This window comes from Cyanistes caeruleus, chromosome Z (genome assembly GCF_971803275.1).
Source record: "Cyanistes caeruleus chromosome Z, bCyaCae1.hap1.1, whole genome shotgun sequence".
Taxonomy (NCBI): Eukaryota; Metazoa; Chordata; class Aves; order Passeriformes; family Paridae; genus Cyanistes; species Cyanistes caeruleus.
Genome location: NC_141732.1, coordinates 35,823,536 through 35,937,063, shown reverse-complemented (window position 1 = coordinate 35,937,063; position 113,528 = coordinate 35,823,536). Strand labels below are relative to the sequence as shown.

The 113,528-nt window shown below is 41.4% G+C and overlaps 3 long non-coding RNA genes across 3 annotated transcripts; 1 reads left to right on the top strand and 2 right to left on the bottom strand.

Annotated features, from left to right (window-relative positions):
- Window positions 1-49,151: 49,151 nt before the first annotated feature.
- Window positions 49,152-110,746, top strand: LOC147648352 (uncharacterized). Its single transcript, XR_015280200.1, has 2 exons — window positions 49,152-55,254; window positions 110,347-110,746. It is a non-coding gene; the product is annotated as an uncharacterized LOC147648352 (long non-coding RNA).
- Window positions 69,700-100,205, bottom strand: LOC147648353 (uncharacterized). Its single transcript, XR_015280201.1, has 2 exons — window positions 100,113-100,205; window positions 69,700-69,922 (listed from the first exon to the last, which is right to left on the bottom strand). It is a non-coding gene; the product is annotated as an uncharacterized LOC147648353 (long non-coding RNA).
- LOC147648354 (uncharacterized) lies at window positions 70,092-83,266 on the bottom strand. Its single transcript, XR_015280202.1, has 3 exons — window positions 83,141-83,266; window positions 82,699-82,800; window positions 70,092-76,276 (listed from the first exon to the last, which is right to left on the bottom strand). It is a non-coding gene; the product is annotated as an uncharacterized LOC147648354 (long non-coding RNA).
- Window positions 110,747-113,528: the final 2,782 nt, after the last annotated feature.

Here is a 113,528-nt window from a genome sequence, read left to right as displayed (position 1 = left end):
GACCTCCAGCTATCCTGGTGAGTGCTTATGCAGAGCTGCCAAAGCTGATGTGACTTCCACCAGCATCTGTTATGGAAATGAGGAGGAAAAGCTATTGCTTTGAGGGCATCTGTGTCCTTGCAGGGTCTTGAGGGTGATCTGCGCTGGGTGAAGCAGGAGGTCATGATAGAAGGACGGCCACAGAAGTGAGCTTTGGGCTTTAGACAGAAAGCAAACCTGCTGCTTTGCCAGTTGGCAGCCCTGTTGCTGGAGCTGAGTGATGGACTTGTAGAATAACCGTGCTGCTCCTGAGTTCTGATCACTCATAGCCCACTGGGCTGATCACACACAGCTCACAGGGAGTATGCTCTGTATCACTCTCCCCAGCTGCCAGTAACAACTGCCTGTAATTTGACTTGATAAAAACAGTAGATATGAGCATTTAATTCAAAATGACAATTCAGGGTTTCAAAGCAGTTCACCTGCTCTGCAATGCTTTAAAGATCTCCCAAAAGCAATCTTTTGTATGTGCTTGAAATCTGCCTCTGCCACTACTCAGATATATTTATAGACTACTGGTGGGCTGCCTATGAAAATTCTCATCCCACAGTTTTTCCTTAAGGTTGGTGAAAGCTTCTATGTTTCACGAAGGTGAAGCTACAAAGAGAGAGGATAGGATTGTAAATGCCTGCTAAGCCCCTGAATCTGTGATCTCAGTAATGTGTTCACTGTGCACTGTAGAAGCACAGTTCTGTATAGGTCACGTAGAATCAAAGGGTTGCTTCACTTTCCTTGATCCTTGCAGAATATCCACTATGTCTCTTAAATCACTCCTGCAGATCATCTTCAGTGGATTTCCACTGCTGTCCAAAAAAAAGTAAAATAAAGAAAAGGCTTGGTTCCCCCTGTTTTCCGGCCCCCCTCTTCCCAGTGTGCAAGCATGCCCAAGATGAATCACTGCATAATTATATTCCTATTGCTTGTATCCTTCCGTTGGCTCTCCCTTTCCGCTCGTTTCATGCTTACTTGCCAATCAAGCCTATCATTTGGGGTCTGATTATTTGCTGGGGTTCATTAACCAAAGAAAGATCTTTAGCAGGAGTCTAAGGGACATCTGAGAACCTCCAGCCCATATCACAATCTCAGAGGGTAGGCTTAACGTGGTCTTGCAGGTACAACATCCCTTAATTTGCCTTGAAATATTGAGCCCTACTTTAGGCTTGCAAATGTTGTGCTTTGAAATGGTGTCTGGGGTGAGGGAGGAGTTCCCCTGACTTTCCAGCCGTGTACATGGGGGCATGAGCTATGGGGATGCTGACTTTCAAGGGCAATAATGGGTGCCAGGGATATGCTTATACTGTGATAAGGACAGGGAGGGAGCTCAGGTAAGTCAGCATCTGGTAAAAGAGGCAAGGGATTCACAGAGGGATTTGGGGCTTCACATTGATGCTGCATTTTCTGTAGACATGCTGCTGTCTCGAGTTTCCTCGAGTGGGAGCTCCCCTGGAAATACAGCCATGTGTACACATGGGAATCAGGGAAGATCTGCAGTTTTTGAAGGCTTGATAAAATCATACTGTAAAATATGCTGATCAAGAATAAATATCAAGTTAAGAAACCAGGACTGGACGCTCATGCAGTTAGAGGCCTGACCAGGTAGACTTGATTCTTGTCTTCTCTTGTCAATCTCTTGATTTTTGTCTTCTCTTTCAAGGAGTTACTTGGATTGCAGCTTTCAGAGGGCCTGCAAGTGTGTCAGGAACTTGAAGTGACTGGGCACTGTTTTGGTGTCTTCCTTCAAACCTCACAGCCTGTAATGGTAATAAGGGCATTCTTGTAGCATTGACAGACATCCTGTAGCACAGGCAGGTGCTGCAGGAGTGCAGGAGTACTTACTCCCTCTGGTTTTCAAGGTTATTTAGTACCCCTGAGTCTCCATCCCTGTAGAGCTGTGTAGAGCCACCAGCCTAATCCAGCATCCCTGCTTTCAAGAGGGGCCAGGTTTCCAGATGGGAGCTGGGACCTTTTTCTGTCCTTGCTCTAGCTGTTTATCTCCTTCTGGGTGTCACTGCTTTGCTTTGTGCTGCTGGTTTCAGTCATCACTGCTGCACTGCTCTGTTTCGTTCTGTCTCTGGGCTTTGTGGCTGCAAAGCACTGGACTTCTCAGGCTGCAGTTAGAGCTGCTGCTTTTTCCTGTCCAGCGCCTCCCAGTTTCTGCTCTGTGTCTCTCCTAGTGCTTTGAGAGACATTTTTTCGGGTTTCTTAGTGCTTTAACTTTTTGTAGCTGTCAGGTCCTTCTTTCATCCCCAAGTCACCATGCAACACCTGTGCCACAGCCAACACCGCATCCAGCCTTTACATGGAGCAGGGCTCTTCTCTGTTGCCTGGAGAGAAGGGATGCTGCTTAGCCCTTGGTCCAGGGCCGTTTCCAGTAAAAAAGGTCTTCTCTCCTGAAGGGAAAGGCAGGGCAGAGGAAGAAAGCAATTCTCAGCTCATCCTGCGCTGCTGTGTCTGCTGCAGCACTCGGCAGAGCTGGCTGACTGAGAGGAGAGTGTCCCATCCCCTGCAGCACATGCTCTCTCTAGGATGTGCTGGGCACAGTCCTCCCCCAGCTCCACCCTGGCCAGCACACGATTTTCCCAAAAATATACAATACAGTTCTTAATGTCTAATCTTATTCTGAGAACACTTCCCAGCTTTTCAGTGGAAAGATGATTAATACTGCGTTGCCCAGCCAGTCACACTATCCACAGCAGAGCTATAAATAAATACCACCCAGCAGTTACATACAGCAAGGCCTATTTTATTATTTTCCATTCATAGTAAAAAACATGACAAGGAACTGCTGGTTAGAGAAGAGACTGAGTAACAGCTGTAGTTAAGTAGACACCTTAGTCTTTCATCCTCCAGTGTCCAGAGGGCAAAGAAATCCCACACTTATTTTTGTGTAAGTTTTGCTGTTCTCTGCTTACAAAGGTTATTTGTCCATTTAGTTGGCTGACCCGTACATGATTAAGTGTGCAATGTGCTTCTCAATGTGCTACTTAGGAAGAAAGGCTTTTTCTTTTCAAAGTTAGGTGGAAGCCCTCTACCAGGATTGCTTTGTTCAATGGAAAATTGGTTTCTTAGCCAAATGCAAACAACTGCTATGGTTGCCATGGTTTCCTTATTTCTTATAAAGCAGAAGTCCCTTCCAATGTTGGGCAAGCAGTTTTGGTATTTAAAAAAAAAAAAAAAAAAAAAAAAAAATAAAGCCAAGTATTTGAGATTAAAAATATCAAGTAAAAAAATGAAGCCCTTTGTAAGAATGGTTTCCACTGACTTTTTATTGTTTTTTTTGGATTTGGAATTTTTACTTTATTTTTTTTAAAAAAGCACATCATGAAAATTGTTAAACTGCAAACTCTACAGATTCCCACCCAAAACTATTTTTCAGCTAGCTTTATTAATGACCCCACCTGAGCTACTCATCTGTGAGTCATTCCAGAGGGTGGGTGGATGGGGAGAGGGATGCGGGAGGGGCAAGGGGCTGGCGTCTCTCCCGTGTGGGATGGAGCCCGCAGGGGAGGCGGTGCGGCTGCCTCCCTGCAGACGGAGGGCGAGCCAGGCTCGGGCTGCGCTCCAGGTCCTTGTGGCACTGGGGACACAAGCTCCTGCTGCCAGCCACAGAGCTGCCTTCTGGAGCATGGGCCCCTCGGGTATCAGCCCCTCGGCGCGGCTGTAAAGCCTTTCAGGGGAAATGCAGTCTCTCTTCTAGTGTCAGTGTGTGGCTCAGGAACACGGGAAAGGAACTGCTGTTATATGAACACTTCTAATTATATGGGCTTTGTTTTCACACAGCTGCTAGCTTTCTGAAACATATTAGGAAAAAAAAAATATCTGCCATGACTGTATTACTCACCACAGCCTAGATTTTATCAAACACTGTGCACAATAAACTTGCAGAAGCTACATAATTTGTTGAAAAAAAGTTCAATGCACTAATAAGATGTTTCATAGGATTAATTTCTTTGTTTGTTCTACAAAAACCTAGACACAGTTTAAAATGAAATCCCTCCACTCTCTTGCACAGAAATTGTTTTATAACCTTTTGTGGGGATACTTTCTCAAGCTCACTAAGGCACTTGCATAATGATTAATAGAAAGGACTTAATTGGCCTCAATAAAGACATACTTTCTTAAAATCAGCCTATGGTAATTCCTCTTCAGATTGAGGTCTTCATGGTTTTGCCATAGGAAGTCAAACACAGAGCTAATTATAACACTTCTGAGGGAAAAAAAATATTAGAATCAAGGAAAGGATTTACAAAAAGAAAATAAAATACAGTATTGTCTTGGTCTTGTTAAAACCTTTGAATGATGGCTGCATAATTAATTGCTGAATTCTCTTTGCTAAAAGCTGCTTCTTGCTTGCTTTTGGTGAAAGAGGATCATTATTTTAGACTATGCCAAATAAAAAGTACAGCAGCCATGAGCAAAATATTGAAGCTTCAGGAAAACATGAGAAAGCAGGCTTACAGAGAAATATCCTAATGACCCAATAATCACTTATCCAGGTGTTTGGTCCCCCATTTTGATACTGGGAGTGATGAAGGTTAATAGTAACATATTCTTATTGTTGAAAAAGTCCTGGCTATGTTTCTCACAATTTCTAAGGCTTTGTTAAAAGTCTTGGGCTTGGAGCTGGAGGGGAAGAGGATTTCTCTCCTAGGCACTCATACTTCTCTGGTTCCTCCCCTTTGCTTTAATATAAAGCCCTGGAAGTGTGCTCTTGCCTGCCCTGGTACAGCTGAGGGCACTGCAAAGCCCTCAGGAAGGACAGTGGTTTTACAGGGATAAGTGTCTGGACTGCAGTGTTCTGGTGTCATGCACAGCAGGCAACATCCTCACCTTACTGCACTTGGTTAGGGTTTATGTGATTCTGTTACAAGGACTGACAATGCTTTGGGCTGCAGGTCCACTCATCAAGGAGCAAGCTCATTTTCAGGTCATCCATCCAAAGAATCTGATGAAGCAAACCTTACCACTTCCAAAACTTTATCTTCCTCTTAGGCTCAACCTGCTGGCCGCTTTTGTGAGATTTCTGATGCTTGCTGTTCAGTAAATGGCATCTACCAGAAGAGGAGGCATGATCCTGAACAGTGATTTTCTCCCTTATCAGCAGGGACAGAAGAGATCTTGCCTAGCTGGACCCCAGAGTGCACCCAGTGACCCACAGTGAAAAAAAAATATGATGTGGGAAAAAAATAATAAACCAAGCACTTAACTCATTTGTCTGAAGCATTTTGCTAGTCAAACAAGCAAAATATTCTGAAAATATTCCAAATTGCAGGCCCATAAATATTTTTGCTAGGCCACCTTTAAATTCAAAAACAGTAAGTCCAGCAAAAGTAAAATACTGAGTGGTTCTGCTCTGTTTTTTCAGAGGCAGACAGTCTCTGCAATATGAAGCCTCAGCTCAGTTCAAAAGTTGTCCAGATACTTTTCTGAGCTACTTGTATATGCCTGAGGGTCTGAGGCTAAATTATCACCCAAGGCAAAATGCTGGTATTACTTGTAGAAAAATGCATCAGTCGTGTGTTTCCTACACTTGTGACTGGAGGTTGCATGTCCTTCCTTTGAAGGTGAGAACAAGGATGAATATCTTGTTCTTTTCTAGAATGTTGATTTAATTCAAATTGGAGAAGGACCAGGAGAAGGGCTGGACTGAGCACTTATGCTAAGAGTGACTGTGCATACCAAATCCATGAGTGACAGGTTGACAGATATGATGAACAATACTGAAAAATAAATTTCCTGACTATTTTCCTCTGTCCCCCAGCCGGGTTCCATACAAGGACACACATATTTTACTGCTAAAATAGTACATTTAGTAGGCTATATACAGGTCAGGGTCTTCAGAAATCTAAACATTTTACTTGGCTTTACTGTTAGTCAGTCCATGTTCTTAAATACTTTGTGTGTTTTTCATCTCACCTTCTGTCTGGTCCATATATTTGTTGCAGAACCATGTGAGTGCACATTTCATCCATCATGGCAGATAATTTCATACTGTTATATGCTGTTAGAATTTCAGTGTTAGCATTTCAGCTACAGAGTACAGCAGCATTTATCCTCAGCTGTAGTAAGCAAAGCACTTCAATTCTTTTTATCCCCTATAAATCTGCATATTGCAGGTGCAGTATGTATTCTTCAACATTAGAAATCACTGGATGTTTGGCTGATTCATACTTGAGAACATATAATGCACCTGGCCAATTTATTTTTAAATGAAAATTTGGATCAAATACTACATTAGAAACAAAAGCCTCTCTGTGTATATATATATATATATATATATATATATATATATATATATATATTTAAATATTATCTCCCTTGATAATGTATTTTAAGAATTTAAACGCAAAACTGCTCAGTCTGGAAGATCATAGCTTTGTATTTGATCTCACACCATGCATTATGGATTTCCAGTATGTGAAAAGTATTTAAAATGTCTGAAATAAAAATATTTCACTGCTTTTGAAATTAAAATCAATTTTATATGCATTATGTTGCAGGGAGTTGAAATTTCTTAAGTAGGTTAAGTAGTGGGAGGAATATTATAGAAAATTATTGCATTCCATTGTAAGATAAATTAAAAAATAGTATAATTAGTAGAGAAATAAAATAAGTTCTGCAATTGAATACAAAAATACACTAATGCAAAGTGCTGAGAAACAGATAATGCAGTGCTGTAATCTGATCTGTAATGACCATCTCCCTGACAGTAACTCTTCCTTTAGTTAATGAATCATAGGTTGCATCCTAGGTAATAGCGATAACAAGCTCACCTTTTAATTCCCAATCCAAGTGTCTTTTTGCAGACTTAATCCCAGACTGAGTGGAGCAGGCTAGGCTGCCGTTCTGGGGGCAGGAGGAAGCCAGTCACTCCATTCGTCCCTGCTACCCTTTACTCAGGAGAGGAAGAGGTCTAGGGGTGGAGCAGCGAGATTTCAGGTGTAGGGTTTGTTTCACCTGTGCTTGACTACAGCACCATGCAGGGTCTGAGCTACCTGTTTAGGCTGTCTTTGTAGCTGGGAGGTAGCAGCAGGTGCTGGGGACAGCCACCACTCCCTTGTGAGCTGTTGTGGAAGGCCAGGCAACACGTCTGCCCACACAGACAGTATCTCACACCAGTGTCTCTCTCACACCAGCAGCCTTGCTCTGGGTTGCTGCCCCCAAAGCCTGGCTGTTCTGCACCCTGTTGTGGACTCACTTCCTGGGCATCTGCATACAGATTTCCCAGAGATATGTGTTGTCCTTTACAGTCTGGAAATGTTTGCAGCTCTGGAAGAATCTGCAATTTTGTGTGCTTATTTGCTTTCTTGAGAGCAATCCTGGCTTTGTTCTTTCTCTCCTGAGAGCAGTTCTAGTTGATGTTGCTATTGCATGGTGTAGAATATTGCCCCTCCATGCTGGCCCCCTCTGAATGGAGTTCCCAGGGGAGCTAATCTCCTCAATGTTCAAGCGATGCTACAGGCAGCTTTCTGTTACAAATCAGTCCCTATTTCTCTCCTCCTCCTCCTCGCACCCCCTCAAAGTGCTGTCTCATGCATGTTCACATTCTAGGCTCTTCTTATTTTTGTAATGTATTGGATACAAAACCAGTCTTACCCTCCTTGGCTTGCAAGTCTGTATACCAAAGGGAGCAATGATGACTGGACAGCTTTGATGCACTCTCAGTTATATGCTGATTCCTTTCACAGACCCAAAAAAGCACACACCAGCCTCAGCTTCTCCTATTTGCTGACTTATTCCTGAGTTCTGCTGCCAGCTCTGCCTGGTAAAAGAGAAATTTTCTTCTCTGAATTTTCTGCCTTCACATTATTCATTGGCAGTCTCTCTCTTGTGAGTATAGATAGTAGCCTGTCTAAGGGACATCTGAGCTTCCTCTGGGCGCTAAGAAAAACCCATGGCACTAAGAAAGCCATCATTATCATTGTGCTGTTTTATAGGGCATTCTAATATATATTCTATATATTCTACTGGAAAATACCTAAGAAATAGAAAAGATTGAATTAACAGAGGGTAGACATTTGCTCCCTTCACTTTGTAGTGGACGTATCGTCTCTCCATTTGATACGGAACCTAATCTGATCCAATTTTTCTTTAATTGCTCTCTTTGATATTCTCTATAAAGAAAGGATAGTAGAAGTATACACACTTCCCATCTTGTTCACTTGTTTTTAAAAAGCCTTATGATATTCAGGGACATCCAAGGATGGCTTAGTTTCCTCAGAGTTGTCAAAGAGTTTTGCACTAAGTTTCAAAAATGCCAGATTTGTCCCTCCCCTTTTGCATTTTTTTTCTTTAAACTTTTTTTGGTTTATTTTCTCTTTCCAGAATAAACTCTACTTTTCCCTCTCTTGCCTCTTTACACCAATTTTTCTTAGCTGCTGCTGAGTACTGCTACTAGTAGTAGTAGTAGATTTATTACTTTACTTGCCAAGGATCAAGGTGGCAGATTTTCATGGTGCTCTCTTTGAGAGGAAAGTGAGATATGCAGCATTGTGTAATTGATTATGTTACATCTAACTTTCTTGTTTTCCAGACAATTAAGAGAAAGAAGCCGTTGGCTTGCAAAGTTAAGATAAAGAAATTAAAACTTTCTATACAAACAGGTAACTAATTTCCCATGAAAATCTATTTTCCTGGTCTTAATGCTGCTACCTTTCTTTAGCTTTGGGAGTTTGTTAATATGTAGAATAACAAGATCATACATAGATTAGCATAATAGCAGTTGCAACAATAGTATTTTTTTAATAGATCATTTAGTAGTGCTTTGATGTTTCTAACAATCCCTAATGGCTCAGCATTAGAAATGACTCTCTAAGTGCTCAGAAATTAGGCCTTAAAAAGCAAAAAAAAAAAAAAAAAAAATTTGTTCTCATTATAAAAAAGGCACTTATTGATCCCTGCTACAGAGCTTGGATGCTATCTTACCCTCTAGTTCTTCTGAATAAATAATGACCTTTGACATAATGGACAGGTTAGAAATAGCAGCTAGCCTGTGATAGAGGCTGAGATATAACAGCTTCTCAGCTAAAATGAAGATGAGATCTGCTAGGGATGGGGTCACCTTTTCACTCAGTTCTGCCACAAGATATAACTAGAATTAAACATATTTGACAAATGTCCTGAGAGATTCTTGCTGAAGATGTTCTTCTAATCAGAGACAAAGAGGTCTGTGGACTTCTGCTTCTGTAGAAGTCCCCAAACAGGCTGAACTCCGCAGATGTGCCTGAGGTGCTGGGTGTGGTTTCATCGTAACATTACTCCTGTGGCAGAAGTGGATTCCATTGCTTGTTCTGCAGCAGACCCGGAGCCTTTTGGTACTGATATTTGCTATTGCAAACACTTAACCAGGGTCTTTGGAATTTCTTCCATATATTCCAGATGAGGATGTGCCTCCCTGAGCTGCTGGAAGGCAGTCCAAAGTACAATCTGCCAGGGGTCTTTGCTGAACAGCACCTGCTATTCTGGCCCTTCACATTCCTTGGTCTCTTCTGAAACCCTCCAGGTGAAGCACAGTCTATGCAGTACTAAAAGCACAGCGATCTTCCAAGTCATCTGCAGGCAACATGCTCCTTGTCCCTGTGTGTGGCAGGAGATCCCTTGGCCTCTGGAAGAAAAGTGCTCACATTGGCACAACAGACACACAGGATAACCAGGGTTTGCTGAGGTCTCCTTAGGGCAAGGGGGTCAACTGGCACAGCCACATCTGTGCCTCTTTCTGCAGCTAGCTCAGCCCAAACAGGTCAATTGTTGCTGTGTGGTGCTCCATCTCAAGGCCTCACCATCACGTGAGTGGGGAGCCCTGTGAGTTCCCTGTGATCTCTGGGAAGGTGGTTTGTACAGAGATGAATGTCACCTTTTAGGACAAGCTCCACCTATAACACCAGAGGATTAAATACATTGTGCATTTTCAAGTCTCTGACAGGGTTACCATTTTACTCTTATCCATGTTGCAGCTCTACATGCTGAAATATACAATATGAAATGCTACATACTGAAAGCTTTTGGGCTCTTGCTACAAGCTATAGTCCCTGCTGTTTTCTGATACCTGTAAGAGAGATGTGGTACTGATCTCTAGTGACTACCCTACCCTGCATGTCTCTGGTGTATATGTTTTCCATCGGGGGGTAGAAGCACTGCTTTTTCTTACCAGGAAGATCCCTTTACCATTTAGAGTCAGTAAGAGCTGCACTGAGATTAATCACAGTTGGCTATTACCAGAACTAGGCAGGCTTGTGTAGAGATGACAAGGTCTAGGAATAAGAAATTAGTATAAATCACTCGCTAGAAACAGGATCTTGGAAGTGTGAATTTTAGAGGTGAATAAAGGCTTTTATTCAAAGTGTGTAGTTTGTGATAAAATAATAAATAAATAGGTTTTATTTTTAATTCTTTTCATGATCTCTCAAATAACCTGATGTGACAGTGTCCTGACCCTTCACTATGTAGCTGGGCATGAACTTTCAGGAATGGTGTCCATATACCTTACAAAATTGAGAGCCAGACTCAAAGCCATCCAAGAGCTCAGAGGAGTCATAGGGCTCAATGCAGAATCCTCCGAGAACATGGGTTTTCTATCCTAGGGAGTTTAAAATCTAGATCTCAAGATTATGCATACATATTTTATATTGGTTTCATCACCAAAATGTGTCTCCACAGCAGCAATCAGAGCCTTGGGAGATATGTCTGTAAGTCAGCGTTGGGAATCTTTTAAAGAGAAAACCTCCAAATGGGATATTTATATCTTCACAGGCTATCTTTAGGTGCCATTTGTCAAGTTCTTGCACAGTGTCTCCCAAACCTCCTCTTTCTGAAACAGCAATATTCCACACCTCATTTTTAAACTTTGGGAAAACATGGAAAGCTCCTAAAATAATTTTCATTCATTTCATAGAGCAATGGCATCAATGCAAGTAAAATTAAATTGGGCTGTCTTGAAATCGAGCTTCCTCAAAGGCAATTTTGGAATAGCTTTTTCACATCAGCTGTGGAGCACTTGCAAGGACAGTAGGTTCCCAGCCTTATTGTTTTCTGTGAGAAGAGCAGAGCAGCACACCACGCTTGAGATCTGCTGCATGCAGGAATAATGTCTCCTCCCTGCATCACAGCATCTCCGTGGGGTGGCAGAGAGTGTGAATGAAACAACAGACAGCGTGAGCAAAAGACTGGAATCATGTAGGGCTGACACTGAATCTGGGAATGGAAAGAGCGACACAGCAAGGCACTGTCAAAACAGATGTAAAGTAGATTCAGCTATGCATGTGTCAGGGGATAGTGCAGATCTTTGTGCAGTGAGGGGAGAAAAACAGAAAAGCACATGCAATCATTTTGCATAGAAGGTATAATCCTGCTAATGAATGAGACAAGAAAGAGCAAAGCAAACTTAGGAAACATTGAGGAGTTCAATGCAAGACTGGGGACAAGGCTCTTCATCAGTGTGTTGTGATCTCAGAAAAAGGCATTTGCTGGGCCTCAAAGCTGTGAATCCACAATGCGTCTTTCCTAATGGCAGTGAGTGGGGGCTGCAGACAAAGAGAGAATAGAAAATCCAAAATGGATGGGAGAGGGAGGAAGATATGCAAAACTGTGTTATGGGTTGTTGTAAGTGACGAAAGAGTTTTTAAAGGGGGCCAGGGTTATCAGAAGAAATCTCGTGCTTAGGTGGACCAAGATAGTTTGGGGCATATAAAGCCAACAAGATCTGACATACATAACAGTGGTGAAGGTGTTGATGAGCAGGAGTGATAAAAGTATTCCAGTTCTTCCTGTCTCCTGCACTTGGAAGAAGAAGCATGGAATGCTGCCTAACCGATGAAAACTGAAGGTAAATCAGCTGTGACTTTCAATCAGTTGTCTAAGTGATTTGCTTTCATGATCTCAAAAGAGAGAAAGAAAGATGAAACTTCCCCTCTGTCATTGAAAAAGCAAATATTTTATTGATAATCATAAACATATATTAAAATACTTGGAAAACTGATTAAATATCTGAAGACTAGAAGCTGAGTATTAGCAGGTGAACAAGATGACACAGAAAGGTGTAGACCAGTTGAACTAACATCACTCCTGAGGAAAATAATGGAAAAATTGATACAGGGTTCAATCAGTAGAGAAATAAAGCGTAGGAATATAATTAATGTCAGTCAACATAGCTTTATTCCAAATACACCTTGTCAAATGAAATTTACTTTGTTCCTTCAGATAATAAGTCTCATTGATGAAGGCAGCTGTGAAGGTATATGATTCTCTGTTATGATATTGATCTTATACCATTGCCTTTTTGGTACAGAAACACATGCTATTTGACACTGAAATGTGCAGGCACTAAGAACTGGCTAGCTGACATAAGTAGTTTTTAAGGGAAGTTATGATAAATATGGGTTCTTACAGCATGTTCTAAAAAATGTTCTATTGAGCCTATTCAGAACCTTTCCTAATACCTGGAGGAGAATACAAACTCCCTGAAAAGTACAGCTGACACTATGTCAGCCAAAATGTCTGCAAAGCCATGTGCAAAAAACTGCTGTACAAAAGGAGCAATCAGGATTATTCAGCAGGACATTTGAAGAAAAATGGTACTGTTCAGGGTAAGGCTGTGAAAGTGTGGATAGGCAATGGTGGCCTTACCTGCTGGGTGTGGGATGACAGCCTGGAAAATAGTTGGGGATCAAAATGGATAAAAACTACTGAAGCATTAAAACACAGCTTCTGCCACAGCAGGTGGATGTAATGTTGCCTTTGGAGATATATGCAATTGAGAAATGAAGGCTAGAATTTCCATGTTGAAAATTCAATATAGGAATACAGCATTTGTCCATGATCACAGGAAATATTTCAGAAAACAGAAAATGGTGTGGGAATTGGGGGCTGAGGAAAGAGATGCAAAAATTGTCTTGAAATGTGGATATTGGACCTTTACTTTGTGGTAGTATTAGAAAATGTTGTTTGGATTATCTGCAAATACGAATTTTTGAAAGACTAACCTCAGGTGGCTTGTTTTTTACCTGTCCTCATTCACAAAATATGACTGTACTTCATTATACACTAGTTCATTCCTCTAGAAAAGAAAGCAAAACTTAACTGAAGTGTCTTTCTCTCTGACTGCTTCTCTCTCTCTGTTTCCAAAAGGAACACGAATTTAAGAATTAATTCAGATAATCTTGTCCAATAGCCCCTGTAGAGATAAACTTCAATTCAAGAGATTTAATTTGTTCCCCCTCTCCATGTCATCCCTCCCTCTAATGTCTAGAGTGCCATTAGAGGACAACTACAAGAGGGGAGCTTTGGGTGTAGAAAAGAGAGGTAGGAGGGAGCAAATAGTTAAACATCAGATCAGAATTTCAGGCTAAAGGAGAGGATTATGTGGTTTTAACCATCTTAGAACAAAACCATATAAGAATTGGTGTCTTTTTTGAGGTGTCCCTGAGCAAAGGTTTCTGAAAACATTTCTGGAAAGATGTTAAAAGTCAAAAGAGTTTGGGGGCTCAGTAGGAGGTTAACATGAAATACTAAGCAACTTGGGTTCCACAGGAGATCTTGATACAACATCTGAAGACTTTGAATCCTAAGTGTGGTAACTAAAGAGAAGCTCATTGTCCAGTGAAGCATGTAAGAAACAGTACCATTGAGAAGTCCCAGTCAGAAGTAGTTCTGAAAGAGATGCCGTATCAGGCAAAACCACTGTTTGCATACATCAGGGAGAATGCAGTTGAGCAGAGATATTTGGCTGTGCCACTTCTACTCAGTCACAGGTTTGGCATGTGGCATTCACCAAGGTGAGTGTCAGAGATACACCTTAAGTTTTGGGTGTATCAGCTTCCTGGGAGGGCTTCAGTCCCATCTGGTGTGCAAAGAAAGATTTTTTACCTACTTGCCCATGCCTGAACGTTATGAAAAGCAGGACTGTGGGAAGCCTTATCTGAAATACCACAGAAGCTGTTCAGTCCTTGTCCTCACATTACACCTGTCACGCTGCAGTAGTTTTATAGCTAATCGTTTATGGTCTAGTATAGTTAAGCGTGTATAAATATTTTCAAGACTTTACAATGCTTCTCCATCACCTGCTCTGTTGTTTCTATTTGGCATTGAACTACACTCTGTTACAGAAGAGAATTTAGTTATACATTTGAAAATCTTCTTTTCTATTTTTCTCAACAGCCCTGAAGAAAAACTTTTACTGGGTTCACAAAATAAAGAACGTAGATTTAAATTTCCAAGAATAATTCCTTCTGCTAAGTAAATGTAATGCCAAGCAACTGTCTTTATTTTTCCCTATGTTATTCCTTTTGCCTTTGTCCCTTAGGTACTAGTGACTCAGAGTGGCTTATAAAATATGAAGAACAACATTCAAAGACTCTCAGAGAATAAACAGTATTATTTCCTGACAAAACTGCACACTGACAATTATTGAGCAACAGCATGACATGCACAAGATATAGAAACCCTAAAAATGGAGCTGACGTGATTGTGAGACTCCCACACAAACCAAGAGTATAAGAGATTCACAGGTAGGACTCAGTTAAACACTCCTCAACCTTGCTACTCACAGATTACATCCCCAAGGAAAGGAAATGTTTTGGGTTTTTTTTTTACATCGGCTAATGACATGAACAACAGCTTCTCAATCATAGTAGTCCTTTGCTTTTGGAAGTGAGGAATTTATAGTTTAACATTTAAATGCCCAGAGAATCAAATAAGTTAATCTTCCAAGTAGATATACAGCATAATTACCCAAGTACCCAAATGCACTCAGTGCCTGGCATTTGCCATCTAAGATTTCTATTGCCTGGTAGTGATTGGGATTCTTTTCCCTCATGAATACCTATGTCTCAAGCAGATTCTTTCTTTGACTTTCTTTCTTTCTTTGTCTTCTTGTACTCCTCCTTCCTTTCTCTTCCTTTCTCTGAATGTTCATGGGACTTTCACCCCTCTCTCCATCCTCTTTTGGCACAGATTAAACTTTAAACAAGATGTGGGTTGTTATTTTGCTGATAACTCTCTCTCCTGCCCATCTAATTTTAATCAGCTGCTTTGTATTTTGTTTCTCTGCAAGTATCAATTCATGCAGGAAGGCGTTTTGTTTTTTCTTTCTGATATGTTCTTGTATTGTCAAATGCAACATGAACAAAATGGAATTCCAGAGATCTCCTACTGGAATTCTTCCTATGCTATATGGATATTGTGGTAGCAGCAGTATGATGTCCAAATAAGTGGCTTCAGAGAAGAACATTAAGCAAAAGCTCCCAAACTTCCAGCCACAAAGACTTAAGTAGGCAGGTGTGACATCCTGATGTCATTGAATTGAATGAAAACATGAATTGATACTTAAAGCAGGGGAGTGTGGATTTATCTGCCTTTTCCTTTCTGCCTCTCTGGTACACTAAGCAGGACAGCTTCTCACTGCCCTTTATTCTGGCAGGAACACCTTTTAGGAGCTGGACTTGTCTGCCTCCCATTTTTATAAAGTCAGTCCCTTTTAATCACCTCCCAGAGCTCTTCATCCATTCTCTGTAGCTACCCTTTTTACTGTCTGTCATGTTTCTCCTCTGACTCCATCTCTGTGGGCTCGCAATTGATGAGAATGAAGCTAGTGGTGAAGCACAGCATTCCTCCTCCTAGTATGCCAGCAGTACTTAACTTAGAGCAGTTAAAAGCAGATCAGTTCTCTGCAGCAGAGAAGGCAATTATTGTCCTGTACTCAGCACTGATGAGGTCTTATTGAGGAAATTAGAAACAAAATGGAGATTCCACAGGAGGAAGAAAGAGCAATTAAAGGTGAGAAAGTCTGTAATCAGAAAATCTTGAAAGAACACACTTTTCTGAGAGAGAGAAAGGAAATAAGAGAGATATCCTTCCACTGCACATTTCTTAAAACGTCAGTGAGTAATTGCTAGCAGGCCCTGGGAGGGTGAGGCAGGTAACCTGCAGTGAAGGAGAGCTTCTCTCACTTTCCTTTAACCGATGTGTAGATGTGCAGAGGTGCAGAAAAGGTCAGATTTTTGTCCTACCAAAAATAGGTAGCCACCAAAATTAGGGGTGCAGCCCAGAAATGTCTGTCCTTGGCAAGCTGTAACTAAGCCTTGACAGAGAAGCAGCACTTTTTTGTCATGGTGTGAGAGCTCACCACCATGACAGTACGACAGAGTCTGCTTGTGGGCTTGAGTATCCAAGAAGGTAGGGACAAGGTAGGGTAGTTTTCTGACCCTCTCTGGGTTGTGTGGGCTGGATCACATCATACAAAGTGTCAGAACAGTTAATTTTCACCTGCATGCAAATTCAGTGTGTTAACTTTACTCTTCAGTTTAACTGGGGAAAAAATCCAGTTTGAAACAGTGCCCATATTGCAATTAAGGCATAGCTCCGGTGTTTCATATCATAAAAGCTTAAGCAGTATTTTGACAGGGTTGACAGCGATCTGGTCTAAAAAAGCTGCCCTGACCCCACAGTTGCTTTCTGCTGCTAGCCTGCTCCTCCACCACCTCTGTGGTGATTTGTCTGTGTGACTCCTTTTGAAGACTCAGCACAGATTGCCCTTCTCCGACTCCAGTGAGAATGACAAAATCTGCTTTCCGGAACCGCAGAAATAATCCTCCTATGCTTGTTAGAAGGTCCCTGAAATAAACAGCCAGGGTAGGAGGCTGGAAATCAGCTTCACTGAGGAGGCCTGACTTTGGAAACTTTCTGCAGAAGTGCTGTTTTTAATTGGATGGGGTTATGAACTTGCAGACATCACATGCTGCCCACAGCCGGTTAATCTGCCGTACTTTTTCTGGTGAGATTGTTAAGAGTCATTTGAGCAGGAGTATGCACAGCTCTTGACAATGCTCTGTGTATGTAATTTGCTTCATCATCAATTCCTCCACAGCTGTAGAGAATGCCGGGACTGCTTCCAGCCTCCTGTAACGTCAGCAAGAAAGGATCCTGCTCAGCTCCATTGCCTATTTCTGCAACTCCAGAGCCTTGAGCACTTTCTGCCCCTTGCAGACCAAATTTTGCTGTCACATGTGTCATGTTATGCTATATACTGATCCAAAGCCCTGGTAATTAGCTCCTTGCTAAGGAGTTTAATGCTAAGGAGCATTAAAACCTGACACAGAAAGAGAGGGAGAGAGCACACTGACCTTCTGCCATGTTCATTACCAGCAAGGTTGAAAGAGGTGTTGATGATCATTGTGTGGCTGCTGAACAGCCTCATTCTAGCCATACAGGATTGTTTAATTGCACCCTGCCAAATTCGGATCACTCAGTCAATTAAAAGTAACTGAGAAAGCACAATGACCTTTCTGGGCCAGTAGCATTTCTGGCAAAATGAATCCCATTATTAGGGTTCAGCTGGAGGGGTGCTGAAGCATAAAATGAGGATTTGCTGCACCCAGGGTCAAATTGTCTAGTTTTTCTTGACCAAAAGATCTAGCGTTTTATGTTCTGCCTTCTCCCAAATAGTATGGACACACAAGAGAGGGAGTCATGAACTCTTTTTTTTTTTTGTTTCCTTATTTATCCACATGTATCTTGTGTGGCCAGTGGGTTTGGCAGGGGGAGGATGCAGGGGTTGTTTGGTAAAATCCTCGTTTGTTGATGGCAAACAGAGTGTTACTATTAGAATCCAGGCGTCTTCTGTGGGTACAGGCTGGTAAATGTTACCATGTGATTTCGTATGTTCTCTTCATGCATAATTAAAGGCAAGTACAAGGAAACAACAGGCCCTTGCCTTTGCTCTTAAGAGATATAGGTTAAAGGACTTGCTTTCAAAACTCTCTCTGAGAAGTAATGACTGTATGGATGTGGTAAACTGTGACTAAAGTATTTGAGGATTTGAAATAGATTTTGAGAACAATGGCTTTTACATTAAGTATAGTACACTAAGAATATAGCTTCTGTATAAATTAAGGTAATGGCTCAACCACTGTTATTCTCTTCCTGTCTAAAAAAGCTATTGTTTATTTAGAACTGAAGAAAATAAGGAGTGGCTGGTGATGTGTGCAATATTGCAAAACAAAAAGACAGTTGGAGAGAATATGTTTGCTAATGAGTAAGATGTTGAGTGATTCACAACAATAAACAGTCTCAGCTCTCCTTTCATGTGAAAAAAGCAGTGGCAACATGATGTCTTTGTGCATGTGTTGCGAGAGAGGGGGAAGGGACCACATGTCTTTGCCCAAAGAAGAAATTTTTGAGTTCTCAGCTGCAATCTGAATTTCTCACAGGAACTCCTGGCAAAAATTATTCAGAAACCACCATGTTTGCATGGTGGTTTGCATGGTTTGCGTGGTTCTGCAGTTCAGAAGATATTTCTCACCATCAGTAACCATCTTACGTATGTTTCAGCTATGTAAAGCAAAATTTGGTCAGAGTGTTGAATGGGTCAACCACAGTCAGTAGCAGAGCTTTCTGACAAGGAGAATTACTGCATTTAGAGACATAAAAGTGATACTCCAGGTAATTTCCAGACTGTGCTGCAGGGTAACTCCCAAACTGGTGTTATTCTGCTGAAAGGTGTCCTTACTGTCTTCCAGGTGCTGGGAGCAACAGGTACCTTGGGAGAATTTTCTTATGTTTTCTCCTCCTGTCTGTTTTTGTCTGCTAAGGAGAAAACATAGGAAAGAAATACCATCAACTACATGTCTGGGACATATAGACTCACCATCTTTTATGTAAAATTAGTGTTTGAGGGGCAAAAGCAGATTTTGGGAGCAAAGGTTTTAAGGGGGCTAGCATCATTCAGACTGAATAGCTACAGTCTCTCCTCCTGCTTAACAACTTCATAACAGCACTTAGCAAGGCCTAAAAGCATGAAAAGCAGCTGTCCCTTTCTGGAATACTTTTCTCAATGAGATGTCTGCCAGTCACTCTGAAGAGCCCAGGATGGGGCAACTGACATGCCTTACACTGCTCATCCCAATACTGAGTGTTACACAGGACATGAACAATGAATAAGAAGTTCAGTGAGCCCTGGAGACTGCAGGCAGGTCTGGCAGAATGCCAGGAGAATGTGTGCCATTGGCTCCTGGAAGGATCTGGCATGGTTATGCAGACCTCTGAAGGACAAAGCCAAGTCTGCTGACCTAGCAATAAGATCTTACATTGATGTGCCTATGCATGTTTCTGAAGTGTCAGAAATTCCCTCTCCTCTGGGTCTTACATCTGGCAATTAATTTTCAGGAGACAGAGCATTGTGTATTCACCAATGACAAGCTGCTCATGAGTGAAATAAGAGTGCTTCATGTGCTTAGAACTTTACCCATCCTTCACCAAATTGCAGGTTCAGCTGTGCTAAATATTAAAGGCCATGACATTTGTGGAAACTTTTGCTTCCTCTTAAACGATCCTGTATTAGAACTTGAAGCTGTTCTCATGCTCCCGCTTTCCCCGGTAGTGTGAAAGGATCCCAAGAATGGTCATTGAGGCAGTGGTTTCACTTTGGATCTTCCAGCCTGATTGGAGCTCTTTTCCACAGGCAGGAAGGCTCTCCTGGGAACACAAGGGATGCCACAAGTGTGAAAAAGAGAAGGCAAGTGCCCATTCTCTTTGCCGGAGAGCTGGTGGCTAATGGCTGTTGCTTTCTCTTGCTTGGCTGGCTGCCTGCTTTTCTATTGCCAGTCTGTGCCTGCTGCTAGCGCACAGCTTACACCTCTAAGTACAAAGCTGTAGTAGCTGAGCAGATTTAGAAGACAGGATGGGATCCAACACAACTGACCTTTTTTCAGTGTAGAATTTCAGCAGTGGGATTTGGATTGTACACTGTTGGTACTAATTTAAGTTCAGAAATATTTTTCCTTTTTCTAAGTGCTGTTAGTGAATTGTTGCACCAGAGGGACAAATCATGTAGTAAGTGCTCAGATAGGATGTTTTCTAATGAATGATACTTTAAATCATGCTTCTGAAGGACTCCACCTAGCTTTTAAGTGCCGAATAAACTCCCCACTAGAATCCTTTCCTCCTCTTCTTTTCCTGGTCCCAGCCCCATCTTCCTCACCAGTACCCTTTCTCTCTTCACCTTCCCTCTGCTTTGGTGAAAAGAAGCATAACTCTCACAAACTTAGGTAGTAAAAGCAGATGAAGACTTTGCACCGCCATTGTGTTCACCACCTACCTTTCACAGGTCAAGGACAGTTATGTGAAGTTAAATTAAGAAAATGTGGGAAGAAGTGGCTCTAACAAGCAACCCTGAATTTGTGTGCCTTGTACTGTTGAAGAATCCATGTGGGAGTTCCTGGTTGAACTGGCTAGTTTGTCTGTATTTGGTGTTTGTCTTTTCTGTCCAGGCTGGATGCTCTGCTGGAAGCTTGGCTTGTCACGTTGCAGTAAGAGCAGTAACTCTGCCTGGCTATGGCAGTAGGGTGACCATGGCACAGGGTGCCAATCTCAGCAGATGATTGAAAGGTGAGACAAGCTCTTTGTCACACACTACTGCAGACATACAACTGTCTGCACTACCCAAATGCTATGAGGCACAAACATTTTGTCTGTTTCTATGTGTCAGGGTAAAATTTAAGTTTCCTACTGTGGCTCTGTGCTGATCTCTTAGGCTGCATACAAAGGTATGTAAGACAGTGCAGTGAGACAGACAGAGAGAAGGGATGATGTCCACCTGAGCAAAGAGTGTGCTTTCTAGGCAGCAGTAACCTTCGGAAATTGGTTCCATGGGTGGAGATTAAGGATGAAAATTTCATCCATTTGGCAGATTATAGCACAGCTGTACGATCTGGAGAGCATCAAGAATTGTTGTGAAAGATAAAAAGGAAAGTTTCTTCCCATCTTATCTGTTCTTATCCTATTGCCAGGTATTCTGGCAGACTGACAGGGAAACAATAGTCATAGGAGCATCAGTGATGCAGCAACAGATGTAAAAGCTCAGGACAGTGCCAGAAGAATCTGACACATGTTTTCCTGGACGCTGATCATGGTGTTTGGTATAGCCAATGTATTGTGTTACAAAACCCTTTAGTTTCCAAAGAGGTTGGAATATTAATGCCAGCTCCCCATGTACCTGCCTTCTGCCAGCCTTGCTGTCTTAGCTGTTTTACCAGTGCTTGGTCTACAATTCTTTGGCATAATATGGAGTACTGTTTTCTGAAAAAAACTAACTGTGGTCAAGTTAGGACCAGCTTTTTGACCAAATACCCCTGCCATAGCCTGTTTGTCCCATAGTTGTGTCATCTGGCTTTAAAGCTGGTTCACATTTTAGGCTGGTGATTTCCTCTAGGGCTCTGAGAAAATGCACTAGATGCCTCTCCTACCCTACCAAATAATGACCTCTCCATGCCTTGATGACTATGCTTTCCACAGTGGAATGAGTATTCCTCTTCCCTGCTGAAACAAATGTTTGTACAATCCCTAAATATATGTATATGGCCAGAGGTGCTCAGACAGCAGACTCTTTAGCCTCTCGAAGGCTCTATCACTCGTTTTCTGCTCCCTTCTTTTTCCTTTCTCCTGAGCTATTCTAAAAGTCTTTGGTTTAGCACAGAATTAGTTTAAAGAGAAAAATAGCCACTGAATGCTTCTCACCTTCATCCTAAGTGGGAAATCTGAGGTGTTTCAGTGCTGTAGATAATTTCTCTGTGGATTCTGTTGCCTGAAACTGCTCATGGGTAAAAAAACAGCATTCCTTTTAAACCATTTTCACATCACAGTCATCACACCTCTCCAAAGCACTGCAAAACTTCACAGAGTTCCATGTTTAGCAATAGACAGTACAAGCCTGTTGATGTTAGCTGCCACTGTGCAGAGATAACTTGAGAAAAACATCATCATTCTTTCTCTGTGAGGTCTTAAGTCAACAAAAAATTCATACTTTGTTTCCTCTTCCATGAACAGCACAAATGCGGATGTGCAATGCAGGAGGAATCCATGAAGGTTAAGTGGTTTCTGTCTGCCTCATGTTTCATAAGACTCAGTAGCATTCCAGCTTATTCTGACAAGATAAATATAGACTTGCATTTGTGATGGGAGTTTAAATCTCTGCAGTGTGATTTTCAAGGAGATTTGTCTTTAGATGGTCTTACAGATGTTTTGTGCTTCCAGCTTTATTGTGAAGTGTCTGCACTTTAAAAGCCATGTCATAACTAACCAGGAAAACAGCTTCAATGCCTCCTTTTAGAAGTTTGTGCTTGCTTTGGAACAATTCTGTCTTGTCCTGAATGATGTGACAATGTATTATTATAATACTTTTTTCAGAATGGCTAAAATGCAGTTAGAGGGGAAAGAAATGTCTGTCCTTTTAATTCTTTTTGTGAGAAAGGCATGGATACCTTTCCTCTATCTTAAGGCAGATGTAATCAATAGTACCAAAAAGGACCAAAGAAATAATGCAGACATGAATTAAATTCAGTGTTTGAACTGTGTTTCTTTTGGAAGTCTGTTTGTCAGTGGACTGTCTCTGAATAACTGCTGCCAGGAAGAATATTTAATGATGCTTCCATGAAAGTTATACTTTGAAACAAATGGCTATAGTGTAAGAAGAATCTATTCTTCTCAAGTTCTCTCATGTTTCTTTACTCTTTTTTTCCAACTTGGTCTTCATTAAATTGGTGTCAACAACTTTTCACTGCATCACAATCTTCATTCTGATAAATAGGGCACTTTGGGTAAAATATTGTTAAAAAAATTGGTTCCATGAAGCAGCAAGACCTCTTTCTATGTCTCCATTTTCTTTTCATGCACCGAGAAGTTTCTCACTTTCCCTTTAACAAGTCAGTCTCCTTTTGCAAGGGCACATGTCAGTATCTCTTCAAAGCAGTGGGACTCCTGGTCAACATGTGCCTCAAATGTACTTTTTCTCAAATGTTTTCGGGCTACTTGGGTCCCTGCTCTTCCCTGTCTCCAGCTGCAGATTATGCTGTGTGCAGGGACATCAGAGCATGAACACCAAGTACTTGCTCCATCACAACATCTATCACAACAGCATGAAGATCATGTAAGGGCTGAGAAGACTATCTGCTTTTGGACATGCTTGCTGCGACAGGGACATGCTGTTCCTGCATCCAGACATGTCCCCATCCCTCTTCTTGGATGATCTGGAACCTCACTGAACACTGAATCTTCCTTCTGTGGCCATCCAACCTTGAGATTTAACAAAAAAAGGTGACTCAGTAGGATGCCTGCTCTGAGACTGTTGAGGGTTACAGCCCTGTGATGTCTTGGGTTAGAGAAAGAGTGTGTAAGAATGAGATAAACGCTGGTAAGACCCTATTGTCAATGCTTGAAAACATTTTCTGTATCCCTTTCCTTAAATGTTGCCTGCATGCTCCAAAGAAATATTGCAACCCTGGAAAGAAGTGTACAGATGTGCAAGTGATTGTACATTGCTCTATGTAGACATCTGATATCTGGGAACTGTTTCCTCCCTGTTTCTTTCCTTTTCCTCTTCCCTTATGTAACCTGACATAATGTAGTGTCATTTGAAAAATGCCCGTGGAAGGATATGTGGAAGGCTATACATGCATATCCTGTTAGTTGGTATTCAGCATAAAATCAAAAGCAAGTGATGGGAAAACTGATCACCCACACTTAGGTAAACAAACCCTAGCAAGCAGGAGGTTACAGGCAGTACTGAAGTTCAGATATCAGCTCACTAGCTGGTGCACAGGAAGCACTCCTTGGAGAGAGTTAGACAGGAGAAATAGGAAGGGAAAAAATGAGGTTACCACGTGTCTCAAGGGAAACGGAGAACTTTGTGCAGGATATTTTTGAGTGTTGTAGGATTGCGTAAGAGATTTTTTCAAGATGACAGTGGGAATGTGTGTTACTTATGATGTTCAAGTGAAGGGCCAAAGAAGGAAGTGTGGATCCATTATGGTGCATCCTAGAGGAAGAGGTGTGGAAAGAGTAATACAGAGTGTAAAAACCAGGTTGTTGGCCGCAGATGTTGTGTGGCTGAATCCTGCACCTGGTCACTGCAGCCTGTCCTGCCTTGGTACGTTACAGCCCCTTCCTATTTGTTTTCACCATCTCACTCTCTTCAGTGTGCATTTGTATGGCTCTAAGCACCAGAACACAGACTGTAGGTCTGTCCTGGGTTACAATGTGGGGTGTAACCAAACTATGCATTCTTCTCCCACTTACATTACTTGTGAACTGCAGATGGTAGCTGTGCCTTGCAACAGCGCACTGAACCTTCCTGCCTGAATCTGACCACACACAGTCTGGGCTGTCTGGGGACTTGGGACACCACCACCACTGGACAGATCCAGAGGAGGACCCAAACTCCCACAGGAGAACCGGACTTTCCACTGGACCACCATGTTTGATAAGACTGCAACCGTCACTTCAACAGGACTGCAACCATCACTTAACTGGGCTGCAACCACCACCCTGACCAACAGGGTGCCAGGTTTTACTTTGACTTTGTGTGTCTAAGCTAGTTCACCTGTATCATTGCATTTATTTTAATCTTTCTATTAAATTGTAACTCCAACCTGAAATCTCTCTCAAGGTGTTTGTACCATTTCTCCCACTGTTTTACTTTCAAACCAGCAAAAGGTCATGGGGCCCCATGTTCGATGTGTTGTTAGCTGGGAAAGAGCTGAATGTGTGCTATCCTTCCTAGAGGATTTGAGTTGTCTGTGTGTGCTTGTGCACAGCAGTGCTGTGAGCACAAGCAATCTGGCTGTGACCTCATGCTGGACTTGTTCGTGAGGAGGAGACCTGCACTGGGAAAGACACATGTTAAAAACGATGACTGGGTAATCCACAAGGTTCATGTGAGACCACAATCTGTTCTTAAAAAGTCATGTGGAACAGTGTGAATCAGCATAAGATAAATGTGTCATTTGAGGTGACATGGTAACCCTATGAAATAATACAATGCCAAAGCCAGATCCTGCCACTAACAGCTTTTGGTTCTCACACAAATAGCCTGTCATATCCCATATAACCAAAATATGCATATTGACTTCACTGACCTGACAATATCTTCAGTGTCTTTATATCTATCTGCCTGTCCTGCTGGAGGTGAAGGGAAACGATTCTGTGGGTCCATTTGCAGATGCACTCAATGGGAGCCCACAGGTTAAGGTCTTGAGAGAGTGATGTTCCTCGGAAGGCAATGCCAGAGCCAGTACTTTCATCAATCGTGTGGATGACGGACAAAATGCACTCTATGTCCTTTGTGGGTGACAAATTTGGGATGCAAGTACCTTTCTGATACACTGGATATACAGTTGCCATTACAAAAACTTTGTAACAGGGAGAAATGAACTGGCAGATCCTCAAGAAGTTCATCAAAGGGGAACTGTGAATTCCTGTCTGTGGCAGAATAACCATAAGCAGCAACTTAGGCTGGGTTCTAACTGAATAGGGAGGAATTTTGCAAAAAAGGAACCTGATGATGAATAGCAAGATGAACAAGGACCAGAAGTGTTTCCCTTGCAGCATTTATAGATAACCATGCATTTTGTTACACTATGAAAATTGTAGTTGACATATTGAGAAAGGTATTTATTCCCTCTGTTCAGCAGATTTGAGGCCTTATCTGGAATGTTCTGTAAAAGTTTGGACTCTTCAGTGCAAGTGAAATACTGAGAAACTGGAGTGAGTCCAGCAGAAGAAGGGGATTAGTTTGAGGGGTTTGGCAGAGAACAAGGTGTCTGTTGGGAGAAGATGGATTTATTTAGCCAGAAATTAAATACTAGGAGGGAGTCTAATTTTGGGGGTATTGTTTGACAACCATCTGAACATGATCCAGCAGTTCAACAATAGTGTGACCAGCAGGGCACAATACTTGGCTCTGGTGAGGTCACACCCAGAGTCCAGTTTTGAGCCTGTTGTTAGAAGGACATTGAAGAGCTGGAGCGTGTCCAGAGAAGGGCAATAGATCTGGAGCACAAACCCAGTGAGGAGTGGCTGAAAGAACTTGGAGTGTTTAGTCTGGAGAAAAGGAGGCTCACACGTGACTTAACTGTCCTCTACAACCACTTGAAAGAAGATTGTAGACAGGTGGGAGCTGATCTCTTTTCCCAAGCAACAAGTGATAGGATGAGAGGAAACAGCCTCCAGTTGCATCAGGGGAGGTTTAGGTTGCATATTAGGAAAGATATATTTTCACAGAAAGGTTGCCAATCACTGGAACAGCCCTGGCTAGGAAGGTGTTGGGTCACTGTCCTGCTGATGATGTTTAAAAGAGGTTTAGATGTAGCACTGAGTGACATGGTTTAATGGTAGTCTTGGCAGTATTGGGTGAACAGTTGGACTTGATCATTTTTAAAATGTCTTTCAACCTAAATGATCCTATGATTTTGTGATTCTTATCCCCATCTTAAATTGCCCATTGGAGGGTTACAGAGAAGAAAGAGATAGACTCTGCTCAAAGACATAGAGTGAAGGGACGAGAAACAATGGGAACAAATTGCAGGAAGGGAAATTTTGACTGCTCAGTAAAAACAAAAAACTTCGCCCAAAATCAGGGTTGGTCTTGGGCAGGGGCCAAATTGATGAGTACAATATAACCGTGGAGATTTTCAAAATCAGGGTGTTGCACTGAAGACCCCCAGAGCTCTCATTCAACATAAATTGTTCCATAATTCTCTAGGGATTCAACAAATGGAATTTCTTAATTTTTGGCATGCTCGTATTATCATTGTACTGAGGGTGTATGGCTTCCCTGAGTGCTCAGAGGTGCAGTTAGGGGTCTTCAACACAGCCTATGTGCCCTCTGATTGCATTCCTGCTATATACATAAGAAGGTGCTGGAGAAGACGTTTGTATAACATCAGAAGCCTTGCAGAATGGAAATTATTGATTTCAGATAGGAAAATGCTATCTGTAGGTCATCCTTTGAAAATTAAGGAAAACAAATCCTAAGAGTATATTCAGCTCCTGAAACAATCCCCAGACACATATTGGCTTGACATGATTTTTTGCTGGGGATCCAACTTCACCTGAAACATATTTTTATAAATATAATTTCATATAAAATAAGATGTAAAAACACTGTCACTGATTTACTTCTGAAGGTTGGTTTCTGAAGGTTTATTCTGGAAGCAGATAAAGGGTCAATCATTCCATGCCCTGAACCAAAATCGGTGTGGAAGCTATATTGTGGTATTACTTAGGGAAGAGTCACCGCATGGGCACAGGACATTAACTTAGCCCCAGGAGTTTCAAGCTCCCAGTCAGCACAAAAGCTGCAAACTGAGCTCTTTCTTCAGAACTTGATGAAGATATAACTCATCTCTTATTTCCCAAGCAGGCACTACAATAACTTTGCTGCATGTACTTTTATTCCCTCTATGCAGATATTTCGTCTCTAAAGTTGATGGATGTGAACCAGTTTATAAAGCAAATACTTCTTTGAGATTTTTGTCATATTCCCTATTTATAGATATTTACTGAAAGAGACATATTGCTAAGGAAAATGAGTCAGGCCTTCTCAGAGAAGAAAGGGTGATAAGAGAAGACTAGGCAAGCAGTTTTTAGGAACTTCTTTTTTTATTTGATTTTTAAAAAAAGATGCCATTCTTTTATTTAGGTTTCATTGTTTGTTGTTACTTGCCACGCTCCTGAGATGCTTTTCAAATTATAAATTGCTCGTTGCAAGTACTTGATACTAAAGATAAGTTTTGATGTGTGCTGGTTAATTTGGAGTGGTCACATGTGGGGCACCACATGTCCCTGCTCCTTTTTATTCTCTAGATTGGAAATGTAGAACAAACACTTGCCATTCACACTGAAGCCTCAGTGTATGTTCTTCAATTTTCACGTATATCTGCCTGACTTCTTTTATGTTGCTGCCAAAAAATTGTTTGTTTAGAATATGCAGGGAAAGCAAGTATGCAAGTTAATATGTACTGAAGTTATTTATTTGCTATGAATTGGCAATTGTGGTATCCTGGTAAATGGAGAGGGAATTTTGATATTAAACACTGTATGCTGTGTAAGCTTTGTCTGATTCAGCAAAAGTTACTCCAGGCTGGTGCAAATCATTAGGAAAAACTGTATGAAAGAGAATGGACTTCATGCTGGAAGAGTTGGGAAGCACCATTTCTGAACTTCAGAGATTTTGGAATAAGCTTGCAGGAAAAATTCCCCCACTAATTTATAACATGACTGTACTTTGATTTGATAAGACTTGGGGTCAAATGATGACTTTACTACTAAGGAATGGGAGCCTGAGTTTGGAGATATTTCAGTTGCTAAGGCAACCATCTCACAACAGTGCAGTACTGCAGAAAATAATAACCATTGTTAATCTTGTATGTCTCCAACCTAGTGTTTCTGTGATTCTGTAAATGATGTAATTAAATTCATGATCTTGAGTAAACATGTTTTGTTTTGATGTTTTAAGCTGCTATGAGAGCAGGACACTACATGGTTGGTCCTGGAGGCCGGTCAACATATTCTTCTATGAGCACCTGTTTTAGTTTGTAACTTCTTTTTCTGATCGAAGAACAATGAGGACCTATATTTTTTTACTTCCTCAGACTGGATGTTTTGAAACGTTGTTTGGTTTTGGAACAAACATTTGAACTTTCTCTTAAATAAGATGTGGTAGGTAAAGATGATGAAAACATGTTAACCTTTAAAAAGAATTCTTAAATTATCTCATTGTTTCTCCTACTTGCTTACCTAACTTAGGTAAGGAATTTGTCTTTCAAGAACAGATTCATATTTTGGTAAAAAAAATATTCCAAAACAAACTGCTGTTAGTCAATGTCTTTGCTTCTTTCTGATATGCATCAAGTTGTTCTTAATGAAGTGGGAAAGTGGGCTGAATTAGAAAGCTGAAATTCGGTAATGAAAGAGAAATCAAATGCTCAGCTACAACAAGAGAATAAAAGAGAATAAGAAAAGGATGAGGAGATGTCAGGGCCTTGGATTGGGTTCTTTAGAATCTATTGTTGTGAAAAAGCCAGATTTTGTCATTGAATTTATTAATTGCGTAGTCTGTGAGACAGAAAAGACGATTATTCTGAGGTTGGTTAGGCTGTATACAGTAACTCTTGAAGTTGTATACAAGGCTCTAAGAAGATACAGACAAATTGGAGAGAGGCAAGAGGAAAATGTTAAAAGATTTTAAAAAAACAAGAGTTCAGAAGAAAGACTAGAGTTTGATTTAGCAGAAGGAGTGGTTTAACAAGACTTGGTAAATCTTAAGAAATATAGAAAAGATTGAAGAGGATGATCATCAATTGTACTTTGTAGCCAAACAAAGCAGAAGAAAAAGTAATGCTTAATTTTAGGGACAGAAATATGGATTAGGTGTTAAAATCTCTTTCATAATTTTGCCATCATTACATGCTGCAATTGAGGCCGTCATTAAACAGGAGTCACGAGGAAGCGGTGGGCCATGACTCCCTGGATACCCTCCCATATGTGCAAACTGGAGGAATATTAGTCAAGGGTGGTTTAGATGTGGTTTGTTCTGCCACAGGGCTTGGTCTTCTTATCATTGTGTTACTGGGTGTGTTATTTAAGCACACCACAACCTTACCAAAGTAGTCTGTCCGTTGAATGCTCTGTAACACTAATGTCATGTATTTAGGAGAATCAAAATTACTAGCAGCAAGTGTAGTTTCCCATTCAAATTGTATTCTCATTTGATAGTAACCCATAACCGAGGAGCACAAGAAGTCATGATATGTGTAGAAAGCAGCTGAGAAGGGGACAGCCATTAGTAGATCAGGAGGAGTGAAAAAGAAAGAAGAAATTTCAGCCCAGGAGAGATTTCCAACACCCTCTGGAGTGCCAGGACTGACATGACACATAGCTTGACCACATAATTTACCTACAGATTTACAGACAGCAAAGTGTGTGTCTAAATGAGGCCTGAAGAGTAGAAATTCAGGAGTTATAAGTGATACTGGTACTTTTTTCTCTTAAGAAAGGTGTAATTTTTTTGTGCTAAGACCTTGACCTGTTCAAATTAGCCCTGCTTGCAACAAAAGGATTTGATTTAATTTAATGCTGTAAGCCTCTTGTCGGATGAAGTTAGCTGAAATACTGGCTTTATTTTTTCTGATTTATTTTCTTTTACTATCATAATTGTTTTTTCTAAGACATGTTCGTCCTAAGTACTTTTATTTCTTCCTCTGTAGACTTCTAAAATACAATCTTTCTTCTTCATCTCTCCCACTAAATTCCTTGTTCATTTCTAACGTCAGTTACTGTAGGATCCACCTACCAAGGCCCACCTAATTGTTAGTCATCTCTCCACCTCACCATCTGCAGGCCATGCCATTCATGGCATAAAATCCCGGCTCACATTTCAGTTACTCATATCTTCCTTTCAAGGTATGATTTTCTTGGGTGCTGTATTGTTTTTTTCCTCCTTCCTGCACACCTCTCCTTCTTCAACCTGTTTTCCTTAACTTCAGGCTTCAAGGTTACAAGGAAAATGTTTGGTTGGATAATAAGAGAGATGGTCTATCAACATGCTGTGCAACAGCTTTCATCCTTCATTTCTGAGATCTAGGTATCCCTGAGTGGTGATGCCTGAGCAGCCCTCCCATTCACAGAAACATAGAAACGCAGTATTCATCATATCCTGAGTTGGAAGGAACCCACAAAGATCATCAAAGTCCATCTTCTGGCCCTGCATAGGACAGCTCCAAGAACCTCACCATGTTCCTGAGAGGATTGGCCAAACACTTCCCCAGCTCTGTCAGGCTGGTGCTGTAACTACTTCCCTCGGGAGCCCAACCTGGTGCCCAACCACCTACTGGATGAAGAACTTTTTATTATATCCAGGCATTCCTCTCATGAGGACGTTGTTGACTGCAATGGGGTCTCCCCTCAGTCTCCTCCAGGCTGAACAGACCAAGTAGCCTCAGCTGCTCCTCATAAGGCTTACTTCAGGAACCTTCACCATCTTTGTTGCCCTCCTTTGGATGCTATCCAACAGTTTCATGTCTTTTTTATATTGTGGCCCCCCAAACCTGCCCCCAGCACTCAAGGTGAGGCCACCCCAGTGCAGAGCAGCGTGAGAAAGTCCCCTCCCTTGCCTGGCGGTGATGCTGTGCCTGATGCACCCCAGAACATGGGTGGCCCTCCTGGCTGCCAGGGCACTGCTGGCTCATGTTCACTGTTGACATTGGCCAGGACCACCTGGTCTTTTCCATGGCACTGCCCTCCAGCAGCTTTCGAAATAATAGTTTTTGAAATTCAATAATTGCTGGCTGTTATTCATGTACAAGCTAATGACTGCTTCAGGGCATTATCTCAGTGACATAGATAACAGAATGATTTACTCATAGAATCATATAGGTTGGAAAAGAGCTGTAAGATTTTTGAGTCCAATAATTTACATACTGCTGTCAGGTCTTCCACTAAACAATGTTGCTGAGTGCCACATCTACACATTTTTGAAGTACCTTTGGGGATAGTGACTCAACACTTCCCTGGACAGCCTTTTCCAAAGCCTCTTGACAAATATCTGGTGAAGAATTTTTTTTCTAATATGTTTGCAGTGAACTGATAGACTCAACAATTTCTGGACCTTGAGATTTTTAGTCATGTTGGACATTTGTTGGGAGATGCAGTGTTGGCTGGAAGTGCTAATGGGATGGAAACTGATTATGTGTAGCTTTTCAGGGATAGGCATGACAGAAACAGGGTAAAGGAAAGCTTGACTGTGACCTTGTGAAAACTGGAGCAGGTGAATAGTCCAGATGGGCTGTAGCTTTTTGATTACTGGAAAGACTGACACTGCACTGGATGAGTGGACAGTGAGGTGGATTGAGAATTGCCTGAGTGGCAGATCCCAGAGGTCTATCATCAAAGACACAGGGTCAAACTGGAGGCCTGTCACTGCAGCGGTCTCACAATGTTCAATACTGGGCCCAGTGTTGTTTAACTTATTCACCAATAACTTGGATGAAAGGGCAGATGCCTTCTCACCAAGTTTACTGATGACACAAAGCTGTGAGAAGTGGCTGATTCCTCAGAGGTCTGCAGTTTTTCAGAAGGGCCTTTGCAGGCTGAAGGGATGGGAAGAGAGGAAAGATCTGAAATTCAACCAAGGCAAGTGCATGATCCCACACCTGGGGAGGAACCACCCCAGGCACCAGCAGAGGCTGGGGGTGACCTGCTGGGAAGCAGCTCTGTAGAGAAGGACCTGGGTGTCCTGCTGGACAACAAGCTGTCCATGAGCCAGCAGTGTGTCCTGGGGGCCAAGAAGGCCAATGGGATCCTGGGGTGCATTAGGAAGAGCACTGCCTGCAGGTCAAGGGAGGTGATCCTGACCCTCTACTCCACCCTGGTGAGCCACATCAGGAATACTGTGTACAGTTCTGGGCTCCTCAGGACAAGAGAGTCAAGGAACTACTGGAGAGGATGTAACACAGGGCTAGGAAGATGATGAGAGGACTGGAGGATCTCTTTTATGAAGAAAATATGAGGGAGCTGGGGTGGTTCAGCCTGGAGGAAAGATAACTGAGAGGGCACCTTATCAATGTCCCTGAGTCCCAATGTATGCAAGTATCTGAAGGGAGGGTGTCACAGGAAGGGAGCCAGGCTCTCTCTAGGGATGTCCAGCAACAGGACAAGGAGCAATGGGCACAATCAAAATACAGAAAGTTCCATTTGAATATGAGGAAATAATTCCTTATTTTGGAGGTGAGGGAGCACTGTGAAACAGGCTGCCTGGAGGGATTTTAGTCTTGTTCTCTGTATGTACTCAAACCCCATCTTGTTGTAATCCTGTGCAATATGCTATAGGATGGCCCTGCTTGAGCAGGGAGGCTGGACTGCATGACCCTACTGGTGGTCCTTTTAAACCCTACCTATTCTGTGATTTTGTGGTTCTGTTTTAAAAAGGCTAAGGGGCAAGGGGGCAGCAGATATGACAAGTCATGTAATGCAGTGAGAATAGTGCCAACAAGTGGCATGCACACATGCATGCCTGTGGCATTAGTCAGACAGGTATAGGTGCAGCCACCAGGAGGGTCAGATGGACCAACACTTCACCTCCATTTAATCACTCTGCTAACAGGGACAGAGAGGATAATAGTGGATTTTGTCTATTTTATGTGATGAGTATGACCAGTTTTTGCTGGAAAGCAAAACAGAGGGCCAAACATCTTCTGTCTTACTCTCTGATTCTCTTTGACAGCCTGATCTGAGCCATGTGTCCCACTCATGCATGGATGTCTCCCCTGACTTGCTGGAATCAGACTCATGCGGGAGCATTCCAGGCAGGGCTGCTGGCAAGCAGCACATTTTACCTGAATGCTGGCTGCTTGCAGGGGCGTTGTTCATATTCATGCAAGGATGAGACCCTGAGGATCAGAAATGAGAGTAATTTAGCAGTATGAGAGTTTTGGAAGGACACGTGGAGATCCTTCTCTTCTGCTGTCTGTGGGAGGGAGGGTGAGCAAAAGAGAGCTTATTTTAAACATGAACTAAGTGATTTTTAGTGACTTCTTTGAAGAAAGAAAAGACACATTTTTTTAGTCTTTCTGAGTAATTTAAAGTGACAGAATCTGGTGAGAGACAGCAACATTTTATTAGGCATAAAATCCTGAAAAATATCTCACAGTTGTAACCCTGAGACAGAAATAGAGGTGCAAAAACTTTGTAATGTTTTGAGTGGCTTGGTAATATCAGCATACTCAATCCTCTCTTTTCAAAAATATGTCACCTGTCAGTGAAAGGAGTGTGGCGGGTGAGATGACTGGTTTGATCAGGGATGGAGAAACTTCTTCTGAAGCTTCTTCTAAAGCAAAATCCCTTTTACATCTCAACCTGGAAGAAGATAGAGAAGAAAGGGAGATCTTTTGCCCATTCCTGTTGTTACAACCAAATCAGAAACAATTTTCCAAACAATTTGTGTATTTACTGAAAACAATATCTGTCCATGGGGAAACAACATGATGTTTTACAAAGGGGACAATGAAACATAGGGCCTTACAATCTTAGAAGCACTTCAACATGGTAAAGAGAAAGAATACCAAGAAATAAGTAATGATAGGGGTTGCAAAAAGAAGAGCATGTTTTCAACATGATGAGGTTTTAGAAAGATTCAGTCCAAACAATGTGCAAAGCAGCTGTGTCTACCACAGCATGAGAAACATTGAAAGGCAAATCTATCACTGCTTCCTACAAGGGCAACAACTTCTCAAGCATGCTGCAGGGAAAGAAGTAGGTAGGTTGGTGTTTTGTTGTTACCTCTCAGGGTGGAGATTAAAGTGCCATGAAGCTGTGTCTCTGATTGGTAAATGGCAGCAACACAGACAGGCAGACTGTCAAGCATAGCATAAGCTCTGAGCTGTTGTTCATGGTAATGGTACCAGCTGCTCTGTGCACATGTAGTTTGTCAAGAATGTGAATCAGGATCTCAGAGGCGGTAGCATGCAGCTGGCACCATGAGGACCTTGAAGTTGGTTCTTGTCATGTAAGATACCATTATCCAGCCTCTCTTCCACCCATGGGTACAGAATTTGGCCTCTCTGCTCATGGGTGCCTGCTGAGTTTTACTTCCATGGTGTTTCTAAGGTATGAGAAGTATGTCTCTCTCCCTGACTCAGTAGAAGTACACCTGAGTGACATATTTTTTGACAAAAAGTACACATTTTGTGTAGCCAGACCAAAAGTCTCCACAAATACGTGTGCAGTCCATTTACGTTTTACGTTGCATGTTTTGTGTAGACTGTGCAGGAAAGCAGTGATTACATGAGAGGTATTTGGTGTCAGCTGAATAATGATCACAGATTACATCTGTATGCCTTCCACCTCTCTTTTATCTCCTTCATCCTACCTTTGTTCACCAGACCAGTGCTCTTTTAAGATGCCTGTGTCTCTTCATGGAAAATTGGAAGCATTTTGGAGTTTACCTACCCCATGTAATGAAGAGGTATTGATGTTATCTCAGGTTCAGAGATGTTATGTAGGTGTGTGAATACAGCCTCTATTTGAGGACAGCTAGCCAAAAAATAAGATGGATTGCAATGTGAAGCAGCAAACTTAAGTGTCCTCTGTACTTCCATTGTCTCAGGTTTCTCCATAAGCTGCTGCATCATGCTGCATAAGCTTACACTTGCCTGAGTTTGATGGGAGCTGGGTCAGGTTAGTACTTCCAGCCTGAATAATTGTATTGAAAACTGTGAAGTTTGGGGGTGTTTCCACAGCTTCCTCAGGAAAAATTGGATGGAAAGGTGCCTACAATTCTGCCCTTATTCACAATTGGTTGCCCTGGGTAGCTGTAAGACAGATCCAAGTCAAATGGTTGCTCTTCTCCAGTTACATCCTGAAGTCTATCACCCATTTTCACCTGTGTTGAAAGGAAAAAGAGAAAAAGGCAAAAAGATAGCTGCTCCAATCTTGGGGTGGGTGAGATGCTGTGGGGAGCCTGTCACGGAAAAGTAAAAGGGTGCAAGTAGTACTGATGGGAAAGGCATGACAGAAAGAGAAGAATTGAGCTTGGAAGAAGTGCTAAGTGTAGCATGGCAGGTTTCACTGGGTCCCTGCCCAGGAAAGAAGGACAGAAACATGGCATTACCACCCTCATTAGCTGTGGGGGAGCAGGCAAGGCAGGAAATCTCAAGAACACAGGAGGGAAATTGGTTCTCACAGTGGAGGGAAAAGAAAGGTAAAGAGGAACAAAATGTCTTTCATTCTGTTTGGGAAATCATAATTACAAGATTTGAAGCAATCAAGTTCAGATAAATAGAAATTATGTGCTTTGAAAGTATTGGAATAGAAGATTAAAATTACCCACAGACTGTAATTATAACTCCTGCCCTCTGATCAGATTAAAATGTTTCCAACAGGTATAAATGTGGCAGCCATTGTAAAAATATTGTTTTCGTCTTACATCTAAAGAGCTGTGCAGTTCACACAAGATTTAACAAAAAAAGGTACTTGGTAAATGGATACACGAAGACAAATATCTCTTATGGTAGCTCTGGCCGTTCATTTTCACACTTTTTTCTTTGTGCTGGAGGGAAATTTGAAACTGGGGTGAAAATGGGGAGGAAGTGGGAACTGAAAATAGGAAAGGTGTTTGTTCCAGTGTCTTGGGAGGGTATGTAGAAGGGAAGCAATAACAAGGCATCCATGCTGAGTCATGGCTATTTACATATCACTTATGTCTGACTGTGGAACTGAACGTATCACATGTGCTTTGGCAGAGGAATAAGGAGGCATAGCCATTTTAGAGGCTAGGCTGAGGACTGTGATTTGTGTTTTCTCTCACTTTCAATCCCACAGTGATCATAAGGGTTTCATGGACATATTTTCTCATGTCATAGAGGAATCTGGAATAAAGAGGAATAAAGTCTTGCAGAGACTTTAGACATGGCTCCCCTGCTCCCTTCCTTGAGAGTCAGACATCACCCTGTGCCTGGACCACAATACTTTCTACACTCCTGCCTGTATTTCCCCTGCATTCTGGAGAGGATTGGCAGTTCTCCACCTGGGCAGTCCACAGCTGTTGAAAGGAGCAGACATGCTGATTTCTACTGTGTGGACCTGAGGAAAATGATTGAGCAGGCTACATGAAAAGCAAATGAAGTAGCATTCATTGAGATACTTGCGCAGTCTGGACTCCTTACAGCATCCCAGCTCTTTTCTGATAGACAGCTACAGAAGAGAAATGAGATTTCAACACAGATTTGCAGGCGGTGCAGAACGTGGGTCATGTGAATTTTCCACCTGAGTGTCTTCCATTACCTGTGTTCAGTGAGGGTAAAAGAGAAAGCAAAACTCTGACATTGCTAGTGTTATGCAGATTATGTTTTCATAGATTTTACTTTTGAGAGTGATTTGCCAAACCTCTGATGTGACACGTGATTTGGAGATAAATTTCCATATGCTGTTTAAACCTTGTCACTATCACAGTTCACTTGTCATATATTAAAAGAATACTCTACCTTAAGTAGAAATATCAATACGTGGAGTTACTACCTTGTAGAAACTGTTATCCTGCAGATCTCTTGTCGTAGTCCACTTCAACTTTGTTGCAATGTTACATGTAGTGCCAGAATGTAACAGCTAACCTGAAGTCTATGAACAGGGATTTATGAAGTTCTCTCTATTTCTGATACTTTTATACAGCAAAAGAAAGCAGCTTTAGCTTGGTAATTAATTGCTCAGTATCTTTGTGTCTCAGCAGCCACATACTAATTCTTCTAAACAGTCTGATTTCACCTTTCCCAACTGTTCTGTAAATATTTATTATGCCTTGACCTACTTGATCTTTGTACTGCATTAACATTGATTTGGATATTACAGGGTCTCTGTTTCTGAGCCTTATTTTCATAGAAGAACATTTTTAACCTTTTCTTGAATAAGCATCTTTGTAACTCTGGATGTGACCCAGGAGGGACAGTTGCTCAACCTTAAGTGGAAAAGACAGTCACTTAAAAATTGACAGGAACAACCTGAAAGTCTTGTGAAGTATTTGTTTGGTCCTTGTTTTTATTACTGCAGTGCTGTTAGCATTCCCAGAATTTGTACCCGTTCAAATATTGAACTTAGAATTTTCTGGTTTGCTTTTATGACAGCTGATGTGAGACAAGTATGTCTTCTGGTCTATTAAAAGGAATGAAGAAAAGCCGATATTTCAGCATTTAATTGTAATTGAATACTCAAAACTACTTTTATTATTTTTCTTGGCTTTCCAATCTGGATGCACAGAAAATATTTTGATCCAAAGGATAAAAAACGGCTACGCCCTGAAAGATATATTTCTGACATGCAATTTTATTGTTCCCCTTGCTTTTGTTTCCTCTGTTAGAAATTTTTTTGCACTGGTATTTTCTTATTTCTGTCTCTTAACTACAAATCTGAATGAGAACTCTCTAGAGAAAAGAACACTTTGCTGGGATGAGGGGCAAACAGGAGTAAGAATATGTGCCTCTATTTAGCTTTTGGGCTCTTGGGCATCACTGTAGTACAAAAAAAAATTACAATCTAGCGTGGTCTAGTGGGAGCACTAGATATCTTCCTGCCCTAAGTCCCTAAATCCCATTGAAAATGGGGTAGGTCTGTTTTTCTGGCAGTCACAGAACAATTAAGAAGCAGTATGAATGTTAGGACCTCTCATTTTGCTAGTCTAAGGTGCCTAAGACAATTTAATCTCCTTGTGGAAATGGGTCAGTTATTTCCTGCCATGTATTTATAGTCAGGTAATTATTAACAGTGAGTTTTATTTATTTAGATTGCCTGAGCAGAAGGAAGCTTTGTTCATGGAATTGTTGTGGGGAGGTGAAACAGTCACCTGAATACCCCCAGATAATTCATTCTGCTTGAACATTAAAACTCTATGTCCTTGAAGGGGCAAGCATGTGGAAAAGTCTTTGCCTCTGAATTGGCAAGTGTGTGCACCATTCAGGAGAGAAAGTCTCACCACAAAACTGTGTGGCAGGGACAGGCGGTGGAACACTTTGTGGGATTGCTGGTCTTAAATAGCTACCAAAGGAAGAAGCAGTCACACTAACCATACCATATCTATGTATAATCCATTGTCCTGAAGGCAAAGGAACAAATGGGAAAACTGGGGAAAGGGGTGTTCCTGGAAGGATGCTTGCTGTGATTGACCTTTATAGGCCAAGGTCAAGTAAAGGATTTAGGACATGACTAATGGATTCGGCTTTCCAGTGTTTAACCAACCTCTGTGTATTATGCCTGTGTGGGTACAAGATTTCATCTCTATTAGTCTACAGACCCCTTACCATACTGCCAGTCTTCCCCAGTTGCATTACATCTTATTCTGACTGTTAGTTCCCTTTTACGGAAATCAACACCATTTCCAATCCTTTAGCACAAGGATATGCTGGCTAAAACCTGCTGTCATTGTACCCACAAAGACAGGAACTGTATGGACTTTGACATACTGAGGACATGGTGACATCTCTTTGTGTGTTTGGTGAGTCACAGTGGAGAGCTATGTCAGTGCAGAACAAGCTTTGTCCAGCACAGTGCATCGCTGCTTGGTGGGATATCTCTGTCTGTGTTACCAGAAGGAAGTGGTAGATAAGAATGTCTGTAGAAGGCAAAATGAGGTATAACAATAACCAAGAATCCTGAACAGTGGTTGCTGACAGAGATAAAAGGTGTCCATGTGGGTTTTTCTTGTGAAAATCTACATGAGCCAAAGATGTTAGTGACCCTAGGGATGAATGAAAACAGAGTGGAAAAAAAAAAAAAAAGCAATTGCAGGTCACTGTGAAGGTCCTCAGAAGAAAAGGGAGAAAAGTATGAAAACTTTGGGTCACATGTAGACTGTGTGAAAATCCTCAGCTGATTTTAACAGAGTAGATCTTTTTTATGTTGCCATGATGATATGTAACCTTCTGTGACCTTCTGTGATGTGACCTTCTTCGGAGGTCACATCACAGAAAAGGAGGCAGTTGTGTAGGAGTCATGTTGTGAGACTTATGAACCTCTGTAAGAGAGAAAAAGCAAAGGAAGGGCAAAATAACTGGGTTTCTGTGTGAAGAAACCTTAGGAAGCCGAAGGGACTGGCAAAGTCATACGTGTGCCTTGGCATTACCACATGGATGTGACCTCCCTCTGCCAGGACCCTTATCACCACAAAGTTGCCTCATCAGCATGTGAATGATGGCCAGTCTCTAGAGGTGCATTGCCTTCACTAGTTCTGGTAGCCTGGGATTCTGGGATGGGCTGTGTTTGGAGACAGCAAGCATATCTGTGCAAGCTGGGTGGGTCTGCCTCCCACCTTTCTCTCTCTACAGAATGCAAGCCCACTATTCACACCCTTGATGTTTCTCAGGGGCCTGGTACTGGGTTGCCTGAGCTCCTGGGAGCTTCATCCCATATTTTCTGATTCTGACCTTTATCATACCACAAATTTGAGATATCATCATATATGCCTTCTTTGCTTTATAACAACAGGGACAACAAAAGAAAAATTAAGGCAGAGAAAAGCTTCCAGTAAGTCATCAGTTTGCAATCATTAGTTTTTTTTCTCCCATGCAATGATTGTTTCCATGGAGACTGGAACAAACCAGTGGCTACGAGTGTGCATTCTGCTGGTCCCTGTTTCCACAGAAACATATACACTGGATAGCCAGAAATTAAGTTACTCTTGTACAGACAAACAAAGTGGCATGATTCAAGAGTAACAAGTTTTCTTCCAATTTTTTGCTCAGATGGTCAGTCACAGAGAGTCTGGGCATGGCAGAGCATCTCACAGCAATCCTTTTAACAGGTGCAGTGTGCTAATCCCAAAGAGTTTCCTGGCTTTGGGGTGGGATTACCAAACTGAAGACACCATAGAAAATTGCAAACTAGAAGAAAGCAGGCATGTAATATAATCAGTAATTGTTGCTGATTGGTCTGGCACTAGTGACTGCCCTGTCGCTGCATTTGGGTGCCAGCTTTGGTAGGCTGCAGGAGCAGGAAGAGTTGCCTTGTATGCTTGCACAACATCCGTGTGCTCTTGTGAGGGGCATCCAGCATAGCCACCATATAAGGACTTCCCAGAAAAAATGCTTGTTCCCTTCAGAATCTGGGGATGGCTACTCCATTCTTTTTACTGCAGAAGCTTTTGGATGACCAAGCAAACAATCTTCTTAGGTGGCTTGTGTTTGCTTCTACAAATTCTCCCTTTGTATTGGTGTAACTTACAATTGTTGTAAGTTGTCTTACCGGCTGGTACAAAACCAATGTGCATTTAGGAAGCAGACAGCTGGCTAGTGTCAGCTTCCCCTTGGACTATAGTGTACAACACTGTCAAAAACCAAGTCTATTTAGATGCCAGGTTTGGCTTAATTTCTTATTAACCCCTATATAAACTGCTTTATATGCAACAGATAGTTGGTTGAAAATTTGATCCCTTGTATGGCTATAAATGTAAGACATTTTCTATTCCTTTGTTTGTGAATTTCTGTCACAAATATCAAAACTGTTGATTCTGTCTGGAAGACACATATTTTTTATTGCGGTTTTTCCACTCTTCAGACAAACTAAGAATAATGCTCCTGGTACAAGAAGCCACTAGAGAAGGGCTTAGAAAATGACACCCACTCTAGCTAACAATGACTTCAGTTGGGGCATTACACCAATTTCATGTTGATCCAATTGAATTTCTTTAGGAATAAAAGAGGAAATTATTTTGAGATTGGAGATACGGTTTTAATGTGCTGGGTTGTCATTAATAGCCAGATTAAGGGCCATTGTGAGATTAAAAAGTATTTCACAAGTCTGACCCTTACCTTCAAAAGGGTATTTGCAATAATTGTTGGGTCAGGTATTTCTTACTTTATTCCAGAGAAAGACAGATATGAAGGCCAGAAGAGACATCCAGCCCAAATTGCTGCAATAGAGATGATATGCTTTCATCTATTACTGCTGTATATAGGACCATAACCTTGTGGAATAAGCTTCCCTGCCAAGAAAATATTCTTCTGAATTTGAGCAGAAAAAAAGAATCCACTGCTTTCAGAAATGGCTTGTCCTAATGGTTAATCATCCTTGCTGTAACAAATTGTTCCTTGTTTCTAATTTGTCTGGCATTAACTTCCAGACAGTGAGTTTATGCATTGCTTTTTTATCCATTTAAAAAATCCCTTTATTATTTGTGATTTTCTCTCAGTGAATCTGCCTGCACTCTGTAATCAAGTCACCCCTCTATCTTCTGATTTTTATTTTTTTTTTGTGATAAGATAGCAGCTCAGGCTCCTTGAATCACTTATACAATAAGGTTGTCCTGAAACCACAATTTCTTTTCTCATGAAAGTCTCTTCAATTTTTTTTAACATCTCTTTGCAAGTATAAGGAAATCTATTTTTAACACCCCTTTAAAACATAGACAAGTGAACAATTTATGGGATTCTGACATTGAACTCATCAATTCTGTTTAGAAAGCTGGAAAGACCTCAGTGCTAAGTCCTATTCCCTCATTCATACACATGGAAATCCATTTACTTGTTAAATATCATGTTGCACTAGGAGCTTACGTGTAATTTTGTCTGTTCTTAGTCCTGAATCTTTTTTTGCCTTCTTTCAGCATACAGTTTGCTGATGTGGCTTAGGTCTTAAAGCTGGCTGGTGGTACCTGTTTAAATCAGACAATAGCTTACACCTCTTAACTCAAAGATCTAAATTTTGTCACCCAAGCCTCACTCATTTCTCCAGTTTTATGAGGAATTATGGGTGTCTAGACATGGGACTTTCTCACAGAGCTGCTCTTGTAGACTCAGTGAGGTACTGGGTCTGAGTGACCAGGTGCTGCTTGTCATAATCTGGCTTCAAAGACTCATTCTTCCTAGAGGCCTGGCAAAGAAATTAAAATGTGCATAATACATGTGCTCTGTACTAAGGAGTTGTACAGCTGCAGTGCAGGGAACTGGAAATGCTCTTCACATTGGAGTGGTTACCTTCCCTGGAACCATTACTCATTTATTTGCCTTCCCATGTGTTACGCTGTGCAGCCTTTCATCTTCTGCAAAGAACATTCATTTCTTTAAAAGATATTCATTTTAAGTGGGTGTATTCTATTTTTGACACATCCATTTCATATCATTAGAATATCACCCTGCAGTGCTGGGGTGTATTTATTTATTTATTTTTAATTTTCAGTTTCTCTCATATCTGCAACTGGCTGTCACTATGGCATCTTTCCTCCACGTGAGTCAGGAGGGGAGCTGATTTCTCAAGTCATCTGTATCTTCCATGTGTCAGCTGTCAGCTGTACACCAACAGGGGTGGAACAATGTAATCAGCTGCAAATTGCTTTGGGGCTCTGCTGATGGGAGAGGCATGGGCTTCTCCCACACCCCTAGGATGCTGGGAAGCTGAGTGGAACAGCTAACTGTCCCTCTAAACAAACTGATCTCTAGCTGATGCAGCCCTGACCACAGCCATAGCTGAGGCCTGGAACTGAATTTGACAGCCTCATTCTAGGCTTTGCTTAACCACCTGACTGCCAGGAAATGAATGGGGGTGCCCAGTAGGGCAGACCACTTGTACCATCAATGCAGAGAGGTGCTCAGATGCCCTTGACCCTAGCAGAAATGGAATAGAACACACAGTTTTCCATAGCAGAAAGCGGGATGCTCAGGGTTACCTCTGTGTCTTAGAGGTCTCTACCAACCAAAATGTTTCCATGACTCCCACATTACTCTGTGCCTGCTTTGCTCCTGCAGTTGCAAGGGCAGGTATGGAGAGGCTCAATTTTCCAGTAAACTTCTTCATAAAGAAAATAACCCTTTCCTTCCTGGATCTCTGGAATGAACTGAAAAATACTTGACCTGCTGGTTACTGCAGATGGAAGTTTGAGGACAAGGATCAAAACTTGTGAGATTAATCATTCTGTGCCTTTCCAGGGTGGGCTTTTGTTATTCTGCTGGTAGCTGCCTGAACAAGATTCTGGAATAATCAGTGTTGGCTCCACTTGCTGGCAATAGTCCTTCTGTTCATAGAAATACTGATTATATGATGAACAGAAAAGAAATGCATTAGAGTCAAAAAAAGGGAAGTGATGGGTATTCTTTGGACCAGAATTTAGAATATGAATGGGAGAAGAGAACAGCTGGAGACATTTGTTTATTTCTGTGATGTAAAGTGTTTGAAGTATTTACACAGTAAAGCATAGTGAGAAACCAAATGACTCCTTCAGCTCTAACAGCTGGACAAGCAATTGGAAAAAAAAAAAAAAAAAAAAAGTTAAATAACTTATTATAAATCCATGACCAGTTTTTCTGAATGAGTTGTTAGGTGCACTCTGGTGCTTTTCTTTCCCCATCAGGTTGTTTTATGGTAGCAGGGTGATATAAGCAGCAGGCTGTCTGCAGCCAGGTTGGCCTGTGCAGGGGACAGGACTGAGGAATTCCCAGCCAGGAGAGGGAAGTCATTCTGTTGGAGCTCAACAGCTAATTTGGAGGGACCATATCTGGAACAGGCAAGCTGAGGCAGCAGGTGAACAGCAGTGCAAACAGCCTTTGATTTTATTCTTGTTCATAGGATGGATGATTTGTTTCAGAGTGAGAGAGAAACAAAACAAGTGAAGCTGACCAGGGCATGTTTGTCACCCAGTACCTTCACTTCAGCTTGATCCGGATTATGCCCTCTTTTAAGACTGTGCCGTTGAGTGCAGAACTGAGTTCAGGCCTACATAACTAAGAGTGCATACAGCTCTGTGCTGCTGCCAGGAGGGCAAGAAAAATGCCAACTCCTGAGCGTAGAATCCTAGAAGACAAGTGAGTTAATGTGTGTGTGTGTGTGTGTGTGTGTGTGTGTGTGTGTGTGTGTGCGTGCGTGTGTGTGAAACACCAATAGCCAGCTTGCTGTGGAGCCTACCATAGATTGCTGGTGATAACAGACAGGAATTGTTGGTAGTAACACACTGAGAAAGCAAAGGATGTGGGTGAAGAAGAGGCCATAAGGCAGGGACAGCACATTTCTGGGACAAATGTCGTTCTGGCTCCTGGAGATGAGCACAACACAGTACAGCACAAGTGCAGGGGTGAGGCTGAGAAGTGGGCATGGACCATCCAAGACTCCTGAAGCCCTCCAACCCTTTCCCAGAAAAGTCTAGAAGAATGGACTCTGCATGATAACAAATTTGCATAGAAAGTGAAAAGGGTAGGGAAATAATATGTACTCCAGGTGTATAGATGCCCCTAGGACACTTCAGCTGGTTTGCCACTGGAGCCAGGACTGGTGGTCTCTCTTCCTCCTTACCTTTCATTCTCTCTCCTCTTCTTTAATTTATGTCTGTCTTACTCTTTCTTTCACTCTACCCCTTTATCCAAAACCCACTGCCCATGTGTTCATACAGGATATCAGGGACTAACTTATACAAATTTCCATGCCAAGAGTGCAATTTACTAATAGAACTCTGAAAGCTATTGTGGACCCCCTGACTTTTGTCATTACTTTTGACCATGAGCATTTATGAATCCTGTGTGTTCCCTTCCCTTTAAGGGTGGGCCGTCACAATGAGATAAACTTAAAGCACCCATGAAACTGAGTGTAAATGCCTACACAAGCTCCAGCTTCTCTGTATCATCTGGCATACAGCCCCAATCTAGTTGACAAGTTTTGATGCTTCATCAAGTTTCATCTCTGCCCTGGTAGCAAGAACATGGCATGGTATGTATCTCACACGTGTCTGCGTGTGGGCCGAGAATTATAACGACACGGCAACCCTGTGCCTGGATCTCACTGCTCTGAGAGCTGTCAGCTGTCAGTCCTTACTGCCTTCCCCACTCCAGTGCAGGATGGTGTTTTTATCACCAGTCTACCTTTGAGGGCAGTTTAATATGCAGAACAACAAACCGAGTCTGAGACATGAGTACTGTCATCTTCTGCCAACATTGTGGCTGCTTACGGTAGGCAGCAGTGGTGGGAATGTCTTAGCCCAGCACATCCAGAGTCACAGCTCTCCCTATCAAATACCTGTTTGGAGATCCCTGTTTGCAGATGATGCTTGTACATGCTTTTCCAGTGATATCTGATATGTGCACTGAGCACCCTGACACTGAGCAGGTGTTACTGAGGAAACCATGTTCCTGTTTGCTCTTGGCCCCAAAATAAAGTAGTAAAACAGGACACATGAGTGCTGCAGTATGTTTAGAGTGGTGCCATATAGTATGGATGAGAGTCTATTCTGCATTTAACTGGGGGTCTGTCTTCTCTGTAACGTGCAGGGAAGGAGAAAGAAAGTCAGGAAGAAACCTGGTGCCAGCCTGGTCCTTGGCTCTTATGTGTTTATATGAGGTATGTTCTAGATGCATTGCCAAGGATTACAATGTCTCTGGAGTTTGCAGTAAATTCAGCAGTCAGCCTATTAGGTTTACAGAAGAGGATTTACACTTACTGTGAAACTTCCCAGGAGATGCTGTTATGTATAGGCTTAAGTTTGTCTTGGTGTGGAAGCAGGGTACAACCCTCAAAGGAACACTTTTATTCTTGGATTTTTGATATAGACACTTCCCTGGAATATATCTGTAGCTTTCCTGACTTTAGTTTTCTCTGTGCTTTTTTTTTCTTTGCTTAGCATCAGTTCAGGGAAACCGACATACATAAAATTTTGAGTTGTGATTTGTGAGTAGTGTTGCTACTGTGAGAGAAATATACTAGTATTCTGATAGAAATAAAATTAGTTATATGGTATTATGAAAATTTCATTTCTTTGACTTCTTTTCCTTTATAAATCCATCCTATAAAACTTTGACATGTTCTGCCTCCCAGCAGAGAGGCTTCTCTAAAAATTACTGAGTGCTATATAATTTTAATCACTTCAGTTACTTCATACATTCTCTGGCAAGTCAATAGTTTACTGTTTCCCTGCAAATATGCCTCTACATTATACAAAGTGTCTAGCAAGAGACAAATTCAGACACTAAAAGCTTTTGAGAATGGATTTTTCTCAAGACACCAGATATTGATCATTGTTTGCAAGATAGGTATTGAGAGATGGTTATAAAAGTATGCTTTCTGTTACAGCAAAGGAACAGAAATACTTTAGTTTATGGAAGCCAAGGTCATATTAAAGAGACTGTAGTACCTTTTGCATCTTTGCTGAATACACCTGCAGAGTACAAATATTTCTAGCGCTGATGCAAATGCATTGTGATTACCAGGCTGGGAGGGACGCTGTCACATTGGACAAAGGAAAATAATTCATTTTTTGGCAGTTCAGGTGCCAAGACAACAGGTGGATAAAAGGTGAAGAACATTTCTCTTATGAGAGGAAGCTGAAGGACTGAACAGTAGTAGCAACAATGTAATTTTCACATTTATGCTGTGTGTTTGCATTAGTGTACACAGAGGGAGAGTGAGAGACTGATGCCTTTATACTCTTTTTCTGAAGAAGTCTGTTTAGTTTGAATTAATCATTTTATGAGTGCATGTTTCAGCCATGATTTACACGTCCAGGTCCACTCAAGAGACCCTGGCCTCTAAAAGTCCTGTAAGATTGCTTCAGCAAGGGTTGAGCCTTGGCTAGTCCACAAAGCAGAGGCAGCAGAGACCACAGATGGGTGAGTGGCTCCAGATAATCCTCTCTATCCCAGGGATGTCCAAGTGGTTATGATCAGTCTTACAGAGAGAAGGCTCCTTGCAAGGATGTCACTCTCCTTCATCCCATCTAGGTGCTCTGCAGCACCACATCATCCTCATGTGCTTCTCTGAAAACATTTTACCCAGAATGATGACTTCTTTCTCAGCTGGAGTTTTTAGTTGAAATGGGCAGGTTCCAGAAGAGATGCTGTACCATATATTTTTGAAGTGGAGATGCTGGCTTAGAAAGTTGTCCCAGCCCAATGGTAGTGATAAAACTGGATGACTGCTCTCTGTCTTACAGGTAGCAAATAATGCCTCATTGCCTACTACCTGTTTCATTTTGAACAGCTTTTTGGAAAACTCTGCAGTAGCTGTATATAATGTGGAGTGCAGAGGTTTACATTTTAGATTTCATCTTGGTCTTTAATAACAACATGCAATAGCTTAACCAAACATAGCACTCTCCAGGTTAATTTGTATTTGTTCTGCCTGATGCAGAAAATATTAAATGCATCTAAATAATAACCATTTGCCATAATTCAGACTGTAGCTTTCTGGACCACTTTCCTACAAGGCACAGATAAAGCAGACAAATCTAACAGGTTCTGGGGGGAAGCATGAGTTGTACATTGGAAATAATTAACAGTAAGAATGAAAAAATCTCCCTTAAAGATTTTGTTCAGAGATTAAATACATATTAAAGTAAGTATCCACCATTGCCAGAGGATGGTCTGGGACTGATTATGTTTTAAGCTTGAGAAAATCCTTTCATTAGAGATGACACAGTTTTTAAAAGGCACTTGATTCTCATGCTCATGCACCAGTCAATTTGCAGATACAGGTTTTGAATCCACCACTGAAAATGGTGTTTTCACAGCCCATCACAATTACAGCCTGTTAATTGACTGCAGCACCAAGGGATGAGGATTAAAAAAGGGTTTGGGATGTGGAGAAGCAGGCACTCCAGGCAGGGTGACAGGATACTTGATGGAACTGGAGAAGAAATTTCTATACTATAGTCCCTTCTCTATTACTTAGGTAAATAGGCCTCAATTCTAAACAAGATAAGATTCCTGTCAGCCTATCTCTATGCATTTCTCAGTACTGTAGTTGACCCCTACTATTTCTATAACTAAGTACCATGCATTTGTTCACTCCTCTTCCCTGTTGTGGGATGTGGAGGAGAATTAGGAAATGACAAGCACCATGGATTGAGATATGAACAGTTTAATAAATAAAATAAGGTAACTATGTAACAACAACCATAGTAAATAAAAGGGATATAACAAAAAAGATAAAGAGGAATAAAACTCAATTTTAAACAAGTGATACACAATAAAATTTCTCACCACCCACTTAGCACTGCTTAGTCCATCCCTGAGCAGTAATGGGTGCCCTCTGGCCAACTTCCCTCCATTTATATAGTGAGCATAAAGTTCTGTGATACACAATATCCCTTTGATCAGTTCAGGTCATCTGTCCTAGCCATGCTCCCTCTTAGCTTCTTGTGCATCTGCTCACTGGCAGAGCACATGAAACTGAGAAGTCTTTGACTTAGAATCAAAGTTCTGTTGTTCTTAACAACAGCTTAAACATCAGTGTGTTATCAACATTATTCTCTCTCTTGCATAGTAAATGCAAACCACAGCACAGGTACTAGAAAAAAAATAAAAAAAATTAATTATCCCACTTGGAATCAAGACACTCAGGAAGCAAGAAACATGGCAATCAATGCATCAGACCTTCCTGAAAGCTGGCAGTGACTGTACAGACAAGGGCCACTGAGCTGCTCTGTGTTTGTCGAAGAATTTGACTCATTATGCCTGTGCTGTTCACAGCAGGAACCTCCTCCCTGGGATCTCCCAAATTCACAGGAGGTTGTAATTAAAGTGCCCCTCAGAATTCTGGAACTTTTCAGCAGCATTCCCAGAAGTTCACGAGTTACAGAAAACTGCTTATGCAAAAGCTATTGATTTTTAACTAGATGAGCAAACCCAAGCCCCAGAGTACAGCTTATCATCCCCAGTCCCTTTTGATGAATGCCTCAGGTCCTGTTCCACCGATCTTTTCTGGGCTGTATACCAGTCCTACAAGTTCACTTGACCTTGGAGCCTTAAATGGACAGGTCCCTGGTGCAGCACTGCCTGGCTCAGAAATCTCTAATGCCTTTTTTCTGTAGTATATATATGTATATATTTATACATGTGCATTTTAATATATTTATATTTTAATAGTTTAATATTTTTTATATTTACACATACAAATGAGTGGCTAAGAGAAGGAAAACAAAAGTAGCAGAGTAAAGAGACAGCAAGCCCACGCTGAACTGAACTACAAGTTTGTCAATCTCTTGTTGATGTTACTGCCCTTAGGACTTTCCAGCAACACTTATCCTATGCTCTTCTGCTGGGCCAAAGGGGAAAGCTCTAAAAGGTTTTCATTCTCTCCTTCTGCCTTGTCTCATGCAGAATGGCGAAACTTGGCCTATTGATGTGCCTGAACAATTCCACAGAGTGGCATTGCATGGCACTCAAGGGAGGTTTTGCACTCTCAGCCATCACTCTGACTAGCTCCCAGTGGGCCCAGCTCCATGCATATGAGAACAGCAGCATCAGAAGAGCTGGCAGGAGTCATTGTTAAAGAAAGGAAAAAAAATAAAGAAGCCTTACTTGGCACCCTGTGTCATAGCAGCTGGGTGTCCTCTGTTTCCACTCTCCCAGCTTCCGGATGAGTTACATATGGGCCTTTGAACAATGCACAGGGTTCATAAAACTGTAATGTTTCTTCATGAATATTTCAGTAATTTCATCAGATTACAATGGTTTTTGTTCCCTGTAGTCTCATCATTTTGCCTTCCTCTGTGATTGTAGATAGTTATGTACTGCAGCTCTGTTTTCCTTCATGACTCTGGGCAATAGCTTTCTACAACTATTAGCGATATGGGTGTTTCTCTTTCCTAATTTCTGGACGAAATAGGATCTTACCTTAATTGGTCAGTTCCTAGACTTTTTTTAACAGAATCAGATATTATTATCAATTCCAGCACCAGAAAATATTTTCCAAAGCTGATACATCCTCTTACTTTTGGCAGGTATAGCCTAGGAAGAGATACTGGGTTCTTGTGATTTTTGGAAGAAGTTTTAACTGGGGTCTGGTCTTAGCACCTCCTGTGTTGTTTATGCAGAATAATTTTCAGTAGCAGGGAGGCCAATGCCATCTCTGTCTTTATTGCTGATCTGCATGTCTTGTTCATGTCTGAGCTCTCTATATTTGCCACTTTTCATGCTACTTCCATTGTCAGTACTATTATATAGACTTTCAATACTCCACTCAGACATTATCGCTTCTAGCAGTGCATGGCTTCCAAGACCTGGCAGACGTCTAGTGCCTTTTTGCAAACACAAATCCATTTCCCTTAATAACCTCTCTCCCAGCCTCTTGTCAGTCACATGGAAAACAATTTTGTCTCTAAGCATATAATTTTCGGTAATCTCAGACTGTTGCTGCTGCTCATTCTGTCTCGGTTTGGCTGTATATGTGTCAATTCCATTTGTTACAACATGATGAGGCAAAAATTGGTGCTGCTCAAATACAGTGTTAAATTTAGGGTTACAGGGTTTCCTAAATATTTTTAAAATGTCCAGCAAAATCAATTTGTCTTTTACTTGCAGTGCTGATACTATGTGTTGATAGAGTTCAAAAACTTCCTCACCCACTGTGTGGAGAGAAACCCATGCACCATGCTGCTTGAAAATTTTCTCCTATTTCACTTAACTTTTAGGCCTTAATTAACTAGGTAAAAGCATTGACCCCCTTTCTCCAGTTCTCTCCTGTAACCCAGGAAATGTAGTGGCTGCCCAAATAAATCTGGTATGCACTGCTATGGCTTTGGGCTAGACAACTAGTTTTGTGCTTTTTTTCTCCCTCTGTTCTCTTTTTAAACTGAATGTTGGAATCCCATGGTACATAATATTAATATTGTCTCTATGATCATAATCCACTATGTAAATTAGAGTCTGTTACTACACTAAGCTTTTACTAGTATTTCATAAGTTTGTGAGTGAAATGTAATATCCCTGTTTTGGCTCTGGCCATAATTTCCCCCTCTTCATGCATATCTACCCTATAGTCTGTTGCAAGCAGAATGAGAACATACCAGGGTGCAGACAGGGGGTGTATCAGTCTCAGGCCTGCTTGAGCAGGTCTCCTGGAGGGCAGCATGTCATCCCACTGCACCAGACTGCAGAGTGACACTGACCATTCTCATTGCAGGACGCAGGGTGGAAAGCAGGATTGTCATCACCTCACTTGGTTACTGGTGGAAATAAGTGGCAGCAGGAGAGTGCTGCGCCTTCATTGATCCTAGGGGCAATCCTGCCAGTGTGGACTAATGGATGGGAGCACCAAATTTGTAATTTCTGCTGATGGAAAAAAGTTGAAGTAGCAGTTGCAAATTAAAGATGTGCAAGTGCCTTTGGGCAGGCAGGAAAGGAAGGCAAATACCTACTTTAGCAAGTGAAAGGAGTGCCAATTTACAGCTTTGCAGACACTCTTGCTGATAGCAAACCACAGATTTTTTTCCTGCCTGTCTCTGTATCATCAGGCCTCTGCTGAAGACACAAGAAAAATAGACAAGGATTTTAACTGCAATAAAGTCATTGTTCCATACCTGATCTGACTGTATTTTAAAGAAATTTAGTTGAATCCACTGCACTGTGAACAATGACAGCTGTGGGAAGCAGAGGTGCACGTTGTCTTCTTGGGAAAAGCTCTTGCATAAGGACTGGTCCTGCTTTTCCTGTGGGCTTGCCTTCATGGACAGACATTTGTGAGAGCTCCAGTTGAGGGCAGCAAGAACGTGAACAGCATGATGAAATGCTGTATGGATGACTGGATGACTCTATGGTCGTCTGGCACCATAGAGGCTGGTGCTGCTCCTCTGCATTCATGGTCTTCTTCCTTTGCAGCCTCACTGCATGCTACTGACTGCAACCAGCATGGCAGCAACAGCCTGAAACCTCAGCAGCAGCATCCCTGCTCACCCACCACTACACCTCATCTGTTCCTGGGACAACATCCCTGTGATGAGCAGGACCAGTTCCAACAGCCACATCCTTCTCACAGCCAGGTCTTTTGTAAGGATGCACCCAGCATAACACAGGTAGAAACATCAGCCATACATGAGTGAAAAAGGTGAAGAGGGCTGTGTTTTAACTCTTACAAGAAGGGCTAAGCAAGGTCAAGATTTATAAAAGATGTCAGACTGCTGCTCGGGTCCTGCAAGTTATTTGCCTCACATGGGTGTCTCAAATGTTAGGTATTTCTGTTAGATGTATAGAGACAGACTCACTGCATGACCAGGTGCTGCGGCAAAACTAATAAACCTGGAGAAAGAGATGTTCTAAGAGAACATGTTGGTATAGCATTCATGCCCTGGCCCTTTCTCTATTTTGTGCAAGCTCTGAATTTGTGTTAAATCTGTTAGTGGTCCTCTCCTCTTCCTTGTTTTGGGGTTTTTTTGGGGGGGTTTTTTGTTTGTTTTTTAATTTGTGGCTTTTTTGTTGGTTTTAGGGTTTTTGGGGGTTTTTGTTTTTTGGGGTTTTTTTGTTAGTTTGTTTGGGTTTTGTTTTTTCGCACCTCCCTGTGTCTTCCTCTAGGATATACCACATGTACAGATAAACTATTATACTCACATTATATAACTTATCTGAATAAATAAAGGTGGGGTTTTGCAGCACAGGAGAGATGGTAGGAAAATACTTTCCAAGTGGTTTAGATCTCAAAGAAAGGCTTATGAATCCACTTTCCAATAATGACAAATAATTTAACAGTGATCTTAGTGATAATGAAAACAAAAATTAGTATGAAGCTTATGGCCACCATGTAACAAACCTGCTCTTTATTTTTTCTTTCTCTGTTCTATAATTTTGATCCATTTCCTTTACCATCTTGCATGTATTTCATTTCAATTTTGTATTGATCTTAAACATTGTGAAGCCTTTGTCTTCTTTCCAGACTGGTGGAGGAAAAAATAAAGAGGGAGTAAAAGACTTAACTAGGGCTATCTTTAAACAGAAGTATTTAAACAAGCACCTAGGATGAAATAATTCCTGCAACAGGACATGACAGGGCCATGAGATTACTTGCAACTGTCTACACAAGGATAGCTCTCTCTGTCTGAGTTCTGACCTCTTGGGAAGGCTCAGAGACAGGTAGCCTAGATTTGTGGTGGTGCTAATATAGCAGAAATACTTTTGGCTCAGAGCTGTCTTTTAACCAAATGTCCCAGACATCAGTTATCTCTGTCAAGTACCTTGCAGAGCATTGTTTCTAGTTTTCCCTCTGCGTGCTAGATACCCCATTCCCTTATTCCAAACCAGGAGTTACTGAGATCTCAGACTCTCTCTGTTATCCTTGGAATTGCCTCTGCTGCCCTATTCCCTGCCGCACACACACTTTCCCTCCTGCTGAAGAACATGGTGGGGGAGGGTACTGTGAGGACATATTACATAACTTTGTTCTGCATTTGTGTTGCTAGTGGTTACCTTCTGAATTCTGGTATTATCATACCCATTTCAAGTCCCCTGACACCTGTAGGATTGAAGTGGAATGAGGCATTGTAGTATTATCACATTAGTCACAGAGTGCATTTGTAATGCACATAGATTAGTAATTAAAAAGGTAGCTTTAGCTGTCTGGATGGGTCGGGAGAGCCTGATTTTCCAGGGTCCTTCCTGTAGAAAGAATGCCAGCTGAAGCCTTTAAGGCATCACTAGAATTGCACAACAGAGTAAGGAGTTGTGAGGGAGGGAGTCCTCTGTGTCAAGGTGCTTTTTCCTGAAAGAACTAGCAAACATCATAATTTTTCTCAAATGGAGTGAGTAAAATTCAGATTAGCTCTGGCATCTCTCTAAGTGGTCCTTCAGAAGTGACTGGTGAGGATGGAGTAATGCGCTTCAGTCAGAAGAGAGAAACAACGATATACTTCATTGATACAAAGTAGTAAGCTAACAAGGTTTAATAGTGAAGTGGCAGTGTCTTAACAAGATTTAACAAGATTTGATGGCATTGATCATTGATTTCATAGGGACAGGGCCAGGCAAAACATTCAGGGACATCCTGCCATCGAGTCATAAGGTTAAGAAAGGACCCCATTGCTTTCTAAACTTCTCAGAAATGAGCCTAGGTGCACCTGGGTTCAATTCTAGCCCTAGACTTGATCAAGAATTTATGTCTAAAGGATTGTATGAGCACCAACATCACAAAGTTTAGCCAAGGAATCTCTCAGCTTCAAAGAATAGCCTGGAGAGGTGTCCCTGCTCAAGAGAACGTCCTGTTGTGAAGGCTGCTGCCATGCAAGCGAGCTCAGTGAGCTCTGGGCTGTCCACTACTTACAGAGTAAGATGAGTATGGAGACGGAAACACCTCGGCAGCAACAGAGTTTCAGCTGGTAGAAACTGTTTTACAGGAATGCTTCACTTCAGTTCCCTTGACCTCACCTTTCCAATAAACACGTCTTCTGCTCTTTGCAGCGTTCAAGTTCAAGGAAGATTCAATACAGAGACCATGCAGAGGCCCAAGCATAAGTCATCTTTTGGTGTGCTGGTTTTGCATTAATTGATATTTAGTAAAGAGGAAAGAAACCATCCACGGAAATTATTTTCCTGAGAGAAGCTGCTAAGAACTTCCTCTGTACCTGGATAAAACCAATAGCTGGCTAGCTCTGGAATTGACATCCCATTAAACCAGCTGGGTCCACTTCTGCGAATTCCACATTTTAAAAACAGGCAAGCCTGGGAAATCTCTCTCTTGCTTCCGGCCTCGGAAAGTAGCGGAGTTCTGGTGGGACTGGCCCCATTCCCCCACGGCCTGTGCAGCCCGGCCGGGCCGGGCCAGGCCGGACCCCAGCGGTGGCCGGGCAAGGGACGGGAGGCTGCGGGGTCCTGGCCGAGGCTGGGCTAGTTCACAGCTGCGAACATCTCGCTGACAGCCACCCCTGGCCCTGCGCTGTCAGCCTGCACTGAGATGGGCTCCAGCAGGCCCCAGGAGCGGCTCCAGGCCAGGCCAGACCCCCTCCACTGCAGCTGCCCCACACCCCGCAGCGGCTGCCGGGCAGAGGGAGGGGCCCAGCTCGGCCTTGAATACAACACCGTGACTGCTGCGGCCACTGCCTACGACCATCTGCAGGCCTGGGCGAGATTAAACCCTTAAACCCTTGCACTGCGCAGATGAGACTTGCAGACCTCGATCTTCCCCTCGGTGAGAGAAAAGGACAGAGTGAAGACATGTAAAAGGCAACATGAAGACATCAAGGTCAGTAAAGAAGGAGTCAAGTTCCAGATAAAAAGAGAATAAGGATATACCCTAGTATTAAGGCTGAAAGTTCTTTTAGTAAAGCCATAGAGACAGACTATAATATGCTAAAATATCCCCTTTAATTCATGAGAAAGTATGGGGGGATGAAGTGTTCAAACGGTAGATATGAGCAGAGGCATCCACTGATGAAGTAAAATAGATGTTGAAATAGCTGTGATCTTATGAGAAGCTTAAGCAGAGAGAGAGAGAGAGAGATGAGAGTGATAAAGACCCTTTGCCCCCAGGGAGAGAAGAGGGAGATCTGTGTTCCCAGAAATGAAGATGATTGCAGAGATAGACAAAAAAACCCCTTTGCTTTTAAACTGCTCATCCTTAAAATAGTGCCCCATAAGTTGACACAGCCCATGAATGCAACTTTAAGTAGGCTGTGAAAATAGAAAGAACTTCATGATTGCAGATCCTTTCCTGGGCAACTGCTATTTGTAGAAATGAAAAGCCACAAGAGAACTGTTTCTTGTAGAGAAGTCTCCACATGGCAAGAGAAATCTGCTCTCCCTACAAGAACTGATAAAAGTCTATTGTAAAGTTAATTACTGATTTAAAATCCCAGGTTTTATCTCTACGTTGTCAGTTAGGAAAAGAAAAAAGTCAGGTGGTAGAAAGAAAGGTGTTCTGAAAGTTTTATTCTAGATCTTTTTATTCCTTTAGTTCTGTTAATAAAGTTTTCTTCATACCTTTTAAGTTTTGAGCCTGTTTTGCCCTCCTCCTAATCCATATCCCACTGCAAGAAATAAGTAAATACACTGGTGATTTTAGCCAGTGCTAAACCCACCACATAACTTAGTGTGTTGGCCAAGCAACTCAAATTGGCAAACCTAAACCACTACAGAAGGCCAGTCATGTTTTGACTGCTGGCAGTGGAATTTCTTCCTGAGTCCTGCTAGTGGACCACTCTATGGGCTTCATTTGGGTGGCACGGCATGTGGTCAAAGCATGATGCAGCTGAGTTCAGCAAGACTGTCTGTAGCAGCTTGTTCTGTCAAGAGTGTTTCTTGCTGTGATGTTCAGCAGGAAGCCATGTGAAGTGATCTGCCTCCTTTTCATTGCTTTACGATGCTATGTCTGGCATTATCTGCTACTCTCTAATGGTGTAGGATGTATTCAAATTGCTCAAACTGCTGTGGTTTCTGTTCAACTCCCATCTTTTAGGTAAGTCTGTCACTTGGAAACAAGATATTTTCTTTTTATGTTGTGAATTGCAGATTCTGTTTTCCTGTTGCTTCTGATCCTATTCTAATAAAAAGTCACTAAATTACTTGAATTATGGTACTACTTCTTTTCTCTGGGGCTTCATTTGCTCTGGATGTCTGCTGGGTTTCTAAGTGGCAGCACATTCTGTGTGATCTGATTCCTCACATCTGGGTTTTTCAGGTTCTGCTTGACTCCTGCAGGAGTTTGAAGAAGACTTTAAGCACCACTCAAGGCTTTAAGCCTTGTTCTGTAGGTCTATTCACTGGTCAGTGATGCTGGGAAATCTTTTGTGTAAAGGGCACATCCCATGACTCTGTATCCTTCGCACAATGCTGTTGTTCATGTGTAATGGAACCAAAGCTGAGGAAGACCATTGAAGTCCAGCTAATTTCCTGTTTGCTGTGGTTAGCTGAAAGACCAAGAAAATTGTTGGATGATCTTTCAGTGTTGTTCCCAGAGAGCTTAAGAGGTGGCCAGCATGGCTGCTATCCAAGATATACATACTGAAGTTGCACTGAGTCTGCTGCTTACAGTGAAATTTCAGGGTCTCTGAGCTGGGTGAAACTCTAACTGGAGCTGCATGGATTGTGCTCCTACTGAAGCTGAAGTTTTCAATGGATTCAGACTGTTAAACTACATTTAAACAGTGTCAGTTGCACAAATTTTCCACCAAATAGTTTCATCCAAATTGCCCACTAACTTGCCAAATTATCCTGCAATTTATTGCACTAATTTGTGACATTTAGATGGTCCAAAGGAACAGAGAATAAAAATTTACGCTAAGTCTAGGAAAGCCTTATAGTCTAGTCAAATAATGATTATTAGTCTGGTAAATGATGCTAATGCCTATATTTCAAATTATATACAGTTAGTTTTTCCAGTTCATATCTGATTTCACCATTTATGGTAACTTCTTTATATTGAATACCTCTTGCTTGCTCGTTTTGCTACATCTGAAGCTGACATTATTCAGATCATAAGGTTGCATTCAGTTGCTGACCAGTAGTTGACCATGGTGATTGTTAGTAACCCTGTTATAGATCTGGTTGTATTCCTATAGCTGTATTTTCAAGTCTTCTGCTCTCTTCCCATGCCTGTGCTTCTATGTGCTCCATATTCTAGGTTGATAAGTAGTTAGGCAGAATATCTACTTGCTATTGCTATCTGTCTTTAAGAAGCAGAAATACCATTTAGGGTCCTGTCCCCATGAAGGCTATATAGTTCAGGCACTCAGCTGCCATTTGTGTTCAAAAATGTTCTCATTTATCAATATACTTCCAGAGAAATCAATAGAAGAACAATATAGCTATTCTTTTCATGACAGAAATACTTCTCCTTTATTTGCTTTTAGCAATACAGTGTGAAGCATCGTGAAAACCTGTAGTTTTGGAGTCCTTTAAAAATGACTTTTGATGGTATTTTAAACTAATTCAGTCCTCTTTTATACAGTGAAGCATTTGGTTTTTAAAAAATTAATAGTTCTCTTCTAGTTACAGAAAAAATATGCTGAATATCTCAGTCACTTCATCTTAAATAAACTGTTCTCATTTGTTTCACCTCTATTTTTCTTTTTTTTTTTCCAATAACCCTCTTGAAACAGACTTATTTTTTTCCTCTTTAAAGTAACTGAGGTAATAGATTACAAAGGTTCACACTTAGGATACCGTACTTACTAGAGGTCCACATTTGCAGAAAAGTATGCTGTTTTTTCCCTTTCATTTAACAATGTTACTTTTCTACTTTTTTTTTTTATTATACAGGAATCTTGCAGGTTTAATAGGACTTGAAATTTTTCTTCTGCTTCTTAATTCAATTGTGTTCAGATGAATTAGAAAAAGCCAAAAGCATTGCAAGGTTGTTTTCCTGAAGATGGAAGTGGAAAGGAACAGTAGATGTTCGATATTTGAAAAGGATGAGAGAAGAGCCTCGCTTAGGACAAAACAGCCATTTCCTGGGAAAGAAAACAGTGCAGGAACTGCACAGAAAATGAAAGAGTGCTAGCTGCATACCAAATAAGCATTGCTAAATGTCTGCACATCTGGGCAAACCCATGCTCATGTTCAGAGCTGCAGCAGCAAGAAACAGCTGCAGCTTTGTGCAGGACTATTTTGGGACCTTGCTTCCTCAGACAGAGATGGCTGTTTGCCATCTTAATCTAAGATTCTTTCTTAGACGTTTGTGTGAATGGTGGGAAAACACAGTTTTCCAGCAAATAGGTTTTAGCTATTTTTTTTGTGTGTAAAAAGTGCTATCTTCTGAACAGCTTCTATGTATTATCTTAGAACCTCTGGTGAAAGCTTGTGAGGTGTTTTCCCAGCCTGGACAGTCCCTCGGGGAAAATGGGTCATCTTCTCAGATAATGCCTTTTCTTTCATGGTAGCTATGGTAACAGTAGCACCTGAGCTCAGATTGACCCGGAGGAGCTGCTTGGCAGTTTATGTTGCCCAAATGTTTTCAGAATTTTCCCATTCATGAAAGTTGTCTGCTTCCAGCTGCATGAAGTTTTGAGAGTTTGTTGTTGTTGTTGTTGTTGTTGTTTTTGTTTTGTTTTTTTTTTTTTTTAATTGGTTTTAGAGTTTTCTCCCACACTTTCGGTAGAGTGAATGAAAATCTACTTCTACTGTCATTAGTTGAAAAGGAAGCTAGCAATGGCTGGCAAAGGTAGCAAAGATCCGCATGCACATTAACATTGCAGTAAATTTGTATGCACCTAAGAAAAAAATTGGCAATTTTTTTTTAAAGGCAAACTTATCAAACAAATATAGGCTGGATCCTCCCCTCAGTGGCACTTCATAAATAGTTCATTACTTTTGAAGTTTAAAACTACCGTATCTGGAGCTGTTAAATGTCCTTGATTTCTCTGCTTTTAAGTAAAAGTGTGTATGGTTGCACATCAGCCATCCACTAAGCTCTGATTAATGTGATGTCTAAGACAGTAAGCATCAAAGAGAAGTACTGTGTTTTAAATCACTCTTTCTTCCAACAGCAGAGTTCACCAGTGCCTTGAAGGCTGTGCTGTCTCTCTGGAAAACAAGAATTTCTCTTCTTTCACTTTTAAGTGATTCAAAAATATCAGTTGTTCCTACAATATGCTGCAATGTGAAATGTAGCAAATGAAAATTCAGAAGAGGTTGTTCAAGTCCTGGTTTAGAACTGCAGTGGGAGTTGGTCAATATACAGGTTGCTTCAGCAGCTCAGGTGTCCTGACTGCTCTGGGTGGGTTCTCCACTAGACAATTCTAGTTCACTCTGAAGCAGAGAGCTGCCTTGCTCCGTGATTGGAGTGGGAAACCATCTGGGAGATTCGCTGGGGCTGCATGCTTCAGGGAATGATAGTGTCAGTGTCTCAGAGATGGTCAGCTGCAGCTCTGCGGTTTCAGTACATCTCTGGAAAGGTTTAGAACAGATGATGGAAACTTTTTAGTTTAGTTATGACAATATTTCCTCTTTGAAGAGACCCTGCCCTCAGCTTGACTGTCATCTCAGACATTCAGAGATTTGCATTTGAACATTGCCATGATTGTTATTTGTGTTTATTGACATTGCCAGGTGGCTTAGGACGGGGAAGTTGCCACAGTGCCAGAGTAGCCTGTATAACCACCTTGGATATCCATGAGCCTGTGCCCTGTCTTCCCACAGGGAAAGATGGGCCTTGCAGAGGCTCACATGGAGCTGGAAGGCTGTTCAGTGGGTATGCTGCCTTCTTTTGCACTGCCTGCTTGTGCTTCTCTGGTGGACCACCTCCAGCACCCAGGAGAGAGCTGGGTGGGGCTGTTGGCAAAGAGGTGTAACATGCACAGAGCAGCCCAGCTGAGGGGAGGCAGCTTTCAGAGCAAACAATCCACTGACAGGATAGTGAAAGAGAAACCTTCAATTTTGTCTTAAACTTCCTAACACAGTGTTCTTCTGGTTATTCCTTTTGAGGCTGAGGTGGGCCCTCTGTTCTAAGATGGAACAAGGCACTCAGGCCACATTATAGAGTTACCCTTGGCAGGGCAGCCCTTAATACATTTACCATTCACTCACAACTGAGCTGCACAAAGAAGATGAAGCAGGGCCTAGCATCTTGCCTGACCCTTGCTGTTTTTAGGGGTAATCTTTGCACAAACTGTTTGTTTATATCTTGATAAAACTTATTAGCAAGGCTAAGAAATTGTTTTACTATGCAATAACTCAATAACATTTGCATTTTCTGTAAAAGCAAATTCATTCTCTGTAAAACCATTTCAAGGTTGACAGAAGGACTGATTGCTGCTGAAAATGGATAATTTATCATTCTAACCTGTTATAAAGTATTAAGCAGGTGAATTTGCTGTTACCTTAACTTTCTCCCCAATGCATATGGATTATGATTTAGTATAGAATAATGCTATCAGTATTATTCAAATAATGCATTATGTTACCATATATTTTGCAAATGTATTCTGGCAATTTGGTGTAGTTATCTCTTGATTTAGTTTGCTCTCTTCCATCCCCCAGTTATATTTTGTCTATATCCTGCTTACCATAATAATTTATTTCTAGACTGTGTCTTCTGAGAGGTAGCACTGTATCCAAGGAAGGGACAAGGGGAGTGCTTGTTGATATTTTAGTCTTTTCTAGGCTGAGAGTGTAAGTGTTCTGTTGGGGGTATGGGGGTGGAGTCCACAGTCGTGAAGGTTAGGTACTGATTACCAGCACTGGCTGGGCTTTGTGTGCACGGTAAATGTTCTGCCCTGAATGAAAAAGTATCAGGTCATGGGGCAAAGGCTGCATATTTCTTTTCCAATACCATCAACTGCCTTGCTATCCTCTCTCCCTCTCTTTGTTCCAGAGGGCAGAGCTATTTGACAGCATCTTCCTTCCTAAGCCCATCACAGCAGTGATGCCCAAAAGCCCTCCCACTATTTTGTTTTGTTTTGTTTGTTTTTTTTACCCTTACTATTCCCTTTTCCCTCTGGAAAGGGCAGTCTTTTGTACAAAGAAGACTTTGTATAGTCTTCAATACAAGGAAGACCCACAGGCTGCCAGGTAATGAGGAAAATTCATTCCAGTTCCTGTCTGGTTAGTAATAGGAGAAGAGGTGTGGGTGGCCTACACAAACAAACTCTGGAAATAGGTAGCCTTAAAGAAGCAACCACATTCTGGAAGAATAGGGGTGAGGGTCTTTACAAACATCAAACTGCACAAGTTTGTTACAGAATCCAACAGGGTCTCAACTTCTGAGCTTTAGGGAAGAGTGTGGAGGCTTAAAAGGCTTATGAGGTGCAACTTCTCTGCCAGGGTGGACTTTAAGCTAATTTTAATGATCATATGATATATGGTGGGGGAGGGGTACATGTAAAAGGTGGAATATGTATTAGGCAGTCTGGGTACCTCAGCCAATTGGGAAATGAAGAGGGTAACATGTGGTCAGGAATTTAGGATAAAAAGGTGCTGCGTGCTCCAAAAACTTGAGAGACCCCACAAGGGTATGTCTAAGTGGACTCTCTTTTTATTTGAATAAAGTTGATTCTTGCAGGACTTCTTTGTCTTCTTTGTGGTCCCTGGCCTTCAGCAATGTGATTTTCTGCACAACTGAGGACTCATGCAAGAAAGCCTTCACTTTCCAGGGATGGCAGATAGCAAACAGTTCCTGGCACACCTCATCCATTATTAGGTGACCACTCCCTTCAGTGGTGGCCGGCACTGATTGGGTACCTGAGAGTACCAGTGAGTTCCAAAGAGGTCCATGAAGTGGTTTGCGGGGAAGGACTGCTGAAAATCTCACCTCAGAGTACAGGAGGAATTTTGGGGATGATAACATGAAAGGATGACCAGGGAAAGTAGTGAAGGAAAGATGAGAAGGGATCTCAACAACAGTGATTATGATCATGAAATAGTTCCAGATGGTTCCTTAGGGAGAATGCTGAGGTTCTGAGATAGTTTGTACATTCCCTCAGCAGTAACAAAGGAAATAATCATAGAATATTGTTATTTTATCTGGCCAGAATATGATCTGCCAAGAGGATTTAAATGGCCCCCTTTTGGGACAGATGATGTTAGTCCTTGTCAAAATTTTCATTGTATTTAAATTATACTGAGAAAGGACTGGTTGAAAAGGAAAGTGGAAAAATAAGATTAAGGCAAGTACCAGAAGGAGTCCATGTAGTAAGAAAAAGAGAATAAGGAGGAGAAGGAAATGAAGGAAAGAATAATAAGTGTGAGGATTGGATGTTTTCCAGTATCCTTCCCCACCTCTTTTTAAAAATCTACAAAGATCCTGGGCTGGCTGCAGATCCTCTGTATCTCCAACTTCCAGGACATGGAAAACAAGGAAATACTGTTCCTACAGCCCCCCTCAGATACAGCAAGGTGAAAGGACAGGATATCATATCCCTCTCCAGGACTAAAGAGGGAGCCCAGTATAAGACACCAAGTGCCCCTAGGACACTGGAGATAGAGATTCACCAGGTGCCCCTATGTCAGGTTCCACTGCATGGTCAGGGTGGAAGATTTGGGTTTTTAATTGTGCCAGTTACCACTCAGGATATAAAAGAGCTGAAAAAGGAATTACCCCCATATTTGGATGACTCCACAGAGGTGTGGAAAAAGAGGAATATTTTGGACATGCAGATTATACTTGGAAAGACTGGGATTTCCCTTCAGACTTTTTTTTCAGGATACAGGAAAAATGGATGATTTGCAGAAAGCTCACCAGCTGTGCGAGGATGAGCATCCAGAGGTCATGGGAAGGGCTGGACAAAATTTGCCTATAGGGGTTGATGCAATTTACCAGACAGATCCTCAATGGGACCTGAGTAAGCCAAAGTGGCCTACATTTGAGATTACAGTGGCTATTTAATTAGAACAATTAAAACAGTCATTCCTAGAACTAACAATGCTATGTTCTTACAGCAAGAAAAAGTCAAGAGTCCCCCTCATTGTCTAGACAGGATGAGGGATGCCTTGAGGAAAGAAGGAGGGCTGGACCCTGAGGGATCAGCCTTTTATAGATTGCTGAAGGTAAAGTTTGTCACCAAATCCTGGCCTGATATAAGAATACAGAAATATGGGGAGTGGCAGGATAGGCCCCTGAGTGAGTTGATTAGAAAGGCAGAGCAGGTGTATGTAAGAAGGGATGGGGAAAAGGCGAAGGTGAAGGCAAGGATAATGGCACAGTTTTTACAATCCCTGAAGCTGAAAGTACAGTGGTACTCAGAACCAGGGAAAAAAGGGAAGGAGGCAGTTACCAGGATTTGTGGTGGATTTTTACAGACAGGAATACATCTTCCTCAGTGGTAGAGGGTCAGCCAAGAGAGCACTGAGAAGGAGTTAATGTCCTGTTTGTAAGAAAGAAGGACATTGGGAAAGGGAATGTCCCCAGCGATAAGTGGGTCCTCGTGAACAGGAAGTCTACTGGCTGATGGAGATGGATTGTTAGGGATGTCAGGGGCTCCCATTACACCAAGGACCCACCACACAGGAGCCCTTAATAACAAAATACAATCTGGGTCTGGATCAAGAGGAAATGTTTCCTAGTAGACACAGGAGCTGCTTGGTCTACTTTGAATCTTATGCCAAAGTGTGGACAATTGTCAAAATAGTCTTTGGTTATTCAAGGGGTAGATGGAAAAAATGAGCGGGTGTGTCTCATTAAGCCACTCCTAGTGGATGTGGGAGATAAATACAAAATGCATGAATTTTAACTTGTTCCAAATTGTGATTATAACCTATTGGGAAGAGAATTAATGGTTAAATTGGGAATGCAAATCAGTATTATAAAAGGTGATGCAGAGGCTAATACTTCTGTAACACTGTAAATTCTCTGACTAAGCTTAAGCTAAAGTGAACCCAGAAGTGTGAGCAGTCCCAGGGAAATATGGAAAATTAGATATGGAGACTCTTCAGATTATTTTGAAACAACCTAGAAAAGTGGTGTCTAAGAAGCAATACCCTCTTTTAAGAAATGGAAGAAAGGGATTACAGCCTATTCCTGAGTTCTCAATAAGCAGAGGTATTTTGGAGCCATGCGTGTGTCCCGATAGTATCTCCCATCCTGGTGGTTAAAAAAACCAGATAGAACCTATAGAATGGTGCAGGACTACGAATAATAAATGAGATTATTAAACCAAGGCATCCCATGGTCCCAAATAATTATACCATCTTGAACCAGATTCCCTCCTGATATCATTACTATTTAGTACTTCATTTAAAGGATGCTTTCTTGGAATGCCGACTTACAGGGTATAGTAAACAATATTTTTCTTTGGAGTGGGAACTAAAAAAGGAAGAAGAGAAAATGGGAAAGTAATCATTGACATGGGCAGACCTTCTGCAGGGATATATGGTCTTATTTGGACAAGTCTCACAAAAAATAAATTGAAAGAATTTACTCTCTCCCAGGGATTAGGGTGGATGTCTTGCTCCTATAGGAGAACAAGAGGAAGTGGTAGAAGAAGCCATTGTGAAATGGCTTAATTTTCTAGCTAAAAAGGGGCTTAAAGTATCTGAAAAGAAAGCACAAATGGTGGAGAAAAAGGTTAAATATTTGGGACATACTTTGACTGAAGGCTTGCGATGTATTGACCTAGAGAGGGCCCAAGGAATTTCAGAAGTACCATTACCCAGGTCTAAAAAGGATCTATGACAATTTTTAGGACTAATAGGATGTTGCAGAACCTGGATTGAGGACTTTTCTCTCTTAGCCAGACCCCCGCATGACCTTTCAACAGAAGAGAGCCCCAATGTTATGATATGGACATCAGAAGGAGAGCAGAGCTTCAAAGCTTTAAAAAGCAGATTAACCAAGGCTCCAGCCCTAGCCGTTCCAGACAGGAAAAAAGAATTTGAGTTACATGTGGATGTTTAACAGGGCCATGCCAAAGGTATTCTAGTGCAAGAACGTGGGGGTACTCGAAGACAGGTGGTTTATTTTTCCAAAGTATTAGATGCAGTGGCAAGGGGGTGGCCCCATTTTTAGCAATATTGTGCAGCCACAGCTTTATTGGTAACTGAGACATGAAAATTAACAGCCGAAGGATCTCTTATTATTAAAGTCTGTCATCCAGTTAAGGCTTTGTTAACCAAAAGAGCTTCTAAATGGATGACCAGCATTAAGTTATTACAGAATGAAACTTGTTTAATGGAAAAGAAGGACACAGAATTGAGAAGCAGGGTTTCTCAAAGAGTTTAACCTTTTTAGCTTGGAGAAGGGTTTAACCCAGCCTCCACTTTAACTGGTCCCAAAACACCTGAAGGAAACTCATGGATGTACTGAAGCAATAGATCTCCAGACCTCAGCTAGAGAAGATTTATGGGCTACCACTTGGCCAAAAGGTGTTTATTGATGGATCTTCAAGAGAAGTAGATGGAAACTAGTTACAGGAGATGCTATAGTAAAAGGAAGGGAATTGCATGAAGGAGGGAAGCTACCATACACATGGTCAGCACAGACTGCAGAATTGTATGCCTTAATAAGAGCCTGCAAATTGTGTCGAAGAAAGGTGGTAATATATTTACAGAGTCAAAGGATGCATATGGGGTGGTACATGCTTTGGAAAACTGGGAGGAAAGAGGTCTATTAAATTGCAGAGGGAAAACATTAGCTCATTATGAGGGTTTAATTACTCACCCATTGGAGGCAGTTAATTTACCAAAAGAGGTGGCAATAATACATGTTAGGGGAGACATCAGGCATGGCACTCAGAGGAGGCAATAGTAATTGACTGGTGGATGAAGAAGCCTGCAAACCAGCACTTCTTCCAGAAATCTCTAAGATCCTCCTTTTGCTCCCAGTGGCTCAATGGCTGCTGGAGAGACTGTCTTTTCCACAAGAGGAGCTGGAGATAAATAAAAATAGTGGTGTAGAGGAAAGAGGGGACAAATGCTTTACAAAGGATGGTAAACAATTGGATACTGAAGGTTTTGGCCCTACAGATATTTAAACAACTCTATAAAGGGAGCCATTGGGACTCTCAGAAGCCTTCCTCAAGATGTATCCTGTCTTGGGTCTTTTTCCTCTGACAAAGTGAGCTATAGAAGGTTGCTTGATATGTGCCAAAGTCAATCTGCAGGTTACAAAGAAAGCTGTCAGGGAGGGAGACCTTGGGTTGTATGCTCATTTCAATGCTGCCAAGAGGATTTTACTGAAATGCCCCAAATGGGAAGACTTGAATAACTTCTGGTAATAGTATGAGCTAAGAAGGTGGCCAGAAGGGTTTTCAATTGCTTCAGCAGCTACTGGACGAGTTATTAATATAATTTTGAAACAAATAATTCCAAGATATGGGATTGGGAAAGCAATAGAATCTGATAGGGGTACTTATTTTACAGAAAAATTCTTCAAGGGGTTATGGCAGCTTTAGGAATATAACGAAACCTCCATACCCCTGGCACTCTCAGAGGTTGGGCGAAGTAGAAAGAATGAGTGGAGATATAAAGAAACACCTTTTGAAGCTGCTAGAAACTAAGATGCCATGGTTATGGTTTTTGCCATTAGCTTTAGCCAGAATATGAGCCAGGTGCAGAGAAGATACCAAATTTTTTCCCTTTGAATTATTGTTTGGAGTTCCTTATCCTGTTAGTTGTCAGCTCAGTTGGGGAGGTGGAGACAAGGGTAGTGCATTTAAAGCTGTAGGTAGCCAGAATACTGTCTCTCATGAAATTTCTTCAACAGGAAGCCAAATTAGCACAGACTCTGCTTTTGGACTTTGCTGTTCATAACATGCAACCAGGAGATTGAGTCCTAGTTAAGAAGTAGAAAGAAGCACTGCTGGTGGCAAAGCGGCATGGACCATACCACTTGTTACCAACTATGGAAACCACAGTCAAGACAGCTGAACGTGGGTGGATCCATCATATTCAGGTCAAGGTCTATAGCTCCAGAGATTTGGACTTCTCAGATGGAGGAAGAAGATGGGAAAAAGACTGTGGCTAACTCTCTGCAAAAGTGGACCAGATCAGTTGCCACAGAGCATCTACAAGAACCTCCCCCCACTTTGGATCTCCAGTGACTGGGGGCTAGCACAAGTGGTCACTCTTTCCTTTATGCTAAGTTGTTTCTGTGTATTTACATGCCACATCTGGTGTGGAAGACAACATGAAAATTAAATGAGTTAATCTTATTTGAAAATAGATGACAATGGAAAAGTGTTAAAACAAATAACAAACGAAATAAGAAAGTTAGCACATGTACTGGTCCAGACATGGAAAAGTTGAGAGTAGGACATATTTTTGTGGTTGCCTGATGGGCTATGGATCAAACAAATGTTATTCTTTCTTCTTTTTGCAGTAACAGCTTTAATTTTTATACTATGCCAAGAGTAAAAAAGTCAAGTTAATGGTAATTAAAGTTTCTAGTAACAAGTATTAAGAAATAAGAAAAGGTGGGATTGGTAGAGAATGGGTGTATACTTCTTCACAAACAAACTCTGAAAATAGGTAGCCTTAAAGAAGCAACCACATTCTGGAAGAATAGGGGTGAGGGTCTTTACAAACATCAAACTGCACAAGTTTGTTACAGAATCCAACAGGGTCTCAACTTCTGAGCTTTAGGGAAGAGTGTGCAGGCTTAAAAGGCTTTTGAGTTGCAAATTCTCTGCCAGGGAGGGCTTTAAGCTAATTTTAATGATTATATGATACATGATATAGGGGGAGGTACATGTTAAAGGTGGAATACGTATTAGGCAGTATGGGTACCTCAGCCAATTGGGAAACATGGATAAAGTGATCAGGAATTTAGGATAAAGAGAGGCTGCATGCTCCAAAAGCTAGATAGACCCCACTCTTGACCCAGGGGTATGTCTAAGTGGACTCTCTTTTTATTTGAATAAAGTTGATTCTTGAGGACTCTTCTGTTTCTTTTGTGGACACTGGCCTTTGGCAGCATGATTTTTCCACACATTAGCATGAGTCAGTCATGAAGAGGGGAAAGGAAGTTCATTTCTTGAACTCCTTTAGGCTGTTGCTGTGACTGCTTCCCTGAGGAGCCTGTTCCAAAGCCCAACCACCCTCTGGATGAAGAACCTTTCTCTAATATCCAGCCTAAACCTGGCAGAGTTCATAGCATTCCCTCTGGTCCTTTAACTGGTGACCACATAGAAGAGACACCTAATAGAAGAAGAGATACCACATAGAAATGCCTTCCCCTCCTCTTCCCCTCATAAGGAAGCTGAGGACAGCAACATGGTCTCTTCTCAGACTCCTGTTCTCCACCCTGAACAAAGTGACCTCAGCTGCTCCTTGTGTCTTCCCCTTGAGGCCCTTCACCATCTTCACTGCCCTCTTTTGGTCACTCTCTAAAAGCTTTTTGTTCTTCTTATATTGTTGCACTCAAAGCGGCCCCCAGCACTCCCAGTGAGTCTGCCCCAGTGCAGGGCAGAGCAGGACTATCCCCTCTCCTGACTGGCTGGTGATCCTGTACCCAATGCACCCCAGGGCACAGCTGACTTACACTGATACTAGTGAATGGTTAGCTACACAGAGTCATGGGCAGATGCCCATACCTGGAGGCACATTGTGGATTTGCATGTGCCCCACTTGCTGTGGGGTAACAGATCATGGCCAAAATGAGCTCTTTTTCTCTGGCTGTTTTCTCAGTATCACTGAAGTATCATTTGGGACAAAATCTTCATGTTGCAGTTAGAGGTTGGCGAATAACCATGATGTGTTGTTGCTAAACTCTTTCCTGCTTGTGCTGGCCAAAGGGTTAGCTGCTGAGCATATTAGGAGGTTCATTCACTCCATTTTGTTTATTCAGCTGCCATCTCTGAGTAGTATCATTATCAGCCTGAGTACTCAGAGTGAGAGCTGCATTATCCAACACAATCTTCAAATATATCAAGAGACTTGGACAGAGATATTTTTAATTAGAAAAGCTGGGAACATATGATGGCCACAAATTAAAACTACTATCCACCATTCAATTTCAAATTTTCATTTTGTCCAAACTCTCTGAATGGTGCTGTGAGCCCATGGCAGTGTGGGTGTTGTCCAGAACTAGGCTTTACTTTTTGGCAGGTGATTGCCTCCTTTGCCCATGAGATTGTTTTATGTCAGTGAAGTGCCCTCACTCTTTTCCCATGCAGGTGGAGGCTGGTGGAAGAATCCCTGTCAAAGCTGTGTGTCCTGGTTTAGGGAAAATTTGGGAGAAAACTTCTGAATAGGGTCCCTCCAGAAAGCAAATTCAAGTGGCTCCTCCCCCAACTGGTTCAGGAAAAGGATTTCCTTGGAGAAAAGTGAAAAACTGTTTATTTAATAGAAATTGAATGATATTAAACAATAAGAACTCTCACTGTTCAAAGAGATGTCACATCCAGAAAAGTCATTTTCATGGGGTGTAGCTCGGCCCGCTCAGTCTCTTATCCTTTGGCGCTGGAAAGTGCCGAGGCCCAGGCCCCAGTGGGCCACAGGTGTGAGCTCCTGGGGTTTGTCTGGGTTTGCAGTCCAGAGCAGGTCTGAAACAGATCCAAGAAAAAACAAACAAAAACAGTCAGGGAGCTTCTCTGCCTCAGCTAACTAAAAGCAAAAGCTAAAAACTAACTAAAAGCAAAGGAGAGCTCTGTCCTGCTGTGTGTCCGTGCTGCAGAAAACACAGTCCTGGAGCAGGGTGTGGGGGAGTGAGTGCTGCTTCTGAACCCAAACTGTGCGCTTCTTCTTTCCCCCACTTCACTCTCAGAACCAATCTTAAAGGTGCAGAACTTAATATGTAACATAAACAGAACTGGTGATTAGGGATGAAAGCATCATAATGTCAGCCCAGGACACTGTGCTGCTCTGATGTCTTTGCTGCATGTGCTGTGCAAGTTGCACTGTCCTGCAATGCCTCCAGACACCTTCTGTGAAGGGAATATAAGGACCTATATGACTAAGAGCTGTTGTATTTTTCTAAGACTTAATTTATTTTTAAAAAATTACATGACAGTAATTATAATTTTCAGGAACAGTTCAGACCTAAGATTCTTTGCTGCCCTTTCTGTTCCCTTCCATTATCCCTACAGAATTCAAGAATTCTTATTTTTTTGTATTGAGCAACATATGCTATGTCTGACTAAGCCATGTCAGTGTCATGCTGTTTTCCATTCCCTCTGACATCTCTGCAGAAAATGGTTTATGTAGCACAGTACTCCCAACAGCCTACTGTGTTTCACTTCTTTCACAAAGATAGGTGGTTCTGTGTTTCCTGATGGGATTGCAAACTGAGGAGGCTTAGGGATACTGATTATTCCCATTATTAGATTTTAGAGGATCCCACCCTCTAAACCCACAGATTTGAGGCCAGAATAATTTTTATCCATGCTTATTTGGAGCAGGATGGGGTGGAGGATAGCATGATCTTTGACAGCTGGTGGTGCTCAAACGTATACAAATATTTTCAGCTTTGGAAAAGTCCTAACAGTATGCATATATTTGCTCTGGCCTTCACAGAATTTTTGCTTTTGATGAAGGAATCAGCAACTGGTAATACAGGTGTGCTTGACTGTTGTAATTGGATGGATAAGCTAATTTAAAAACAGGTTGCATTACTAATTGTTTTGTCAACATATGAGCTGTAAATAGTCCTTGTGCATTTTTTACTACTTTGTAGAAGCTGAAAATGCCTCTGTACTGGTGTGAAAGCTATTCCAGAAAGTGCATACACTGTGAAGGTTGTAACTTTTCCTTGCACATGATCTGGTCAGGCAGTTTGACACTTCCAGTGGTGATTACCATTTCTCTATGATAAAAAAGTCTGCATTCTGTTTAGAACCCAGAAAAAAGACTTGACTGTATTAAATTTTAACTGTAATTGAATTAAAACAAATTTAGCTCCCAAGATTTACCTGTATTAAAAGCACCCCCTTGCTAAAGCAAACCAATGAAAGATGCTTAGGCATAGCTTGGAGAAAATGGTTTATTGCATTTTGCCTACTTGACTGCTAATGACCGATTTCTCATGATCCTGTGGTTTGGATTGTCCTTTGCATCAGGTATCACCTCTTTTCAGTTTGCACACCTCACAACATGCAAACCGGAGCAAAGCCGAGATACAAGGAAGCAGCGGATATGTGCTGCCAGGCATAGGGTTTGCACAGAAAGGTGTAGGGAGGCATTTCACTGCAAGGACATAATTTCTGTAGTTATTATCTCTTGGGGCTGCATTTCATTGCTTACCATCATGGGCTTGTGTTTTCTTTAGCAAAAGCAACAGTGGTCATTCAAATGACTTTTCTCCTTACTTTGGCTTTACTCCACTCTTCACACTCACCCAAAGTTTTTGTTAATGCAAAAACAAGTACTCAGGCTCTGAAATAACCCATAAACTTGCAGGTGATGTCTGATAACCAGCATTTTCTTGCTACCAGCCAGGAAAGGCTGAGAACTGATACATCTAGCTGGGATTTTAATTTGCTAATGTAGTCCTCAAATGGAACTTCCTATTGGTTTAAAGAAAGTGATTGTTAAAATTATGATGCTATTTGTGTTCTGCTTACAAAGTATAAGGAGGAGATCCCATATCAGATAACATCTATCCTCCTATTCTCAATGTTTTTCAAAGAGCTAAAACATTTTTGGTTCATCTTACAATCCACATTGGAATTTAATAACATAGTCTAATCACAGTGCAACATGTGTGCCTGTTGGCTCTGCATGCTCCTCCTTGATCTGTCTGTAGTGCTTGTTTATCAGTTAAGTGGAGGAGTGTCTGTGTAAAGCACAAAGAATCTTAATATAAGTTATCTCAGTGTTGTTATAAATCAAAGTTGAGATTTTTGCAAGTTCAGATTCTGGAAGCAGAATTATGGCTTAAGTTAACATTTATACTGACTGTAACTCCAAATGTCTTTCACTCTCCTGATGTATCTGTGTCAGAATCATCATATTTATTTATGTTTCAGCTAAGCTTAAGTCATTATAGCCCAGCAAAGACATATGGTGCTACTGATATCCAGAATATTATTGTAAATTAGAAATATCCAGACACTCTGCTTTATGGAAATATAGTGATATCAGCTGCACTTGGTGACACATAGATCCCCTCAGTCCTCAGTCCTTTCTCACACAGAGCACATAACCGATGCCTGGAAAAGATACACAACCTATGTGTAGGATAATGGTACTTGCTTGGCACAAGTTCTAAGCTTCTAGTGATTTACAAATCAATGCTCCAGGACTTTTGAATGAAAGTTTGGATCCTTCATTACATCATATCAGATCCTGTAGATCTCTATCAAAGATATGCTGGGTCAGAAAGTGCACTAGAAATACTGAAACTACAGTAGAGATGTAGAAGTATCTAGTCCTTACAGCCTGGGGCTATGAAGAAAACTGAAGGACAAATGCTCTCTTTTAGCGTTACCTCCATCTCATTCTGGGTAAGTCTGTAAAACTGTACTAGGAGCATTTCTCAAATGGAAGTTCTCATTGTATCACCAATTATGGACATGCTCCTGGTCATGATGGGAGGACAGGCAAGGGACACATGGTCTTAACAGGCTCATCTTAGAATAATATGTAAAGAAATGCCTTTAAGATTTTGAGAAGAGAGTGAAGATTTGGTAGTACTATCTAGCACACACTGGATTTCTTTTCTTGCCAAAAAATTTTTTTTTCTGAAGTCCAGAACTTGAAAATCTTTCAGAGATATTGAAAAATCACCTAGCATTAGGATAGGGCTTCAGATGACAAGAAGAGTGATACTGGCTCTGAATGTAGCCATTCTAATGTCAGTGAGGCAGGTGTGAGGTCATTAGTGGTCTTGATTGTTATTCCAGTCATCTAGTCCTTATTGCCTACAGAGTGAATATGGTGGCCAAGACAATTATAATGAGATCCTGGTATTATAATGAATAAGAACCCAAGCGTAAAAAAGAACCTGCCTCCTTAAGCTTGGGTAGTGATTCTCCTATTTTTTCTCAATCATCTCTCCTTTTTTTTTTTTTTCTTTTTAAATATTTGTGCCCCCTGAAGGGCAGCACAGAGACTGCCTGATGATTCACAGTATGTGATTTGTAATGAGACAAAACAGACATAAGTCAAAGGTAAAAAAGAGTAGACAACTGTAATGTAAGCTAACTGTAATGTAACCTGACTAAAACCCCTGGCCCTGTTTCTTCACACGATGAGTCTCTCACACTTGTCAGGAAACCCCTGGCCCTGAAAGAACCACCTGTAGTGGAGGAAAGAGAGCTGCTTCTCCATGTCCATCCACGGGGTTCAGCAGCTCCTATTGTCACATGTAAATAGCATCCGTGGCAGCTGAATCATTTTATGTGCTGCTGGTTGCAAGTGGGTGCCTTGCACAGTAGCTCCCAAAGGTTTTTTTAGTCTCCTGGCTCTTCCAGGATTTTGTCACTCTTCCTTTTACATCCATGTGGGAGGTTGGAATGCACAAAAATGGAGGAACAGGAGCCCTGAATATGCTCATCAATTGTGCCCAGTACCTTAGACAGCCTATTCCCACTATCTTGTCTTGTTCTCCAGCAGGAGTACTGAACAGGAGTTTGTTTAAAGTGAAAGCTATGCTTTTGTCCCCAGGCTTGTTTGCAGATGAGCATAGGATTCTGGAAGACAGAACATTATTCTTCTGTTTTCTCTCAGCTGAAAGCTTCTGCTACATTCATCTGCTTAGAAGACATTGTTGATTCTCTTTGGGTGAAGTTCCATCTCTTGGCAGGTGAAGGGTAGGGGCACAGTTTTTACATGTCCCATTACAGAGGAGTAGCATTCAGCACACGATTTGTCAGGTAGTAAAACATTGTAACCCACTTTCTCTGCATTCTTCTTTCCCCCAATGTCCCTCAGAAGTTTCCTTGACCTGGGGGCTATTCTTCAATGCACTATCAGCACATTCAGGTTTCTTGGGAGTATATCCTTCACTCCATGGGCTCTTTGACTTCCATAGCCTTGTTATTAGTAGTACTTTTTTTCAAATAGTTTGGATCTCTCCATTGGTCTACCTTTCTGGTGGCTATTTTGGTCTTCCCTCCACTGTGCACCATCCTTCTCATCGACGAAGGCAGCAACCAAAAGATCTTCCTATGACATTCTTTTATTGTTAGAGTCTTATGGGGAGGAAATAAAAGGAAAGAAGACAACCAAGAGAAGGAGAGGAAAATATTACCTACAGCAGAATATGAGAATGCAGAAAGCCTTGATGAATTTTAGCCTCATTTGAAGACACTGTTGCTGCTGGATGACAAATGAGAATCCCTCTAAGGGTGGAAATCCTCCTTGGGAGAGCAATGCCTTGTGAGACTTTCCTTCAGATATGTTGTTAGTCTCTTGGTACCTCCATCTTCATCTTTCCTTTCTGTCTTCTGAACAGTGTAAGAAAGCAAAGGCTTTGTTTCTGACCAGGCTAGAGATCCTACTAAAACTGTGTGAGGCATGCTTTTGGAGATTTGTTTGGGATTTTAACAACCTCCCATTTTACTTGGGGAGCAGTGAGGAATTAGGAGGCATTCTCATCGTGTAGACATTGGTGTAGACATTATTTCTGCTGACTCACCACTGTTAGTTCTCCCCTTCCCCCTGCTCCAAGATATTTTCATGGATAATGAGTGGGCTCCAACAGTTCTAAAAACACTACTGTGACTGCAGCAGAGGAGTATGTTTTCTGGGTACATTGCCACCCACAGGAAACGACAAGAGGGTTTTGTTGCTGCTTTGGGATTTTTTTGATATTTCATTAGAATCATGGTATACCTCTGAAACAAGTAGACTGAAACAAATCCCACGTTTATGTTTGTTGTGTGACTTGTGGTGGCATACAATACACCTAAATCCCCAGACATGTGACTGTGGCTCAGCTCTCTCTGTAAACTCCTGTCCTTTTCTGAGCACTCTTACAATTGCATTATTATCTGTCCCTGAACCCTGGTTCCCTGTTCTCTATCGTCAAGAGTCAATCTTCAAAATAAAAATCAGGATGTAATGATCAGTAGTAGCTTTGGAGCTATCAAGGTCTGTGAAACAAGAAACATGGTGTTCATCTCACTCCAGCTTCCAGAGACTGGAAGAAATTGTATATTACTGAAGGTCATCAGAGGAAAGGAGCCTCTCAGACCTGTGTGTATGCAGACCACAATACAGACAAGCTATATTGGAGGGCAGAGGGTGATTTTGCTGTGCGGGTGTCTATGATGTATGAACCTATGCCCTGAGATTTTACTAACCTTAGCACTTTGTAGGATCAAGAGAACAGAAGTCTTGGTTCTGGCTCAGACACCAAGGGATTGGTTCTGGACAGTGCTGTGCAAACACAGTGGCATCAGAGCTAACCTAGATGTGAGTATAGATTTGCTCTGAACTTCTTCCTGTTCCATCCTTGTCCCTGATTTGAGAAAATTTCTACTTGCTCCTCTAATGGAGCAAAGACCTTCAGGTTTTGCACATAGATCATTCATGTCCTGACCATACCTTTCCCTGATGCCAGGACACCATGGCTTCACTGTGACTTTTCCACATTGTAGCCTCCTGCCTGAAAGGGAAAGCAACTCCCTCCCTGTGGCCTCAGCATCTCTGACACCTGCATCTAAAGAGGCATCAAGGCAAGAGCTAAATCTAGGGAAAAGAATAGTTCTCTCATGTCTGTATAGGAGGAGGACAGTCTCTGTTTCTGTTAATCATGGCCAAACAGGAAGCAAAAACCCAGGTCTCTTCCTTGGCTGGAGGCTGAAGGATGGAGTTGGGTGTCAGGAATAAATAGGGTCAAGAGTAATAATGCATCTTGCCTCTTTCATCACATTGGGTGATGAAAAGGCACTCCTCCCACAGCTCTTCATGTTGTCAGGCTGTTGCAGAAATCTCTGAGATGTTTTGTGAAGGACCTGCAGAAAATAAAGGGAGTTCCAGAAGAAGATGGAAGCACTTAGAGAGCTCAGAAGAGTATGAAGGCCCACACGGAAAAATATGTATTTGCTCTTTATTACTCAGCTGGTGATTTTCCATTCCTTAATTATTCCCTCTCCACAGTCTGCTTTTAATAAGAAAGTAAACCACTGGTAATTGAGTGATGAGTATTTCAAAGGTCATGAGTTATGAGCCAAAACTTCAGGACCTTGTTCAAAATAATGGGATAAAAAACCCCCCAGTATATTTTATGTTTCTATGATTTTTTTTTTGGTATCTGGTTCTGTAGTAACCTGTCATTTTAAAACTTCTCTCCCTACAACTTCAAAGATATATTTTCCTTCATAAAAACATAGTTTTTCTCCTGAATTTGGTATCTGGGGTTAGAAAAGAGGAAAAAAACCCAAGCTAAATATAGAATTAATAAAAACCAAAACAAAACCCCAAAATTTTAAAATTTTAAGTATTCTGATTTGATGACACTGAACTACTGATGATATTAGTGTATAGGATATGTACATGTACATGTACATGTATATGTATATGTATATGTATATGTATATGTATATGTATATGTGTTTGTACTGGTGGGTTTATGGCAATAGTCAATCATGATCTAAATCTAAGGCAAACCTGAAAGGATCTTTTGTAGTATTGGAATTTGGTGGAACATACAAATACCTAACAAGTTTAAATTTGTTTTCAAAATCAAAACAGAAGGACTCTGGCTTCCTTTTTTGTAGACCCACTATAAAATACAATAAAATTTAGCATCAGTCTTCATGTATGAAGAATCAGAGTAGAGTCTGGTACATATGAGTGATGTAACAGCACATATACTTTTGAGCAATTAGTTCCAGGATGCTTTTAGGAGCATGGGGAAGCTGATGGGAATAGTGCAATGATGGTGAAGTACTATGAAAGAAGATGGATGCAGGCCCTACAGAAGCTGTAAGAAACATTGAAAGTAGAGTTCTCAAAATGCACATGTAACTCCTTGCTCACGCACAAAAACAAATGGCTTGCTAAGTTAATTCTCTGTCCAAGAGGAGCAATGGGAGGTTTTGGATACATAGTGGTTCTTCAGTTCTTCCCTTTCTTCTGCTGCTGCAATAGGATGTAGGGGCAGAAAAAAACTCCAGGCAGGAGCCATCTCATCCAGTCCCCAGCTACAGACAGATAGTACTAGATCTGGATTTCCTGTTGTGTGTGGCCATAACATAACAAGGCAGTCTTGCCTTGGGATTATGGTTTCTGAATACCAGTTACTTATGGTATGGTGAGAGGAGGGAATTTTCTGCTTGGTGGGGCAGATGCACTCCTGACCTGCATGTGGGAGCAACCCCTAGCTCAGCACAGGTTATCCCTATTCACAGAAAGAGGAGGAATATACTTTGTTCTTTTCCCCTCTCCTTCCTCAGGGCAAAATGAAAGCAGTGCCTGTTATCTACACAAAGATGAGGGATATTTTTGCAATGCTCCTGTCCCACCTGCATTTTTTCTGTTACAACCCTTCTTCAATCTCCTTGTTTGTACTAGCTACTTTCACCTAGATTTGCCAGAGGACCAGGGTTTTGGAGGGTGACAAGTGAAAAAAAAAAAAAAAAGAAAAAAAGGGAAATACGGGTAGAAGAAAGGGGAGAGAGGATCCCTGTTTATGTGGCAAGCAAGCAAGGGAAAGGCAGCAGCACTGTGAGATCAGCCTCTGCTCAGTGCTAGTAGGCTTGTACTGCAAACAGCACTGATAGGAGCCAAGCTGCATTCATTCTCCAGTCTGTGGAACCATTTGAATGAAGCAAATCATTGGTATTTTTCAAACAGATTTTTACTGACTTTTCACATATTGATGTGATGTGCAATTTTTATCGTCAATCTCTCAGCAGAAGATCAAAAACTGGTGTTGAAATCGACTCTTTCCAGGAAGACAAAAATTTGATTGTACTAGGACCTCATTTATCTCCTTCCCATTGCATGCACTTTGTGTGGTGACAGCACCTTCAAAATAGATGTGTAAATACATCTGGGAGCTTAAGCTGGGTGGAATTGACTGTGTAAGGATGCAGAATGTCAGATTATTGAGTGCTTGGGAATGTCTGTATTTTGTGGTTCTAAAACGCTAGCTGAATAAGCAGCGTAAGAGATCATAATAGCATTGTATGGGTTTTACACTTAGCACTTATGTGGCTCTTTCCTCTCTGATATTTTACATTTTTAGCTTAGATATTTTGGTACAATAGAGATATCCCATGGAATTGCTTAACTGTGCTACTGTGAATTATTTTCATTAGTGCCTAGGAGTACCTAAGACAATAGCTCTATTATGTTAGGCACTGCTGACACCTGTTGTAGGAGAAAATCCCTCCTACAAAGGTTTTGCAATCTAAATAATTAGTCATGGACTGAGAGGAGAAGGTAGAGGCAAAATTCCAAAGTGCAGTTTTGGAGAAACAGAGGAAAGAAATTGGAATAATTTTAATTTTTAAACATTTGAGATTTTGTGGACCTTGTTTCATCAAAAGAACAAGCCATGTTAATTTCACAGTCAGAAATTACTCAGGGAGCATCCATTAAAATTGCTTTTCTCCACCATCTCGGTAAGGGAATTCCTTAATACAGGGGGGAGCACTGCCCCAACAGGAGCCATCCCTTGAAGGGATGCCAGTGAGTTGAAGGCCAGCTGATGGCTTAGCTCACAAATAAGCCCAGTTTGGCACATCTCCCACCAGCCCCTAGAGATGTCTTTCGCAATTCTCGTGAGCACAGCACACACACAGTCTGCCCCCAGGAGTCATACGGTCAAAATAAGCCATCTTTTGCTGTTTATTTTGACTTTGCTGATGCTGTATGTTTTGAATGGATGCTTTCCAAAGCTGGTAACATTCATTTTTTATTGGGGGAAAGTGTATTTTATCCACTTGTCTTGTATGCAAAATGTCTGTTCTGCTACAGCTCAAACTTCCATTAAAAATTTACCATGGAACAGAACTGAGCATAAAATATGTGAGCCTGCACAGATGCTCCTGTGAGCCTTAGCCAGGTAACTTTCAGGGTGTGGATTTAAGGTCTTGGTAGACAAGCAGCACACCCCCTTACCCCCCTTTACCTACATGCAAGCAATTGAGCAAGACTCTGCCCTTATGGAGGAGCCCCTCCAGTCATTATGAAAATAATTTCAACTGCATTTGCATAATTGAGAAGCTGCATGGAGGGGTTGTGTCCTTCCTCCCTGACTGTTGGAAAGGATTGCTTTAGCATGTTTGCTGAACTGTTGAACAGATAATTTTTTGAAGTGATACTGTTTGTTCATAAGCCTATTAGACTGTGCTATTTTTAATTCTTTAATACAGTGTGTTATACAAAAAAATACGAAAAGCAAATCAAGTTAGTTACCATAGCAGGTAGCCTCTTGGACTGCAATCAGTGAAGCTGATATTAACATGGAGAAAGGCTCATTAACTTTAGCAGAGAAACCCTTTCCTTGCAGCTAATAAATGAGTCATACAGGTACACATTTTTGCAGAAACTAGATATTTTTCCATCACAGTCAACTGAACTGCCCATATTTTATAACCATCTGTCTGCTTAGGGGTGTGTGTGCGCGTGAATTGTGTTGTTTAATGTACTTTAAAATCCTAGCTTCAAAAGCAGAAGTAAGAATAAAGGATTTGTTTACTCATCAATATTTCCATTAAGGCTGGAAAAAGATCTCCTAAGTAGCACAGAAGTTTTGCCTGATATTATGTCATTTAAGGAGCTGAATATAGTTTGTATCATATAAACTGATTACTTGTACCAGAATAACTTTTATCCTGTGATAAGGATTTTAATTGTGTATCTGAGGCTCTGATCCTCAGGATTCATTAAACGTCCCCTTGTCTAACCCTCCACTCATTAGCTGCTGCCTGACACCTTTGTAGCTGTCTCCAGCTTTGGGAAGGCCCTACAATAAATAAGACTGCCCTGTGACAAAAGGTAAAATGCAAATGTTTTGTTCTGTTCTTCTTTACATTTGCGGGGAGCTGCGCACCCTGACAGACACTTGATAAACTCTGCCAAATGAGGTTGTCAGGGCTCTGCACAAAGAACATCTCAATACTTCCCTTCCTTCCTTGGAATGTGAGGACTTTTCTGCTGTATCTTCTCTGCTAATACATTTTCTCATCTTCAAAAGTAGTAATAACTTTCTGAAGATATGAGTGATCACCACTATGTATGTCAGCTAGTCTTCAGTGAGAGAGTTAATGAGAATATATAACACAAGTTTCTGCAAATCTTAGAGCTTGGCCCTCTAAGAGGATTTTCAAACTGAATTGGCTGATTTCTTTAATAAGAATAAATAAAGAGCATATTGGATTGTGTCATTCAGTTTGTGCTACTGCTTCTTTGCATCTTTAGACACAAATATTCCTCTTGATGTTACACCACAACGCTTTCTCCTGAAAGGAGAGCAGATGAACTTCTATGTTCAGGCCGGCAACTCCAAGGCAGCAATGGTCACAGTGAAGGCTTCATATAGCTGAAGGTGAAGAGCACTAACACTCCAAATTTGCCATTTTGGTCAACCAAAGCTGTTATTGTACCTGACAGGTTTTTTTCTGACAATATACAGAATTTGAAATTAGGTCCCCTACTATCAAAGTGCCACAGTGGCATGATGCATGTAAAGTCATCCTTCCAATCCATGATTATCATAGACATTTTGACAGAATTAAATGGGGTTTTTTTTGTTTGATTTCTTTTTGGTGCCAGAAGGCTTCTTGGTTCTCTCTTTCTGTAAGTCAGAGTGAGCTAAAGTGAGCCATGTGTTCTGGCTAGCACACAGAACTTATACTTTTGGTTTGCCTGCATTGTTCTGATGCTAGGGCCTGGGAAGCTGTGGTCTGGGTTGTTTAGCACCTGAGAACTGAAGTGTTAGACACACACCAGAGAAGAGTGAACCAAGATAAACTAAATCATGAGCACTCCCTCTCTGAACTGCAAAATTAAGAACAGTGACCAGTCCTTTAGTTGGTATGAATTGGGCTCTGAATGTACAGTGTCCTGTGCCTTATCCAAAAAAATGGTGATGGCACTTAGAGTACGTATGTTTTCCTGAAGCACGGTGTGGATAGGTGGTTAGAATTTAAACCTCAGAAGACAAAAATTGGTCTCATGTAGCAAGAAGAAAACACTTCTAAAAGCTGCTGAACATCTGGTCTTCCTTATTTTTCTTTATATTTTTGTTCAAGGCAGAAAATCAGCTGGGTATCACACAAATCATAAGAGCAAGGATGTTGCTTTGAGGATCTGAAATTAGCATTACTTCCACTGGAGGCAATAATTCTGGTGAACCAATCAGTGCTAAACAGACATCATTCTCTGAAATACAAGCTGTCTTTTTATTTCACTGATCATATAATTTATTTCTTTTAATGCAAGCACTGTTATTCCAGTATTCAAATTACAAATTAGCCTTTGATCTAGATGGATTATTTCAGCAAACAAATGTATTGTACTCTTATACTTGGTATATTTAGATTAATTAGGTCTTCCTTATTTTAGAGAAAGAACTTCTTTAGAAAGAACTAAGAAATGCAGTAAAGCCTATTGATTAAATGAGCTCACATATCACATATACATGTGGTTGGTAAGAGCCACTTAAAATTTCCTGAGTAGAAAAGAGAATTCAGCATTTTCATGTGGCTTCTATTAGTGTGTTCATTAAACATTCATGTCATTTTCTTCCTTTTCCTTTACTTGTCTAATAAATATACCATTACAGCCATTAATTGCCCAGAGTTAAGTTGTTTAAGTGCTATAAGATATGCCAAGTAAATTGTTGGTTCCTGAGGTATTGGTTTTCTGTCTAGCTATCTGGTATTTTTGCAGTCCCTTGAAACTCCAAATTCAATCATCTCCACAGCAGCAGAAAGGTAATTGAAACATTAGGCACAGCTCAGTCCCCAAGGGAATGAACAAACAAAAGGTAGGCAAGATTACTGTGGCGTTCTACAAAGGTGCATATATTCTGTATTAGGGGGAAAACAATCTTTACTATTACAATCAAAAAACTACTGCAGTGAGAATTCATAACATTATTGGAATAGTACAAATTTAAATCATGTTTTCACCATTAATTGCATAAACATGGTGTTATAAAATAGTTTAAGTAGCCTGGCAGGCAGACAGACACAGCTTGTGGGAGCTTTGAAATCCACAGCTCAGGATCATTCCTGATTTGGGGAAATCTGGAAAAGTCAGTCCTCACCTTAGATTATTATTCTATAAAACACCCACATTTATTTCACTTAATGCTTAGCCTGTGCAAAGCACTTGCAGATCTTCCAAAAGTATAGTCCCCCACCCCTGAAGGACAAGGTAGATATGCCAATACACTTTAGGAAAAGAGGTGATTTATTACCTTGAGGTGACAAATTACCTTGAGGCATTGCAAGAAGTAGGGCTGCTGCTGCTATCTAGGAGGATCACGAAGGGAGAGACAGTAGACTCTTCGTGGGCAGGCCTAGACAAAATAAACCCTGAGCTGCCTTTTTGGCAGACTTGTAAATAGGAGAATAAGGTGGGGTTAGGCAGCGGATACTCAGACATGTCAAGTAGGCAAATGGAGAATGACAAGGGACTCTGAATGTAGCTCCAGGAAGAAGGAGTGAGATGGTAATTAGGGAGGCAGCCAAGGGAGTGGAGGTTGCTTTTGGCAAAAGCCAACAGACAAGAAAGGGAAGCTGAGCATAAGACAAACCGTAACCAGGATATGTTGGTCACTGAAGGAAGATTTAATGAGATTGTCTTCAAGAGAGAGCACTAAAAAAGAGTATAATTTCCAAACAGAGATGCTAGTTCACCTTCTTCAAAAGGTGAAGCCCTAAATCCACCTGTTTCTTCTAGCTGAGTGTATGATAGGGTCCCAAAATTGGTTTGGCAGGATGACTTTTAGTCTCCCCTCCAGCTTCTCCTGCAGTGCTGTCAGTAGAGGCTGCACAGCTGCTGCAGATAAGAAATAGAGGTGTTTTGGCTTGCAGGTGTTTCTCAGCCAGTGACTGCCAGCCGGCATTGTCCAGGTGTAAGGCTGCCTTGTTTGGTGTGACATGGCAGGTTAGTTGAAGCAGGCAGAACAGCCTCTTGGAGTAGAATTGTCACGAGCTGTTCACAGGAGCTCACATTTCCTGGAGACCTCATTGCTGAATGAGAAAATATAATTTTTGTATTTGCTTTCTGCTTGGAGACCATTCTGCCTTTGTTGCAGGATGCCCTTTGTGTCGGGGGGACTACACATTTGTATGTACTTCTTGGACACTTCAGGAGACATGGCCTCAGTTACCCATACTAAGGCTATGAGTGTCTTCTGGGACCAACCCAGTGGATGGGTCCTGGCTTAAGCCCACTTTGGGGAATAACAGACAAATGGCAGATGTATTATCTCTTCAGACAGGTGTTTTGTGATTGAGTCTTTCACTTTGAAACTTCATATTTCTAAATTAATCTCTACACCGTACCTCAGCAATTTATGAACAGAAGTTTTGTCTGTCTCTTCAGTGCTTTTAGGTCTATGCAGTGTGGTTTGTAGAATGCTCCCAGTTTTCTAGGCTTTGTGTTTCACTGTCCTCCCTTCTGCTGTAAAGAGCTTCTGCTCTGGAAAATGACATGTGCCTGGACATGTCTGGAAAATGACAGTAGAACATTACAAAACAGAGCTTGTGAAGAAAATTTGCCCTCAGTACACTGTAGGAAGGCCTTTTCCTCTGTCATATTTTGAAGATGTTATCAGCTTTGCAACTACTCTTCTGCCCACAAAACAACCAGGATACCCCTTGGTAGACTGATCATGATGCTAGACAGAGGAGAACAGTCTCTGTTACTCTCTTGGTGTTTTATAGAAAAGGTATTATCCTGAATTATGGGCGTTATTGCATTGAAATGTTTCTAAGATCCTCCCAGTTATTAACTGTAAAGTCATCTTCTTCTTGCAGAAAAAGAAGCAAAAACACTTTTCATGCATTGAAGTTACTATCCTCTTTCTACTTCAGTTTATCTTCAGTTAATTATTATTGTGCTAACCAAAATCACTCCTTGGGAAGTAAAGGGCTTGACTTAGCTCTCCCGTCATCCGTGCAGAAAATCCCTCTGTTTAAGGGGCAGGATCTTCTGCAGGTGACCACTTTCCACCAGTCTTTACTCAGGCATGAGTCAGCTGTCTCACAAAGTCAGCAGGGGCCTTCTCAGCAGCTTCAAACAGCTGCTGGATCAGATGCTGCCTGAGTATGCTTGCTGAATAGGAGGGAGCAGGAAGCCTTTTGCTGCCTGTGCTGTCTGAAGCTTGAAAAAGATAAATTTTACAATTTACTCCCTTTCTGTCTTGAACATACTTTTCATAGAAAGCTACACTGGGTACCTCCCATTCACTGTGCACAAGGTATGTTTCACTCAGCTTGCCTCTGCAGTGAAAATATTCTGCTGCAGCAGTTTGAGCCACGTACCACAGAGAGAGCCATGTGGGAGATGGGTGTGAGGGATGCAGTCAGATTGGGGTGCAAAGGGAAGTGACTAGGCTGTTCCAAAAGTCCTGTATGGAACAGAGTGCCCAGGAATAATCCTTTTTCCCTGTAGTTTGCTGACTTCTTTGTCAGGCATGTTGTGCAAACAGCATTTCACAGAAAATCTCTGCTAGTGGTCAGAGATTTCTGACATCCCTAGTCTGTCATCATTAAAAGTTACAACCTACCTTTTTAATGAAGGTTTTTTTTCCATCAGTTATAAATATTCACCAATGACTAAATACCTAAGAATCACATTTTATTCTTACAAAATTCCATCTTTGCATTTCCTATGAATAAATTAATGCATGTGGGAACTACAGGGATCTTGTGCCAGGAGATCTCTATCACCATGTTCTGCTGAACTACAGAGCTGAGTTGAGCATTGTCATGTACATAAATTAGTTTCACATGCAAAAATTGGCAGATGTAACAAATTATTTCTTGAAAAATCCAGCCTAATAAAGCATAGACAACCCCACTGGAATAAGCAGGATTTCCCAAAGCATGTAGCATTTTGACTGTGTGTCTTGAAGCTATTATAATGTAAGTGGAGTAAACATTTGGCCAATACAGAAAATGGGCATATCTCCCACTTATGAACCCTGCTGTGGTTTATGCATTCTCTCAGCAAGGGCTGTGGGATTGGTTTCCATAGGAACCATGGGAAAATGAAGGAAAAGCACTTACCTGAAACCCAGTTGCATAATATTGCCACTGCAAGACTAGTGAGGCATTGGATACAGACCCCCAGACTGGGACTCATCCGACCCTTTGAAGTGTAAGGTATCCCTGCCATTCCCTCAGCTTGGGAAGGCACATGGGGCCTGCACCCTGGGCTCTGATGTGGCTGGGCTCCGAAGTCCGTGATGGAAGATGGAGTTGCAGTAGTGAACACCCAGAATTACAGAGGCCTCTTCAAACGTGAAGCATTTGGCACAACCCCCTCAGAGGCCTACTGATTTTCAGAGCAGCATTTGGATGCTGGGAGAATTGAGCATCTCCTCAATATTTCCTCTGGATGGATATGCAAAATGCATGGGTATGCAGCCCAAAGACATAATCCCAAGTGGGCTTGGCTGCTTCATCTTTGTGCTTTTAGCTCCTCCTACTCCTTTTCAGAAAGGCATCTGCATCTCCCCCTCTTCATTTTCTTCTGGTTTGCTACATCAGCTGAAGGGAAAGGCTCAATTTGTTCTCTCTCTGGGCCTGGGGTCACAAAAACAAGTCCATGCCCCCTTTAGCTTCAGGCCCAAAAGCAGACTGCCAGTGGTGACTGCCCAGTGTGGGGAACACACCTTGATGTGCATGATTTAATGGAGCATGTGAGGTTCATAAAGCCTGGTCCACAACAGGAAAACATCAGCTCCCATTCCCCACTTAGACCTTCACTGTTTCTGACTTTGGAGTCTCAGGTATCCTTTTATCAGCCTGCACTCTGCACTGTAAGATGGCAATAAGGAATTCCTTGCCCCTTTTAAGATGAAAAATATATTTGGCACTAAACTTTCTGTTCAAAATTAGCAAATTTCCTCTGCAAATCGCTATCACCAGTCCAGCAACTTCTTGTGACTTTAAAAATAGGGTAGTGAATCTAAAGGCAATACCACCATTATGGTGAGCTGAGGGAAGATAAAATTTTCTGTTGTGTTAAAGGTTCCAGAAAAGTCTGAATACCCTGTGGAATGCATACAGTAGTCAGTGCAGAGATATATGTATAATGCACAGGTAATCATTCCCTCATAAATACAAATATAGAAGAATGGCAAGTTAAATTAATTGCTCTGTTGTGAAATTGTAGCATTTTTCAGGGCTGATACTCAATCCATTGCAAAATATCTTGGAAGCCTATTTATGAATATGCATTTCTGAAATCTGTGTACTCACCTGACTTCTCTTTATGTGATGTAAACTGAGGAGTCTAACACAAGCTTGGCATTTATTCTACAGATTGGTCTAAAAAAATAAGCAATAATTATGTGCTTCTTAGTCTTTGAGCATCAGAAAAAGAAAACTGTTTTAAAATCCTGGCTCTACTTTTTAAGTTCAAGAAGAATCACTTGTAATTTTTTTTCCATCCCATTTCAGTGGAATGTTGTTCTCTGAAGGATTTAAGAGAGTGGTGATGGCTTACTGTTGAAAACAAGATGATGGTGTTTGCTGTCATATCCATGAAAGAAGCAGATCACTGGGAGAGCTACTTTGCTAAGACTAGAAAGTAACTAGGTTTGGTTTTATTTGCATGGCATGTTTCTTTTGAAAAAAAAAGCCTCTAAATGTGCCCTGGAACCTAAAAATGGTTCTGAAAAATCATGGGATCTCTATGTCTTCTGCAAGTGCCAGCAGATTGGGTTGTACTATATCTGATAACACAATTCATGTGATCCAGAAATGAGAGGAGTCCTTGGTCTCTCCTATTTCTTTCTCTGCTAGCTTGCTGTACTTGATGATACTATATTAACAGTTCTGAAGTTGTAGATGGCTACTTATGAAGGAAGGGAAATATTCAATGGCTTGAGACACTTTTTTAGGATCTGTTCCCAGGACCTATGCTAGAAACCATACTCATTGACTCTGGTACCCCTACAAATTGTAGGTAGGCCTTGCATTTGGTCTGGCTACTGCCAGTGACATTGCAGGACTTGGCTTGTTCACTTGTGCTTCTACTTCCACACCCTGCCTACATAAAGATCTCTGTGGGAAAAGAGGTGTTTTGGGTGTGGGAGAATTTGGACTGGACACTGAAGCTGCAAGAACTTCCAACCTGATGACTGGTAGATGCAGTCCTGATACCCAAGTGAATGGGTATTCACTTCACTTCAGCCCCTCTGCCTGCCCATGTGTCTCAACATCCCTGTTATGCATAGATAGCAAAGCACCCTTCCTTGCATCCTATACTTTGCTCCAGCAGAATCTGTGTGACTGTTCCTGGATGAACGCCTAGATCTGGAGCTCATCATTATGTGATGAGCCAGTTCTGCCCAGAATGTAGCCTGATGCCTAAGTATTTGGTTTGGGATTCTAGGCAGCAGAGATTTCTCAAGGGGAAAGGTCTACAAAAGCACTTGTCTGCAGCGGGTGATGAATGTTTCAGGAAATTTAGTGTATCTGACTGTGCACCGCAGCACCTTTCCCACAGTATTTTGGAACTGATTTTGAGATGGGAGAAAATGGATTTTGCATGTAACATATTTTTGCATATTACTTATAACTCCCATTGGAGCACATATATTAAGCCACAGCACGCATCTGTAGTAGTAGCAGCCTTTGATTGACACAGAGTCACAGGAAAGATGTATCACTCAGAAGGCAAAAGAGGAAACAGAAAGCACTCTGGTGAAATGGCAAAGAGTAGTGATATATTCATACCAAAAATATTGTTTAAGAAATGGAAATCTAGTTCTTGTAATGCTAATGGAGTGGAAACTATTCTTCTACTTGTGTCTTACCTGCCAGAGGAAGCAGGATAAAAGGAAATTTCAAGTGCAAATAGCCAAGGATACCAAGGGCAATAATAAATTATTTGCTGTAGATCAGAAACATGAAGCTTTCAAGACAGCCAGTGTCTGTACTAGGCCATTAGAGTGTGAAATGGACAGACTCTGCACAGATGCTAAATAGTATTTTTGTCTTGGCCTTAAAGGCAAAAATTATTGGAAAATAAAGATTCTCAGTTTATTTTCTGTTATAGCTATAGCTGGTAAGCATGAACTATGGAGGCAAAGGCCTAAAAAAACCTCAAGACATTCCTTGGTAATAAAGTACTAAAATTAAGGCAGAAATTTTATGTACTAAAAGAAAGAAAGGAAAAAACAAAGGTATCTGTAGTCCACATATAGCTGTAGCAATAGCAGATGTTGGAAGACACCAGATCTGAGCAGGCAAGATGAAGGGACCAGACCGCAATGAAAATTTCAAGGTGAAGGTTAGACTATGGGGTTTGTATCCAAATTTTCGGATTTTTTACTACTCTGTTCCTGACATGTCAGAACATGTCCAGATATGTGGTTTTTCCCTCTTTCTCCAAAATGAATATCCACAGGGAAAACTACTCCTTTTCTATCTTTGTCTGGCTGGGCAGGACTGGTGGTTGTGACTAACTCAGAACCCACCAGTATATTCAGGTTGCTTCAGTTGTTTCTTTCATTGTGCACTGCCAATTTGCAATGCCCTTCCCTAAATTGAAAATTAACTACAATTGGGTAGCCAAGTAGTCATTTTCACCAGGGGCTTTCTGATGTTTTTCATAAGGCGCTCCATGCCTCACTAATCTAAATCATAGTGCATCATCAGGGAATCTGCCACCTAACTAGTCCCTCCTCTCTTCTGGGTCATTACAAAGCATGCTGAAGCACAGTGGCCCTAATGCTTCTCCTGACAACACCCTGCTTTCTTGCTGAAAAATGCCTGGTCTTGTATGCTGTTCATTTCCTACCTATTAACCATGTTTTAATCTATGATAAGACCTATGCACCTCACTTCTACTGCTCTAATAGCCCTGATAAAAGCCTTCAGAAATCCTGAGCGAGTATCAGTTCTGATGTTTACCTCTAAGCCTTTGTTTGGGCTCCAGTCAATTCATCTTGCTGAAGCCACAGAAACAAAGATGAAGGTAGGGAAGGTGGCAAACATGACAGACATGGAAGGAAAGGAATATTGCCTTCTGTGAGATTCTAAGATTAAAGGCTGCAGGACAACCTCATCTTCTACCTGTGATAGTGATAGGATAAATAAAATAATAAGTACAGAGTAAAATCACAGACATCAGGAGCACCAGTAAGACCTGCCCAAACAGTCCATTGTCTTGACTCTTCCTGGCCAGAAAGGCTCAATTCTGCGTCCATGTTGTCTGATGTGGGGAAGGTGTCCATAGCTGCCTCCTTGAGTGCCCAACCACCCATCTCCCATGACTGAGCTCACTTTTGTACGGGTTTGGGACACTAGTCATCAGCTGAGGGCTTATCTGCAGGACAAAAGCTGTGGTTTTCCCCACTTTAGGCACCAGGACCTCTGCTGCTTTGCACTGCCTTTCCAGAGAGCCTGCATGGCCCAGGAAACAGTTTGGCCAAATAACTATGTTTACACAGCAAGCTGGCATTCACTTTGAAAAACTAGTTTCATCTTACTGACATAAAGATGTCATTTGGAGTCCCTCTTCGCAAAACTCCTCTCCTCTGGCTGGCCAGTAGGAACAGGATCATTAAAATTTCACCTTCCTGGGCTCCAGGATTCTTCACTGTACTCTTGTATGAGCTTTTCAGCCCTTAACAAGCAAGTAACCGGTTTACTCCTTATGGACAACTTTCTATGTCTTGTTAAATGGCACACTCAGAGATGTCCTGTCACTGGGATGTCCTCATTAGCCCATTCACTGTGGACAGTGGAAGCAGTCTGACAAGCATGACTGCATAGACTCAGATGGTTGCAGGTTTCTTCACTGAGTTCCCTTGGGCCTCATTTGTGGCAGTGGGAGTCCAAGCAGCTTCTGTTCATGTCAAGAAGCCAAGCTGACTCCTCACATTCTTCCCCTGTGGTTCAAACCAGGGTCTTACAGATATAACTCCATGTAGATGCCGTACCAAACAAGTGGGTGAATGATGTTCTCCTTTCCTCTTTGCCCCATCAGGCCATGAAGAGATTAATTCTCTTTGGGGATGCTAAGGACCCATATGGGATTTATCTTGTGTGTACCTCAGGTTGCCTTGGCAGAGAAGACTGTGGATGGCAATGTGAGGGCTCACCTTGGTAATGTGACCTCAGTCTGCACTCAGAGCACCATCATGTTGGGAACCCAAGCTCTGGTTTCTGTGTATTTTCTGCTGCTTACTTTTCTTTGACAATTCCTCCCTCCCTAAACTGTGATATCTGCATGAAATATCTTTCTCTCTCTGTGTGCGTAGGCTTGTAATAGCAAGCAGAGAATCAGGTAGCAGATCAGTTGTACATCATACTGCTGCACAAGGTGTGATGTTCAATGCATGAAGATTTCTAGGCAGAGTTCGTAGCTGATGACTTGCACTGATTCTAGTGATAAGAAAACTACTTTTTGGAAAAGAAATAAAAAAAAAAAGAAACAGGGAGATTGAAAGTAAAGGCAAATTCAGCTAAATACTAAAAAATATTTAAGGAAAGGTTGGATCTATGATATATCTGTTGAATAAACTCTCTGGATGGCAGTGATCTGTGATGGGACCCAATGTTATTCAAGCACAAATCTCAGGAGACAACTCACCATCCAGGGCAGGGGAGATGTGGCAAATAATTGATGCGGCCCCAAATACACCTATTACTGGAGAAGCTGGGGCTGGGGTCTGCATAAGGGATATGGAAGGTCTTCCCCTGGTGCTTTACAGAGTGATCTGATCCCAGTTAGGTCCTTCTGCCCAGAACTGACCTTGACCCTGGCAGAAGACTAGAGACTAGATCAATTCCAGACACTACCTTTTCTTAACTGAGTATTGAAAAAGAGAATTTCAAATCTAGTTGTGATTTTGTCCAGCAGCAGATATTTGTCTTTGTAGTCTGTTGTGAAACTTGGCTCATTGCTGTTTATGTTCTGATTTTTTTCTAAAGCTGTACTCTGTACTCTGTACGGTTCTCAGTGTTAACCAAATACACTTTAGAATTCAATTTGGCTTCCCCTAAGGAAGAAACACAGGAATTGGAAGAGGTTTTTGCATAATGCTGGGTCATCCTAGGCAACTTCTCAGCACTTTGTACATTTAGCAGATTCTGAATCCTGATTCTCGTAGAAGGAAGTAGTAACCCTCACAGGTACTAAATGATCCTGTGACTGAAGACAAAGAATTACCAGTGGGTTGCATGATTCATCTCTACCCTCACTGCTGAATGTATGAGACAAAAATAAAGCGTTTCAAAATCATATATCCTATCCCAACAAAAAATATAAAAAATCAATACTAAAATAGTACATTCTGAGCGAAGTTCCCCTAAAACAGTAGGACAGCAGTTTCTATTTTTAAATTGATTGTCTGATTTAACTTTTTTTTTTTTTTTTTTTTTCAGTAGAGGAAACAGCTGCACTTTGCTATAAGAAGGGAAACTCAATCTAATAAAATGGAAGAGAAAAGTATCTTGTCTTTACATTAAACACATCCTAAAGGTTTTTTACTAACATAACTGTGTTAACAATTTCTCATCATCACAACTGCTGACGCAAGCCATGGACTCATTCTGACTCAGAATACATTCTGAGAAAAGATATGGAGTGAGGTGACACCAGCCTGGACATTCTTCTCCTGATGTAGCAACCTCTGGAGTATAAATTAGACCTTGACTTTATTTTAGCCACAGTTTCTCACTTTGATACCAATGCTTTTACTCTTTTGGATGTGCAGAGGACACCATAACAGTGTCCTACCTGCAAAAGCTAGCCTAAACATCAGTGGATTCATAAGGATAGAAATAGGACAGATATAATCTCCTGCAGATTGTCTTTAGAACAGGTTTCCCAGAAAACTGAGTTATGCCCCATCCCAGACCTACATTCCTGGGAGAATTAACTTAGTGGGCTGAGGAAACATCCCCCCTATTCTTCTGTTAGCAGCCTTTTTGTCAGCCTCAGTGGCTCTTAGCCATGTTTCCAGCACACGAACCTGTGCAATGCTCAGCTTGTTGTAAGATGGAGTCTCTACAACTCCATTGCTTTCCAGGCATCCTATGCAGGCTATTCTTTGGTCTGCTCCTCTTTAATGCCAATTGTGATGGTGGTCTGAGCTATGCCTTTAGCTCCATGATTATTCTTCACCTCAGTGGCTGCCCACTTGTAGCTGTGAGCTACATCCATGCATCCTGCTGCTGCTGCTTGTCCCTGGGAAGCAGCATTTTGCTTGAGACTGGACTTTGCTGTGTTTCAGTATCCCTCCACTTTCTTTAAGGCCTTTCACTTAGGCCCAGTTCTCCATGGCCACATGACACTATAACCCCAGTACTACAGATAAAATGAAAAAGATGAAAAAAATAAAGAGTAGAGAGGGAATGTGTTGGTTTTGACAACGATCCTCTATCAGGTGATGATACAGCATGCATCAGGGGTGCTCCCTTCTCCCTTGCTGACTGCAATCATCAGGTGTTTGGCTCAGTGCACTCTGGGAATTGCAGGCTGGTGCAGGTGAGAACACAGAGGGTAGAGCTCTTCATTTCAGTATACTCTATTAGCAGAACCTCCTGCAGTGAGACAATGTTGGCTGTGGCTTGTGTAGGTTTCTGTGATTAGAGGTCTAGGCTTCTGACATGTGGCTGCCCCATCCTACTACATCCAAGTTCAGATATCAGTTCTGGAGCACTTGGGAAAAGTAAGTGCCCTCAAAATGTGAATTTGCCTCCTTCTGGTATTTCTTTACTTCATACCATATATTTCAGTGGAGCAGCTCAGTTCCTTGTCCTATCTTGCCAATTCTTCTGAAACAATTTAATGCAAACAGCCCTTTAGGTGATATGGAAAGCACCTAGTAAATGAGCTAGATGAAAGAGTAAGCCTTCAATGAAAGAGTAAGCCATTACCAGCACTGGTTACAGCCTAGCAAAACACTCTACCTTAACAGCAAGAAAACATTTTAGTTTGTAAGAATTAGAATCAGATAGTTATCATAGTACTGACAGGCAATTATAATGATGATCTCTAGTCTGGGTGGCAGTGATTGTCTCAAGGCTCTGGCATGGATTTTGACCTCACTCAGTAAGTCACAGAAGGGCAGAAAAAAAGGTGCCTTTTACTGCTGCCAGCAAATGCCTTGACTCTCCCAGAACTGAATTGCTGAAGATACATGAACTAGCAATCAGTAAAGAATATCCCTTGATGGCTGAGATATTGCCTCTGTATCATGTTAAATAACCAATGGCAAGACACAAGCCAGATGAGCTGGGAAGTTATCAGTTTGTGCACAGGTTATAATCAAGTGGAAGAAGTGCTTTTGTTGTTTCATCTTTGTGGGTGAGTCCCTTGTGAGCTCTGCTCTACCTATAAAAAAGTAAAGAAATTCCTGGGAGAATGATAAACACAATGTAGGAAGGCAACATCTTGGCTGATTGAGGGTTATTTGTGCTGCTTTTTTTTTTTCTTCCACCTGCAGTGTTATTTTGAGTAGCAGAGTTCAAGATAAAGACTCTTTTGGAAATTTAAAACATGGAATTCTTTGTCGTCAGCTAAAGGCCTTAGAGCCTTAATTTGTTTTCTCTTTCTCCAAATGAACTACAGCAAAAAGACATGGTAGTTTGTTTCCCATTTGTTATTTAACAGCCCCGGGTGAAGCGTGTACTCTGGCATGGCACCAGCTCAATTGGCTGAGCTAATGGCTAGAAGGAGGACTCTGCTCCCATTAGGTGACTGAGGTCACAGCTTCACTCCCCAGAGATCCCCAGCACTGCATTACATGACAAGTACAACAGAAATAAACATACTTACCTCATGTTTTTCCTGCTTGCAAAGTAAGCTGTATTTCAAGCAAAGCAAAACAAAACTGGTTATCATGGGCAGGTCTATTCAATTTTCATTTTGATTCTGGAACTTGGCTCACATTGAGAATTTTAATTCTTTTCTAGGAACACTGGTATTGCTGTCAGGAAGACCCTGAATCATATGATGGTCACCTTATTAATGATATCTTCTCTTGGACTGAGAAGGGGTAGACAGAGGACCCATCCCAGATGGTGTGGCACCTTCCAGAAGGATTTGACTAGTGAAAAGGAAGGAGGGGGTATGTAGGACATAGCTGCTTAGGTCTGGGTCTGAAAACTAAAAGTGGGGTTCATATGGATGAAGGCCAAGTAGACATATCTCCTTGGAAGAATGTATACACAGTCTAAACCTTTTTGGCATAAATGACCCCAAGTGGTACTCCCCAAAATAGAATAGCAGCCAAAATGAGCACTTTTTGTCAAATTTTGCCAACAATATATACCTCAGTCATGCTGATTGCTAATAAAAACTAGATGACTTTAGCTACCAATGCTACAAAACTAATCTCAAAAACTTTGTCCAAAAAATGAAACTTGTCCTATGTGCTCATAATCACCAACTGTACCTATGAGTATGAGTATGAGGAGTTGTTGTTATACCACCAATGATTGCAGCATAATCATGAGGGGAGAGGACATGGAGACATAACATGGAGGGGAGACACAACAATGTGACTGCCACTTGAGACCGTGTCTCAAGTAGGGACCATTGCCACAAAAAAATGCCAGCAGAACTTTCAAATCTGTACAGTCTTCAGATACTTTCACTAATTTCCTTTCAGTTTCAAGAAACATTGGCCTCACCATCTTCTTTCAGTGCTGATGGAAGAACTGCATATAGCTGAACACCTGCACTTCTCCTCATCAGTCTTTTAAGCAGAAAAGATTGCTGACATTGAAGGATGATGGTATCTTGTTCAGTGTATCCTCAGCTGCTGCAGGCAGCACTGCTGAGGTCAACAGGATGGCCTATGTCACCAGCAATAGCAGAAAAGGGCAGAAATGGATCTCAGAGTGTCCCCAGAGTAAGGCTTTTCTGAAGAGCCTTGCACTGTCTGCTGTACTGTCCATCTGCAGACAGGCCTGTTCTGGAGCACCAACACTACCCTCCCTTCAGGCATGAGAATGCTGTCACAATGCAAGTTCTCTCTGTACTACCTCTGGAAAATACCTCCTTTTCTCACCAGCCTTTCACCCATTTGGAAGGCCTAAAAGTTCTTTTCTGGTGTTATTTTTTTGTTTTGTTTTGTTTTGTTTTGTTTTATTTTGCTTTCTTCTGTGTGTGACACTGAGAGCAAGGAAGAGGTATGTAAAAACTTGAGCCTAAGATGCATTTTGTATGCTTGGTTCATACCTTAAAGGGATTTAACTTGCATATTAGAACCAGATGCTTGCTGTAGCTGAGCATTTTGCACAAGGTCAGTGCCAAAGAAATTGCTTCTTTTGTTTCTTAGCAAATGTATGCTGCTCTCCTCAAATAAAGTGTTCAAGAGAAAGGCATAGTAATTCTGTATTTAGACAGGTATACAAATAATACAGTCATGATACATTGTATTTCCCTGCTCCCTGCTTATAAATTATTTAATTTTTAAAAAGAGCTATAAAAGGTTAATAGGTGAGGAATTTTCTCTCAGCAATTTTCCTTTTTCCCTCTTCTTTTGTCTGTAACTGGATCAGTTATACAATATAACTTTAATTATCTGAATGCAAAATTTATTTCAGATTCTCATGACTCAGATAAACATGAACCTCTGAGTCTGCAAATGCTACAAGGAAAAGCTCAGATACTCTTAGAACTGCAGGGGAAAGGGTTTTGCATTGTTTGCTAGGATTATTTGTTTGTTTTGTTTTGGTTTTTTTGTTGCTTTTGGAAGCATTATTATTGCTGTTGTCATCGTGATCATCGTTATTATTATTATCATCAGATTTGTTTGGATTTTTCCTCATCACCCAGGGTACTAGAGTTAACCTAGGTTTGGAAAGCCAAGGTTTTCAAAGTACACAGTGACTAGGAGACCTTATTTTTACTGTAGAGGGTACAGCACTTTGCCTCACCTGCCCCTGCTATAGCAGCTCTACAGAAATTTTCCACTGTGTTTAAAGGATAACTGCCTTACTTAAAAGATTTTTTTTTTTTTTTTAATTAAAATGTTTGTTACTGTGTCTTCAGCCAGAATCAGCCGTGTAAGTAAAAAGTGGAAGCAGCTTTGTGCCTGGAAAACAGATGGTCTTTCTTGTGTTCACCTATGCAGCTGTGTTTGTGCTACAGCTCAAAGCATTCAGTACCAGCAAGTGGCAAAACTTACTCTGCCCTTCTGCCTTTAAGCACTTCCCAAAAAATGCACTTTAGGGTAAGAGGATACAATGGCAGGTCATTCCAGTATTTCTGAGGGCATTAAACACATACATTTGATATTTCTGTTTTCACTGATGCTTACTTCATGAAATGAGACACAGGCTTGAGGTACTCTAGAGAGGCTTTGTATGAATATGTAGGAGTATCAGAAGCTGATATTTCAAAGCTCTGTACCAGTCAGTGTGCTGTAAGAAGCCTGGAAGACCTCCTGCTTGGCAACACTGCCCTTAAACGGCAGGTGAGTTGCAGCCAAGTAGTGTTACCTTCACCAGAAAAAGCCCTGCCAAGTACAGATGCAGTTTTCAACCTAGTAGGCACTACCTGTTTTATGCTTTTATTGTCCATAGAGCTATTATTGCCTCCATGACTTAAAAGAAGTCCTTGCTTTGGAAAGTGTGGATGGACATGTTATCCTGTCTTTGATTCTCTTTTCTGCAGGGCTCCTTTATTCTCACTTTAGTGTCTCGACCCTGTCCTAGTGGAACTTTTTTTCCACAGAGATGGATAGGTTATGCTTACTGTCTAAAGAGTCGTTTGGCTCTTGGATAAATTATCCAAGATTATGAAGAAATTTCCTGTTGTTTTTGCATTAATTTGCTTACAGTTGGCTTTGCAATATCCTTTAAAAAACACCCTTCTGCATGCACTTAATCTTGATCTTGTAGTGTGTAATGCTTGAACTTTAAAGAATGATGAACAATAGTTTTCCTCCACAAAAAGAAAAAGGAAAAAAAAATAAGGCTGCAGAATAACTTACTGTTGCAATTCAAGGCTTCAGAATATTAAACAATCATTTATTTTTCAGTATCTTTTAGTACAAGGAGAGGTACTTATCACAAATAAAGATATTTCTAAAACCTTATTCGTGAATCTTTTGATGATGATGATGAAGCATTATTGTCATTCCATTTCCACTAAAATGGCTAGGAAACATAATCAAATATCACTTTGGAATGTCATGTATATTGTACTTCAGTTTCACAGTAAAGCATTAATGTTGGTCTGTCATTTGCAAAGAGGAAGTCTTAGTTATTGCTTCTGAATATAGAATCTTAGTGTACATTTAAGACTGTTGATTACATCTCACTGCAATGCAGGACAAACAGATATAGACATGAGCGTCCGGTGCTTTGTAAGAAATGCATTAATGTTATATTAATGTGTAATATATTAATGTGTTATCCCTCTCCTCTCCACTTAGTGAAGAAATGAGTACCAGTGTTGTCCTTAAAACCATTGATCACACCTTCCTTTGTTTATGTCAAGGTTAATGTTACGCTCCCACAGAATACAGTGATTTGAGGGGCTAAACACTCATATTATAGGTAGACTGTAAATAATAAAAGTCCTAAAGTCAAAGCCTTACACAGTTTATTGATAATGTCTGTTACTTTTTAGATAGCCTTTCAGATTCTGTAATGCTACAGCTTTTGCCAAGTGTGTTATGAGACTGTAAAGTGTGTGTACCTGTTGAGCTTCCCTCTGAATTACCTTATGGCTATTTAGTGCAGCGAGCATGTGCCATATTCTGCCAAACACCAGATGATGTGAAGCTGGGAAAGCAAACAGCAAATTGATTTATTATCAGTCGCAAGGCAGAGAAAAATAGCTATTTACTATCTCTGATCTGAGTGATCGTTTCAAACATTCTGTGATATATATGGTTGCCTTCTTACTGTGCAGGGAACTGCACTGCTAATATCCAAAAATATTTACAGGAACAAAGCATGTTCTTCCCTGTATAACACAGGAATATATTCCTGTGGTTGTACTTCTTTGAGCACATAAAACATTCCTCCATTTCTTCCATGATAATAGTCGGTCTGGAATTTTTCACTGTAAAGTCTGAACTGCAGGGAAGGAATGGGCAGCCAGCAAGGTACCTACTCCAGCATCAAGTGCTAAACTGTGTAACATCAGGCCTCCTTCATTGCAACTGGGAGTTGTCGTCAGCAAAGGTGCAGTGAGTCTGCTCTGGTGTTTAGTGTCACAGAAAGATAGAGTGAGTGACAAGTAATGGATCTGGATATTGGGATTTATTTAAAAACCACAAAGATTAGAGCTTTTACTCTTTTTGATATCTTACATGGACATTATTTGCTCTTTGGCATTACATTTGTGAGGTCTCAACTGCTCTCCCTGCAGTGCGGTTTTTGTTAGTACAGGATAGTCAGGCAGAAAGTCGTGTTGCTTTGTGCTGTACTACTACACAGAACTTCCTAACTTTGGCACCAGCAGCTGAGGACTGTGGCCATTTAACTTCATTTTTATCCAGCTGTCTCTCTGATCTCTAGAATCCTCCACCACTTTCAGGATCTTTCATCCAACTAGGCACTTTAGCTTCTTCCTTTCTCATCCCCTGTTTTCTTTCTAAAACCACCTCTTTTCAGGGACCTCTTTTGGCAAGAGGTCTCCTTTATGGAGACTCTAGCACCTGATTTTCTCAATTCAAAGGTCTACCTGCAGAAACATAATGTATAATAAGCCTCCTAACTGATGGTGCTGTCTGATGTCTTTGAACTCATTGGGTGATTTGGAATGTGCCTCTTTTCTTTAGTCCAGCTGCTGCCAAGTTTATAACCAGCCTGTCCTGACGGTGGATAGTAGCTCTCAGGTTTTTGCCTGTGTGTTCAAAAGACAAATTAGAGTCTGTCTTACACACCCCTACACATATGCAATTATTTCCTACCTGTGATACCATGTCTGCTCACTTCTCAACACAATGCAGCACAATGTTTGACACTTGAATACTGGGCCACCATCTGCTCAAATGGCTTGTTATTCCTGTGCATCTGAAAAGGCTCTGTGGACCTCTGCTACTACCAGCTATCAGCGTGCAATTATATTCCAGCATCATCTGGACACCACTCTAGGCACCATAGTGTCATTGCAGGGCTCCTTGAAGCCAAATGCTGCTTGCCACCTTCATGGAAATCCTGCTTAGGTGTATTTGCAGTTTATATGTGGAAGACAACTGTAGCACAGCAAGTAAACTCTAGCAGGTTTATGCTTTCTGTCACAAGACAGCAAGTGAAACAAGGTGGTATATTTTGTTTCCTCACACCATCATTGTAATCATAACACTATGCCCTGGAAAGACATGGGGGTGAGTGGTGAGAAACAGCCGAGAAGAAGTTCCTTGGAGTTGAACCAAAGCCAAGTGCCTTTTCGTGCTGTAGAGCTAGATGACGAGATGGGCCCTGAGAAGTTGCCTGGATCACACCAAGCAATGCTTCAGGACAAATGTAGCTACATTTATACTGAAAAAAGTGAGGATTCAAATCTATGTTGTCATGAGGTGACTTTACCTTTAAGGTAGTTGTGAGAGCTAAGGAAGTTAAAGCTGCTGGGGACTGAAAGGAGTCTCTTCTCCTGACCAATTATTGGTCATTACTGGGGATTGACAGCAATTTTAACCATTGAAAAGGGAGATCAACTTGTGAACCCTACCTTAAGATGTAAAGTCAGGGTACTTGGGGGCTCTTTGTTTCCTGGCTGTGAAGGGTGGCGGAGCTCCAGGCCTCCCATCCCTGCCCAGGCCATGCGGCCAGACGGGGGCTGGGCTGGGCCCAGCGGCTCCCGGCCGGGAGATGGGGGGGCCTGCGGAAGGTTGTCCCCGGGCTCTGGCCGGGCTGGGCCGGGCTGATCTATGGCTCGGCTGCAAGTTTTGCTGTAACTAAATTCACTAGAAACTGCTGAGTGAAGAAGGAGAGAGGCTCTGGACCTGCAGCAAGCAAAGACAGCGACTACACTTTCTAGAGCAGCTATGAAAAACCTTCCATCGCAGACAGCTCCAGCTCCTGTTCGGCAGAGATCTCCAAACCATCTACAAAAGCCTGGACAAGATTTTAACTCTTTCATTACCCAGATGAGACTTGCAGATTAATCTTTTTATCCAGAGAGAGAAAAAGAGAGTGATCAACATGAAAAGAGACTTTATAAACTACCAGTGACAGGAAAGAAAATCTTCAGAAAATGTACAGAATAAGAAGATGCTTTAATTAAGCTTAAATATCTTTCTGTTAAAACTATGGAGATGGACAATGAAATCCTGAAAAGAACTCCTTTAATTCATGATAAAGTATGTAGGGAGGAATAAAGTGTTCAAAGTGTAAATTTGAGTAAAAAGTAGAGTAATTATGGTACAGTGAAGTGCTGGAAGATTTGAAGCCTTGAGAGTCAATGAGAAAACTGTTTTCTGGTGGAGCTCACAGAAACAGATGAAGACTTTTTGCCTTTGAATAACTCGTCCTTAAAATGACATCTCTAGACTCGTGGCCCATACACACCTCAGAGTGATGTGAAAATGGGAGGAGTGAACTCTGATAACAGCAGTTCTGGGCAGCTGACATTAGAGCAATTAGAAACTATAACAGAAGTAGTTTTCTTGTGAGAAACTCCATAAATTAACAGGAAGAAACTTCTGTTTCTCTACAAAGACTGGTGAAAAGACTGTAGCAAGAATTGAGACTGTTTTAACCATCAAAGTTCTAAAGTTTTTGTCTCTGTTGTCATGTAAACAAAAGAATAGTGAGTAGTAGGGGATAACAAGAGGTTTTCTGGAAGTTTATTCTGGTGTTCTTATTATTGTAGTTTGTTAATAAACTTTCTTTATTCCTTTTAAGTTTTGTGCCTGTTTTGCTCTTGTTCTAATCCATATCTCACAGCAAGAAATAAGTAATTTTTTTTCAGTTACTGGTTTAAAACCACGACATATGTATAATGTGTTCTGAAGGACCCTACATCAACTCCTATTAAGAACATTTTTTCTAGGGTCCAATAAAAGTTTTCCTGCTGAATTATTAAACTATGACTTTTTGTTCTACCCAGCAAGGATAAGAAATCCTTTTTCTCTTTCACTTTGCAAATTACTCTTATGCCTTTTATGTGGCTTGTAGGTTGTTTCTGTTCCAGTCTCTGCAGGGGTTGTCCAGTCCTCCATTTATGCTGTAGAAGTTGACATGAGTCACAGTAACATTCTGAAAATTTTACTGGTTTGAAGATTTTTGGTTCAATGGTTTTTCCAGGTAGTCATTTCTTTAGAAAACTATGCAAGGTATTAACTATGCTATTTTCAGAGAACTTACATTTTGGATAAATGTTAATATTAAGCTTGCATTGCCATTGCTCTTCAAAGCAATAACTCTGTGCAATTCCTTTCAGGTAGTTCAATCCCTCTATAAGAATTGCCGAATATACCTTGCTATAGCACAGTAATTCCCTGTAAAGACTGCTATTCCAGACAAAGGGCTTGGTTTTTCTGTAGGTGGAAACTGTTTTGCAGCAGGCTCTCCATTCCATTTCCTCCTGCAGTTGTTCTTTGTGCACATGAAGTGCAGCTTCATCTTAGAGAGTTTAAAATTAAGCTTAAATATCCAACTTTAAGACAAGTAATAGGGTTTTATGTTTTTGTAGGTCACCAAAAGTTTGCAACTTTATGTTTCTAAGCATCAACTTCTGCATGGAGACAGCTCTGAAGATTCATTTCCTCAGATTCAGAGAAACTAACTTCTCAATATCTCCCTACCAAAAAAAGTACAGAAAATACCTGTTCAACAGTGGGTTTTCTTCTGTTTTCCAGTTGACCTGAAAATAATTAATGGAAGAAAGCAAGTGTTGGATCTCTTTCTAGTTCAGAAATTGGAATTACATGTCTAGTGGAATGGAATGGAAATAACATGCCAACTCACAGACCAATTTTCCACCATCCCTGAAAACTGCTAATAAGTTCTCAATGACCGTCTTGGAAGCAACTAGAAAAGAACAAGGTATATCTCATAGTTAACCAAAGCATTAAATTTCTATAATGACATGACATCAGTGTAGCTCCATCAGTAGTAGAAAAATTCTAATCCTTATTCTTGTTATTGTGCCAAATATGTTACTTTTTGCCATGCTAAGTAGCACTTGATTCATCATTTGGCTATCTAATTTCTAAGAAACAGAGGGAAGGGAAAGTGTTACTCTGTATCAACAGTCCAAATATTATTTTGGCTGCAGACTCTGATAGAGAATTCTAGTGCATTGGATGTGTCATCTACCAAAAAATTTATCATGCGGTTTGTAATCATCTCAAGATTCATTATCATTTTCAATGTGTGGCTCTTCCAGGCCCACAAAGAGAATGTGTAGCTCTGCTCTATTTGGTTTGGACAACCTCAGCTGAGATAATTTGGGAAGCAGTGAAATCATTACTCATCAGCAGAAGGACATTCACTTTATGTTGGGTTACTCTCTAATGATTAGGTGAGAGCAGTGAGTGGGGTAGGGCGATCAATGGAGGAGTTTCAGCCTTCAAGGCAAAGACAAGTGCATGGCAGGGATATATTTTCTCTGTCTAAGGCTGAGCTGCTTTCACAGGGTGGATTGTCTTTCTCTCAGTACTTTGCTTTTATATATTCCTAATAGAAGGCACCTTAAAGATCATCTCATTCCAACCTCCCTGCCATGGGCAGGGACACCTTCCTCCAGGATTCTCACAGCCCCATCCAACATGGCCTTGAACACTTCTAGGGATGGGGTATCCACAGCTTATCTGGGTAACTTGTTACAGTGCCTTACCATCCTCTCAGCAAAGAACTTTTACCTCATACATAATCTAAATATGCCCTTGCAAAAAGTCCCCCTCTGTCTTTGCTGCAGGCTCCCTTCAGATACTGGAAGGCCACAGGTAGGTCACCCTGAAGCCTTCTCTTCTCTAGGCTGAACAAACTCAATTCTCCCAGCCTTTCTTTATATGAGAGGTGCTCTATCCCTCAGATCATCTTCATGGACTCATCTGGATTCACTCCAGCAGTTCCATCTCCTTCCTGTGCTGGGCCCCCAGAGCTGGATGCAGGGTTCTAGGTGGCTCTCACCAGAGCAGAGCAGAGGGACAGAATCCCCTCTCTCCCCTGCTGCCCACGCTGCTTTGGATGCAGCCCAGGACACGTTTGGCTCTCTGGGCTGGGAGTGCCCATGGCTGGGTCATGTCCAGCCTCTCACCCAGCAGCACCCACAGGGCCTTCTCACAGGGCTGCTCTCCATCTCTTTATCCCAGCCTGTGTTGATTCTGGGGGTTGGCATAATGAAGGATAAATAATTGAGTCTACAGAATAGATACCAGGGAGATAAGGGATACATAAATCACAAGGGATTTTGGATTTTAGTTTTGATGTGGGGCAAGTAAGTTTTTTTTTTTTAAAAAAAGCAAGGATAAAGAAGGAAGGTCAATATCCTAGAGGTTTCTAAAAAGGGGTTAGACAAATACATGTTGAAGTTGAATTTATATTCCCAGGAAATAAACTACATTACCTCCTAGATTCCTGCAGCACGCTTTCATTGGAAGCTCCATCCATGAAGCGACTGTGTGGGAGCAGGTTACCTGGGCCAACATTAAAATTCAATTCCCAAAACCAGACTGTACTGTCCCTGCACCAGCCTCTCCTCCTCATCACAGGATAAACAGATAGAATGACAAAAGCTAAGCTTCACACTGACGACATCAAAGACACTACTTTAATAAAAGCAAAAGATAAACACTAGATTTTGCTCTCATTCAAGTCTATCTCTTTCTCTGTATCCGCTTTCCTGCAGACACATTGCTGCAAATGACAGCCCATCTGAACCCCTAGTGCAGGCAGGACTTTGGCCCAAGTGAATGGGGCCATCCATCATATCCCAAAGAGTCAGGTAGTATTGGGTCAATGCATCCCCACCACAAGCATGCTACACCTGCACGGTACTGAGAAGAGATTCCTGTGTATGGGATGTGTTGTGGATGGGTAGTGCAGCAAGCAGAGTTTTCTCCTTGTGTTGTCTCTTTCAGGGGTGGGTTTAGATGCTATTTTTCATTTTCCCAAACATCTCTTCTGAAAGATGAGATGTGAAGGTCCTGGAGATATCACTCTAAATGCTGGGACATCATAACATGAAGGCAGTGCTTTATGATAAGCACATTTCTTTCCCTTTGATCTTCACTGTGACTTCCATTTCAAAGCCTCAAATCAAATAGATAATTGAAATAGTAATTAAAAAGCAAGACCTGGTCCTGCTTACATTCAGAGCTGTGCAAATCTGGTGGAATTCTGGTGCAATTATTCCTATTTAATTGCTGTGGAAATGAATTAAGAATTAAGTCTACTGTGTCTATGCCTTTTTACATTTGCTAAGAAGCAGTCTAACACTTTTAGATGACTTTATGGCTCTGTGAATCACAAAATCATAGAAAATGGAGACTGTGAAACCCACAACAAAGTTTCAGAATCAGAGAACATTCCAACATCCAGTGATGCAATTGTAGTTTTCAAATGGCTGGTAAAGCTACCACTGTTTAAAATGGGAAGACCTGGCACTGCTGCATATATATTTTTATACACATACAAAGCCAATCCTAAGCAAGTTTTGAGGTATAGGAGGGGGAAGTGACTTTGCATTTTTACATCAGATTTGTCCAAATTTCTAGGGTTTTATCCTAATCATTTTTCAGGAGAAAAAAAAATTTAATTATTTAGCAATAGAAACACATTTCTTCCATTTTTATTTTTTTACCATTTTTATTTTTTGCTGTATACTGACACACACATGCTTTTCAAATTCTGCTTTTCTGTGTAAGGAAAGATACCCATTTTCTATTATAAATAGACAATTATTATATTTATGCCTTGTGCAGAGGTAACAGTTCATAGATGTACAGGTGTGCTGTATTTGAACTATGCAATAAGATTCTACAAGCACTTAAAAATTAGCAAATACTACAGTTTGGGTTTTTTTTTTTTCAATTCAGATTATAACAACTACTACTACATTTAATCTTAAGCACAGTTTAAAAAAAAAAAAAAAAGACATGGGCGAAATAGAATGCTTTTGAAATATTTTCATTGACATAAATTCTGTGCACGTAAGCTAGAGATCGGTATATTGAAAGGGAAATCCAACCAGCTTGTGTCCAAAGACACAGCAGTAACTGGGAACTGCAATGAGAGTGAGCAGCTGGGAAACGATTAAAAAACATGAGTATGGATGTTTAAAAAAACCTAGATGTGTCACTGACAACATTTCTGTGATTTTCTTCCTAAGAGTTTAACATAGGATCATGGCACTTAGGGACATGGTACAGAGGTGAACTTGGCAGTGTTGGATTAACAGTTGAACTTGATGATCTGAAAGGTCTTCTCCAGCCTGCACGATTCCATGATTTTATGGATTTATGATTATGTTGATGTTACACCAGCCTTTCAGCCAGATTGCTTGTGTGTTGAGTCCAAGCAAGAAAACAGCTAAGGTCTTCAGAAGAGCCATCAGTGATTTAATTAAAGGAAAATCTACTTTGTGCTTCAAGTGCAAGGCAGGCATAAGGAGGAGGTCAAGGACTTCCCTCCTTTGGTTTCCTACTATTCAGTCATAGCAAGCTCTCAGAAGCTCTGGTAAGTGTTGAAATTCAGACGGTACTTCTGAAGTGCAGACGAAACACAGTTTTCAAGAGAACTAGTGCATAAAGAGACCAAGAGCTCCCTAAGGCTGGATGAATACCTGAGGGTCAGGATGAGCAAGGTTTCTGTGCAACCATGTGTGTTCACTTTGCTAACACTCACACATATTAATGACATATATTTCATTTTCAAGCAGAAAGTCTGAATCTGATAAACAGTACAGTTTTTTGCACTGAAAGAGAAACCTCTAATGTGAGTTAAATACTAGATGTTAATAAATTATGAAAATGAAATGTTGCCATTTCAATCAACAGTCACAACAGGCACATCTCTATTTTCACAGCAATAATAGGTTTTCATGGTGATATAAGTGGTTTGCTTCAAAGAGGTGATTATGCATTTTCAGAGTAGGTAGGTCAGACCTGCAGAGAGCAAGGGAATGATAAGTCTGAGTCAGAAATGGCTTTTCTTGAGAAGGAAGACTCTGATTTAAAGTCAAAGTTAATGCTGAAGAGAATCTAAATAATTGTGGCAACTTGGTTTATTCATCAGCAAAATTATAAAAAAGAAAAGTCCTGGAACTTGCTAGAGCAGATTGTACCCAACTGGGAGGTATTTTCCTGCAGACTTGCCATGGAACAGCTCCTACATAAACAGGAGCTTTCCTGTCAGTGTGCGTGTAGCAAAACCCATACCTATTAAGCAGATAACATATGTTTCTATCTAGGTGTTGGTACTTGAAAGTAAAAAAAAAGCTTACATATTTTTACAAGATTTCTGTCAAGATACTCTTTTAAACTGAAAGATACATTGCAATTTATACTATGTCTGCATTCAGAAAGGCATAAGAAAAGTTGGTGAGCAGTGCAAGGAATTATAGGACTTGGGCATTCTGGTTGAGTGACATACAGGAGACACGTCTGGCTCTTGGAAAGATACTGTTTTGTTAACTGATTTTAGTTATTTCAAATTCTTCTCCAAATCTTTGGTGTTTTTTGTGCCCATTATATATTTATACTGCAAGCTGTTGAGAGACGTGATGAACATCATCCACTAACCACAGATTCTCCCTGCTGACTGGATGATCTTCAGTGGCAGTTAGCTCAGGAAGGAGCTTGGTGCTTTGCCTTGTTTTGTGTGTGTTTACAGCCTCTCAGTACACCCATGACTTAAGTTACATTATTTCAACCAGTTCAGCTAAATGCACTGAACTGCCAGTTCTAGTCAAAGCTTTCCAGGAAAACTTCATGCTTGTTTTCAGAAGGGAATCCAGTGAATGGTCTGACTGACAGAAAGGAAGAGGTTGGTCTCTCCTGAGGGCTACTTGGGTAAGCCACCCACACATCCCCCATGCATACAGAAGGAGAAATCCAAAGGGACCCTTGATGACTTCTTCTGTCATGCCTGTGGACAGCAAGACATGCCCATCATACCCACAGCTTACTTTTGGATATGAATAATTCGTTCTGTGGGGAGACTGAAGGCGACGTGATGCACCTACAGGGTGGGGGAAATCTGCCATTTGCACACCCAGTGGCTTCAGAAGCTGCAGTTACAGGTGTGGCAGATGGCTGCTTTCTCAGGGCTTTGTGCTAAGGAACAGTCATATAAGACTGCTGCAACTCACTGTCAGGGATCTGGAAAGCAGAAATTTCCAAGCTTGCTATCAACAGACAGTCCAGCTTGCCTCAGACTTTTATTGCAACAGCTGTCACTGCTGCAAGATCTGAAGAAAAGTGTAGCACTGTGACATTCTTGAATAGTCAGCCTAGCACAAGGTTCAGCCTAACCACTTGTGGCGAGATGGGTCTAAGTATTTGAAGCATGGCATTTAGTAAGTATTGCTCTGCTCACCACTCAACACAGTCGTTAGCTGCAACAACTACAGATGATAAAATTATGTACAATTTACCTCTGTTTGCATGCTCAGAACCAGTAATGACATCTTTATGCTGTTATTCATTCAAATATTTTGAAATGTGCTATGCATCACTGCTATATAAAAATTTATCATTTAGAAATGAGTTTTTGTGGTATGACTTTGTCTACACGTAGAAGAACAAATGCACTGTATACAATGTCGGCAAAAGAAAGCATTAAAAGTGCTTTAGACAGATAAAGAAAATTTTAAATAGGTGACAAATGATGTTATGTATTTCAAAGTATTCTTTCTTCACATTTTCCTAATGTTTTGTCATCCCAGATGTATAGTACACTATCTCTATAGAGTACCAAATATCCTTGGGAAACTTTTTTGGAGGACATGCAGGACATTCAGGGTTCAGAGTGTGATACAAATCTTCCATCAATAGAAAACTGTGTTCAGTTTGAAGACTTCTTTTGCATGCATTTTGGCATGCATTTCTGAACAGGCAAATGTGCCTTAAAATTAATTAGGAAGCTGCTTTGCTCTACGGTGTTTAGTACTCACTGATCTAGAGCAATGGTGTAGGATAAAAAGCCAAAAAAGGAGAAAAATCACATCCTCAGGAGCTGACTGTTAATCAGAAGTTGTGCAGGTTGACCCAGAGATCTTCCTCTCTCTCCGTGTCTCACACGAGCTAATGTAATTGGAGCTGCCATTCGCTGGATCATGTTTTTGAGCTATGACTCATTTCTCTGTATCCTGTGATGGTTTTATTGTTGATTCAAACAAAATGGTCCGTGTCTGAAAGCTTTAGACTTTGGATATCTGGTATGAGGAGCACTAAGTCAAGAACACCATTGGACATCTGTCTTTTCCGCTAGCCAAGAAAATCCAGAGGACATTGTACTCCTTAGTCACAAAAGATTTTTGTAAGTTACCAAAGACAAAATTCTGCACCTCTTTGAGGAATATTGGGGCAGAATGTTAACTGTCAGGATAACAATGTTACTGCAGAGATACTATAGTAAAAGTGAAATGGCCTTTATGAGGATTGGCATAGAATTTTTAAAAAACCCTTCCCTTCCCTTCCCTTCCCTTCCCTTCCCTTCCCTTCCCTTCCCTTCCCTTCCCTTCCCTTCCCTTCCCTTCCCTTCCCTTCCCTTCCCTTCCCTTCCCTTCCCTTCCCTTCCCTTCCCTTCCCTTCCCTTCCCTTCCCTTCCCTTCCCTTCCCTTCCCTTCCCTTCCCTTCCCTTCCCTTCCCTTCCCTTCCCTTCCCTTCCCTTCCCTTCCCTTCCCTTCCCTTCCCTTCCCTTCCCTTCCCTTCCCTTCCCTTCCCTTCCCTTCCCTTCCCTTCCCTTCCCTTCCCTTCCCTTCCCTTCCCTTCCCTTCCCTTCCCTTCCCTTCCCTTCCCTTCCCTTCCCTTCCCTTCCCTTCCCTTCCCTTCCCTTCCCTTCCCCGCCCCTCCCCGCCCCGCCCCACCCCACCCTGCATTACAATAGAGTAGAGCAGAGCAGGGCAGAGCAGAGTAGAAAGAACATCAAAAGCACCTTAGAAAACTCCTGAGGCATTGGATTTGTGGGACGCAAAGACAGGGTGCAATAGCTGACCATTACTACTGCAGCAAGAAATCAAAATAGACTTTGTAAAAAGCTTTCTTTCTACTTGAGAAAAGTTTAGAATTAAGTAATTTACTTTCAAGGAAGAAGACTGTCATGTCAGGTAGCTCTGGCAAGTCCTGAGAAGTAAATTCTGTGTGTGGAAAGGCCTGTTCCCAGTAACACCTCCAGACAAGAGAGTTTTCACAGCACTGAGAATGTGATCATCAGTTAGTCTGTTTGATGGTATAGCCATAGGGCAGCCCAATTGGTTGATTAGCAGTGAAACAGCTAGGAAACACTGCCACAAAGGACACATCAGTACAGCAACTGAAATCCTGCTGCCAGCTGTGAAGTCACAAGTCCCACATGGGATATGATGAACCATCATGCAATTAGGTTGCTGAAACTGTTTGGATTGTAAAATCTATGATTTTCCAGAAAATAGTGGAGTCAAACTTTGGAAGAAGACTTGGAAGGTCTGGCCTAGAGGAATCAGAGGTAGAAAATGGTTTCCAGCTCATACAGAGGTGACCTTGCAAGAGGGGAAGTGAAATTGCCATGGCCAAGGAGTGAGGATGTAAATCACCAGCCATTAACCAAAGAAGGGAGAAACATTGTTCTTTTTTCCTCTTCTCCACCCTGTGAGGCTGGAGGATGGAGAAGAAATGCAATTTTTCATGTCTGGAGACAGATGACAGAGGATTGTCTGACAGGCCAGGTCTCCTGACTGATTTAAATACAATTGTATGCCTTGTGCATACTAAGCACAGCTCTCCTTCCTATAGCTTAAGTCTCTCTACCCCCTACAGACACCGAGCACAAGCAGCCACTGCTGGAGAGGATGCAAGCAGCAGCACAAAGGAGAGATGGAGTCTGGATCCACATGAGAGGCTGGCATTTGCAAGCTGTCATTGAGCCCTGCTGTGAAACTGAAGTCTGCATCTCATTGAGCAGGTATGGCTCTCAGTGTGCATTTCTGAGAGCATAGCTGAGATATCGTGCCAGCACAACACTCAGCAGCAGCAGCAGGATGTTCTGGGGTAACCAGAACTCAGACTGTGAGCCTGAATATCTCACTGGACTGCCTCTCCTGTTGCGTTGCAGATAATTATGCTATTACTCTGCACCAGTTTGTTTTCTAAGCCTATTCTCTGGAGATCTTACACTTTCTGTGACTTCTGTGCCTGAAATAAAAGCAAGATAGAGTTATGTGTCTCCTTCTTCTCCATCTGGATTGCCCCTGCAAGCAGCCTAAAGTGCTTACAGTTTGGAAAACCCTGGCCTATGGGTATGAGGAAGGAGGAAGCATTAAATACAGCAAGGTTCAGAAGCATTTGTCTCAGGTGATTTAAAGTAGAAAGTTGTTGGGAGTCTGGAATACAGAGTGTGTGCCCTTGTTTCTGATACTTAGTTATAAGATCCAGAAAAACACTGAATTTCATATAATATGAAATTCATGAGCATGTGTAGTGGTTTAGATTTATCAATTTTGATTTCTCGGCTAACACACTAAATAAATGTCGTGGTTTTAAAGCAGTATCTAAAAAAATTATTTATTTCTTGCTGTGAGATATGGATTAGAACAAGAGCAAAACAGGTTTAAAACTTAAAAGGAATAAAGAAAGTTTATTAACAAAACTACAAGAATAAGAACACTAGAATAAACCTCCAGAAAACCCTTTTATCTCTTACTACTCAACCATTCTTTTGTTCACATGACAACATAGAGACAAAAAACTTTGGAACTTCAGTGTTTAAAACAGCCCCAATTCTTGCTAGAGTCTTTTCATCATCCTTTGTAGAGAAACAGAAGTCTTTTTCTGCTAATCTATGGAGTCTCTCACGAGAAAACTATTTCTGTAATAGTTTTCTATTTCTCTGATGCCAGCTGCCTGGAAATCTGTCATCAGTTTACTTCTCCCATTTCACATCACTCTGAGGTGTGTATGGGCCATGAGTCTAGGGATGTCATTTTTTTAGGGATGAGTTATTCAAAGGCAAAAGTTCTCTTCATCTGTCTCTGTGAGCTTTTCTGGAAAACAGTTTTCTTATTGCCGTCAAGGTCTCAAATCTTTGCTTCACTGTTCCAGCACCTCACTGTATCACAATTACTTTACGTTTTGCTCAAAATCCACACTTTGAACACTCTATTGAACACTCTGATTTCCTCCCAATATACTCTGTCATGAATGATAGGAGTTTTTTTCAGAACATTATTGTTCATCTCCATAGCTTTAACAGAAAAATATTTCAGCTTATAAAGCATCTCCTTATTCTCTCTTCCCCATCTAAAACTTAACTCTTTTCTTCACTGTCTTCTTCATGTTGATTGTCTCTCTCTCTCTCTCTCTCTCTCTCTCTCTCTCTCTCTGTCTCTCTTGGAAGAAAGAGTAATCTGTATGTTTTATCCTGGTAGTAAAAGAATTAAAGTCTTTGAAAAGCTGCAGATGTTCATGGTGTCAGGTTTCAGTCCAGCAGCAGAAACTACAAACTAAGCCAGACCAGCCGGCTCCGTTTCTCTTCCCCCGCACCGTCTCTGCCCTCTGCGGCCTTGTCCAGCCTGGAGGGGGGGAGGAGGCCGAGACAGAGCCTTGTTACCTTTTCAGAAGCCGAAACCAAAAAGAGAGCAAGAGAACTCTGGCTTTACATCTTAAGGTGGTGTTCACAAGTTGATCTCACTTTTCAATGATCAAAACTGCTGTCAATTCTTAGAAATGACTGGTAATTGGTCAGGAGAAAAGACTCCCATCAGCGACCATCAGATTCAACTTCCTTAACTCCCAAAGCTATCTTAAAAGTAAAGTCACACCATGACAGTGTGTTTTCATGGTGATACATGAAAACAACATCCTAAGTCCTCCATCTTGTCTCTTGTTCTCTAAGCTTTTTCACCCAGTGATTTTAAAAAAACTTTCTAATCTACACACTTGTAGCTTTTTCCATCTAACTTTAACATTTGTTTTCATGTATCACCATGAAAACATGCTCATGAATTTCATATTATATGAAATTCAGTGTTTTTCTGGATCTTATAACTAAGTATCAGGAACAAGGGCACACACTCTGTATTCCAGACTCCAACAGAAAGTTTGCAAATGTGAATTAGCCCTTTCAATTTGCTACATTTGAGACCCACTCCCACTCAAGGTTTTTGGGGACATTTTCTATTAATTGGAAATTGCTGAAAACAGTGAGGTAGGATTCCTGAGAAAGAACTGCTTCCTTTTGCTAAGAAGATAGTATAATAATGTTACATGCTATTTTATACAGTTGCACAGTGTCAAGATTTACTGCCTGAAAGTCTCTTTCACTTCTGCTTAATCAGTAGTGACGTTTACCAAAGATCCCTAGGAATTCATGCTGAGTCCAAACTTCAGTAATATTAGTCAGACTGATAACACACGACTTTGGTATGATCCCATGGTCTTCATGAGGAATTTGAGACCACATCAATTTGAGTTCAGCTCCTGGTCAGCTTTCATAAGCTTGAATGTAGGCAAAATTGTATTTTACAGATGTATTATTTTTGAAAACTTCCTGTCTGTCTGATGTTTACCCATATACAAGTAAGTGCTTAGACCCCCCATGTGAGGTACAGATTGGCAAAAGCAGCAAACTGTCTGACAAGGCTCTTTGCACCTTAAGGAGTTTCCTTAAGGAGTAGGCCATGCCCTCAGCTACTATAAATCAGTGCAAATCTCCTGCAGTCTAGCTGAGCAGCTCTGGAGAAGGATTGGGTTCAACCCTGCTTGAACCTACTTTCAAGCCCATGATGATGGTGCTGGCTATGGACAGGACAGGACAGTTCTGCTGGAGAAGCTGTGTCAGTTTACACCAGCTGGGCACACGGCCCAGGGCCCTCTCTCTTCCGTCTTTCCCATGCTCAGGGAAACACATCTCAGTGTGGAGATAAGCCAGAAACCAGGGGGCTTGTGACGTGCAGAATATTCTCTCAACATGGGAGAATATCCTCTCCCTTTACTGTTTGAGG